The 144179-nt window shown below is 36.6% G+C and overlaps 2 protein-coding genes, 1 long non-coding RNA gene and 1 other non-coding gene across 5 annotated transcripts in view; 2 read left to right on the top strand and 2 right to left on the bottom strand.

Annotated features, from left to right (window-relative positions):
• Positions 1–11679, top strand: part of LOC115837357 — an 18259-nt gene extending 6580 nt beyond the window's left edge. The window contains exons 2-4 of the long non-coding RNA XR_004032409.1: positions 7887–7959; positions 8050–8076; positions 10363–11679. This is a non-coding gene — a long non-coding RNA (uncharacterized LOC115837357). The remainder of the gene's footprint in view (positions 1–7886; positions 7960–8049; positions 8077–10362) is intronic.
• Positions 11680–40341: 28662 nt separating this feature from the next.
• Positions 40342–108258, top strand: CCDC39 (coiled-coil domain containing 39). Its single transcript, XM_003256515.4, has 20 exons — positions 40342–40502; positions 55717–55836; positions 57715–57861; positions 59032–59190; positions 59991–60083; positions 60180–60308; positions 64826–65017; positions 67480–67583; positions 68231–68363; positions 71408–71602; positions 72520–72684; positions 75844–75981; positions 77894–78102; positions 90422–90545; positions 102009–102168; positions 102613–102719; positions 105322–105462; positions 105593–105772; positions 105927–106012; positions 107210–108258. The coding sequence occupies exons 1-20, from the start codon at positions 40413–40415 to the stop codon at positions 107364–107366; spliced, it is 2829 nt and encodes a 942-aa protein (XP_003256563.1). The 5' UTR covers positions 40342–40412; the 3' UTR covers positions 107367–108258.
• TTC14 (tetratricopeptide repeat domain 14) lies at positions 104687–120123 on the bottom strand. 2 transcript variants are annotated; one of them, XM_030822855.1, is made up of 13 exons: positions 119837–120123; positions 119253–119377; positions 118937–119136; positions 117950–118034; positions 117656–117785; positions 117251–117406; positions 116418–116489; positions 115868–115987; positions 115637–115759; positions 114463–114580; positions 113416–113525; positions 112217–112596; positions 104687–104907 (listed from the first exon to the last, which is right to left on the bottom strand). In XM_030822855.1, exons 1-13 carry the CDS (start codon positions 119995–119997, stop codon positions 104720–104722), a joined length of 1968 nt encoding a protein of 655 aa, XP_030678715.1. In that variant the 5' UTR covers positions 119998–120123; the 3' UTR covers positions 104687–104719. The 2 variants fall into 2 exon arrangements, with proteins under 2 accessions (XP_030678715.1, XP_003256564.1); XM_003256516.2 differs by lacking the exon at positions 104687–104907 and having other exon boundaries at positions 111249–112596.
• A 22310-nt stretch (positions 120124–142433) lies between these two features.
• Positions 142434–142540, bottom strand: LOC115837480. The gene has a single exon (XR_004032512.1). It is a non-coding gene; the product is annotated as a U6 spliceosomal RNA (small nuclear RNA).
• Positions 142541–144179: the final 1639 nt, after the last annotated feature.

Raw genomic sequence — 144179 nt, 5'->3', positions numbered from 1 at the left:
CTCATTTCCAGCACTCCTGTTATATCTGAACAGCCTCGAGCTTTAGCATTTAAAACTTATAAATTAAGATACATGTGGTACATCTTACAATTATCAGATCAAAACAACTTAACTTTTATTGGAGTATAGAATGGCAAATTTAACTTCCTGATAAAATAGAAAATGAATGTTGTCTGCATGAAAGAGTTAATTGGATTTCAAAGGGTGTTTTCTAGCTGATGGTGAGGAGAGTCTTTATTGGTCAATAAATACTTGATCTCTTGGTTTAAGGACAGGTGAAAAGTTTTTATTTCCAGAGGGTTTTGGAAATCACTTAAGATTCTCAATTAAGTGGAATTCCCAATCACTTAAAATTAATCCCTGTTAATTATTTCACTTTGTTCAACTATGATCAAAAGTTTCTTAGGATGTATCAGGTGACTGTGTCTTCAAAGGCTGAATAAATATTATTGAGGAAGCTCTACACTTTCAGTGCCATGGTGTTAAAAAGGCTATCAAAATACTATGTTGAAAATAAATCCTAATTATAGTTCTGACTGAAAAAGATAAGGACAGCTTCCAAAGCATTTCATAACATTTCAGTATAAAGAGGACACTTTTTAAGACAATTGCATCCTGTACCAGGGAGGATACATACAGTACTCAAAGAGCATTTTAAACTAATTCCAAGAAATAAACTAAGCTTATTTTCTGTTAAGGTTCTTCTTCATAGTGTTCTGATATAAGCCTTGTCCATAACTAAATGGAGTTTTAAAAAGAGCATCTTGATAGTATAACTTATTGATATGAATAAAATTACAAATGAGTATTTGTGGTGTATGTGTGGGGTAAGAGTGGACGGGTCTTGGGAAAGCATAGTGGGATGGGGAAGGGAGATACATACCTCTTTTTCTCATCTCTGCTCTGAATCCAAACTAGCAATTTCCCTTCATTTTTGGGGAGAAAGCTTTCAAACAAAGGTAACAAATGTGCTTACAGTGTTTTAAAACTGACACTCAAAAATAATATCAAGCAAATAAAACCTAGCAACACAACTCAAAACGCATATAAATGATTCTGAAAATGATGCTTGTATAAGATAGAGTAAAATATCATTTTCAGATCTATCCATAGCAATTTTCAAATAGTGTCATCTCTCCTGGTAAAGTTTAATGACAAAATGTTTATTCCTTAACAACACCGAATGAAAAAATACTATTTATGTGTCCAGCATTATAAATTCTAAAATTTTCAGCGTGTAATTATATAGTCTTAGGATGCTTTTAAGTCTCTTCTGAAATTTGCAAGTTGAAATTCACCAGCAATTGAGCTTTGTCAAATGTCCCCAAAAGACAGACTACAGAGTTTGAGATCAGTCAGCTGTTTGGACCATGATATGTTAATCCTCTGTTTATAAGATACTTAACTAACTGAAACTTCCTAGATGCCTTGTTTTGACCTTGGCAATGGTGATTTGGGCCATTAAGAAATCCCATAGAAGACAAATAATCGAAGTGTCATTATTCCCCAGAAGTCTGCATGTAGTCTAGTTCTTGCATGAAGAGTGAGACATCCATTCCTTGAGATAATTTAAGGTATCAGTGTGATTGACATTGTGTAGTCACAACTTCCTAAAAGTTCTAAGGGTTCTGGAATAGGAAGAAATAAATCTAAACTAAAACTAGAAAATAAATCAAATTATCAGGATACTTCAGACAAAATAAAGTTTTGCAAATAAATTAATCACATGCTACTCCTCAAAAACTTTAGTTTGATTTTTTTTTTCCAGATGGTTTACTTTTTTTTTTTTTTTTTTAATATATATACAGAGTCTCGCTCTGTCGCTCAGGCTGGAGTGCAATGGCGCGATCTCGGCTCACTGCAACCTCTGCCTCCCGGGTTCAAGCCATTCTCCTGCCTTAGCCTCCCGAGTAGCTGGGACTATAGGCACCCGCCACCACACCCGGCTAATTTTTTGTGTTTTTAGTAGAGACGGGGTTTCACCATATTAGTTAGAATGGTCTCAATCTCCTGACCTCGTGATCCGCCCGCCTCAGCCTCCCGAAGTTCTGGGATTACAGGCGTGAGCCACTGCTTCTGGCCTCAGACAGTTTACTTTTAATTCATTCCTCGTTTAATTGATCAGTTGTGTCTTTGTGAATTGCCTCAGAGGCAGCATGCATAAGTTGTAAAAAGTTATAAACTCTTGAATCTAACAGACCTAGATTTGAAATTTGGCAATGGCATTACCTAGCTACTCTATGTTGGCTAGATATGTAACTTCACTTGAGCATCAATTTATTCATTTAGAAAGATGAGATGACAATACTCATAGTTTGTTGGGAAGATTGAGTAAAACATGTATAAAAATAATTGACTTATTAATATATAGGTACTCAATAAACATTAGGTGCACTTAATCAACTGAAGGTACGTAAGACTACTTTTTTGTGTGTGCTTCAGATCTTACGTATTTTTTGTAAAATTATTGCTATGATTTCCACATGTAATTGTTTAGTCAACTAGAGGTATGTAAAACCATTTTTTGTTGTTGTACTTTAGATCTTATGTGTTTTTTAGTATATTGGTGTGATCTCCATACATAATTCTTCAATATGTACATCCATGAGTAACGTAGAGACGGCCTTGTTTCTCAAAAGAGAACTAGGACTTTGAACATATGACACATTTTAATACCTTCTAAACAAAAAAAATTCTTGATATTTTCATTGTAGAATATTTAAGAAATATAGAACAATATATATTAAAAATTTTAAATTTTTCTTTTCATATTTCAAAGGCATTTAAATGTGCTGTTTTCTCAGCTTTTTTTTCTACTCAGATATTCAAAGTTGATGACATATTGTATTTTCTAAGATTTGATATATATTTCACTATAATAGTGCTTTACCATGACTTAACTATTTTTAAATACTATTTATATTTTGTTGTATTTAAATTATTATACTGCTATTTTATATAATATTTTTATTATTGAAGCATAATTTTTTTTTTTTTTTTTTTTTTTTTTGAGACGAGGTCTCGCTCTTTCGCCCAGCCCGGAGTGCAGTGGCGCAATCTCGGCTCACTGCAAGCTCTGCCTCCCGGGTTCACGCCATTCTCCTGCCTCAGCCCCCCGAGTAGCTGGGACTACAGGCGCCCGCCACTGCGCCCGGCTAATTTTTTGTATTCTTAGTAGAGACGGGGTTTCACCGTGTTAACCAGGATGGTCTCGATCTCCTGACCTCGTGATCCACCCGCCTCGGCCTCCCAAAGTGCTGGGATTACAGGCGTGAGCCACCGCGCCCGACCTGAAGCATAATTTTTAATGGCTGCAAAATAGCCAATTGAGTGACTTTACAGTAATTTATCAAACCATTTACTATTTTTAGATGCTTAGGTTGTTTTTAATTTAAGGCTACTATATAGATTAATTAATGAAAGTTTTTATCTGTATTTCTTGTTATCTTCTTAGATTAGATAGTGGTCAACAAATACAAACTTTTTAAAGGTATTTATGATTCAATGACAAACTCTAGAAGAGTTGTAGCACTGTATACCCTCACAAGCAAACTGTGAGAATATTCTTCTCAAATCCTTCTTTTGTAAATTGATCACATTATTTCTCAAAACTTTTGTAAATTTAATAATTGAACATTTTAATTTCTACCAAAAGTGTATGAGTACCAGTTTCATGTAAGCCTCATTAGCACTGAACATTATAAATGAAACAAGCTATTTCATTTGTTTTGACTAAATTTGTTTAAAAAATGAAAGATATATTTGTTTTTACTAGGACTTTTTTTATTGCTAGTGAGTTTGAACTTTTTTCTTCTACATTTATTGGAATTAAAATGTCTTTTTTGGTAAATCATCTTATCCTTTTTTCCTTTATTGGTGTGTTTATCTTTTTGTTATTGGTTTATGAGGACTATTTACACATTAAAATACAACCCCTTTATTATTTTACACTTATTGTTGGCCTTTTGATATTATGATGTTTTAAATTTTGGTGTTTTTATCTTTTTATTTCATTTATTTTTTAATGAATGAAGTTTTATTGGAACAAAGTCATACTTGCTTATTTACTTATTATCTATGGTTGCTTTTAAATAACAAGGGCAGAGCTGAATAGTCACAACAGAGAGTATATGGCCTGCAAAGCCTAAAATATTTATTATGTGGTCCTTTATAGAAAAGTTTGCCCACTTTGGACTATGCCATTGCTCAACAATGATGGTGTGATTGGCCTGACTTCTGTCCTCCTCCATCAGCACACACCCACTCAGAAAATTTTTATGTTTTTATAGTGAAAACAAGTCCTTTTTTATTTTTAATATTATAAATTGTAGCACTTTTATGTCACCTACAAATATTTCACTCCCAGAGAGCAGAAAAGTATTGCTTAAAATTAATTCTGACCGGGTGCGGTGGCTCACGCCTGTAATCCCAGCACTTTGGGAGGCTGAGGTGGGTGGATCATGAGGTCTAGAGATCAAGACCATCCTGACCAACATGGTGAAGCCCCATCTCTACTAAAAATACAAAAAATTAGCTGGGCATGGTAGCGTGTGCCTGTAGTCCCAGCTACTTGGGAGGCTGAGGCAGGGGAATCGCTTGAACCCAGGAGGCAGAGATTGCAGTGAGCCAAGAGCTGAGATCGTGCCACTGCACTCCAGCCTGGCGACAGAGCGAGACTCTGTCAAAAAAAAAAATTAATTCTAAATTTTATAGTTTCAGTGTTTACATTTACACAAATGTTCTGAAATTTATTTTTGAATTTAGGAAGAGGTAGGCTGTTAGTTTTATTTTTACATGTACATAGTTGGGGACTTTTTCCAGCCCCTTGTATTAGATGTCTCATCGATTTATGATGCTTTCCGACTTAGATTTTGACAAGTTTGATTTATTTATCTGTAGGTATTATCCCTCTAATATTGTGCTCTTTTATATAATACAAATCTCAGTTATTTTCTTAGTATTTTGGTAATAATAATAGTGAATAATAAACATGATGATGACAAGTATTTCATTCAAGTCAATGACTCATTTGCTAGGTTATCTTAGGTAAGTTACTCAGTTTGGGGTAAGTAAAATGGAAAGAATCTGTGAGATGGGGATAATATTATCTAGTGAATATTATCATTGAATTCTCAATAGTGGTTCCACCTTAACTCTTTAGTGGCAGATTATGATAGTTTTATCACACTTAACAGAAGTTGGTTTAGATAAGGTCCTGTCTAAACCAATTTGGGCCAATAAAACTTGAGAAGAGTCTTGCTTAGGCCCCCTGGGAAAGAAGCTTCCTGTGTCTAATAAGGTTGGCAGGAGTAGTCTTTCTCTGTCTTTCTCTCTCTCTGACACACACATGCACACACACACACACACACACACACACACACTGTCCTCAAACATGGACAAGGAATCCTGTTGCCCTGGCTACTGTTGGCAACCATCTTGAGATAATGAGGCAAGTCAGCCCGGGGACCAAAGACCAAAGCTGACTCAAAGAGTAGAGAGAAGCTAAGAAAATAACATGAAGTGGCGCCTAGTACTCTGACATCCCTTTGTCTGAAGCCCAAATTACCTCTGGCTGATTACTGTTACTTGCAATTGAAAACATCGTGACTGGTACATATTAAGTCTTCCAAGTCTAGTGTGGTAAACAAAAGCATGATTCTAGAATGCTATAGACCGTCGCCAGGAACATGGCAATTGTTATCAGTAAGATTTCTTTAGGTAAAAAAATGTCGCTGCCATTATGCATGAGTTAGTTGATCTCACATCTCAGTTAGTCAAAAGTGTTTGAGCATGCAGCTTCAATACATTTATTTATTAGAAGCATTACTCTACAAATATAATATATACATATTAAATAGAGTATATAATATATGTAATGTACATTATGTATGTTATAAAATTCACAAAATTACAAAGGAAATAAGGGATAAAAATGAAGTGATTATTTAAAAAATAATTTTGTTTGGTTTATTTACTTGTTACAGAAAACTCCCTTCCCCCCACTAACATCATCATTATCATCATTAAATTTATTTATTTTATAAAAATGTCTGCTGGGTAATACCCAATGCCAAATATTTATCATCTCAGTAAAAGTCAGCAAATTTAGAAAAGTTGTTTTAAAAAAAGCCACAACTCATCTTTAAGCTCAAATCCTCTTCTAAGTACTTTTTGGAGAGACTACTAGCAAGCATCTGTAATATACTAGGAATTTTTTTTTTTTTTTTGAGATGGAGTCTTGCTCTGTTGCCCAGGCTGGAGTGCAATGGCGCAATCTTGGCTCACTGCAACCTCCGCCTCCCAATATACCAGGATTTCTGTAGTCACTTCCAATCTAACTCTAGATATTGTAAAGATTCTGTTCTTCAAAGTGATATCTGTATGTACATTTATCCACAGACATACACTGCAATAGACCACAATATGCTAAAAGCTTGTATATAAATTAGAGCTTTCCTGTCAACCCTCTGCCTTGCTAAAATCATACACATCCTTCAGGCAAACTGATAAACATTTTATGAAAGGCTGAAACAATTTTGGTTGCCAATGTCAACTATTTATTAAATATTAATATAATTTATTTTATTTCTAAGACAAAAATAAAAATAAATTAATAATTTCTTCTCACCTGTCAATGAATTGTCTTATGCCCTCTTGGCTTGTGAGTACCCACATTGGAATCCATTAATTAGATATAAATTGGGAATTGCCACAAAAAATTAACAAAGCCTATATACAAATCTATTTTTTAATTTTTTTTGCCATCATGAGATAATATGTCAAAACAATTGAAAAACAAATTCTAAGCAATAAACTATTCCAGTTGATAAACTGTTATGAATGCAGTGGGTCTCGTTATCTCAGCCACAGTATTGATTACAAACCTTGCAATAATAATCACAAGCATGAAACAAGAGTAGTCAGTGCTAGCATGGAAATTGAGGAAAAGCAATGTTAAACCAATGATCACTTCTGCTAGTTAGGAGACAGAACTAGAAATTTATCATGGTGTAACAAAACCACATACAGTATTATCTTAAATATTTTCCACATCAGCAGAGAGCCAATATTTATTTGTAGAGTTCAGCTGATTTGAAAATTAAGGTAAAAATACCATTATATCTGGGTACTTTGAATTCTTGACAAGTGAGCTATATTTTTAAAGGTAAACTTTTGCTTCCTAAGGACTAAGCTCTTGACAACCCTTTAATATGTATTTCAATAATTCTCATTGAAAAATTTTCCAGTATGAGTGTCAATCTTTTGTTTACTAACAATGCAGACATTTTCAAGAGTCTTCAGCAGGTAATTATAAAGAGCTCCTCTGAGGTATATAAGACGATTTACCATATCCTTAAATGCCTCTACATACCTGCCTTTTTTGAGTTCTTGCTTTATTTTTTGTGGTATTTCTCCGTTTTCTTTTTCTTCTATATTGTCATTTCTTATTAAGATACCAAAGTCTGTTTGTAGGAAATACCCTTCTACAACCCTTGTCTCCTTTCCTAATCTGCTGCTTCTAATTGTTTTTGACCTTGGAACAAATTAGAAATGTCCATTAGGAAGTAGATGGGTTTTGATTACTGATATAAAGTCTCTCCTAGGAGAAAAGTGTGTAGATTTTACTGTCTGGGTATTATAATATACATTTCAACTACTTAACTTTTCTTTTTGGCTTTGAGATTGGTGAGGAGGCTAGAGACCCAAGCTTCAGAATGGGCAAACTGTTATTCAGGCATGCAGTGCTTCCAGCTCTTGCTTTTGACTTCTTGTCAGTGGATCCCTTCAAACCTGTCATGTGCCTATGTTGATTGTGAAGTCTTAACTCATGCAGGATAATTATAACACATTTCCTGTCTTCCCAGTTTCTCAATTTTTTTTCTTAGAATATGGGATCTTGAAAAACACGAAAACATCCTAAGAAATACCAGGAAGCAGTCCCACAGTGAAACACCAATGGTACGTTATCAAATTTTTATAATTCTTTCAGTCTAAAACCAAATTTACAGAATACTGATTGACTAAGAATTGTTTCTGTTTTACTTCTAGAAACTCAAGGTGACTGCCTAAAATAAAGTAAGAGGTAAATGAATGAAATAGTAAACAAATAAAATCAAATGTATTTATTGTTTGTCCCAAAGTAACTTTCAAATTACTTGAATATTTGCTAAAATTAGAGTTGACAGTGTTCACTTGATATTTAAAGCATCTTTTAGAATAGATTTCTTTTCTTTTTTGCAATTTAGAAATTACTAAGACTTTTTCTTTGGGTAGTTACAGGAATGTATTGATCTTACAGAATGAAGTCCAATACCACTACTACTTTTTGTCTGCTTAGTATTTCAGAATTTCCAGAGCATTTTCTCCATAACTTATTTAATTCTCAGAACAATGCCAAGAGGCAAATGGGGAAGTTATAACTATTTTACAGGTAAGAAAACTGAGCCACCTTAAGACTGGTTAAGAGACTGACCAGGTCACATAGATGGCTTATGATTGGCAGGACTGGGTGGGAATGCTAAATCTAGCCCAGGGCTTTTTGCCCTTCAGCATGCTGCCTTGGGATACAGTTCATAGAACTCCTGATATGAAAATGAATGCTTCATAAAAAAACTATTGATTGCTTGACTGACTGATAAAGGAGCAAATCTTCATGTATTAAGAAGAGATTGCAAAGGGTCTCACAAGAGGCCTTGGGAGGACCTGGCTTGCACCTGTGTATTTTCATCCTCAGCCACTCTTAGGTCCCGTTTCTACTGTCCATGAAATGGGCCCAGGAATGCTCCTTTCTGGCAGTGGCAGTAGCAGTCACAGCTGTGTGTAAACAAACTCTTCATTTAACTAAGATTGAGGAGGGACTATAAAAAAAGTGGTAAACGGAATCATCTTCCTACTGAATAAGCTGAAAAAATGTTCAAGATTCAGGGCAGGCCTTTGGCTCCCTATCCATGTGGAAAAAGAACACTGGAATAGACAAGGAATTCTACCTTGCCACTTTGGATTTTGGGAGATGCCATTACAATGATATATCACATATCAATACATATGACATTTAAAAATAACAAGTCCCTTGTCCCCAGAAGTGAATCCCCTTTTTTATTTAGCATGGAACATATTCTTGAAACTTAGTAAAGGGCATGCTACAATGTTAAGAACTCTATAATTAATGTTGGCCAGGATTTGAATATAAATCCTTTACTTTTCAGGGTCTAATTAAAGTCAGACTTTATTGTGAGTGGAATAAGACATTTTCCTCACCAACCACATATTAATGGTTTCATGTGTAAGGGTTTTATGGTAAAAGTTTAAAATATATTTGAAATAATGTGTTTCCCTTTGAAGTCAGGAAGAGTGAAAAGTTATCTTGTCTTAACATAAAAGGAAATCACGTTTGATAAAAATGGTCTTATTAGGGCAAATATTATTTTATTGCTTCACAATTCTGAGTAGCTCTAAAATACACTGCAAGATTGTAAATATAATTATAGACACTATGTAAAGATAACTGCTATAGTCTAAATTATTAATTCACTTAGATCACAGTTTTAGCTGTTAAATAGAATGCTTTGGGGAATGATGTTAATATCTGCAGATAGCTTAACAGCAAAACTGTTGATGTGAGATAATTGTGTACTCGAGTACTTAATTTCAGGTTTTACTTGAACTGTGAAAGGTAGTTTAATATATATCATAGAAAATAAGCTATAATAAAATTAGCTGTTGATGTTTACTATGTACTCTAGAAAGAAAATACTGTTCATTTTCAGTCAATTATTTCTTCCAGAATTATAAATTATATGTGTTAATAGAATTAATACTTTAAATGCCTATAACATCCTTCACCCTAATAATTGAAGTGCTTTTACATCTAATACTTCATTGTCTCTTAACATCACTATATGTGCTTCATCAATGCTGTATGTAGAAACTTGAAAAAAAATTTGAAAAGAATAAAAGTGTATGTGCTCCATTATATTTCAAACCTACAAATAAATGCTCATTGAAAATGGCATTATAAAGCTGAACTGAAAAGAAAAATGCATGTCTGAAATCTATAAACTGCAAAAATTTTAAAAAAGCAAAACTCCAAAACTACTGTTTCATAAAAGAATAATCTTCAAATTTCATGAAGAGGAAAACATTAGTTAGATTATTTAAAATCCAACTAGTATTGAATAAAATCATCAGGCATAAATAAAACAGCCAAAAATCTCTTAAAATGAGCTTTCAATTTTTGTGTAAAATAAAAGTGTGTTTTCATGCTCATACAAGCTTATAATCTTCTTCTGCCCCACTTCTTTCCTGATCTTAGGAAGAAAGGATCAAATTCTTTTGCTTTTTTTCTCTGTTTTGTCCAAATAGAAATCATAGATCTTAGGAGAAAGGGGGCAAGGAAGTAAATCAAAGGGCAAAGCTGAAGACCAAGTGGACTGAAAAGAAGATGGAATACATTTTCCCAAACACTGGTGTTCTCTGGAGTTGGCTTATCAACATCTTGTGTAATAGTCATATAATTGTCCCTCATTTCTATCTCCTCCTAAAACTGGAGAAATGGCCTATTAATTTTAGAAGGTGTATAATTACCACAAAGCCCTCAGATTAAGGTCCAGGACACAGAATGGAATATATGAGCATGCAGAAATGTATATCTTTAGATTGAACTTCGATGATTTACCTTTTGACTGTCACCACCAGCAAATCCTGAAATTGAATCCCTTGAAACTTATGGTTTTCTTTCAGCAGCATAGGAGTTAAGTTTTCTTCTAACTTGCCCTAGGTTCTCTCAGGAACTGGGAAAGCAGTTCTCCCAAATCCCAAGTAAGTTATTCAAGACAATATAAGGCAGAGCTAAATTCTTCTGTTGAAGAATTTAACATGACTCAAACCATAAGGAAATCTAAAGAAGGCTGCCAAACTATTTCGCTGCTGCCCTCCCCCACTAAAAAAGAGAGATAAAAATGTTAGATTTACAAAGCAAACTACAGTGTATGGAATATATCTATCTATATATATATAGATATATATACACACACACAATTTTTTTAACCTACCACTTTGCCTTATTTGCATGAGCACAAATTGCTTTCAACTTAATGCCAGAGAAAAAGGCAACATTCCCCGTGATGACTTGCTGAAAAGCTCACTGTATTTGTTTGATAATGGATTTTAGTTCATTGTCATGTACTTCACTCTTCATCAGCAGGAGCACTTCAGGGTAAAGAAACAGGCTTTTACCACACTGGAACAAAAGCTATATAAGGAAAAAAAATCCTGAGCAGATGGAATATTATTTGCATTTGCACAAATAGTGCTTTTTAGCACAATTCATATTACTCCATTGTGAGCTAAAGTAAGCCAGATGTGTCTACAGCATGCTGCAGACGCAGAATCGGCTTTTTGTTTGTCAGACTCAGAGGTCCCAACCTTATGATATCTTTGTACTTGTATATCCATTAGTTTTATTTCAGTTACTTATCAGAAGGGAAAAGAAAAAAATGGCACTATGCAGTTAAGAGGACCATTGCATGGAGGGCTAAATTAACTATTTTTTATTTTCATGAATGAGGATCAAATAGGTTTCAGATGTCTCAACATCTATCTGGAGATCTAGATGATGATATAAAATTAAAATGCAGAATGTAAGTGTAATAAAATTTGTTTCTCCATGATTACATTAAATAATCTTTGACATATATATTTTTCTTAAGTATCTCTCATGCAGAGTAGATCAACATACGATTTGACACAGAATAGAATTTTAGGTCTAAAGAAACTTTAACATTAGTTTAACTTTCTCATTCTAGAAATCAGGAAACTGAGGCTCAGGAACTAATGTGACTTGTGGAGGATGGTGTAGTCAAGAGTGGAGCCTGGTCTCCTGACCTTGAATCCAATCCTGTACCCATATATCAGTATTTTCTGTGATATTTTACTTGGGCTTCAATATCAAACAGGTTTGATAATTCAGGCTTCAAAAAAATTTAACAAATTTTTCTCAGCCAGGAAATAATAAGCCACAAAATCCAAATTTACTTTGCCTATACCTCCTTTTTCCACAATACATAAAAAAGGCCATTTGTTTTGTAGAATGTCCTTTCGAGGATAGCAGTGAATTACTATGCCTCCAACAATGAAAAGACAATGAACAAAAATTAAGGAAATCAAAGGAAAAAAGAAAACATGGATGACTTCAAATTCTGGTATAGATAAAATAAGGGCACTCAGTTGAATTTAAAACAATGTGTGGTATTTTTAAAGATTGTTAGAAACTATTTTATTAACTAATGTTTATTTATTTCATTTCATTTCTTTTCTTTTTTTTGAGATGGAGTTTTGTTCTTGTTACCCAGGCTGTAATGCAATGGCACGATCTTGGCTCACCGCAACCTCTGCCTCCCGGGTTCAAGTGATTCTCCTGCCTCAGCCTCCTAAGTAGCTGGGTTTACAGGCATGCACCACCACGCCTGGCTAATTTTGTATTTTCAGTAGAGATGGGGTTTCTCCATGTTGGTCAGGCTGGTCTCAAACTCCTGACCTCAGGTGATCCAGCTTCCTCGGCCTCTCAAAGTGCTGGGATTACAAGCGTGAGCCACTGTGCCCGGCCTTTTTTATTTCATTTCTTAAATAAGCCTCTGATTTACAGGTTATATAGTATGGTTTGTATAAACCAGTGTGCTTATCCTCCATATTGATAGTGAAATAGGGGCTGTGTCTCTGTGCTAATGGTGGAACAGTGGCTGTTCTCTACTTGTGCTAACCCAGGGACTAGTCATTTGTATTTGTATTTGAGATGCCTCTTTCATTTGTCCATGCAATCATTCCATGATATGATAAAGCCTCTACTAGAAATCAGGCAGTGCATTGGGCATTGAGAGACAACAAACAAACAAACAAACAAATAAAATGTAAACAAATAACAAACATATCAAGAAAAAAATAGTTATGATAAAATGCTATTACCATATATTCCACATCGTATATTATCACAGCATACTTTACAATATCATAATATGCATGAGTGCCTATAATAAGATGCTGTGGGAGCAGGAAGTATTACACAGACTAGGCAGTCAAGGAAAAGTTCCGGGAGAAAAATATATCCACACTAAGGCCCGTAGGACAACCAGATGTCAGCTGTTGTTAGGCACAGAGGTAAGGGGAGAAAGAAAAAGCACTGTAGATGCATTGTAGACATAGAAACTCAGCAAGAGGTGAGGGAGGACCTGGCATATTCTAGGGGTTCTGGTGCAAGAGAATCCACGTGTGAAAAGGAAGTAGAAGATATAAGGCTGAAGAAGTAAGCGGACCCCAGAAGGTGAGGCACTCATGAACCATGTTAAAGAGTTAACCACTAAACAGTGGAACGGGAAACCTGTGAAGGTTTTGCTTTGTGAGATTTACACTTCAGGATGATAACCCTGCTTCCTACGTGAACCAAAGGGGCAGTGGCTAGGAAGGCTGCAAGCATGCAGACAAGTCCAGGAAAAAGGTGGTGGTGAACTGAGCTAGCATGGCAGTGGTGGCAATGAAAAGAAGCAGACAGATTCAAAGATTTTCAAGAAGGGAACATGGACAGTTCTTAGAGTTGGATGACTTGTGTGGCCCAAGAAAAGAGAAGACTCTAAATGATACATGTGGTTGGGTCATTGTAGGTTACTTAACTACTTAGTTATCTTTTGTTCATGTTTTTCTCTAATCACTCGACAGCAAAGAACGAAAAGTACCTTTTAATTTAGCAGTGCATTTAGTGTATTTTAATTTAGCAAATGCACATAATTTGCAAAAATAGAAGAAAATAAAAGTAATCTCCTATTCCTGCATTCAGAGACAGGTACTTTTTAACTCTTTTAATATACAGGTATTTCTAACTGTCCAAATTCTTATGATCTGAATTCGGAAACTGATATGAGTTTGGATAGCATGAAATATTTGTATTTCCTTCCAATCTTTTAATGTAGACATTTCACGAAATTGGCTACAAGTCAAATGTGTGATTGTGCTCTGATTTTCTATTTAACATTATATTTATACATTTCCCTATGTCATAATATAATCTTTAAAAACATGATTGTAGTGACTGGATAATCATCCCCTCTACTATAATTTGTAAACCATTTCCCGATTGAAGAACATTTAGGTTTCTTTTTTTTTTGCTATAATAAATACTGTAGCAATGAACATGTTTTTATGCAGTATTAGCCTTTGTTTCCTTAGAATAAATTCCTATAAGAGGAATTGCTAAATCAAATTGTTCACATCTGTAAGTCTCTTAATAGAGAATGCCAAATTGACCTGATGTTTTATATGAATATTTCAAGTGTTCCCTGTGTTCCCAGAAAACTATGAGTGTTCCCAGAAAACAGAAGCATTTCAAAAATGCCCTTAAATCAGGGATACATACCAGTTATTGAAAAAAGAGAAAATGTGACCATTTGTTTAGTGAGTCATTTCAAATAGAGCAGTAGGTGTACCTGTCATAATAAACAATTGCCTAATGTCTCTTCACACCAACTGAACATACAGCACCTATCACAGCCCAGTAGAGTGGGGATGGTGAAAGAGACCTAGTGAGGAGCTCATCAATTTGTGACACAGTCAGTGGAGAACAAATAAGACAATACATAATCAGGCATTCTGACTTCATATCTACTCAGGTATTAATTCAGCACACATTTCCTGAGTGACTGTCAGGTGCCAGATACTTTGTTAGAGAACAGAGATATAAAAATGAATGGCACAGAACCTGCATTCAAGAAGTCTGGTAGGTAGAAACAGACTCATAAACCAGTAATATCTACCATTACTCTGGTGTTTTCTATGTGCTACTCACTATATTAGTAAAAGATTCACAATTACCTTCTTTATTTTCAAAACCATCTTGTGAAGGAGGTATTTTTCTCAACCTCACTTTCCCCAAGCAGAACCCCACATCCTTGCCTTTTTTTCTTTTCTTTTCTTTTTTTTTTTTTACATAGGAGAAAACCATGACTTGGGTAATTTGCCCAAGGCCACATGACCAGTGAATTGTGGAGTGGACATCCAACTCAGATATGTATAAAATCTGATGTCTGTTTTCTTGTCCCAGTGCTATAGAATAAGAATATTACAAGAAGTATAAAAAGAATATTATTGTACAAAGCCCCAGGGGCATGGGATGAAGGTTCAAATTCTACTAGATGATGAAAAACAGAAGATCCAACAAAACCTCATGGAGATTTTATGATTGTGGGGTATCATCTCAGATTAATATACATTGCCAAGACCAGCCCAGTTGTGGAGACCCTAGGCCAGCGGCGCTAGAGGAATTAAAGACACCCACACAGAAATATAGGGTGTGGAGTTGGAAATCAGGGGTCTCACAGCCTTCAGAGCTGAGAGCCTCGAACAGAGATTTACCCACATATTTATTGACAGCAAGCCAGTGATAAGCATTGTTTCTATAGATTATAGATTAAAAGTATTCCTTACAAGAAACATAGGGATGGGCTCCGGCTAATTATCTGCGGCAGGAACATGTCCTTAAGGCACAGATCGCTCATGCTATTATTTGTGGTTCAGGATTGCCTTTAAGCAGTTTTCCGTCCTGGGTGGGCCAGGTGTTCCTTGCTGTCATTCCAGTAAACCCACAACCTTCAGTGTGGGCATCATGGGCATCACGAACATATCACAGTGCTAAAGAGATTTTGTTTATGGCCAGTTTTGGGGCCAGTTTATGGCCAGATTTGGGGGCCTATCCCCAGCAATACATTCATAAGATAGACGAAGGAAAAAGACCACTCCAGGTTGAGGGATTATCATGAACAAAGGCCTACTCTTTAAATGCTGATGTTTTAGACTACAGAGAGTCCATTTTCCACCATCTTTTACTTCTCACTCTATGGGCTGTCTGTGAACAATCTCATCCACTGTGGAGGCTGTAAACACTGGTATAGATATATTACTTTCAAGCCTATATATTTATTGTGACCCTCCTACAGATCAGCAGAACTGTATTTTTTTTTTTGTTTTTTAATTTTTATTTTTTTAATCCCCCAGAGCATCCCTGCAAAATGAACTGTGTTCTTAACAACCCACTTCTCAGGTGTGTTGGCTCATTTCTGTAATCCCAGCTCTTTGGGATACTGAACAGGGAGAATCACTTGAGGCCAGGAGTTTGAGACCAGCCTGGGCAACACAGTGAGACCCCATCTGTGCAAAGAAAACCCCCCAAGAATTAGCCAGGCATGATGCTGTGTGCCTGTAATCCCAGCTACTTGGTGGGCTGAGACAGGAGTATCACTTAAGCCCCCAAATTTGAGGCTGCTGTGAGCTATGATCGAGCCACTGCACTCCTGTCTGGGTGACAGAATGAGACCCTTTCTCTAAAAAAACAAACAAACAAAAAACCCCAACTGGATGGCTCCACTTGGATATTCAAAAAGCACTTCAAATGAAACATGATTTGTCCCTTCCAGCCATGTTTTCTTCCTATACTTACTTAAGTTAACCTGATTTCAGAATTTTCTTAGATTTCTAACTGTTCCTGAACATTTAAAATTCATTGATAAAATCAACAGGAATCTAGAATCACTAGATTTTCTTTCTTAAATATCTCTTGATTTTGTCTTTTCTTCTTGTCCTCACTGCCATGCCTTAGTTCAGGCTTTTATTATTTCTCACCTGGAATATTGATTTCTAATGATACTGAAGCAATGTAGCATAGAGACAGTAAAGTGGAAAGAGCATAAACTTTGGAGTTGAACAGAACTTTAGAATGTCATTTCCAACTTTTAACAACTAACTAAATTTAGGGGAGTTACTTATTTGACTCATAGATTTTCCCTCTGTAAAATGGAAAATCATAATATCTACATTTCAAGGTTATTATAAAGATTTAGTATGATAATGGGCATAAAGTACCCAACACCATGCCTTGTATACAATAAGTGTTCAATAAATGGCAAGTGCCTTTTCTTTTAAGTCAGGACTCTTTTTAGTCACTGAATGAAAGAGATGCAGTTCGAATGAGCTTGAACAAAAGGAGGATAATATTGACACATGTAATTGAGAATTTCAAGACACTTTCAATCCAGGGCTGAAGCAATGTCAATAGAGTTCTGCCTCTTTTCTTCCTTTCACCTCGATTTTTCTCATGTGTTGGTTTCAATGTAATGGCAAGATGGCTGCTGGAAACTTAGTCTACATTCTTGGAGAATGCTGTCTGAAAGGATTCAGGTATTAAACCTTAGAAGGGACACAGATTGGTCCTGCTTGAGTTATGTGCTTACCCATGAACTAACCTCTGTGTCCCAGAACATACAGCACAACATTGGCCCTGCCTTGTGGTTATGTGGGACTCTGTGACAAAGCAGAGGAGAAGTTCTTCCCAGGAAATTAACACTTTCAGACAAAAAACAAACAAAACAAAACAAAACAAATCCATGCCTGACATACCTTTCCTACTCAACTCCTGACCTTCAGCATTTCTGTCCAGTATATACTCCACAAGATAATCAGTTACCTTTATAAAATAGAAAGTATATTGTGTGACTCTCAAAACATTAAAAACCTATACATTGCTCAGAGAACATGTGGCCAATTTCTTTATAGAGCTCAAATATGCACATCTATCTGACCCCACCCAACCCTCCATCCTTTCCTGCTGTATTTAACCAATACCATCCATTCCTTTAATACACACTTTTTCCCTCTTCTTGTTTACTCAGACTCTCGTCCCTACTTAGAGTGGCCTTTTTCTCTATGTCAGCTTAACAGTGGCCAGTCTGTTTTCTAGGCTGCAATGGAATTCATTCCTTTTGTTTATCCAGAATCCCTCTTCTCTTAAGAACCTGTTTTATTCTCACTGCAAAAATGTGTTTTTGGAAGGCTTGTCATCACAGCAGGGACTCAATTCTGGTGACATGACCCACACCAGGCAAGTCATCAGTTTTGCAGCCACAATGATTGGTCCAAGGATAAGTAAGTAACCAAATGTGCCAAGTGGAGTCCTTCCTAGATTGAAGTTAGGCGAGAGTTACTCTTTCCTTCTGAGTCATTAATTTGGAATTATGTTAGCCCAAAGCTGCCAGCAAACATGTTCTGCCAGCAACACAGGGAGAAAGCTCACATGTAGTAGGAGAAAATGAGGCCAACATGCTTCGTGACTAAGGAGAATCAGAGAGATAGGCTAAGGAGTCAAAGAGACTAAGACAGTCTGGGTGTTCCAGGCCATGTTCCAACAGTGCCAACCCATAATCTCTGTTTTGTATTTCTCTTAAACTACTTTGAATTGAGCCTCTGTCACTTGAAAGAAATTGTCTTCCAGGTCCTGCTTAAATATTTCTTTCACTAGGATGCCTTTCTGGACTGTGTCTTTATAGACTTCTTTTATTATACTGTTTACTGTCTGCTTTTTAGAAGGTATACATAAGTATTTAATCATTCTACTAGGTTCATTCATTCAGTAATGCTGGCCAAATGTTATTGTATTTCCGACTGTGCTAGGCTGAAAGCTTGACTCCTACCCTACTTAGCAAAAAGCCTGGTAAAGAGTCGAATTTTGAAAAATGTTTATTGAATTGAATTGTGAAAGGTCATTGAAAGACCTTTGTGTTTTCACATTGTGCCCAATGACATATATTTCTCTTTCCATTCTAAACTCTGCACTGATAACAGAATCACAAATGATTAAAATATTTCACTGAAAATGTAAATTTTGCAAAAAACTACGTGAACTGGAAAACATGAGCTACATTCAAAGTGGAAAAAGGTTAGGTTTTCAAATAATAAACTCAAGCCATTTCTGTGTCTTACCTCTAAATAGCAGGTACAAATTGGTTTATTTGCATTTTCTTGGTTAATTACACATTTTGGAATGATCTTTCCATGTGGAAGTCATTGATAACAGGATCTAATTCCACAGACCAAAGTGCCATTAGTTTCATTGAATTGAAGCATTTTCAGAGGTTGGAGTCAAAGCCTGGGAATTAGAAATCATGGGTCTTAATTACATCTTGGTCACAGATTGGTTGTTTTCTTGGAAGCACACAATCTCAAAAAATTCAAGTGCCTGTAAAATGAAGATGAGAATCTGTGCCGCCTTCAACTTCAGACCTTTATAGAGTTGAATAAAATATTACCTATAAACACCTTTGAAATCCTAGGATGGTGTGCATTAATTACTTTCCTGAGCCTTTAAATCCAGGGGCTATTTCAGCATTTTGAACCAATAAGTAAATTGGACTGTGCTCTTATAGACCTTTTTTTATTATGCTGATTGCTGTCTGCTCTGATTAAGATCTCTTGATACAGTGATACACAATCCAGTTGTTTGCAGAGAAGTCAAAGGAATAGGGAAGAGAAGGAAGCTGACCTGAATTGGGTACCTACGTTACACTGGTTGGGTGTTGGGCTAGGCTCTTTACCTACCTTTAATCCTTAGCAAATTTTTATGAGATAGAGATAACATTTTACCCATAATGAAACTAAACCTTAGCAACCTCAAGTAATTGTCTTTAGGATCATGCAAGGAATAACTGGATGATGGTCTGTGTGCTGGTCTTTTGTAGAATTAATTATTATGTAAAAAGGGCTATGCTTTTGGTTCTGGCAGACTCAGCTGTTTACTTACCACGTTTAATAATAACTAGGTGCCCATTGTGTGTGTCTTATCAAAAGCAGTGCTATATATTTTATTGTTAATTATTGCCAACTATAAAAGGAACTTTAGGCTTTAAGGGTGTTTTTGTTTTATCAGAGTGGCTCATAAACTTAGAAAGTTAGTCCTTGTGTTTGTCTTTAGTTGGGACTAGGAATTCTATGGGCAGTCATTCTCAAGCTACAGATTTGGCATCATATTCACTTTGGAATCTTGTTGAAAAACCCAACCCTAAATCCATTTCATGTAGACTCTGAAGAGTGTGTGTGTGTGTGTGTGTGTGTGTGTGTGTGTGTGTGTGTGTCTACAACCTCCTCTCTCAGATAAGAAATTATAACCCAAAATGATATATTTCTCTGGGAAAAGACTAAAGCCAGTTCTGTGGAGGCAGATAAGTGTAAGAAACCCAAGTTCTCTTTAATGTAACCTGGTTCCCTAAACTCACTTTACAGTGGCAGATGTTTCTAAATCAGCATCAGAATTGACCTGTGATTCATAAAACCCGTTTGGCAGAGTCCTCACCTGGACCCAACATGTCCTCATTTCTCATTCTGGAGCAAGTCAGAGCCAAAATAGTTAACAGAGGTGAAGAGGCAGGACTCTGGGTGAATATGTGAAGCAGCTAAAGTGAGAATCCTCTGGCAACAAGCCAAAAACCTTACCATGAAGGAGGCTGCACCCCGTTCAACCAGCAGATAAGACAGGATAATACCTTCATGTTTCACTTGGCCAGTTCATAATGTACCAGTCGAAAGGGAGCAAGTCTGTCAAGCTTGTGACTGCATTATCTGGTTTCCTTCACACTGCTCCTGCCATGCCTCCATTGTGTGGGAAGTGCATTACTTGTTGGAGCAGTGAGGCTCAACCAACATGGAGAGCAGGCCTGGGAGGATTATGGTGAAGGGCAGTGAGGCTCAGCTAATGTGGAGCATGGGGAGAGGTAGAGAGATGTCTGACAACACAAGCCGTGCTTCGCCTCACACAACCAGACCCAGTTGAAAAGCCGGTTCAGATTTTGGTGGACAACTCTATTGGCAAACGACAGCTAGAGTTTTTCCAAAGCTGTTTCTTTTGAGCTCAGAGGAAACAGTGTTAGGAGGTGAATACCACCCTCTTAATTTCATTTATTGAAAAATAAGGTGTGTGTGTGTGCATTCATCATTCCTTATGTTGGCATATAAACATAGAAGTCTTTTTTGGAAATAGCCATAGAGTGCTATGGGATAAAGGTATTTCACTGATATTCTTCTTGCGCATAAGACACATAATTTAACCTGATAATCCTTTCCCATGGAAACTGGCAGGCATCAAAAAATATAGCATTAGTTTCTGATGATAATTAGGGTGTGTGAGGGTCCACATCTTGATTTGAGAGTTTATCTACATGTAAAAGCAAATAGTCTATAGCATAGTTAAAACAATCAGTATATATTGACTATGAATTTGAAATAGTTTCATAAAAATCATTATTTTTTTAAATTGAAATAGATATGCTAATCACATTGATCATGAAAACTGGCCTTAGAAAACCACAGGGATCATTTAAAACATGCAGTTTAACAAATTTAAATAGATCCACTCATAGATGATAGCCTGTTTTTCCTCGTCTCTCTGCCAAAGAAAAATTTAAATTCTTCAGTTGAGAATACCACATAAAAAGTGCATAGTAGCTTTTACTAGAGAATCTCACATGCACAATTTTTTTAAGAGGCAAGGTCTCTCTCTGGAGTGCAATGGCACAATCATATTTCACTGCGGCCTCAAACTCCTGGACTCAAGGGATCCTCCCACCTCAGCCTCCCAAGAAGCTGGAACTACAGTTGTGTGCCACTATGAGAAGCTCAATTTCTTATTTTTATTATTTTTTTTTGTAGAGACAGGGTCTAGCCATGTTGCTCAGGCTGGTCTTGAACTCCTGGACTCAACTATCCTCCCACCTCGGCCTCCCAAAGTGCTGGGATTACAGATGTGAGCTACTATGCTTCACATGCACCTTTAAAAATGAACATTGAACAATAACAGGCTATTAATAAAAATAGCTACCATCTACTGAGTAACTACTATGTGCCCTACATAGTAGTGTTTTACATATGTTATTTCAGTTAATTATCTCAAAACCCCTATATACTGATGAGGAAAATAAAGTCTATAGACTTCAAGGTCATATGGCTAAATTAAGTGGTGGATTTAGGAATGGAACCAAAGAGAACTGATGCCTGGAACTTGGCACTTAACCATTACTCGATCTTAAAGTCACTAACACCGTCAACAGAAGGCAGAGATGTAGCAAAAGGAGTTAAATGGCTTGTCATATTGATAGATCTGGGGCAAGAGTTTCCAAATTCTCATTAGGAGTTACTCAGATTACATAAAATCGGCATTAAAACAAGCCAGATAATCCTTCTTGTTTGCCAGCATGATATCAACAAAGGATTTCCAGTTAAAGTTAAAGCATGGCTGTTGAAATAAATATACAATGTAAGCACCACCCCACTGTCTAAAAGACCCCCGACATACTCCATTACAACCTCCTTAGATTACTTTTAAATTAAGATTTGCTATTTAGAAATATACTTTCATTATTTGAAAAAGAAAAAAATATATTCAATAAAAAAACCACCTATCACCTCATCACCCAAAGACTGCTGTTTACTTTTTGTTGTTGTTCTAGTTTGTTTGTATATTCTTCTAGTTTATTTCTGTGCCTATATATGCCTACTTTTAAAATAAAAAGTAGATATGTCATAATATTATTTCATTTCCTGTCTTTTGTTATCAATATATCATATGTGTGATGTTATTAATATAGTACTTGCTTCCTCTACAACAAAGTATTTATTTGTTACAGAGTGCCATATGAATTTACAACCATTTCTTTCCACATTTTTATTATAGGAACAGAGCTATAATGATAATGTCTTGTGTATATATATAATTACTTCTCAAGACTTGATTTCTAAAATTAAAACTACTGGATAGTGCAGTGATTAAGGACACTTAGATTCTGTAGCTACAACTCAGCTTCACACCTTAAGAATTGTGAGATTTTGGGAAAATCACTTAGCTTCTAATTGCCTCAGTTTGGTTTTCTACAAAATGAAGATATTAGTGCCTTCCTCATTGTGTGGTCATTATTTTGTTTCTTAATATATGAAAAACACTTAGAGCAGTGACTGGCACACTGCAAATACAACATAGATATTTGTAAAATAAAAAAAAGTACTGGAGCAAAGGATGTGCATCTTTTAAAAGACTTTGATAACATGTTACCAAATTACCTTCCAGAAAGATTCTACCAATCTTTATTCCTTACAGCAGCATGTAAGTGGAGTACTCATTTTCCTGCCCCTATGGAATAGTGGTTAAGAGTATGAGAGATCAGATCACCTTATCTCAAAGTCTGGCTCAACCACCCAGTATCTGTGTTATCTTGGGAAAGCTACTTGACCATGCTAAGCTTCAGTTTTCTTTTTCTGTAAAATGGTGATGACAATAAATATCTACCTCTTAGAATTATTGTGATGCCAAAATGAGACAATATAAAGTGCTTTAAACAGTGCCTAATGTAGGCCAGGCTAGGTGGCTCACGCCTGTAATCCCAGCACTTTGGGAGGCCAAGGCAGGTGGATCACCTGAGGTCAAGAGTTCGAGACCAGCCTGGCCAACATGGCGAAACCCCGTCTCTACTAAAAGTACAAAAATTAGCCGGGTGTGGTGGTGGGTGCCTGTAATCCCAGCTACTTGGGAGGCTGAGGCAGGACACTCTCTTGAACCTGGGGGACGGAGGTTGCAGTGAGCAGAGATTACACCACTGCACTCCAGCCTGGGCGAAAGAGTGAAACTCCATCTAAAAAAAAAAAGTGCCTAGTATTAAGGGATCAATACATGCTGATAGTCTATGTTTTTAAAAATGCTTAGTATAGAGTAAGGGATCAATAAATGCTGTCAGTCTATGTTTGCTGTCTCTTCATTTCAAAGATGAGGAAAATTAGGACCAGAAAATATAGCATCTATGGCTGAAGCACTAAGGTAATAGGTCAAAATGACGCAAGAAATCAAGTGAGAAAAAAGAAATATTTGGTTCTGGATGATAAATATTTTCTGCTTGGCCGGCCAATACGGATATCTTTTTAAAAATGTCAGGATGCCTTCCTGTGCCTAGTGCTCAGCATATATTAATCAGAGACATGTACAGGGGAACCGAAAGGATGGTTACTAAACTTGTCACTGTGACTTCAGAAAGGAGTGAGTTTCACTTGAAAGAAAGAATCAAGAAAATATGATTTTACAAGGAAAAAGAATAGTCTATGTATCAGAGTCCTTTGAATAAAATCAGCTTTCCAAGTACCAGATGTGGAACGAGTGATTGTGCTCAAACCAGTCAGCAAAAGTTGTATTAGCCATACTGTGCAAAACAACAACTAAAACCATCTGACAATGAACATAATTCCTCAGATAAAATTTACCAATGATACTTGAGTAGACAGACTGAAACTAGATGGTGTTCTGTTCTTTTTGGGTGCCACTGGCCAGCTTTCTATGAAAGTTAAGAGGCAGGACTGGATTCCCTAATTAGAGATGGTCTTGCAGAGTATAAGACTCATCAGAGGAGACCTACAATACCAATGGTTTCAAAGATAAAAGGTCTAGCATTATTCACTTTGAGGAGTTTAAGACAGATAATTTTGTTATTTTTCTCAAGTTTGGCCAAGATTCTTAGAAAGGAAAGTGTACAATGGTTTATTTCTACTGAGAATGGAACTGTAGGAAGCAAATTTCAAGCTGCAGCATGAAAGATTTAAGTTAGAATGATTGAAAAAATTTTCTTTGCAATATGCCCTGAAAAACACTGCAAATGATTAACAAAGAAAGCTATGCAAGATATTCAGAAGCATATAAAATAGGACTGTTTTTGTGTTGGTTTCACATTATTTTTGTGGGTCTTAACTAAAGGCAAAAGAATAGGCTAGGTAGATGCCCAAGGTTCCTTTCTATGATTTGACGATAAAAAAACTTGATCCTATAAAGATTGCTCTGGTTTCTTTTCTATTGCAGCTACCCAAGGAATAGCTGTTGCCTTGACAACAAGAGACATTCTTAGGTTCCTCATATGCTAATAGGAAAATGGCCAATTTTCTTGTTCATAAAAGAAAACTGTTGGTTAATGTGTGCATCTCTCTCTCTTTTTCTTTCTCTTCCTCTTTCTCTGTCTCTCCCCTACCATTACTAGCTACCCTTCAATGAACCTTAGTAAGAGGCAGGGTTAAAAGAAAATAAGAAAGGGTAGAATAGTTTGTATCTTCAGAAATCCTCATTGAAACTTAAGAAACTCACTCATAAAGGAGTTTGGAGTAAGATAATGATATGGGAATAATAAGAAATTGGCATTGAGTGTGGAGAGAAGAAAAAAATTTGATAGCATAAAATTCTCAGCTTATGATAGGACATGGGCAGACACACTGACCGGATTCCAGGATGAAGGAGTCAATGTAACTTCACAGATGTGTCAACACGGGATGGCATTTGTAAGACGGTTTTTCAAATAACTGCTTCCAACTATCTAGGTACATGAATACAGGCAGTTCATCCGCTTTTGAATATACTGACTAGATTGTACTGAGATTGAGCTTTACATAGGATTTATATGAATAAAACCACAGAATATAGCAGAAGAACAGCAATTACTTCCACATACAATTCACTAAAGTAACAAGCAACAATTAATTCCCCCAGGGCAAGAGCCATGGACTAATCCCTGCTTTCTCCTTTGCTACCTGAAATGTAGCCAAATGCAAGCTAAGAAACAGATTGACAGCTGATAAAAAGTGCTTTGAGTAAACTTACCCATATATTATGTGCAGAGCTAAAGCTCATAGAATAAAAGCAAGCCACCTCTCTGCAGTGTCTCTTAAATTAAAGCCTTAGCTATAAGATAGCCAAGTGTCTTAGCCCAGTGGAGGGGTGCTTTTTCCGTATAGCAGCATGGAAATTCAAGCTGAAGCCTCATACCAGCTTTGTTTTTGTGCTGTGCTCACACGGATGGTGTGTACAGTATCATGACAGACACACATTTCCTTGTATCTTTACCCCGCATTTTTCTATACAGTGGTTACATGGTGGGTATGTTTTTTGTTTGCTGTTTTCACTACTCCTTGTTACTCCAAGGATCTTTTTTTGGCGTATCATTGTTGTTAGGAAGTATTTTTCTTTTAATTATAAGAGTAGTTCATGCTCATTGTAAAGAACATGAAAAAAGTTCAAGAAAGAGCAAGGAAGGAAATGAAAGATAGTGTAATTTTGAAGGCAACACTGAAAGCAAAGAAAACCATTGCCAATATTTCTTTTACTAACAGCTAGTGCAGCAGAAGACACGGGGCATAGAATTCCTGCCCCTTTTTCTTTATTTCCTGTGCTGAGGCCTGGTCTTCCCGTGGATCCCAGATAATTAGCTGATGTTTACAAACATACAGGTACTCGTAGGTCTTAATATATACTCTGATGCCTTAAAGAGTGTGGTTGTTAGGAACGTCGGAGAATATATACGCATTTGAAAAGTTAGACAAAAACATATTTACACTTCATAAGGTGATCTTAAAGAGGTTTTGAAAACTTTGCTACTTGTGGCACAATATTGCTGGCAGATTTGGGGGGTTTTTCACCCCAAATCCCCTGGTCGCTGATAGTTCTCACACAATGAGAAGAGCATCCTCTTGGTTGGCCCCACTTTAAAATAGTCACAAAGTCTTACCTTCTGCCTCTTTTCTCTTCCCCTATTTCATATTCTCCTTTCCTGTCATCTTTCCCATTTAAAATTATTCAATTTATGCTTATTGTCCACAAGAAAATATTTTTGTGATCTGGTATCTTTCATCTCATCCTGCCTTATGTCATGTCATTCTCCCAGGCAAATGTTACTCCACAAAAGTCACCCTGTGACCAGCAGTGTTAAACTATTTGTATTTCTCCACTAATTACAAGTAGTTCCTTGTACTCCCCCAGCCAAACTCAGGAGTTTCTACATTATTGTCTTTTTATTGTTATTCCCACCACCTGGAATGCACTTTCACCCAACTTTTTATGGGAACCTTTGTATCCCTATCTTAAAAGCTTCAGGTAAGAGTCTTTTCTTCCTGGGTGGCTCCTCTGCCCCTGCTGTCCTCCCACCTGGAGACATAGAAATGCTTGCCTTGATGAGTCCTGACAGCCTTACTGTACTGTGTGCACTTGGTTTTCTCTTGTCAATTTAACAAAAGTTCTGGAAGGCAACATTCTAGTCTTCTTTGTTCACAGATACACGTCCCCATCACTCTCGACTGACAGCATGTCACATATTAGGTGCTCAATGACTCTTAATACAATGAACGCATGAATGTCTACTGTGTACCTAGAGCTAGGGAGCCAGTGCTAAATAAGGTAGATGCTCTCTGACTTCTGTTGCTTTTAGAGTAATAGAAGACCAGGAGAAATAAAAAGTATAACAAACTCAAGGAGGCAGGACTGTGCCATGATAGCAAAAGTATGGTGTTGGGGGCACATATAGGTTAGAGAAGGTTGGGATTAGCTGGGCAAATGTGAAAAGAGTACCCAGGCAGAGGGAACAGATGTGTGAAAGACCGAAGTGAGAGAGAACTTGAGGGAAAAAAAAATTTAGTTGGGCGAGAAAGTGTAGTGTTAAGGTGAAGGTGAGTGAAAGGTAAGGCTGGGGAAGAAGTAGGGGCCAGTTCAGGAAGGCCTATTTGCCATGTTAGGGGGGTCATGGAGAGCCATGGAGGAGTTTTCATGGGGAAGGGGTGATGTACTCAGATTTGAGTTATGGGAAAATCATTTCGGCAGAGGTATGGAGATGATATTAGAGAGCTCAATTATGGAGGTCGGGAGTCCAGATACAAGGCAGCTTCTGTGGTCAGTTCTCCACTTGATGGTAAACTCAAGGAAAGGATAATCATTTTTTTCAGTGTTGTAACTTAAGGGCTTAGATCCTGTCTGAACGAATGCGATGTTTCTTTTATAAATGAAGAACTTTACTTATGACAATTATCATATCTCAAAAAAGTAAGAATTTAAAAGCTACTTCCCTTAGGAAGTTCTATCTCTTTACGGCTCATCTAGTCATTGGGTCAATGTTACCACCTCTAGTTAGGCTAGATATACAAAGGAGGTGTTAGCAGCACCCTACTCTGACCTCATCTCCCAAGAGATATTTAAGTTGATTTATATTATCCACCTTGCCTATATTATAATTGATCATTTTAATTATATATATTTTTGGTCTTTTTCATTAAGTTGTCATTCTCTCAATGAAGATCATGTGCTTTTCTATTTTGTGTAACGTACCTAGGAGTAACCGATTCTATCCTGTTTCCTTGAGTTTGTTCAAAGATAGGCAAAAGAGTTAATGGAGATATGAATGAAGGAAAGCATAAATGATAAGTCGTCTGAAAGGTTACTTCTGATTTTCCTATATTTGTATTAGAATTTAACCCTTAAAGGGGTATAGTTCATCAACTAAAGCCATTTTTTAAGCCTTGTGTCAGCAGATTATGAATACCTGTGTTATCTATAGCACTGATTAGTGACCATAGCTCTCATTTTTCTTTTGAGTCAATAAAAAGAGTACAATAATTTTCAAAAAATTTGAAAGAATTTCATGAAATTGCATCATAATGAACTAAATTAAAACTTAATATGGTAAACTAATACAGCAATGAAAATATTCTAATTTTTATTTTAATAGTTGATGTCTCCCTTGTCCTTGATTTACAATGTAATGATACTTTCAAAGCTTTTTTTTTTTTTTTTTTTTTTTTTTTTTGAGACGGAGTCTCGCTCTGTCACCCAGGCTGGAGTGCGGTGGCGCGATCTCGGCTCACTGCAAGCTCCGCCTCCCAGGTTCACGCCGTTCTCTTGCCTCAGCCTGTCCGAGTAGCTGGGACTACAGGCGCCTGCCACCACGTCCGGCTAATTTTTTTTGTATTTTTAGTAGAGACGGGGTTTCACCGTGTTAGCCGAGATGGTCTCGATCTCCTGACCTCGTGATCCGCCCACCTCGGCCCCCAAAGTGCTGGGATTACAAGCGTGAGCCACCGCGCCCGGCCTTCAAAGCATTTTGAATATGTGGGATAACATATTATAAATTTGCAAACTCAAAAGAGGCAAAAAATCGATAACTTCTGATTCAGATTATATGTCAAGTTTAGTTGTTTTTAGAGTAAATAAGAAACATACATTAATTTTTTGTAGGTTGCAGGGTGATATGAATTATTTGTACTGACACTTAAATATCATCCCTGCTTTTCTAAAGCTTTCTGTTTTTTATGATCCATAAAGAAACATTATGTGACTAGATTAATCACTGATTCAACAAAAACTTCATGTTTATAAATTTTTATATATCTAAGTTTATAACTTGAGTAACAAGCTGATTTATCCATTATGATCCTGAATTTAAATTTTTATTGTTAATTATTATCATTATTATGATTGCTTTAAAACAATAGCAACTAGCAGTGTTTAGAAGAATAACAGGGACTATGATTTTGCATCTAGATGTTTTTCATGGATTGACAGAGAGTTCTGTGTGGAGTCAAAGATTTGTCATTTTAAAGTAAAAACGAACTGAGGGGAAAAATGTTAATAAATTGTTAGGTTGGTATCTGGTCCAAAATTATTTCTAGGGGCTTTTCTTCTTAAGTACATCTTTAAAGCTGCACCCAAATATTTGGCTCAGATGTCAGGAATAATGATCTTCATTATAATAGTAGACCTTGTTGAGAGTTCTGGCTCAAAAGAAAAAAGAAAAAAAGAAAGAAAGGAAAAAAAGAGAAAAAAAAGGCACTGTGGTACTTTACATATACAGACATGTAGCACCATCTACTGGATCAGAGTAAATGAATAAGATCAGTAAAGTGTGTTTTTTTCACTAGTAAAAGTGTGGACCTCTGAATATCAAAGCTTCTTAAAGTATTGGTTTAGCAATTTCCTTGGATTTTTAGGACTATTTTTCTTATATGTGAGAATACTTTAATATAAAGAGTCTTCTTTTCTTCTTTGTCTTGGGTCGTAGGAAATAGTCACAGAAAATTGTTAGCTTTTGTTTCAAGTCACTTGTCTACAGAAATTAATTACACACACACACACACACACATGAACACACACCCCTGTACCCAGGTTAATTATATAATAATATACATACATATCCTTAAAAATATTAAGTAAATTACATAATTTTTTTTACAAGGCAGTGGTTATCATGGGCAAAAACAAATTGTGAATGTGTATTTCCCAGAAAAGGATATTGAAAATCTGTAATTAGAGAGGTCTTTACTGTACCTCTGCATTAGAAAATGTTTTTTTAATGTAGTTATGTCTCTATGTTATTAGGAGAAATAAATCCATAAGAATGATCCATTCATTAATTCATTAATTCAGTGAGTATTAATCAAGAGATTACTATGTGCCAGGAACAATGATGAAAACACTGAAAAAAGTAACAATGATTTCAGAAATATTGGATAATATTTGGCTGTGAGGTTAATGTCCCTTTATAAAGACTTACATCTATCTCCTTAATTAACAGTGCTCAACAGAACAGCCAAAAATCTGATACAGCCTTGTGAATTGTACACATTTAAAAATTTTTATACATACTGATCAAGATAATCATCACTAAAAAAGCATTTTGTGTAGATAAGGAAATTATGAAATAGGACAATTACATAACCCCTCTGACATTTTCCCTGTATGACTTATTTCATTATCCAAGTCATTATCTATTTCATTATCTGTTGTGATAAAATGCATTTCCTCAGGAGGTAGTGAGTACCTAATCAGTGGAAGTGTAAAAGCACTGCATGTTGCTGATGTACATTTTGTAGTCGGGGAAATCTTGGAGGTTTCTTCTAATTCTGGGGTTATAGAAATGCTCTGAATCTGGTCATGTGCAAGTATATTAAGAATTAATTACATAAAAGAAGATCTGAACAAATGGAGACGTTTACATATTTCTGGGTAGGAAGACAATATAAAAATTTCAGTTCTTAAATTATTCTGTATATGCAAGAAAATTTCAGTGAAAATGCATAGGGCTCTTTAAAAAAAAACTTGACAACTCAATTCCAAAGTTCATTTGGAGGTGAAAGTGTGTGATACTAGAGAGAATAGTCGTGATGGTGGTGGTAGTATATTTTGCCCTACCATACTAAAAAGCTATGCTACTAAAAACAGTGCGGCACTTTTGTAAAGATAAATAAATCAACGAAACACCAGACATCCAGAAGCATATCTTTCCATGTGTGAGAATTTAATATAAAAAGGATGCATTTCAAATCAAAGGAGGGAAACTATTTAATGAATGGTCTATTGCTATTTGTTTTGAAAAAAGAGTTATGAATCTGCTTCCTCTCACACACGAACATACATTTCATGTGCATTACAAATTTTGCTGTAGAATATGTAATTATATAAGTATAAGAAGAAATTATTGGAGACTTTTAAAATAATCTGGGAAAGGCGTTCCTCTGTGTAGCACAAAACATAAAAATCACCAGAGAAACGATTGACAGATATAACGACATACAAATCTAAAACTCTTGTCATTCTCTTGTCATATCTATTCTTTCTATGGATTTTTATTGAGCACTATTATGTTCCAGGCATTACTCTAGATTCTGAATATAGGGTGAACAAAATGCATATGCTTCTTGCCACTAAGCTTAAGCAAAATTTTTTTTAAATGCATATGGTTCCTGTTGTCATGCATCTTGTAGTCTAGTTGAAAAGATAGAAAATAAGCAAATAGAAACATAATTACTAATTATGGTAAGTTATTTGAAGGTAATTACTAAATGTGAAAAGGTTGCCATGAGAGAAAATAACTAGGAAAAACTGTATTGAATTAAATGGGCAAGGAAGCGTCTCTAAATTTATATATAAACTGAAGAATATGGGGCCCTGGAGAATAATAAGTAACTAGCCATTAGGGAAGGAAAATGTTCTGGGAAGAGAGACCAGCATATCTGAAGACACTCCTTTTTTTGTTTGTTTGTTTTGAGACAGGGTCTCATTCTGTTGCCTAGGCTGGAGTGCAGTGGTGTGATCTCGGCTTACTGCCATCTCTGCCTCCCGGGCTCAAGCAGTCCTCCCACTTCAACTTCCTGAGTAGCTGGAACTACAGGCACATGCCACCACGCCTGGCTAATTGTTTCATTTTTAGTAGAGACAGGGTTTGCCATTTTGCCCAGGGTGGTCTTGAACTTTTGGCTTCAAGTGATCTGCCCACCCCGGCCTTCCAAAGTGTTGGGATTACAGGCATGAATCACCATGCCCAGTCAGTTTTTTGAGGCTCTGGAGAAACGATTTTGGAAAGTCAGTGTGGCTGAAACGTAGTTAGTGAAGGAAAAGTTGGCAAGAGATGGGATGAGAAAAATAGGCAGAGGTCAGATCACATAGGACTCTGTAGACCAGTTAAGGAGTTTGGATTTAATTCTAACTAAACTAGGAGTCCACTGAAGAGTTTTAACCTGGGAAAAATTTGATTTAACAAAAGAAACCCTTAAAACGGCACAATTACTTTGGAAAAAGGTCTGGTGTGTTTTTATAAAACTAATCATGCATCTATCTTTTTTAGAACAATTTTATTTAAGAAACAGGGTCCTGATATGTTTCCCAGCTGGTCTCGAACTCCTGAGCTGAAGCAATCCTCCTGCATTAGCCTCCCGAGTAGCTAGGATTCTAGGTGTGTGCCACCATGCTGGCCAAAAACCTATCTTATGGTCAGCAATCACACTTCTTGGAATTTATTCAAGAGAAATAAAAACATATGTCCATGAAAACACTTGTACTGGAAGTACAGGTTAACAATTCTGAAAGTACTTTAAATGTATACTGGGGCTGAAAAAATAAGTAAATCAATAATGGATGGTAGGAGCAAGATTTCTCATGACCAGCAGGAAAGTTATAAATAGGTAAAAAGGGAAGGCTAGTAGAAGCTTTATGGTACTGGGTGAGAGTTAGAGATAGCAATATGTGCTAGTGTTTAGCTTATGCATACAGAAGCAAAAACAATGATAGATATGTATGAATTCATGGGTTAATAATGTACATATGTATATTATTTAGCTCTGACTCTGAGAGGCCCTGAAAGCAATGACACCACCACAAAAACAAACATACCCAGACCCCAGATCTTGGTTTCTAAACACCATTCTCCCATAAAAGGAACCAGGGCTCCTTGGAGAAATGGTTGATTCTCAATCTGGGTTAGGAAAAATGAACCTGAAAGTCATGCGGTACCAGAAAGTAAGGAGGTGCTTAAAAACAAACCAAATGAAACGAAAACAAAAGGATGAAGGCATGTCGAAGACACACAGGGGCCAATGGCTAAGGATGGAACAAATTGAGCCACAAAATGAATAACATTGTTTGGATTATAACCCCAAATATAAAATATACATTTGTCCGTAATGACATAAAAAGATTGAGCAAATAAAGAAGAAATAGTGTTATTTATAAAAAATTTTAAGTAATGTATGTAGATATTATTCTTTTAGGCGATAGAGCTTAATCTCCCTCCTTTGAGACCAGGCTGAACTTAGTGAATTGCTTTCAAAGAATTCAGTATGGATGGGAAAAAATAGTAACTTTACAGTGAAGAAACCTGGCAAACATTACCTTAACAGAATGACTGAAGGTAAAATCACAAGTGATGTCATGGAGACATAATATACCTCCGATATTATGTGATGAGAAGGACACTTCACCTCTGTGGTTTTCTTTCCAAAAACCCCTAACTCCAGCCTAAGCCTGTGACAACCATCAGACAAAATCAAACTCAGGGATATTTTACACAATATTAGATGAGTCAGTGCTCCTGAATACTGTCAAGGTTATGAAAAACAAGAAAAAAATTGAGAACTTATCACAGACACAAGGGAGACTAATGAGATATAACAATAAAATGCAATGTGATATGCTGGATTGGATTCTGGAACAGAAAATGAACATTAATGGAAGAACTAGAAAGTCTGGGTCGGGCGTGGTGGCTCACGCCTGTAATTCCAGTACTTTGGGAAGCCGAGGCGGGCAGATCACGAGGTCAGGAGTTTGAGACCAGCCTGACCAACATGGTGAAACCCCATCTCTACTAAAAATACAAAAATTAGCCAGGTGTGGTGGCGGGCGCCTGTAATCCCAGCTACTCTGGAAGCTGAGGCAGAAGAATCGCTTGAACCTGGGAAGCGGAGATTGCAGTGAGCCGAGATCGTGCCATTTCACTCCAGCCTAGGCGACAGAGTGAGACTCCATCTAAAACAAAACAAAACAAAAAAATCGAATGTAGTGTATAGTAATGTAGCACAGTTGGCTTCTTTATTTTGACGAATGTACCATGATAATGTGAAATAATAACACTGGGGAAACTAAAACTTGGTGAGGGGTATCTGGAAACTCTCTTTACTATCTTTGTAAATTTTATGTAAATCCAAAACTATTCTAAAATAAAAAGTGCGTTAAAAAGACTGGTACAAGGAGGTTTATAATAGCTTTATTCATAGTTATCCAAACCTGGAAACAACACAGCAATAAAAAGAAACAAACTATTACTATGTACCACAATTATGGATACATATCAAAAACATTATGCAGAGTGAAAAAAAGCATGGTATTTCAAAAAGTACAAACTGTCCTTGTATGAATCTGGGTCCAGTGAGGAGAAAGAAACCAACTTAATAGAGAAAGTTTAATATAAAAATTGTTCATTATAACAGAGGATAAGAGTCACAGTGGTCGACTGTTAAGACGTAAAGAACTCTAAGGAATATAAAAATAGCAGCTATAAGGAGCAGCCAGTATCCCTAAAGCTGAAATACAGTACCCAAGGAAGAGACTCCTCCACCCCCACCGCAGGGTTCAGTGAATGGCAGAGTTGTTTTGGTGCAGTGGAACTGGCTGAAAATCTATTTTTTATGATGCCAGGGAAATCTATTAATTGGGAGATGTCTCACCAGAGGCACTCTGCTACAGAACTGCCCAAGTGAAGAGTTCAGAGTGGGGTGGGGTGCTAAGGAAAGCTTCTGGATGCTGCTGCCTGCTGCGCACTGCAGGAGCTGGGAACTGGAGAAGTCACAAGCACTGCAGGAGCCTAATGCTGGAGAAAATGCCTGTGATGCAGGGGCTGGACGCTGGAGAAGCTGTGTGCAACACAGGAGCCAGGGGCTGGAGAAGCTGTGTGTGCTACAGGAGCCTGCCAGGTGAGCTCATGGAAACCAGAAAGAAAAACAAAACAAAGCAAAAAAAAAAAAATCTATTTTCCTTCTGCAATGTCTCTCCTATGCCCTCTGTTGATAAAGCCTAATTTTATGCCAGTAGCCAAAAGAGAACTCTTTAAAGAGCCCATACTGTTTTAACAGAACAGGCAAAATGGGTGAATTTTGCAAATTGGAAATTTTGCAAATTTTCCCCAGCAAAATGGGGAGCTGAGAGGCAATAAATTATTAACTGGTACAATATGGTAGTTTTCTGTTTATTTGGAACTTTAAAAGAAAGAAAACTTACAATAGAAAAGAAAACCTGGAAAAATAGTTGTCTCTGGAGATTTGGGGAGGTGAGAGGAGGGACTGACTGGAAAGAGGCATGAGGGAATGTTTTGTGGTACTGGTAATATTCTATATCTTGAGAGTAGTTTAGGTTAACCAAGTCATGCACTTGTCAAAATGCAAGATTTGTGTATTTCTTTGTATGTAAATTTCACTGTAGAGGAAAAACGTAAACAAAAGTAAACATATGCATGGTAAAGTATTTAAGAAGGAAGTGTATGGATTCTTAGAATTTATTTTGAAATACATGAAGAAATAATATGGATTGATGGATGAATAGAGAGATAAACGTATGATAACACAAGAAGAGGCAAATATTAATGGCAGGATCTAGGTACCAACTAGATGTAGAGGACTAAAATTATTTCAGCCTTTTTTATGTTGGAAACATTTTGGAATTTGATGTCAGAAAGAAAAGATTACCTTAATTGCTGAGGGGAGGGTGGATTTTTAGGAGAACAAGAGCAGAGGTGGGCAGATTGATGGGGAGACAATTTTGGTAACGTAGTGACAAGTGATGAAAGCCTAAATTAGAGTAGTGGCAGTGGAGATGGAGAGCAGTAGGATCAGTACAGCTTTGGGGGCTGAAAGTGAGATGTAATAGTGATGTATTGAAGATGGGAGGTGAGGAAAAGGAAGGAATCAGTAATCACAGTCAGGATTTGATTTTATACTGTTCAGTAGATGGCGGTGTGTTGGCTATGAAGAAAAGACAGAGAAACAGCTTTGAAATACGTGCAGTTGAAGTCAAGAATTCTTAGACCTGTGAATCGGGTTTAAGATATCGATGAGACATCTTGACAGAATTGTCTAGTAAGCAGCTGGATGTATGTTTGGAGAACAGAAGAGAGATCTGGGCTAGAGAAATGTTAAGAATAAAATTAAGAAAATATCAGCTGTTTTGGACTGAGTTGGGCCCCTCCCCTGCCCAAATTCATATGTTGAAGCCACTCCCAATTTGACTGTATTTGGAAACAGGGTCTTTACCAAGGGAACTAAGGTTAAACGAGGTCACAAGTGCGGAACCCTAATCCAACAGGACTGGTGGTATCCTTATAAGAAGAGAAAGAGACACCAGCAATGCATGTGCACAGAGAAAAGACCATGTGAAGACATGGTGAGAAGGCAGCCATCTTGCAAGCCAAGGAGGGAGGCCTCACCAGAAACCATCCCTTGCTCTTGAATTGCTAGCCCCCAGAACTGTGAGAAAATAAATTTCTGTTAAGCCACCTAGTGTATGATATTATGTTATGGCAGTCCTAGCAAACTGATACACCTACCATGGCATTTAAAGACATGAAAATGGATATCATCACCTAGGAAGCAATTGTAAGAAGAGAAGTGGAGAGGGATCAGCTTTGGGTCTTGAGGAATACCATTGTTGAGTGGCCAAACGGGCCAAGATAAAGCAGCAAAGAAGATTAATAAAGTTAATGGGAAACTGACAGGAAAGAAAAAGTCATCAAAGCCAAGAGAGGAAAATGTTTTAATAAAGAAGGAACAGGTGAGTTTAATGCTGCTGCTAGATTGGATAAGTTGATGATGAAAGAGTCCACTGAGTAGGAAGCATGCTGATGGCAACAAGGGTAGTTTCTGAGGTGTGTATGGCAAAATACACTAAAAACAAAGTTAAACAGGAAGCCTCCAAAAACAGACTGGGAGAAAAATATTTACACATACACACACACACACACACACACACACAGAGAGAGAGAGAGAGAGAGAATACTATCCATAACACAGAAAGCACGGCTATAATTCAATAAGATCACTGAGTAGGGAAAAACTGGGCAAAGAATATGATAAAGAAATTCTTAGAAGAAATGCGATGCTCAGTCTCACTTATTATGGAAATGTCCATTAACTATGAGATACTGTATGTTGTTCTCTATATTGTAAAATATTTAATATTTCATAATATCCAGGTATGCAAAGATATTCTCATATTTTTGGAGAATATGTAAAGACTTTTTGAAGAATAATTTAGTGTTACCTATCAAAATAAAATTGCTTATATCTGTTTTCCATTAATTTTACTTCTAAGAATTTTTCCTGCAGAGATATTTACATAGGTATGCAAGATTATATCTTATTTCACCAAATCTAACTTCATTGATTAAAAGATGCATCTCAATTTCAGAGATACAAAAATGTGAAAATAAGTATAACCAGAATTGATGAAATGCAGTATTATCAAGATGTGCATTGCAGCATTGTTTAAAAAGTTATAATTGATAATACTGAATTTTCAGCTTCTATAAAAAGACTAAGGTAGATCTAAATGTACTGACATGGAAACATGGCCACTATTGTTAAGTGAAAAGAATGGATTTGCAGAAGAATGTTTACTATATGATTATATTTATGTAGGACAAAACTGACATATGTAAATATTTATAGCTTCATTTAAAAATGCTGGTTAGGTAAACACTAAACAGTGGTACTCTTTTACAAGTAGGATTGGCATGGAGGTGAAATACACCTTTTTCTTTTACTTCATACATAGAAGTATTTTTTCTACATTATTTTTGCAGAACAAATAAACTTTATGTTTTAGCCTGCGTAACTTGATTTGGTGAATTTAAGGGAATAAGATAGTGAAAGGGTAACATCTTCTTTAGCATGTTGGAATTAAATCGAGCATTTCAACAACGAGGCTTATAAAACTATGGGTTTTGTTTCCAAAGCGAGATCTGGATGAATGCAAATAGAGTTATCATCTAGAACTTGTAGAATTCGAGTGAGAACTAGGTGATATGAGATGCTGTGATGGGATACCATTTTAAGGCAGAATTGTAGAATTTGTAGAAAGCATGGGCATTTCATCTAGAAGTAAATATCATATAATTGTTATCCTCAAATTCAGGAAAAGGAATCTTTCAGAAATGAGACATGGGACTCTCAGAGCTTCAGTTGCTAGACTTCTTATGCCCATGTGGTATAAGGGCATGGAACTTACCTATGCAACTGTTTCTGTAGGACATATTCCTAGAAGTAAAATTAATGGAAAGATGAAAAAGACTCCACAGTCATGCATTTGGCAGCTACAGCTGACACTGAGAGGGGTGCTTCAACTCATTGGCACAGGTCAAGGCAGCTCAGTATTCATACTAAAAACTGGGATGGTAAATTAGGTAATTTTAAGATACATGGGTGATAATAATACCAATTATTTTATTTTTATTTTTTGCTGTATTAAAATGTAAGTAAATGTGACTGGTTTCCTTAGCTCTTGTGAAGGTATTTTCATAGGTGAATAGTTGTTCAAATTGATGTTTCTGTGAGGGCTGATTGCTGGAAGTCTTGTTCTGCCATTTTCCTCCCCACCTTTGATCTAACACCAATAATTTTAGAAAGCAGCATTGCTGCAACATATCCCAAGTATAAATAACTATGTACCATCTTAACATAAGCAGAATACTAACATTTTCATTAGTTGGAATGACTAAACTATTATAAAATAAGTAATGATCATTTATAAAGGATTACATGTCATTATATCTAAAATTCCACTATTACATACAGGTCAAATTTCTTCTACAAGTTGAGCCTTTCTCTCCAGCCTTTAATCATTGTAGAAAGGGGGAATAAAATGCTTTGCTAATTCTAGCCTTTAAAGGCACTAAGTCCACAAGATTAAGTTTATGGAAAACGATGTAGGCACAAAGAGACAAAGCTCCTACAGGAGGATTTCAGAACTATAGTAACAAACAAATCGACTGTAAAAAGACATTTTTAGGACAGTCGAAATATGAATCTGAAATGGTTATTAGATGATATCAAAGAATCGTTGATTTTTTTAGGTGTGATAATGATATTGTGCTTATGTTAGATAACATTAACCACTCTTCTACCAATACATGCTCATGTATTTAGGGATGTAATGTCATGATGTCTATGATTATCTTTTACTTGAGCAAAAGATACAGATGATGCTAATATGGCAAAATATGAATGCTAAATCAAGATGATGCGTATATAGCAGTTATTTATACTTTCTATTCCCATATACATTTAAAATATTTATAATAAAAGTTTAACAATGTCTCGGTAAAATAAAATTCGAAAGAGCAAAAAAAGATTACAGATGATTATTGGATACGTAAAATTAATTCATGCACAGCATCCCTTCTTTAATCACTTTGCCTCAAGGAGCCTCGGTTTAACTTACTGAGAAAATGAAATGATTAAATTAGTTTATTGTTTTGTCCTTTCCAGTTCTGAGATACTATACAAGAGAGACTATAACTCAAATGCCTACCCGTGCCAAGCAAGTAATTCAAATTAGTGAATTGGTACAGTGCTTTGTTGGTCTAAAGGGGGCGCCTCTCCAGCAGAACATTGCCTTTTGATAATGGGGATTGCGTCACCTACCCTTTTTCAGGCGGAGGAAATACAGAAGTTTATGCGAAATTCCACACTTTAAATGTTAGCAAACGAAACTGCAAAGAAAAATGCAAGTATGGGAGTGGTGTCGGAGGGGCCACCACACCGCGCCACAAGTGTGCGGCCTCCGCGCAGTCCGCGTCTGTGATCGACTGGGACATCTGCGATGGGGCGGGTGAGTGCGGTGAGGAAGGCTGGCCGACTGAAACAGGCGACGGTCAGAACATCCCAGTGATGCCAGAGAGAGAGTTCTGTTTCCAAACACCAGTTCACCTCGGTCTACTTTCACCTACTGTAGTAGCTGAAATCTACACAACACAGCAAACACACCTTGAAAAAAAACTTAGTTTATTATCTCTGTTGGCTCCCGTCTTCCCCCAGGCAATCGGAGGATCTTGTGGTTTACTTCCAGCCAGCTGCCCCGTGGTCCTCCAGCCAGCTCCGGGGGCCACAGGTTTCACACGCTCCAGGAGCGATCCGAGAGCCGCCTTTTCGTGGAAAGTTACGCTGCCGCCTGGCAACCCCCGGGAACCTCGGGAGGGGCAAGTTGCTGCTCAACCCTCAGCGCTCAAGGTAAAAAAAAGATTCTTCGGCCTGCCGGCAGGGAGTTCTAAACCGGAAGTTTCGCCTTCGGGCTGGAGCGTTTCCTGTTTGGTAACTAAGGCCGCGGGAAGGTTGCTAGGGCTCCCGCGGCAACTGCCGCGGCTCTGTGCAGGTGCCTGGGCTTGACGCGGGTGCTGCTCATCCGCTGTACAAGAAGGCAGATCTTTGCTCTGTATCTTCTCTATCCGTTTGCAGTCATGAGTAGCGAATTCCTGGCTGAGGTGCACTGGGAGGATGGGTTCGCCATCCCGGTGGCGAACGAGGAGAACAAGATACTGGAAGATCAGGTGAGATCAATTGAAGCAGGCGGAGGAAGCAGAGAGAACCTGTTTGGGGGCGTTTTCTGTTTGGCAGTACTACCCCAGCCCTTTTATTTCTCTCCTTTCCTAATCCTGTGCTTCCTCTAACACTCCCCCGCACCATCGCCCTCCTTCCTTACCCTCTCTGCCTAATTGACATTTAGGGTTATAAAGCTCGAATTATTACTCCCTTCCTCATGCCTACTCCTCTTACTTATTTCATTCCTCCTGGCGTGAGAGGAAAGGCTGGTTCCGGCGCCCGCTTTTTCCTTGCTCAAAAATTAAAGAGCTACTTGGAAAAGAACTTCTGAGGTTTGCATAGCAACGGTTATTTGCTCACGTTTATAAATTAAACTCCAGAAGGTTCATATTTCTTTGTGAGTTTTTGTCTATAATGTTTAAAGCTGAAAGTGACTTGAGATGTTTTCAAGATTAACAGCCCAGTAAGGATGAAATGTACAGTTTATAGTTTTTCAAAGAGAAGATTGAGTTGTCACAGACTGACATAAGAAATTTTACGTTGTTAGGACGAACTTATACTAATTACAATTCATAGCAGTTGTTAAAAAAAAAAAAATTGCAGGCCAGGCGCAGTGGCTCACGTCTGTAATCCCAGCACTTTGGGAGGCTGAGGCGGAGGATCCCTAAAAGCCAGGAGTAAACCAGCTTGAACAACAAAGCGAGACCCTCCACAAACCCCTCCCCCCGCGTCTCTACGAAAAAATAAAAATAAAAAAATAAAAAATTGCAGCCGGGTCAGCAAATTTTGAAAAACTTTGGTGGTGATGTGTTGTGTAGAAGAAGGTCCAAGAATAAGAGATGATGCTTACACAACTTTATAAAACGGAACAGAAAGTTTTCTCAGCTCTAAAAAACGAAAATGAAAATCCCGCGACTACCTTTTGAAAAAAATGGAGATGCTATTTAACACGTTCTGACCTATTTACTCATGTGTAATTTAGAAGACTGCAATTTTTCCCCAAAGGAGGGCAATATTAGGAAATATAAGGGATCTAGCACTGAGTACTGAGGAATTAATACTAAGTATGTAGCCCTGGGTTCAGATCCTACTTACCAACCCTAATCCTGCTTCTTTTTCTGTAAAGTGGAGATGGAGATAAAAAAACTAATTACTTCGCGGACTCTGGGGACATAATATGGGTTAAAGTTCCATCCAAATTTTAGGTTTTACTATTATTGCCATAATATGTGTCTCACAGGATTTTTATGTGCATATTACCTATATTCGCTATTTTAAAAAATTACAGAGCCGTATAAAGAAGAAAATGAGGACCACAATTGCCTCATATAAATAAACTCTGACATTTAAAAAGCACCTCCTGTAAATTTAAGATATTCAAACAGAATAGAAGGGTATGAGATAAAAACATAAGGTATTCCCTCCCCAAAGTGTCCACTGTACGGTAGAAATGACTACCATGGCATTAAACACACATTTCAGACATCCTGGTATACAGATATACAGAAAGAAGAGAAAAATGAATATTATAATGGAATTGTATTATATATATGCTGTTTTTAACACAAAATATTAATTTTAGTATTTGAGAGAAGAAAAAGCAGTTGTTGAATTTCAGGTAAATATTACTTGATCACAAGAGGTGCTAATTGCTAAAAAAATTCCTCTAAGTTAAGAAAAAATTAAATGGTTAATGTTTTTAAGAACTCTGTATTTCAAATATAGATTACTGAATGTCTCTGATTTTAAAGAATAAGTTAGCACTCTTACACATTTTCCCACCTCCTCTTCCCCTATTAAAAATAATGGTTTTATCATTTTTAATATTATCAAGTTTTATTTGCATTTGATTCAATGTCCTTAATTTATCACAAGTGTTTAGTGTTAGTTTTATACTTGATTTGCTTTAATGGTCCTTACTGCAGTCACTTTTATTCAGTTTATCTTTCTTGAACTTTTCATTTTGGTTTGTCTTTTGGCTGGCTGGATTTTATCCTCAAATGATTGTTGCAAGAAGGGCCCATAGTACTGTGATTATATATATATATATATATATATATATATATATATTTTTTTTATTATACTTTAAGTTTTAGGGTACATGTGCACAACGTGCAGGTTTGTTACATATGTATACATGTGCCATGTTGGTGTGCTGCACCCATTAACTCGTCATTTACATTAGGTATATCTCCTAATGCTATCCCTCCCCGCTCCCCACACCCCACAACAGGCCCCAGTATGTGATGTTCCCCTTCCTGTGTCCACGTGTTCTCATTGTTCAATTCCCACCTATAAGTGAGAACATGCGGTGTTTGGTTTTTGTCCTTGTGATAGTTTGCTGAGAATGATGGTTTCCAGCTCCATCCATGTCCCTGCAAAGGACATGAACTCATCATTTTTTATGGCTGCATAGTATTCCATGGTGTATATGTGCCACATTTTCTTAATCCAGTTTATCGTTGTTGGACATTTGGGTTGGTTCCAAGTCTTTGCTATTGTGAATAGTGCTGCAATAAACATATGTGTGCATGTGTCTTTATAGTAGCATGATTTATATTCCTTTGGGTATATACCCAGTAATGGGATGGCTGGGTCAAATGGTATTTCTAGTTCTAGATCCTTAAGGAATCGCCACACTGTCTTCCATAATGGTTGAACTAGTTTACAGTCCCACCAACAGTGTAAAAGTGTTCCTATTTCTCCACATCCTCTCCAGCACCTGTTGTTTCCTGACTTTCTAATGATCACCATTTAACTGGTGATGATATCTCACTGTGGTTTTGATTTGCATTTCTCTAGTGGCCAGTGATGATGAGCATTTTTTCATGTGTCTTTTGGCTACATAAATGTCTTCTTTTGAGAAGTGTCTGTTCAAATCCTTCGCCCACTTTTTGATGGGGTTGTTTGATTTTTTCTTGTAAATTTGTTTGAGTTCTTTGTAGATTCTGGATATTAGCCCTTTGTCAGATGAGTAGACTGGAAAAATTTCCTCCCATTCTGTAGGTTGCCTGTTCACTCTGATGGTAGTTTCTTTTGCTGTGCAGAAGCTCTTTAGTTTAATTAGATCCCATTTGTCAATTTTGGCTTTTGTTGCCATTGCTTTTGGTGTTTTAGACATGAAGTCCTTGCCCATGCCTATGTCCTGAATGTTATTGCCTAGGTTTTCTTCTAGGGTTTTTATGGTTTTAGGTCTAACATTTAAGTCTTTAATCTGTCTTGAATTCATTTTTGTATAATGTGTAAGAAAGGGATCCAGTTTCAGCTTTCTATGTACGGCTAGCCAGTTTTCCCAGCACCATTTATTAAATAGGGAATCCTTTCCTCATTTCTTGTTTTTGTCAGGTTTGTCAAAGATCAGATAGTTGTAGATGTGTGGTATTATTTCTGAGGGCTCTATTCTGTTCCATTGGTCTATATCTCTGTTTTGGTACCAGTACCATGCTGTTTTGGTTACTGTAGCCTTGTAGTATAGTTTGAAGTCAGGTAGCGTGATGCCTCCAGCTTTGTTCTTTTGGCTTCAACGAGAACAAGGACGCAACATACCAGAATCTCTGGGACACATTTAAAGCAGTGTGTAGAGGGAAATTTATAGCACTAAATGCCCACAAGAGAAAGCGGGAAAGATCTAAAATTGACACCCTAACATCACAACTAAAAGAACTAGAGAAGCAAGAGCAAACACATTTAAAAGCTAGCAGAAGGCAAGAAACAATTAAGATCAGAGCAGAAGAGAAGGAGATAGAGGCACAAAAAACCCTTCAAAAAATCAATGAATCCAGGAGCTGGTTTTCTGAAAAGATCAACAAAATCGATAGACCGCTAGCAAGACTAATAAAGAAGAAAAGAGAAAAGAATCAAATAGATGCAATAAAAAATGATAACGGGGATATCACCACCAATCCCACAGAAATACAAACTACCATCAGAGAATACCATAAACACCTCTACGCAAATAAACTAGAAAATCTAGAAGAAATGGGTAAATTCCTGGACACATACACCCTCCCAAGACTAAACCAGGAAGAAGTTGAATCTCTTAATAGCCCAATAACAGGCTCTGAAATTGAGGCAATATTTAATAGCTTACCAATCAAAAAAAGTCCAGGACGAGATGTATTCACAGCTGAATTCTACCAGAGGTACAAGGAGGAGCTGGTACCATTCCTTCTGAACCTATTCCAATCAATAGAAAAAGAGGGAATCCTCCCTAACTCATTTTATGAGGCCAACATCATCCTGTTACAAAAGTCTGGCCGAGATACAACAAAAAAAGAGAATTTGTAGACCAATATCCCTGATGAACATCGATGCAAAAATCCTCCATAAAATGCTGGCAAACCAAATCCAGCAGCACATCAAAAAGCTTATCCACCACGATCAAGTGGGCTTCATTCCTGGGATGCAAGGCTGGTTCAACATATGCAAATCAATAAACGTAATCCAGCATAAAACAGAACCAAAGACAAAAACCACATGATTATCTCGATAGATGCAGAAAAGGCCTTCGACAAAATTCAACAGCCCTTCATGCTAAAAATTGTCAGTAAATTAGGTATTGATGGGACGTATCTCAAAATAATAAGAGCTATTTATGACAAACCCACAGCCAATATCATACTGAATGGGCAAAAACTGGAAGCATTGCCTTTGAAAACTGGCACAAGACAGGGATGCCCTCTCTCACCACTCCTATTCAACATAGTGCTGGAAGTTCTGGCCAGGGCAATCAGGCAGGAGAAAGAAATAAAGGGCATTCAATTAGGAAAAGAGGAAGTCAAAGTGTCCCTGTTTGCAGATAACATGATTGTATATCTAGAAAACCCCATCGTCTCAGCTCAAAATCTCCTTAAGCTGATAAGCAACTTCACAAAGTCTCAGGATACAAAATCAATGTACAAAAATCACAGGCATTCTTATACACCAATAACAGACAAACAGCCAAATCATGAGTGAACTCCCATTCACAATTGCTTCAAAGAGAATAAAATGTCTGGGAATCCAGCTTACAAGGGATGTGAAGGACCCCTTCAAGGAGAACTGCAAACCACTGCTCAACAAAAGAGGACACAAACAAATGGAAGAACATTCCATGCTCATGGATAGGAAGAGTCAATATCGTGAAAATGGCCATACTGCCCAAGGTAATTTACAGATTCAATGCCATCCCCATCAAGCTACCAATGAGTTTCTTCACAGAATTGGAAAAAACTACTTTAAAGTTCATGTGGAACCAAAAAAGAGCCTGCATTGCCAAGTACTGTCATTTTGATTTCTTGCATCCTAGATTGCCAGTCTACTTCCTTGCATTGCCTGCTTTAAGTTTATACATCTTAAAGTATCACATCTTCAAGGTACTCTTCTATTCCTTCTGCCCTCTACTTCCCACCCACTTCCTTCTGGAGTACTGTATTTTCCAATATGTACAGATTTCCCCACAGGCCTCTTTTACAACTGTTACCTTGGAAATTCTCTTTCTTCCTCTGCTGAGTTGAGGCTGTATTTCCTAGATCACATACCTTCGTTTTTCTTGTGTAGGCATACCTTCCAGATATTGTGAGTTCAGTTCCAGACCACTGCAACAAAGTGAACGTTGCAATAAAGCAAGTCACACACTGCATGTAAAAGTTATGTTTACTTTTACTTCAGTCTATTAGGTGTTCAATAAAAAAATTAAAAACGTGTGCATACCTTAATTAAAAATACTTTATTGTTAAAAAAAATACTAACAAGTATCTGAGCCTTCAGTGAGTTGTAGCCATTTGGCTGGTGGAGAGTCTTGTTTTGATGTTGATGTTTGCTGACTGATCAAGGTGGTGGTTGAAGGTTTAAGTGGCTGTGCCAATGTTTTAAAATAAGAGAACAATGAACTTTGCTGCATCAACGGAGTCTCCCTTTCATGAGAGATTTTTCTGTAGCATGCAATAATGTTTGATAACATTGTATGCACAGTAGAACTTTCAAAGGTGGAGTCAATTCTCCAATACCCTGCTGCTGCTTTATCAAATATACTTATGTAATATTCTAAATCCCTTGTAATTTCAACAATGTTCACAGCATCTTCACTAGGAGTAGATTCTATCTCAAGGAACCACTTTCTTTGCTCATTCGTAAGAAACAACTCCTCATCTGTTCAAGTTTGTTAATAAGATTGCAGCAATTCAGTCACATCTTCAGGCTCCCCTTTTGATTCTAGTTCTCTAGCTATTTCTATCTTATCTGCAGTTACTTCCTCCGTTGAAGTCTTGAACGTTTTAAAGTCATCCGTGAGGGCTAGAATATTCTTCTTCTAAACTCCTATTAATACCGATATTTTGGTCTTCTCTTATGAATCATGAATGTTCTTAATGGCATCTAGAATGATAAATCCTTTCCAGAAGGTTTTCAATTTACCTTGCTCAGATCCATCATAGGAATCACTATCTATGGCAGATAATAGCCTAACAAAATGTATTTCTGAAGTAAGTCTTGAAAGTCAAAATTTCTTCTTGATCCATGGGCTGCAGAATGGATGTTGTGTTAACAGGCATGAAAACATTAATCTCTTTGTACGTCTCCATCACAGCTCTTGGGTTACTGGGTGCATTGTCAATTAGCATTAATTTTTTGTTTGTTTGTTTGAGATGGAGCCTTACTCTGTCATCATCCAGGATGAGGTACAGTGGTGTGATCTCGGCTCACTGCAACCTCTACCTCCTGGGTTCAAGCAATTCTCCTTCCTCAGCCTTCTTGGTAGCTGGAATTACAGGCACGCGCCACCATGACTGGTTAAGTTTTGTATTTTTAGTAGAGATGGAGTTTCACCATGTTGGCCAGGCTGCTTTTGAACTCCTGACCTCAAGTGATCCACCTGCCTTGGCCTCCCAAAGTGCTGGGATTACAGGTGTGAGCCACCACACCTGGCCAATGAGCAGTAATATTTTGAGAGGAATTACTTTTTTTCTGAGCACCTGGAATCAAGAGTGGGCTTAAAATGTTCAGTAAACCACGTTGTAAACAGACGTGTCATCCAGGCTTTTTTGTTCTATTTATAGAGCACTTGCAGACTAGATTTAGCATAATTCTGAAGGGCCTCAGGATTTTCAGAATAGTAAATGAGTGTTGGCTTCAACTTAAAGTCACCGGCTGCATTAGCCCCTAATAGTCAACCTGTCCTTTGAAGCTATGAACCCAGGCATTGACTTCTCCTATTGAGCTATGAAAGTCATAGATGGCATCTTCTTTTAATATATGGCTTTTTCATCTATGTTGAAAATCTGTTGTTTGGTATAGCCACCTTTATCAATGATCTTAGTTAGATCTTCTAGATAACTTGCTGCAGCCTCTACATCAGAACTTGCTGTCTCACTTTGTACTTTTGTGTTGTGGAGATGGTTTCGTTCCTTAAACATCAGAACCCAGCTCTGCTAGTTTTAAACTTTTCTTCTGCAGCTTCCTCACCCTTCTCAGCCTTCATAGAATTGAAGAAAGTTAAGGGCCTTGCTCTGGATTAGGCTTTGGCTTACAGGAATGGTGGTGCATGCCTGTAATCCCAGCTACTCAGGAGGCTGAGGAAGGACAATCGCTTGAACCCAGGAGATGGAGGTTGCAGTGAGTCGAGATCACACCACTGCACCTGTAAGCTGATTGTGGCTTATTTAATCTTCTATGTGGACCACTAAATCTTTTGATGCAGGGAAGGCAAACTCCAGAATTGGGGCTTAGCCCTGGAGGGTTCTTGGCTCCACACAGGAAAGAATTCAAGGGTGAGCCAGTGGTGTTAGACAGTAACTTTTACTGAAGTGGCAGTATGCAGCAGCAGAGGTACTGCTCCTTGTGGAGCAGGGATACTTGAAAACAGGTGCCCAGAGTAGCAGCTCAGAGACAGTTCTGGAGTCATATTTATACCCACTTTTAATTGTACATATACTTAGGGTCAGATTATACAGCAATTTCTAAAACAAGGGTAGTAACTTCCAGGTCATTGGGTTGTTGCTATGGAAAGGAGTGATAACTTTTTTTTTTTTTTGACACAGAGTCTTGCTCTGTCACCCAGGCTGGAGTGCAGTGACACCAACTTGGCTCACTGCAACCTCCGCCTCCCAGGCTCAAGCATTCTTCTGCCTCAGCCCTGCAAGTAGCTGGGATTACAGGTGCATGCCACCACACCTAGCTAGTTTTTGTATTTTTAGTAGACATAGGGTTTTGCCATGTGGGACAGGCTGGTCTTCAACTCCTGGCCTCAAGTGATCCGCCAGCCTTGGCCTCCCAATGTGTTGGGATTATAGGTGTGAGCCACCACGTCCAGCCCAAAGGGGTGACCACTTCTGGGTGTTGCCATGACAATGGTAAACTGACATGGGACACTGGCAAGCATGTGTTATGGAAAGCTGCTTCCCCTTCATCCCTGCTTTAGCTAGTTCTCAATTTGGTCTGGTGTTGAAGCCCTGCCTTTTAGTCTAGACCCACCTCGTATCTCACTTTCTCCATATCAGCAATAAGGCTATTTTGCTTTCTTATCATTTGTATGTTCAAGGGAGTAGCACTTTTGATTTATTTCAAGAAATTAAGGAGAAAAAAGTAAAGAAAGCAAAAAAAAAAGAGAGAGAAAAAAGGCACTGTGGTACTTTACATATGCAGACATGAAGCACCATCTATGGAATCAGAGTAAATGAATAAAATCAGTAAAGTGTGTTTTTCCACTAGTAAAAGTGTGGACCTCTGAATATCAAAGCTTCTTAAAGTATTGGTTTAACCAATTCTTTTGATTTTTAGGACCATTTTACTTATAGGTGAGAATACTTTGATATAAAGACCTTTCTTTTCTTCTTTGCCTTGGGTTCTAGGAAATAGTCATAGAAAATTGTTAACTTTTGTTTAATGTCACTCATCTTCAGGTATTAATTAGACACACACACACACCCCTTCCATACACACCACTGTACCCAACTTAATTACATGATAATACTTGTAAACATCCTTAAAAATATTAAGTAAATTACATAAATTTTTTACAAGGCAGTGGTTGTCATGGGCAAAAACAAATTGTGAATGTGTATTTCCCAGCAAAGGATATTGAAAGTCTGTAATTAGAGAGGTCTTTACTGTTCCTCTGCATTAGAACATGTTTTTAATGTAGTTATGTCCCCCTGTTATGAGAACTAAATCCATAAGAACAATCCATTCATTAATTCACTGAGTATTAATCAAGAGATTACTATGTGCCAGGAACAATGATGAAAACACTGAAAAAAAGTAACAATGATTTCAGAAATATTGTGTAATATTTGGCTGTGAAGTCAGTGCCCCTTTGTAAAGACTTTACATCCATCTCTTTCATTAACAGTGCTCAACAGAACAGTCAACAATCTGATACAGCCTTGTGACGTGTACACGTTTAAAAATTTTTATAGATACTGGTCAAGATAATCATCACTAAAAAAGCATTTTGTGTAGATAAGGAAATTGTGAAACAGGACAATTAGAGGACCCCTGACATTTTCCTTGTGAGACTTATTTCATTATCCAAGTCATTATCTATTTCATTATCTATTGTGGTAAAATGCATTTCCTCAGGAGGTAGTGAGTACCTAATCAGTGGAAGTGTAAAAGCACTGCATGTTGCTGATGTACATTTTGTGGTCAGGGCAATCTTGGAGGTTTCTTCTAATTCTGGGGTTACAGAAATGCTCTGAATCTGGTCATGTGCAAGTATATTAAGAATTAATTACATGAAAGAAGATCTGAACAAACGGAGACATTTACATATTTCTGGGTAGGAAGACAATATGATGAAAGTTTCAGTTATTAAATTATTCTGTATATTCAATAAAATTTCAATGAAAATGCCTAGGGCCCTTTTAAAAAAAAACTTGACAAGTCAATTCCAAAGTTCATTTGGAAGTGAAAGTGTTTGATACTAGACAAAATAGTTGTGATGGTGGTGATAGTGTGTTTTGCCCTACCATACTAAAAAGCTATGCTACTCAAAACAGTGTGGCACTTTTGCAAAGATAAATAAATCAACGAAACACCAGACATCCAGAAGCATATCTTTGCATGTATGAGAATTTAATATAAAAAAGATGCATTTCCAACCAAAGGAGAGGGATATACTACTTAATAAATGGTCTATTGCTATTTTGTTTTGAAAAAAGAGTTATGAATCTGCTTCCTCTAACACATGAACATACACATTTCATGTGTGTTACAAATTTTGCTGTACAGTATGTATAAAAGTACTACATGAATTTATTGGAGACTTTTAAAATAATCTTCTGGGAAAGGCCTTCCTCAGTGTAACACAAAACATAAAAATCACCAAAGAAAAGACTGGCAGATATAACTCCATACAAATCTAAAACTCTTGTAATTCCTATATCTGTTCTCTCTGTGGATTTTTATTGAGTGCTATTATATTTTAGGCATTACTCTAGATTCTGAATATAGGGTGAACAAAATGCATATGCTTCTTGCCATTAAGCTTAAGCAAAAAATTTTTAAGAATGCATATGGTTCCTGTTGTCATTCATCTTATAATCTAGTGGCAAAGATAGAAAATAAATAAACAAGCAAATAGAAACATAGTTACTAATTGTGGTAAGTTGTTTGAAGGTAATTACTAAATGTGAAAAGGTTGCCATGAGAGAAAATAACTGGGAAAAACTGTATTGAATTAAATGGGCAGGGACGGCCTCTCTAATTATATATACAAACTGAAGAATATGAGGCCCTGAATAATAATATAAAACTAGCCATTAGGGAAGGAAAATGTTCTGGGAAGAGAGACCAGCATATCTGAAGACCCCAAGTCTGGAAGACTCCTGGGTTTTTTCATTTCTCAAAAAAACAAAGTTTTTTTGAGACAGGGTCTCATTTTGTTGCGCAGGCTAGAGTGCAGTGGCGTGATCTCAGCTCACTGCAACCTCTGTCTCCCAGGCTTAAGTGATCCCCCTACTTTAGCTTCCCAAGTAGCTGGGACTACCATTGTGGGCCACCATGCCCAGCTAATTTTTTTTTATTTTTAGTAGAGATGGGTTTTGCCATGTTGGCAAGACTGGTCTTGAACTCCTGGTCTCAAGTGATCTGTCCGCCTTGGCCTCCCAACATGTTGGGATTACAGGCATGAGCCATTGTGCCTGGTTCAAAGGGGGTAGTAACTGCTGGGTGTTGCCATGGCAAAGGTGAACTGACATGGCACACTGGTGAGCATGTCTTATAGAAACCTGCCTCCGCCCGAACCTGTTTTAGCTAGTCCTCAATTTGGTCTGATGTCTGAGTTCTGCCTCTGGAGTCTAGACCCACCTCCTACCTCACTTTCTCCATATCAGCAATAAGGCTATTTTGCTTTCTTATCATTTGTGTGCTCAAGGGAGTAGCACTTCTAATTTCCCTCAAGAACATTTCCTTTGTATTCACAACTTTTGGTTAATTGTTTGGTGCAAGAGGCTGAGTTTTTGGCCTATGTCAACTTTGGGCCTTCATCATTTCTAGCTTTTGATTTTTATACATAGAGGCTATCGTAAGGTTATTAATTGGCCTAATTTCAATATTGTGTTTCCAGTAATAGGCCCCAAAAGAGGGAGAGCGATGAGGGAGGCCTGGTCAGTGGTGCAGTCAGAACACATACAACATTTTTTGATTAAGTTCATTGTCTTATAGAGGCACGGTTTGTGGCACCCCAAAACAATTACAATAGTAACATCGAAGATCACTTATCACTGATAACCGTAACAGATAGAATAATAATGAAAAAGTTTTAAATATTGCAAGAAGTACCAGAATGTGACATAGAGACACAAAATAAGCACGTGCTATTGGAAAAATGATGCTGACAGACTTGCTAGATACAGGGTTGCCACAAAACTTCACTTCGTTAAAAATGGGCTATTGGAGAAGTACAATAAATTAAAGCGCAACAAAATGAAGTATGTCTGTATTATTCCCTTATTTTGATAAAATAGTTTCTTGTGTCTCCATAAGAAGGCTGTATGAGATGTAAACACTCTGAATCTTTGAATCTCTGAAAATATCTTTACTTACAATCACATTCTATGGTAGTTTGGCTGGGTAGAAGACTCTAAGTTGAAAATAATTTTACTTCAGAATTTGGAATGTATCAATTATCTTCCCGATGTGTTTCAGTTAGTAATCTGATATTAGTCTGATTTCTGTTTCTTTGTAGTTTACCTTTTTTTAAAAAAAAAAACTCTGAAAGTATTTAGGGTTTTATCTTTCCATTGCATGTTTTATTTGGGCGACTATATTGATGAACTATATTTTCAAGTTCTTTGTTGCTTTTTTGTAGCACCATGGTCTTGTTTTATGGGTAAAATATCTTCTCTAATCTGATTGTGTGTGTGTGTGTGTGTATAATGTGTATGTGTTTAGTTCTTGTCTTTTTTGTCCTGAATTATCTTTCTTCTGGAATCTTGTTTGTTTATTTTGGCATCCTGCACATGATGTAAATTTTCAATAAATATCTGGTGATTGTTACATGTCCGTTTATATTTAAGAAAGAAGCTATAAAATGTTGTTTGGAAACTCTTTGGGGAAGGGCTTTTCAACTTGTGGAGAGTTAATTATGCTTTCATTTAAAAGTCAGAAGTTTGCTCTGGGGACATTATGCAATTATAAATGGCATAATTGATGAAGCAAATAAAAGTCATAAAGCTGTATATACAAAACACAATAGCTAATTACATAAAAGCAAGACCTATTATAAATGCAAGTAGACTTTGACAAAAGTACAGTTACAGTGAGCTATTTCATTAATGAGCACCTCAGAATTAGACAACTCTACTAGACAAAAATAAGGATATAAGGGATATAATACAATAAAAATAAAAACATAGAGACACCTATCTCTTGAATAAAGAATATACACCTTAAAACATACCCATAAAACATTTACAAGAGTGGATCATGTACTATACCAAAACAAAATCTTAATGCATTAAAAGTCAGTGATGAAACTTGAAAGCATTATGCTAAGTGAATAACCCAGAAACAAAAAGCCAAATATTGCATGATTGCATTTATATGAGGACCTAGAGTAGTCACATTCATGGAGATGGAAAGTGGAATGGTGGTTGCCAGGGGCTGAGAGGAGCGGGGAATGGGGAGTCAGTGTTTATCTGTATAGAGGTTCAGGGAAGATGAAAAAGATCTGTAGATGGATTGGTGGTAATGGTTGTATAACAGTGTGAATGTACTTAATGCCACTGTACTGTACACATAGCAATGGTTAAAATGGAAAATTTTATGCTGTATATTTTGCCAAAATTAAAAAATTATAATCCCTAAAATGCTATACAAACATTCTGTAGGTCACATTATTTGATAATAAGCCAATAGAATTTGTAATAGATTATTTTAAAATTATTTTTTAAAATTATTTATTAAATAATTAAAAATGATCCTCCATATTAAATACTTAGGCATGTTTCTGAGAAATATTCTTGGGTGGCCCTTATATGAAAAAGAAATTGAAAAGGAAAAATCAACTTTCAGAAAACAGTAAAAAGAGACTACTTCATGCCCAGATCCATGGGAAACAGCAAAAATTTTATTTAAAGAAAACATATAGCCTTAAATGCCTTTTTAATTCAATCATTAAGACAAAAAGTAAAGAAACTAAGAACTCATTTTAATAACTTTTTAAAAAAAGAACAGGAAACGAGAGGGAATTAAAATTTAATGACACAAAAAGCAAAAAAAAGTATTTAATATTAGTATACGACATACAAATGAGTAAATTAGTATTTTTTTCTTAAATCGAAATTCTAATATTTCCTTTCACACTTCAGTGGATTCTGTTGTGTACCCTCAGGAGATATCCCTGACTTTGGGGACTGTAGCTCCAGACCTCAAGAAAGCATATTTTTATTTCGTTGCCCTTATATGCTGCTTTGAGGGATAGTATATTCTAATAATCCTGAGAATCTGTCTTATAATTTCCCAAGGATTTATTTTGTTTAACATTTACACAGTTTTGTTTCCAGCAAAATACATTAAGAAACAGTTTCTAGGTACATAAAAGTCAGTTGTTCTGTTCTCTTAAACTTAGTCCAGTTCAATGGGGTTTGAAAAGGAGTTCTTGGAGAAGAAATCATGCTTGATGCCTAGCGACTATTCAAATTTACGGTTCCTGCTCTGTTTTTGTTACATCTTGTTAGTATGCTCTTGTTCGCTTAAGATATCTTGTGGTTTAGGCCGGGCATGGTGACTCATGCCTGTAATCCCAGCACATTGGGAGGCTGAGGTGGGCAGATCACCTAAGATCAGAAGTTTGAGACCAGCCTGGCCAACATGGTGAAACCCCTTCTCTACTAAAAATACAAAAAAAAAAAAAAAAAAAAAATTAGCCAGGTGTAGTGGTGGGCACCTGTAATCCCAGCTACTCAGGAGGCTGAGACAGCAGAATCTCGTTGAACCCGGGAGGCAGAGGTTGCAGTGAGCCGAGATCACGCCACTGCACTCCAGCCTGGGTGACAAGAGCAAGACTCCATCTCAAAAAAAAAAAAAAAAAAGATATGTTATGGTTTAATAATGGAATAGAATCTCATTTTTGCCCTATAAAAATATAGTATTGCTGTATGAAAAATGCATTTTTGAGTAGATCTGCTACTGCTGCAAATCTAAAAGAGATTTCTTTTCCGTGTAATATGGTGCTAATTTTCCCACAGTAATCTCCAAATCACAACACTATTTTATAATATTTAAAGAATTAGTAGATTTTAGAAGTTCATGTGGACATTTAAAGAAACAAAATGCTATGTTTTTAATGTTTGTGTCCTCCCAAAATTCATATGGTGGTCTCAATCCTCAATGTGATGATATTTCGAGATGAAGCCTTTGAGAAGTAAACAGGTCATAGAGATAGAGCCCTCATGAATGGTGTTGGTGCCCTTTTAAGAAAAGACAAGAGGGAGATGATCTCTTTCTCTGTCATGTGAAGATACAGCAAGAAGGCATCTGTTTGCAAATCAGAAAGGGGGCCCTCACCAGGAACCACATTAGTTGGCACCTTAATCTTGGACTTCCTAGCCTTCAGAACTGTGAGGAATTTCTCATGAATCAAATTAAATTTTGTTTAAGCTACCTAGTCTATGATATTTTTGTTATAGCAGTCCAAATTGACTAAGACAATGTAAATGAAAATTTAATTTTCTTTGATTTTAGGTCCTTCATATGGTAAAACTTAACAGGACTTTGGTTAATCATGGTATTTATTATTTACAGTTGTCAAAGCTGAAGGATGAAAGAGCAAGCTTGCAAGATGAGTTACGTGAGTCTGAAGAGCGAATTAATTCTATGGCTTCTCACTTCAAAAATGTTAAGCAAGAGCTCTCAATTACACAGGTACAGTAACTGAAATTTATGTTGATTATATCGTGTAGTCATGGAACATCTCATAGTGTATTTACATCTGTGATTTTTACAGCTATAATAGGAAACCTTAGCATAATTAAACTATTGTGAACATAACCTTGAACATGAAAGTAGATAGAAAAAGGCTTAGAGGAACTAACTACTGGTCCAATTTTTTTTTTTTTTTTTTTTTTTTTTTTGAGATGAAATCTCGCTCTCTTTCTTAGGCTGGAGTACAGTGGCGTGATCTCAGCTCATTGCAACCTCTGCCTCCTGGGTTCAAAAGATTCTCATGCCTCAGCCTCCCAAGTAGCTGGAATTATAGGCACCCACCACACCCAGCTAATTTTTGTATTTTTGGTAGAGACAGGATATCACCATGTTGGTCAGGCTGGTCTCGAACTCCTGACCTCAGGTGATACTCCTGCCTCAGCCTCCCAAAGTGCTGCGACTGCTCCAATTTTAAACAAAAAATTAATCCATATGAAAGGAGAAATCATTATTCAAACAATCTGTATTAGACAGCAGGTTATTTGAGAAAGGTACAATGATGGTGGTGAGAAATGATGGCCATAAGCAGAAACAGAGCTAATATAATACATAGTAAAATTTCTGTCTCCTTTTTTATTTTTCAGCACAACTCACTGGGGCCATTTTGAGTGGAGGCCAGTAGTCTACACATAGGGCATCTTAGCATTGTTCAAGAATTGAAATTCATAATAATAATCCTGAGATTAAAAAGTTAAATTACACTTAAGAGACTTTATTTAAGATGACTGGGGAAGACATTAGGCGTCTTAGAAATGTTAACATAAATATAATAAAAATTAAAACTTGTGGTGATTAAGTAAGCTTCATAATTGGTTCAAGTATAGAAACTCACTCCCTAATGATGCCCAGCAAACCAGGCAGCTCAGCAAACAGCATTGGAAAGTTTTCTAACTTCTATCTCAAACTAGTTTTTTTTAAAAGTGCATCTACTGTCTGAGAAATAGTATGCAGTTTCAAAAAAATGAACAGTGCCATATTTTAAAAAGCAATTTATAATCAGTATAGATAAGTAAGTATTTCATGGCTTATGAGTCTTATTAGAAAGTTACAAATTTAATAAACTTAAAAACAATCTCAGAATTCTGGAATCTCAATGTGATTGAGTAATTGATAAACTATTTGGAACAACACTTTTCCTTAAGTTATTAAACTACTGAGCTGGGGATTGGAGAGGCAGAGACTCTGTAGTTGTATCTTATTATCATCAAACCTCAAATGAATAGAGTAATAGAGACAAAAGAGTAATAAACCTCCAACAATGGTAGCTTTAGTACTGTAAAATTAATACTAAGTGATAACTTTGAAGCACTGTAAAATTAGTTAACACATACTCTTTTATTACATAAAACAACATAAAGGTGCGATTATATGCTAATATATTCCAGAGAATATTTACAACCATTGGTGTTTAATTATTTAAAAATAATGTCTGTTAATTAGAATATGTGATCAATTCATATAAAACATCTCATTTCTCAATTGTTTTTTAATGGATATTTCTTATTTGTAGATAATAAGTTTTAAGTCTAACTGAAACTTTGGTTTTCTTTAGTTTTCCTAGATCAGCGTAGTATCTGAAAACTATTGACAGTATTTTCTCCTAGCACAATTCATTGACTTTCTTACAACTAGTGAGCAACACCAACTATATTGTAATCACAGTCTAATGTAATGTAGATTTTAGAGTAGTGGAATTAATAGTACGTCATGTAAGCAATTTATGGGAACTTTGTTTTAATCTAATGGATTATTATAAATATTTTTATTCAAAATTTCTAAAATTTTAAAAGCCTTTTTATCTTATGTGTTATTCTGTAGTCTCTTTGCAAAGCAAGGGAGTGTGAGACTGAAAGTGAAGAACATTTTAAGGCCATTGCTCACAGAGAATTGGGACGAGTGAAAGATGAAATTCAACGGCTGGAAAATGAGATGGCTTCAATACTGGAAAAGAAAAGTGATAAAGAAGTATATGTTGAAATATTACTTAAAATTCTGTGCTACTGTTCATTCTTCCATCACCAAATGAGCATTGACTTTTTTTTTTCCTGTATGGGAAAGGCATACATTAGTTTCCTAGTGTTTACTTACATATTTTTTGGACAGCGAAAGGCACATGGAGCTGTGATTTGAATGAAACAATAATAGAATATTACATTTTCCCATTATTCATTCACCAGCTACTTACTGAGACTTGCTATATGCAAAGTACCATACTTGCTGCCTGTTATAAAATACCAGGCATGGTTTATATGTAAGTGTTAGATTTTTAACAGCCACATTTTAAAAAATCACTTTTAATTTTGAATTTTATTTAAAATGTTGACCTTTCATATGATTTATCAGTTTTGTGACTCTAACATTAAACTACTTTAACCTATTTCTGTCTTTTCTTTAGTTTATAGTTACTTGATTTGCGAGCTCTTTCCAAATTCTGATTCTTCTCTTTACGTGTGCATATACATATGGAAATACACTTACATATTTTATAATGTAATCTTTGTATATAATTACATACTTTGTATATCTATACTTTGTATATAATTACATACAAATTACAAATTTGTATTTGTATGTAATTCAAATATGTCTTCTCTGTTTTTTTATGAGTCTAGATTTGTTAAGTAACTAAATGTACATAAATGTTTTTATCTCTTTTACTATATTTACTTCAGTTAGAAATGTTTCCAAAATTTCTCTATAAGAGACTTCTTAGGGGCAAATATGATTGGAAATGGGGCTGAAGGATACTTGTCTTGGATTTGAGTTAGCATACCAAACATATTATTTTAACTATGATTGCATGTATATTTGGAGTGGCTTTGGTGGAATGATTGATGCAGTTGCTGTGAGGGAGCTACCTTAAAGCCTAAAGCCTTTTAAAGCAAGCTTTGGCTCAACTGCTGTTCTTGACTTTGTATAGTCATCTCTCCTCTATTTCACAATGAAATAATTAAGATACAAGCTATATAATTATAGTTTATATAATTAAAATATGGCATAAACATCTGGAAGGCAGGGACTGGATTTCTTCATTTTTAATTTTGCTGCATAGTATATAAAGGTATGTTTTATTTTAGTCTGTATAGTAAATAATGTCTTGTAATCTCCCCCTTTCTCTCTCTCTTTGGAAATTAGAATGGCATATTTAAAGCCACTCAAAAATTGGATGGTTTGAAATGTCAAATGAACTGGGACCAGCAAGCATTGGAGGCCTGGTTAGAAGAATCCGCTCATAAAGATAGTGATGCTCTCACTCTTCAGAAGTATGCACAACAAGATGATAATAAAATCAGGGTGAGAAATTACAAATTGTAACTGTTAGGTTTTCTCTAAATCTGTAGTATGTCAACCTATTTACCTAAAGTTATACTTAACGATTTTTAAGGCAGCAATTCTTCAACTTCTGAGTCAGAGGCTTCTTGGAGAAGCTAATAAAGCCAAATGTCTTCTCTGTAGAAAAAATAACTATATTCAAATACCCATAAAATATTGCTGACTGTTTCATAGATTCTCTGATTCCCTTTGATTATTTGAGGATCCGTGGACCGCAGGTTAAGAATATCCTGATTTATAAGGATGCTCAAAAACATTTCAGAAGAGAAAGTTTTCTACTAGAACTATTTTAAAGTATTTTAGCTATTTTGCCTAAAATGTAGTTTGAATATTACATGTAGTTTTTGCTGATTTGATACTGTAGTGCTATTGATTATGTGATAAAAATCACTTAAAATCTACTTATATCGGGTGATACTAATAAAGCTAGTATTATAAAACATGCTATTTTCTAGTAGATTTAATACCAAATGCATTATTTTAAAACTTTCAAATAGCAAATTATAACTTAATCTTTTTTCTAATTTACTTTAAAAATATTAAGTCATTTTAGAAACAATTGAGTTTTTATGCAGCTATATGCAAACACATTAGATTAGCTTTTTGGGGTTAAAAGATAAGAAAGAGTTATTATTTCACAGTTGTTTTAGATATAAAATAAATGTATATGTATAGTGTAATACTATTTAATGTTAGATACACTGACATTTAAATTAATAGAATGAGAATTATAAGTATCTTTGTATTTAATTACATCATAGGCACTGACTCTGCAATTAGAAAGACTAACTTTGGAATGTAATCAGAAAAGAAAGATACTTGACAACGAACTTACAGAGACTATAAGTGCACAGGTTAGTTTAAGGAAGATTTTTATTTCTTAATTTTCAAGGTGATGTTTGCGAAACCATTTAAATTCACAGAAATGTTGTTTGCTCTCTATTTGACAGTTAGAATTGGATAAAGCAGCACAAGATTTTCGTAAGATTCATAATGAAAGACAAGAACTCATTAAACAGTGGGAGAATACAATAGAACAGATGCAGAAGAGGGATGGAGACATAGATAACTGTGCTTTGGTAAAGTAGTTGTTTGGTCCTTGTAATGTTCAGCTGTATTTGTCTCTTTTGTATTTAACTCATTATTCCAAATGTAAATCACATTGTTATTTGAAAGTCACTTTTGTAGCAATATTCAGTAGTTTTGGTAAATATTTTTGAAAGCTGACTCTATATCCATTTGGAAATGCGATGAAGATTATTTGTGTGTAGTATTATAACTCCAAACACTGGATCCTGTCATCTCAGAACTGCGGAACAAGAGAGAGTCAGTAGATACTGTTCTTGCAATAAAACCAATGCCCTGACTTACACATGGCTGTCCAGGGTCCCTTGGATTTAATGTGTATGCTATTTGGCACTAAGTTACCGTAGGGAAATGAACCTCCATGAATAGCCAAAGGACAAGGAGAGAGAGTCAGAAAAGAAACCTAGACTGCAATAAAGTTTCACTTTTGAAGCTGAGACACCAATAATGACATAGAGGCTTGGAAACAGGGAATACTGCACTGATAACACAGACCAAGTGTTATCTCTTGTTATTTTCAGAGGTAATTTAGGAGAATGTTTTTGGAAAATCATTAAGGAATGAAATAATGGGGAATAAAAGTGGGAAGATTTGAGAAAGAGAAGGAATTTGGAGTCAGGTGAGAAGATGGGTTAAATTCCATCTACTCCATGGAAAGGCATTTGGCAAGCAGCTCGGGCTACCGGGAGTTTAAATTCTGGTACCTGGGTGTGGTTTACTTTTGGTCGTTGTATTTTCAATTTCTGTAAGTAACCAACATTTTATCAACAAAATTGGTTATACCTCCGTAAGAGGAACAAAGGAGAACCAATCTTAACTATGAGGTTCTCTTAATTCTTTTTTTTTTTTTTTTGAGACGGAGTCTTGCTGTGTCACCAAGGCTGGGGTGCAGTGGCCTGATCTCTGCTCACTGCAAGCTCCGCCTCCCGGGTTCACGCCATTCTCCTGCCTCAGCCTCCCGAGTAGCTGGCACTACAGGTGCCCACCACCATGCCTGGCTAATTTTTTTATATTTTTAGTAGAGACAGGGTTTCACCGTGTGTTAGCCAGGATGGTCTCGATCTCCTGACCTCGTGATCCGCCTGCCTCAGCCTCCCAAAGTGCTGGGATTACAGACATGAGCCAGCGCGCCTGGCCGAGGTTCTCTTCTTTTTTTTTTTTTTTTTTTTAAGGAGGTTTTTCTTAATTAATGCTGATACTACCTTTTTTTTTTTTTTTTTTTTTTTTTTTTTTTGTGACTGAGTTTCACTCTTGTCGCCCAGGCTGGAGTGCAATGCCGTGATCTCAGCTCACTGCAATCTCTGCCTCCCAGATTCAAGCAATTCTCCTGCCTCATCCTCCCAAGTAGCTGGGATTATAGGCTCCCACCACCAAGCCCAGCTAATTTTTGTATTTTTTTTTTAGTAGAGACAGGGTTTCATCATGTTGGCCAGGCTGGTCTCGAACTCCTGACCTCAGGCAATCCACCCGCCTCCCAAAGTGCTGGGATTACAGGCGTGAGCCACCGCACCTGGCCTGCTGTTAATATTTCTTAACTTTTCGTTGCTTTCAAACATTAAGCTGTCGACTTACAAGGAAGAAGCTGAAGCAAAATTAATGGAAGCAGAGTTTCTTTTGGCCAAGCTTGAGGATTGCAACCTGGGAGTATAGATTCAAGTTGCCCTGAATATACACTCCAATTAGCAGCAGTTACAAGTAGATTTTTAAAGGCAGAAAAAAAGAGGGAGTTCCTGAGTTGTTTATCAAGAATTTACATTGAAATAACATCAGCTATTGATTGGCTATACATTGTTAAGCTGCAGGGTGTGGGTTATAGTATCTGCTGAGGCATTATTAGGTTAATTTATAGCTGCTTGTGGCAATAGCAAACCGTATCAAGACATGAGTACATAGCTCATGAAAGGGGTGGAGTGGGATGTTATTTCTGTCTGATTTTAATGCCTTTCTGGGCTTGATAATATAAAATTCTCAGATAAAAATTCTTTTCTCAAGTCATGACTGTTTCCTCTCTGTAAGTCATGTGCGAGATCCAGGATTACGGATCCACAATCAGTTTTCACATACAACCCCATGGCTAATGTAATTCGGTCAGCTGATTTGGCAGAATACACAACTAATAGCTCCCTGGTCACATTCACAGTGGTTCCTTACTTACATGTTGACATCTCCTGACCGTGCTGTCAGAGACTAAGGAGGCTGCTAAGAGGTGGTTCCATTAGGCAGTGGGATGCTTCTAAGTGTTTGACAACTGCTCTCTGAGAATAAAACAAAACAGAACACATTTTTAAGAAACCCCTGATATATAGGATTTCTGATTTCTATGGTTTTATTTTCATACTGTTACCAGAAAGGGGTCCTGATCCAGACCCTGAAAGAGTGTTCTTGGATCTCATGCAAGAAAGAATTTGAGGCAAATCCGCAGAGTAAAAGTGAAAGCAGCTTTTTAAGAAAGCAAAGGAATAAAGGAATGGCTATTCCATAGGCAAAGCAGCCCTGAGGGCTGGTGGTTTCCCATTTTTATGGTTATTTCTTGATTATGTGCTAAACAAGAGGTAGATTATTCATGCCTCCCTCTTTTAGACCATATAGGGTAACTCCCCGACATTGCTAGGGCATTTGGAAACTGCCGTGGTGCTGGTGGGAGTGTCTTTTAGCAGACTAATGCATCATAATTAGCATATAATAAGCAGTGAAGATGACCAGAGGTCACTCTCTTTGCCATCTTGGTCAGATGGGGTTTTAGCTGGTTTCTTTACTGCAACCTTTTAAATCAGCAAGTTCTTTATGACCTGTATGTTGAGCCAACCTCCTATCTCATCCTGTGACTTAGATTGCCTGTCTGGGAATGCAGCCCCGTAGGTCGCAGCCTTATTTTACGCTACTCCTCTTTAAGATGGAGTTTCTCTGGTTCAAACGCCTCTGACAGTAGCATATTTGAGGATGGCATATTTTATCTCCTAACTGATATTATACTCTTTTGTTCCTCTTCCTGCAAAACAATTCATTCCTGCCTTCTCAGTGTTTTCTTGTCAGGGGTCTGGTCATAAAATCCTGAAATTGTATTCTTAAAAGAAACAATGTGTAGGAGTGGAAAAATATTTTTCTACTATGCTGTTATTACGGTGTAGAAGTTTTAAAATATTACCTAGTATTACCTATATGAAAACTTTATGATGAATAGTACTATTAAGTATGATGTTAAAGTAGAATTAAAGCATCTGATTAAGTGGTAGAAAAAATCATAAGGCAAGAAACTCTGGATTCATATTCTGAAATATTGAAACTTAGGAAGTTTTGACGTGTCTTTTGAGTGAATGAACACAGTAAATATTTAGAACAACTTAAAAATTGGATTAAACAACTTGAAAATTAAACAACTTTAAAATTTCCTTTTTAAAATATGTTATATCTCAGATGTGTAGCCATTTAATATGCTAATATGTATACATGCAGCATTTCTAAAACCTGTTGATTTCAGAACACATACCTCCTCCCCCAATCTCCTGTGATTAGTTGTTTGGAAGGACCTCATTTTGGAATACATGCAAGTAATACATATTAGGGTAATTTTTTTTCTAATTCATCCAACTTATTGCCGTCAGCATCACTTGTAAAAACAACATCTAATCTTTTTATTTCCCAGGTTTGACATCTTTTTGTTTTACATTGCTTAAAAGTTGATCTTTAACATGACATTTGAATTTTTTCACAATTTGGCCCTAAACCCTACCTTTCCAGCTTTATCCCTTTCATCTGGACCCCAACCCTTCTTAATATATTCTTTTGCACCCCTGCCTTCCCACCCTACAATTTAACTACATTAGAGTATTTATGCAACCCCATTCATGTTTGTAAGCCTGACTCAAATGATGCCTCTTGGGCACGTCTTTTTCTTCTTCTACTTCTTCTTTTTCTTTTTTTTTCTTCCCTATCCTGGAAAGCCAGGAAAGTATAATGTCGACTAATGACTCCTCTTGGAAAGAATTCATCATCTCTTTGTTCCCATGGTACTTTGTCCACATTTCAGTTACAGTGTTTTGTGTATTCTATTTATTATTGTCTCTACGACCAGTGAAAGGCCTGAGTGAAGACATTCCTATTGAAACCAATAACAAAAATGCTATTTTCAAAATATGAAAAAAAAACAGGTCTGTAAAATATTTGGAAAACTTCATTGAAATCCTGCTTTCCATGTGAAAAATATTCAACACTGTTACATTTGTAGGTTTTACCTTTCATATATAAAAGCATAACCGTTTTTCTCATCTCTTTAGCAAAATTCCAGATATATGAAACAAAACAGAGACATTTAACAACATGAATTTATAGACATTAATATGTAGCATACTAATATTTTGTTTTTATTAATATGAAAGTATTTTAAAATGTCTTCTAAGAAATTTTGGTAAAATAAGTACTAAATGTAATAATAGAAAAATAGAAACCAAATTCCTTTTAGTTTTGTCAGTTTAAACATATATTTAAGTAAACATATTTGTTTTAATCCTAGGAATTAGCAAGGATAAAGCAGGAAACAAGAGAAAAAGAAAATCTGGTTAAAGAAAAGATCAAGTTTTTGGAAAGTGAGATTGGGAATAACACAGAGTATGAGAAAAGAATTTCTGTGGCTGATCGTAAACTTTTAAAATGTAGAACGGCATATCAGGACCATGAAACTAGTAGAATTCAGCTGAAGGGTGAGGTATGTCAATTAAAAAAGATTTGCTTGTATGTTCATGACAAATCACTATAAAATATAAAATAAGCATAAAGCTTTTCCTGTGATGAAGAAACTGCTTCTAGTTTTTTTGTTTTTTTTTAACGTCTCTTTGTTTGTGGAACTTTTGCGATACTCTGATTAAATCTCTGATTAAGCACCACGGGGTGCCATTCACATCACAGGTAAATGGTTTGCAAATATTTTCTTCCGTTCTGTACGTTACCTTTTCATTTTGTTGGTGGTTCCTTTCCCTTAAAGAAACTTTTTAGTTTGATGTAGTGCTGCTTGTTTATTTTTGCTTTTGTTGCCTGTAATTTTGGTGTCAAATTCAAAAAATCATTACAGATACCAGTGTCAAGGAGCTTTTCTCCTATGTTTCTTTGAGAAGTTTTACAGTGTCAGGTCTTACATTTAAGTCTTTAATTCATTTTGAATTAATTTTTGTATATGGTACCAGAGAAAAGCCCAATTTCTTTCTTTTTTTTTTTTTTTTTGCCTATAGTTATCCAGTTTTCTTAACATCATTGATTGAAGAGACTATCCTTTCCCCATTGTGTATTCTTGACACATTTGCTGAAAATTAGTCGATCATATATGCATGGGTTTATTTCCGGATTCTCTATTCTGTTCCATTTTTCTGTGTGTCTGGTTTTTTTTGCCAGTACAGTCAGCCTTCCTTATCCGTGGATTCTGCATGTGCAGATTCAACCAACAATTGATAAAAAATATTCAGAAAAGAAACCCAGTAAAAATAATAATATAACAACAAAAAAGGATACAAATTTTAAAAATATGAAAATTATTTACATAGCATTTACATTGTATTAGGTGTTAAAAATAATCATGAGATTATTTAAAGTGTACAGGAGGCTGTACATAGGTTATATGCAAATACATATCATTTTATATAAGGGACCTACACATCTGTAGATTTTGGTATCTGTGAGGGATCCTGGAACCAATCCCCTGTGGATGCCAATGGATGACTGCACCATTTTGTTTTGATTAGTTTAGCTTTGTAATACAATTTTAAATAATGAAGTATGTTGCCTCCAGGTTTGTTCTTTCTGCTTAAGATTACTTGAGCTATTTGGGATCTTTTATAGTTCCATATGAATTTTAGAATTGTTTTTCCATTTCGGTGAAGAATGACATTGGAATTTTGATATTGTATTGAATCTGTCAACCTAAATAACAGAGAGAGGCCCTCTAAAAATATTGAGCTTAATTAGGAATGAGCAGGGAATTTGAAAATCCAGTATATACAGGCTATGACAGATTATAGGCATATCTAGGATATAAAGGAAGGCAAAAGTTTTTAAAGGTAAAATGAGTAAGTTTACCTAAGTTGTTTTAAAATAATAATCCTTGGCTATAGGAATCAATCAGGGTAGTGTCAGTCCAAGGTTGATCAGTCAGTTGCTGGGCAGATGTCTTTGTAGAAGAGTTTTTGTGCAAGGTTGCAGTGGTCTTTATGCAAGGCTGTGGTTCTGGCAGAGTCTCCTGGGGTAGTTCTTGTTATTGGGCAAATATGTATGAGAGCTCTCTCTTCATGGCCTTCCCCAGCTCAATTTTCTCAGGGTTTGACACAAGTGACTCCATTTTGATTTTGACAACTTTCACAAATCTGTAGATCGCTTTGAACAGTATGAACATTTTAACAGTATTAATTCTTCCAGTCCATGAACACAGGATATCTTTATGTCCTCTACAATTTCTTTCATCAATGTTTTGTAGTTTTTAGTGTACAGATCTTTTTCTTCCCTGCTTAAATTTATTCCTAAGAATTTTATTCTTTTTGATGTCATTGTAAATGGGATTGTTTTCTTGATTTCTTTTTTGGATTGCTTGTTGTAAGTGTATAGAATGTAACTGGTTTTGTATATTGATCTTGCATCCAGAAACCTTACTGAATTTGTCTGTTCTGAGAGTATTTGGTGGAGAGTTCAGGGTTTTTGCAAAGGTCCTTAATAAAAAAGAAAATTTGATTCTTGGATTTTCTGTTTTAATAATTTTGATTAATAGTAAAATGTAGTTTACTATTAACAGTAAAATTTAGTTATTAGGAGTCTGATGTATTAGAATCTTTTGAGATTTTTCAAATCCAATTAAACTTATGATTCTTATGAGCATATATATATTAGCTCATCTTGACTTTGGGGATGTGCTCTTTCTGAGCAGTTCTAGTGATATTAGACATTTCTGTATTTACTTTCAACACATATGTGTTCTCTATAATTTGCTAGGATTATACAACAAAGCCAATTAAAATTTGATATCAGATCAATATGGAAATCTGTTTATATATTAAATACAAGAAAATGGCTACTATTTTTGTGGTGTGTTGTAGGTTAGAACTTAAAGTGGGCAGAATAAAACTCAGAAATGAAATGTTATAAGATACAGAGTAAATATATAGTTTCTGTCTGTTAACTAATAAATAGCTGGATTCTTTAAAAGCCACTGTGAATAGAACTTCCAGTGATTTAGAAGCTCTGAGGAAAAATATTTCCAAGATGAAGAAGGACATTCATGAAGAAACAGCAAGGTAAGAAAAAAGCTATTTAAATATGTTTATGATTATTTTTACTATATCTAGAAAATTATTAAATACTTAAGACTATTTGTTGGTTAAATAACTGCAAGATTTTAGCTACTACTTTTTTTTTTTTTTTTTTTTTTTTTTTTTTTGAGACGGAGTCTTGCTCTGTTGCCCAGGCTGGAGTGCAGTGGCGTGATCCCAGCTCACTGCAAGTTCCGCCTCCTGGGTTCATGCCATTCTCCTGCCTCAGCCTCCTGAGTAGCTGGGACTACAGGCGCCCGCCACCAGGCCCAGATAATTTTTTGTATTTTTAGTAGAGATGGGGTTTCCCCATGTTAGCCAGGATGGTCTCCATCTCCTGACCTTGTGATCTGCCCGCCTTGGCCTCCCAAAGTGGGGGGATTACAGGCGTGAGCCACCACGCCTGGCCAGCTACTACATTATTAAACTAAAAAAATTTTACTCATATTTTCCATCACAAAGACTCAGAAGCCGTATTTTTATGGTCTATTAAATATGTAGTGGTAATAAAAAGGTTTACAGCAAAAAGCCCCTTCAAGTTATACAAATAAATATTAGGATAAACTATTATTTGTTTGTATGAAATGCTTTTTAGGCATGTTTTCTATCTTTTTATGATAAACCCTCTTCAGGTTACAAAAAACTAAAAATCATAATGAGATAATACAAACAAAATTAAAGGAGATAACTGAGAAAACCATGTCTGTAGAAGAGAAAGCTACTAATTTGGAAGATATAGTGAAAGAGGAGGAAAAAGATGTGAAGGTAAAGTTTAGTTTTAATTTTTCCCTAAATCACAGAAAATTTAGCAACAGTGAATTAATTAGACTCTTAGGATCAGAGGACAAGGAGGTCTTGTAAGAAGCTCTGCTTTTTGGTATGATCACATTTATAATCTGGTTTGGGACCTCTTTTCAAATATTGCTTCTGAAGTTATTCTCAGTCTCAGTCTCCTCTTTTTTTTTTTTTTTTTTTTTTTTTTTTTGCGATGAAGTCTGGCTCTTGTTGCCCAGGCTAAAGTGCAATGGCGAGATTTCGGCTCACTGCAACCTCCGCCTCCCAAGTTCAAGCGATTCTCCTGCCTCAGCCTCCCGAGTAGTTGGGATTACAGGTGCCTGCAACCACGCCTGGCTAATTTTTGTATTTTTAGTAGAGATGGGGTTTCACCATGTTGTCTAGGCTGGGCTCGATCTGCTTGCCTCGGCCTCCCAAAGTGCTGGGATTACAGGCGTGAGCCACTGCACCGGCCAGCCTCCTCTCTTTTTAAGCTACTAATCTTGATGTTTTTGTATTTATTTTTTGTTTTATTTTATTATTTTTTTTGAGACTGAGTCTCGCTCTGTGCCCCAGGCTGGAGTGCAGTGACATGATCTCAGCTCACTACAACCTCCGCCTCACAGGTTCAAGCGATTCTCCTGCCTCAGCCTTCTGAGTAGCTGGGATTACAGGCGCATGCCACCACATCTGGCTAATTTTTTTATTTTTAGTAGAGATGGGGTTTCACCATGTTGGCCAGGCTGGCCTCAAACTCCTGACCTCAAGTGATCTACCCTCCTCCACCTCCCAAAGTGTTGGGATTACAGGTGTGAGCCACCATGCCTGGCTTGATGTCTTTTTAAAAAAGTAGCTCCCCCACTGTGCCCTGGATTCCATTCCTTCCCAAAGCCTACTGTACCTATGTCCCTGCCATCATCCATGTATCTATTCATATATTGCATATAAATAGTTTGCAAAGTGGCTTTGTTTTACAACTGATTTCTACATGATTATCACTGTTTTTTTGTAATCAAATTCCCATCATCATCTACATTCCTGATTTGTACTTCCTCATCATCTACTATCTCTTTAAACCCTTATTATCTGGCAAAATGTTTTGGTAAATGGGCTTTGAAATGCTGTAACTTTGCTAATTCTACTGGCACCTTCTTCTACCTCAGTCTTTTTGGCATGTTGATGGCATTAAAGCCAATTTTCGAGGAACTGGAAAAGGCCGGTGCACCATTTCCTCTTTGAAAACTTCAAAGTGAACTATAAATGTGAACTATAAGTGCGACCTGACACTACTTCTTGCTTTTACTCATTTGGAGGGGTTGAAAAAGGGGTAGTTGAAAATGGTGGCAAAATCTTCCAATATAAGGCTTATATGTCATCTGGCTCTATTTATATTTCGATGGAATCCGACTTGCTCAGTGTGCTGTAAAATTTCTAAGTAATAAAATCATGCTGCAATCTTGACATGAATGATATTCAAATTACACATTATTTTTTAAAAGTTTTGGTGTTTTTTTCCTAAGAGCATGATTCCCTGTAACAGATGATATTAGTACTTATCAGAAACCTGTAAACACTGTGAAATTTGTATGAAATAGACCTTTTCATCACAGAGAATTAAAAACTTCAGACATTTGTGAAGAACTAGCTAAATTAGAAAAATTAATAATATTAGCAGCAGGGTGTACTGATTGTTTTTTAGCAGGGCTGTGTTCATAGTCTTGGGGTTTTTTTCATTGCTGTTGGTTTTTGTTTGTTTGAAAAAATCCCAACCCTATCTTTTTTGGACATATACTGTGTTATTCACCACTAAGCATTGACTTTAAAACTCTGCCAGGCAATCTTTGAGAAGATCTTAAGCCCACTGAAAATTGTTTATGTAAAATAATGCACTGAATATCAGATTATATTTCTTGTTTATGCAAGGATTTCAATGTGCCAGTCACAGACTTGTTTTGTGTCATATTCAGGTTTGTTGGTTGCTAAAGGAAAATATGCTTATTTGTGTATAAGATCACATAGGCAACTTATTTCAGCATTTAAAAATGATAATTTTCAATTGATCATGGCATGGTAGATCAATTTAAAGCCTAGATACATTGGTTGTGAGGCTTCCAGGTCAAGACAGGTTTGCTTCCTGAGAGAGGAGCAGTGGGAATGGGAGACTCATTTCTATTTCCTAGAGCTGCACGTGTAGAGGCCAACTGGAGGCAAAGAGTGAGTGACAGGTAGTTCCTGTAGTGTGCTGGGGCCAGTTCCTACCAGCTTACAAGAGCCAATAGTTAAATTTTTAGAAACTTTCCTAAATACAGCTATGATTAAAAATGAAATTATACAAACTCATAGTTAAATAAATAGCATTTACAAAAAAAGTAATACATACTCAGCACTCATTACTTCCAAATATTTTATTATTCTGGACTCTTAAGTTTACTTATGTCTGTTTTATCTGTATGTTGGAAATACCACAAAATGGTCTGTTTCTGTGAATTTCTTCCCAACTCTGCCTTTAGTGGAATCATGTTAATAGCATGAAATTGGCCATAGTGGGAGTATTTATACCATGGAAATCATATTCTCCCCCTAGCCTCTCATCTTCTGGAGAGATGATGGTTAAACATTTACCTGCTCACCACTGGATAGTGCTTGAAAGGTGGGAGATTGGGTGATGTGATTTCTTCCCCATAGCACCCTCAAGACTTTAGTAAACTCTGTGAATGTACAGGCTGTATGTTTCCAGTGGACTTTATTTTTTGAGGAAATCGGTGGAATGGCCAACTGCTAGGCTAGGGTAGCATGGGATGAAATTACAGGTCAAGGGGTATGACACAGGAATAAAAACTACCCTAGTCTACTAGAATAGAGTAGACCATAAGAAATGTTGGGGACTTGTTAAAATTGTGAGAAGAGCTTTATCTTCTAAAGGGCTAAAATGGTGGAGGGTTCAAATTTATTTGAGTTTCTAAATTATTATGTTCATATAAATATAAGATTTCAATATATTTAATTTCATTAATCACTATAATTCTTATTATCAGGAAGTAGATGTTCAACTGAACCTCATAAAAGGTGTGCTGTTTAAGAAAGCTCAGGAGTTACAGACTGAGACAATGAAAGAAAAAGCGGTTTTATCAGAAGTTGAAGGAACTCGTTCCTCTCTGAAACATCTCAACCATCAGTTACAAAAACTGGATTTTGAAACCTTGAAGCAACAAGGAATTATGTACAGTCAGGTAGATGTTACTTTTATGAATATCTTCCATATTGATTTATTACAGTTGTGATGGTCAAGATACGCCATGTTCTAAGAAAACAAAGACTTATAAGCACTCTTGTGGAAGACAGACAGATGCTGAAGGTGAGACATCATGTTAGATCAGTAGTAGGGTGAGGGAGCCTTAAAAGCTATTTTTCCACTCAATCTGAAATAAACAGGCAAGAGGAGAGAGAACTCTAGTGAGGGAGAACCGTGTTTTAAAGGAACCTGAGACATTTGCATCCAGAGTAAAACTAAAGAAGGCATGAGATATCTGAAACCGAGAAAAACTGTATGTTGATTCTTAGTTATGCACCACCACCCTCACTCCCATGCTAATAAAGGTATTTTTTTTTTCAGTTTTTCCTTATTTTGTTCTATTTATATATTTCTGTTAATTTCTTAATATTCTCCATCTCTACATCTTAATTTTCTCATCTAATGTATATTCTTAGTTCTTAAAAATTACAGATGTTAAAGCATAATATTAAGAATAATTAATTAGATGTTCATATTTGAACTTTTCATGGCTAACAATTAGTGACTACCTGTTTTGTATCCCTTAGATAATGTGCCCTCAGAAATCCAAATTCATGTAAATCCAGTGAATTCACTGAGATTCCATTGTGGTAGTATGATAAACATCCCCCAACTTTGTCATATTTTCAGAAGATTATTTCTGTGTCTATCATGTACCTTGATTGTTGAGATATAGTTTATTTTTGTTCCTCTTAGAGTGAAAAGGATTTTATCCTGAATTACTGAAAGACTAAAGTGACTTTATTACATGATAACGCCTAGTCCAAACTCATAAGAAAGTATTCACTTTGTTTTTACACTTATAAAAATGCTTTTTTTTCTTTGTAATAACTTTTTTTTTTTTAACTGTAACAGGATTTTCACATTCAACAAGTGGAACGGAGAATGTCACGGTTAAAGGGAGAAATTAATTCAGAAGAAAAACAAGCCCTTGAAGCAAAAATTATTGAACTTAAGAAGTCTTTGGAAGAGAAACAATCTACATATGGCCTTTTGGAAACACAGATCAAGAAGCTTCATGTAACTTAGCCAAAATACATTTTGTGTTTCAAATATCCTAGTCATTCTGTTTTTTTTTTTTTTTGAGACGGAGTCTCGCTCTGTCGCCCAGGCTGGAGTGCAGTGGCGCAATCTCGGCTCACTGCAAGCTCCGCCTCCCGGGTTCACGCCATTCTCCCGCCTCAGCCTCCCGAGTAGCTGGGACTACAGCCGCCCGCCACCACGCCCGGCTGATTTTTGGTATTTTTTTTAGTAGAGACGGGGTTTCACCGTTTTAGCCAGGATGGTCTCGATCTCCTGACCTCGTGATCTGCCCGCCTCGGCCTCCCAAAGTGCTGGGATTACAGGCGTGAGCCACCGCGCCCGGCCCTCATTCTGTTTTAAGACAACATGTTCCTAAGACTACTTTGGATAGGGTGATTGCCAGTCTACACACATATATAACAAACGTATGAACATTGTTCTTATTTTTGTACTATTAGTGTGAAATGTTACCATTGATGATGCATTTAGTATATGCTAAATATTGTATGACATGCCTCTAGTATTTTATTTCATATAATCCTTACAAATGTCTTGTGAGGAAGATACTATTATCTGTTTTATAGAGTAAGTAACTTGTCCAGGTTATACAGCTAGTACACAGAGAGCTAGGATTTGACCCCTCCTGCATTTGACTTCTAAATACTGTTCAAGAGTATACTGTTTAGAACATTGATAACTTCTAGTTTTCTATTTTATAACTGCCATAGCAAATAACTTGATTGCCCTTTGTCTTTAAAACACTGTCTAAAAAGAAACTGCTCTTTTATGAGTCAGCAGTTGTTATTCAAATCTTTACTTAGTTATAATATTTGAAATGATTGGATTCTGTTAATAAGGTAAGAACGTCTTCATCTTTAGGAATTTTATTATGTTACTTGTAATATAAAACCTATGTTAAAGTTTGACTAGAGAGTAAAAGTGAGAGAGTGAGCATGGACGTGAATGGGGTGAGAACTTAGCAGGGTCTAATTGTTATTTACCACTGACAAGACTATTGATGTGTCCTCTGGTGGTTATAAAAATAATTGCCCTAAATTCATTGAGGGCTGCAAAAGGTGGAGAGCTATTACTTTTTTTTTTCTCTCTTCTTATTTTAAGAAGACAAAATTTTGGTTTGGAGTCGTTTGTAGTCTGATGAAATGTTTTAAAATGGTTATCTTTGTTTAGTGGAAAAAAAACACTTGTTTTTGGTCAGATAGAACTAGTTTTAAATTTCAAGGCTATACCACTACTGCTGTTTTTAACTTTTCTGAGCTCTAGTTTACTCGTCTATTAAATGGGAAAAAAGTTAATATTATTTTAGGACATTTGGGAGAACTAGAAGCAATTTATATCTTAGCACAATACTTTAGTAGGTACTCAATATGTGGTGTTGTTTTGATTATTTAGAATATGAGAATGGTATAAAATGTTAGAGGTATGACTTTGTTTCTTGCCCCTGGCCTGGATTGTGTCTGTTTTGCTGTGTGGGGATGGTTATAGTTCTTCCCCCTTTGAACTACTCTGACTGCTCCCTCCATCATACCATTGTCAAGTGCTTATGCCTATTCCAACTCTGGTTTTAACAGAGAGATACATAAATTAATAGAAATGTAAGTGAATTAACAAATTATATTAAAGCTAGTTAACCTTTGGTCATTATGAAGAGCTGCTCTTTTCAATAGTGGCAACAGATTGTTGCAGTAGTAACAGAGGGCATCCTGTATGCCCTCTCACATGCCACTCCGTCTCATTTTACATATAGAAACTAGTTTCTTCAGGTTGAAAATCACATTGTTTTAGCTCTTTTTATCAAATTTAATTTTATAAAATCACATTTTTATGCAAAAAATTCCTCTTCTTACTATCTTGCTGAACTCTTAGGTCCCAATACTTCAGAGAAATGCAGGCAATTAGAAAGACAGGAGAGGAGGAAGGATAGAGGGAGGAAGAGAAGGAAAGAGATCTTGGAACTGGAAAGTTTAGATTTAGGAAACAAGAAGGGAATAAGAGCACAAACCTTATTCTGGGTTCTGGGTGGAAAGAGGGATATAAACAGGTATAAAACTGGAAAACTGGTATCTGCATATGTATGATCTATTTATGCATATGATGGAATTAGATCTAATCAAACATTTTTCCCTTTAGCAATATGCGATTATGTATGTAATTAATAACAGCTGACATTTACATGGCACTTCTATGTGTCAAGCACTGTTATACACATGCTTTGACAATAATATCTTTAATCTTCACAATAACCCAGGAAGGTAGAAACTGTCCTCATCTCTATTTTAGAGATGAGGAAACTGAGGAAGAGTCCATCATACTAGGGTCAGATGGTTAGTACATAATTAAGGCCATCTGATTCTAAGAGCTTGTACTCTTAACCAGCACCCTATGCTTTCTCAGACTGTTGATGTCCTTACTATCTGGGACTTGCATAGAATCAAACAATGAACTCCAGTATGGGAGTGGTGAACCATGTGATGAACCAGTGTATGCTCCCATCTCCTCATAAATGGCAGTCTCCTAACACAGTCAGCCCTCTGTATCCACAAGCTCCGCATCTGCGGATTCATCCAACTGTGGATTGAAAATACGCAAAAAAATGGATGACTGCATCTGTACTGAAAATGTACAGACTTTTTTCTTGTCATTATTCCATAAATGATATAGTATAATAACTATTTACATAACATTTACATTTTATTACATATTATAAGTAATGTAAAGATAATTTAAAGTATACAGGAAGATGTGTGTAGATTATATGCAAATACCATGACATTTTATATAAGGGACTTGGACATCCATACTTTTTGGTGGTGGTAGTGCAGTTGTCCTGCAACCAGTCTCCAGAGAATACTGAGGGATGACTGTGATTCATTAGGTTGAACTGGAAGTATGTATTTCCTAGAATTACTGAACTCATACTAAATCCAGAACATCAATTGATGATAAAAATGAAAATATTCCTATGTGACTATCCATGTTTATTATATTAGAGACATAGCAGGAAGAGAGATAATAAAATATAGGATTACTTTAAATATCTGAGTATATAATTTAATGTAAGATATATATAATACAGCATGTATTTAATATTTTTAATATTTAAAGCATACATTTATATACCTTTTTCCTTTTTTGCAGAATGATCTTTATTTTATCAAGAAGACACATAGTAAAAACAGTGATGAAAAACAGTCCCTTATGACTAAAATAAATGAACTAAACCTTTTCATCGACGGATCAGAGAAAGAACTTAATAAAGCCAAAGCTTTTAAGCAGGTGCAGTAAAATTGTATGCATATGTAGTATTGAAAACCATGTTTCCATGTTAATTGTAGACAAATGAAAAAATATAGCAAATTATGAAAAAGAAAATGTCACTATAATCACTATACCCAATATAAACAGTGTTAAAGTCTATTATTTCCCTCCAGTCTTTTAAAGAAATTTGGCTTTTTATGTTGTATTAAAAAAATTTCTGTATATCATTTGCTTCCTAAAACATTAACTATTCTTTCAAGAACATTTTTGAAGGCTTTCTGTAAGTCCATTGCATGAAGTTACCATAATTTATTTAACCATCCGCTATTTTTTAGATTTTTGTTTCTTTCCAATGCTTGGCTATTGTAAATAGTACTACATGTACAGTGCAGTTTTTCAATTAGTTGTTCATTGTGTAGTTATTCCATTAGTTCCTTTGGATAAATTCCTAGCTATATAATTACAGTTCAGAAAGAAATGAATATTTTTAGTGTCTTGAAACTATTTTTAAGCCCATTTCTCTTCTAGAGGGCACCATTAATACCCTATCAGTAGTGTGTAAGCATTCTATTTTATTCACTACCACTGAGGCTGGATATCCTAATTTAAAAAATTGTTGCCAATTTGATAAACATGGCATCTCATTGTTTCAGTCTGCATTTTTAAAATTGGTGGTTTAAAAATATTTTGTTTGATAAATTTTCAAACATTTATGTTTAAATAAAAATGTTTAAAACACTTTTCTCTGTTATGTCATGTTCCGTATTTGTTTTCTTTGGAGCTCTAGTTTGTATTCTTGGCCCATTTTTTTTCCGCTGGGAAGTTTACATATATAAATTATAAAAGATTTTCATATGTAAAAATATTCTCTCTGTCGGCCTGGCGCGGTGGCTCACGCCTGTAATCCCAGCATTTTGGGAGGCCGAGGCGGGTGGATCATGAGGTCAGGAGATCGAGACCATCCTGGCTAACATGGTGAAACCCTGTCTCTACTAAAAATACAAAAAATTAGCCGGGCGTGGTGGCGGGAGCCTGTAGTCCCAGCTACTTGGGAGGCTGAGGCAGGAGAATGGCGTGAACCCGGGAGGCAGAGCTTGCAGTAAACGGAGATCGCACCACTGCACTCCAGCCTGAGCGACAGAGTAAGACTTCATCTCAAAAAAAAAAAAAATTATCTCTGTCATAAATATTGTAAATATTTTCCCCATTTACCTTTACATTTTTATTCAGTGTTTGTGACACAAAACTTTTTTTAAACATCAAATCTTTTAGTTTTTCTTTTGAATTTTTTTGCTTAGAAACTTCTTAGTTACACTAAAAATCAGACAAATGTTTACTACTTCTAGTAGCTACGTTGATTTCATCTCTTAAGATTTTTCATTCATCTAGAATATATTTTTGGTGCACGTGAGATGTGAGTATCTAACCTCTCCAAATGAAAAGCTATGTTAATGAAACAATAAAATCTTATATCCTGGAGTGTTTTTTTCTGGGGTTTCTATTCTGAAAATTGATAGATATGTGTACTCTTATATCAGTACTCTATTCATGACTGAATTGTTTTAAAATAAAAATATATTTCCACATTATTTTGTAAGATTCAGAGTATAAAAATGGCCATTCATAGGGCTTATGTTTTTTGGATAGTGTAAGTTTAATTTCAGGAATAACTTTTTCCCTTTGTTTTTTATAATAGCAAAGCTTGACTTTAAAATTGAATTATAAAAAAGATTTGGAATAACTATAAACCCTTTTCTTAAAAGAGAAAAAAACTATGACTCTGATCAATTTTAGGCCTAGTTAATATCTTAGTCAATGGTTAAATTAGAAAAAGGTATATTTTCAAGTTTTACTTATATAGCAATAAAAAATATTTTGTTTTTGCAATTAAAAATAATTTCAATATTTGACCATTTTGTTACGTTGATAGGATTTGATGATAGAGGACAATCTTTTAAAACTTGAAGTTAAGCGTACTCGAGAAATGCTTCACAGTAAGGCAGAAGAAGTTCTTTCCCTAGAAAAAAGAAAACAGCAATTATACACAGCAATGGAAGAGCGAACTGAAGAAATCAAGGTTCATAAAACAATGCTTGCATCACAAATAAGATATGTTGATCAAGAACGGGAAAACATAAGGTAATTTTTCATTTTAAACTGCTGAGGAATAAAAAAAAAAAGTGAGGATGATGTCAGGAGAACTGGCTGCCCCCTCTAACATCCTGGATGTGCATCTTTTTCTTATTCATTTGAAATGGCTTTTTATATAAGAAAGACATAGGGCATGTTATAGCCGTAAATCTAGGCTCTTCTTTTGGTTAATTCTTCATTCTTTAGATTGTCCCTTTTACATTAAGATCACTAATCTACTTGGAATTGCTTTTTATGTATGGTTTGTGGTAAAGTCAAATAACATGTCTTTTTAAAAATAGATATTCAATAGCTGCATCTATTGAAGTGATTTTCCACATCTTTTATAAGATTATTTCTGGCTACATGTTTTTTCTTTAACGTTACTGTCAATTTCATTTTTGGTTTGCTGCTGGTATGTAGAAATGCAGTTAATTTCTGTATATTAAGTATTCAGCAACCTTGCTTAACAATCTTGTTCTAACAATCAGTAGATTCTAATTTTCTATATACTGTATTTCATTTATATTATTTTCAAATAATAACAGTTTTATTTATTGCTTTCCAATCTTTATAACGTTTCTTCTTTCCCCAGTTCAATACTGAAGAGCAGTGTTTTTTACAGGTATCCTTGTCTTATTACCTGATCTCAAAGGGAAAGCTTTCATTGTTTTTGCATTAAGTATAAGGTTTACTGTAGTTTATTTCTATTTTTTAGACACCTTTTACCATATTAAGTGAGCTCCTATTTTTATCCTTTACTAAGAAGTTATTTTGTTTAATCAAGAATGGATGTTGACTTTTATTACATGCTTTCTCAGCACTTATTGACAAGATGTAGCTTCTTTAATCTGTTAATGTGTTTAATCATATTGATCAATTTTTCAAAGTCAAACCAACCTTACATTCTAGAATAAACCCAACTTGTCTGTTACATATTATCTTTTGCATACATCTAGATTTTGTTAGGGAATATTATAATACAATTTTTGCTTCTATATTCATGTGTACAAATGACCCATAATTCTCCTTGCTCTACTGTCCTTGTCAGGTTATCAGGCTATTAAGGTTATGTCTGACTTCATAAAATGACTTGTATGTATTTCTTATTTTTCTATACATTGACTATGTTTCTAAAAGAGTGGAATTATATCTTTTTTGTTTTTCAAAGACCTCAGTGGAAAAAAAAGCCATTGGGAGCCTGAAGTTTTCTATGGGGGAACATTTTCAACTAATGGTTTATATACTGGTTATAGGACAATGCAGATTTTGTATTTATTATTGATTCTGTTTTGGTAAATTATATTTTTCTCTAGGAAAAATTTTCTATATTTATCCAAATTTCAAATTTATTGCCATACAGTTGTTTATAATTTTATTATTTAATAGTTGTAGTATTTTTAGAGATGACTCCTTTTATATTCCTGACATTGGTTATTTGTGCATTCTTTTGGGGTAGGATAATTCTCACCACAAGTTAATCAGTTTTAACATTATTTGGAAAGGATCTGCTCTTATTGATATCTTCTATTGTCCATTCATTATTTCATTAGTTTCTGATCTTGCCTTTAGTATTTTTTCCTTCTTTTATATGGGGTTTTTAAATGTTCTTTTCCTAAATTCTTCAGATGCTTAGCTTATTAATTTTCAGTTTTGAAGTCTAAAAAAAACTCTTTAAGTATTATATTAGCTGCACCCCACAAAAAATATTGCCATTTTTTCTTTTTTGCCTTTCCTGTCTTTCAGTTGTGATAGACTTTACTTTTTAAACTTTATTGAGGTATATTTGAGATACATAAGTTGCACATATTTAAAGTGTACATTTGATAGGTTTTGACATATGTAATATACCGGAGAAACCATCACCACCATCAAGATAATGTATCCATCACCCCCACAAGTTTCCTTGTACCCCATTGTAATTCCTCCCTTCAGTCCTTCCCCAGTGTTTCTCTCTCCGGACAACTGATCTGCTTTTCATCCATATAGTTCGGATTGCATTTTCAAGAGTTTAATGTAAATGGGATCCAATAGTAAGTCTGCCTTTTGTCTGGCTTTTTTCATTCAGCATAATTATTTTGAAATTCATCCATGTTGTGTCTATCAATATACATTCCTTTTTATCAGGTGTTGACATACTTTTTCTCTAAGAGGAGATAACTAACTTACAGTTCCTTGCAGGCCATATTGTCTTTGTTTTATTTTTAAATTTTTTTCTAAAATTTTATTTCAATAATTTTTGAGGAACAGGTGGTTTTTAGCTACACAGATAAGTTCTTTAGCAGTAATTTCTGAGATTTTGGTGTATCTGAACCCAAGCAGTGTACACTGTACCCAAAGTGTAGTCCTTTATCCCTCAGGTCCCTCTCACACTCCATCCCCCACAAGTCCCCAAAGTCCATTATATCATTTTTGTTCTCTTCCGTCCTCATAGGTTAACTCCCGCTTATAAGCGAGAACATAACAATATTTGGTTTTCCATTCCTGAGGTACTTCACTTAGAATAATGGTCTCCAACTCCATCCAAGTTGCTGCAAATGCCGATTTTGTTCCTTTTGGGGCTGAGTAGTATTCCATGGTGTATATATACCACATTTTCTTTATCCACTTGTTGGTTGATTGGCATTTAGGCTGCTTCCAGTCATTGTTTTAATAACTCAACTAACTCAAATCTGTCATTGTAGACTGAAAGCAGCCACAGACACTGTCAAAAAATGAGCATGGCTATTTTCCAATAAAACTTCATGAATATTGAAATTTTAAATTTTCATGAAATATAATTCTTTTATTTTTCTAATCACTTAAAAATTTAAAAGTCATTCTTAGCTTGTGGGCTATCTAAAAACAGGTGGCAGGCAGGATGGTTTGCTGACTCTGGCTTTCTCTTGTTAAATAGCAGTATTCCATTGCATGTGTTTACTCCAGTTTATTCATACATTTACCGGCTGATGGACATTTGAGTTGTTTCCAGTTCTTAGCTATTATAAACAAAGGTGCTATGAACATACGTGTTCTTGGTATGGGCATATGCTTTCTTTTCTCTTGGATAAATACTTAGGAGTAAAATTGCTGGATCATGTAGTAGGTATATATTTAACTTTTCAGGAAACATTAAGAAATTGCCATATATTCATTATTTCTGTCTTTCCTGCTTTTCATTGTTTTTACTGAATTTTGTTTAGCCTTTTCTTTATTTGGGAGGTATACATTCTAATTTTAATTATTTTGTTGGTTATTCTTAGATTTAAAAGAAACTTTAATCATTTCTCTATGAATATTGAAAATTAGTTTCTATTATTTTCCCCTTCCTAAAAAATAAGACTTTTAGCATCTTTTACCTCTTCTTTTCCTTTTCCCATCTTTCACATATTGTTGAAATACTGATTATAGTCTCTTGCTATTGTTTTTAATATTATGTCTTTACTTTTTTAAAAACTTCTTAATGTGCATTAAGCTATAGATCCAAATGTCAGCAATAATTTAAAATTACCTATGTGTTTTGTTTCTTGACTTAATGGTTTTTTCATGTATCCCTTGTCATCATTCTATTTTCTTGGATTTCATTTCATTTTTTGGAGTATGATTTCAAATTTGTTTTTTCGAACTGATGTTTTCTGAAACTTTGCAGTCCTTGCATGTTTAATATATATTTATTCTCCCTTAAACTTGAATGACAGAATATTGTAAAACATTGTTTCATATTCTTTTAGATTACAGTGTTGTTTATGAGAAGTCTGATTACAGATTAATGAAATTTATTTTGTAGGGAAACTGGGTTTTGTTTGTTTTCTTTCTGGAAGCTTTGGGATACTCTCTTGATCCTTGGTGTTTTATAATTTTCTTGTATGTGTCTGGGCGTTTTGTCATTTTAAAGTTTCTCTTGCTTGACCCTTCCTGGGTAAACTCAGTGATTTTTAAAAAATTTTTATCTTTGGTTCAGGGGTACATGTGTAGGTTTGTTACACAGGTAAACTTGTGTCATGGCGGTTTGTTATACAGATTATTTCATTACCCAGGTACTAATCCTAGTACCCAATAGTTATTTTTTTCTGTTTCTATCCCTCTTTTCACCCTCCACCCACCAATAGGTCCCAATGTCCATTGTTCTCCTCTTTTTGCTGATGAGATATCATTTAGCTCCCACTTATAAGTGAGAACATGCAGTGTTTTGTTTTCTTTTCCTGCATTAGTTTGCTAAGGATAATGGCTTCCAGCTCCATCCACATTCCCGTGAAACACACGATCTTATTCTTTTTTATGGCTGCATCATATTCCATGGTGTATATATGCCACATTTTAAAAATCTAATCTGTCATTGATGGGTATTTAGTTTGACTCCATGTCTTTGCTACTGTGAATAGTGCTACGATGAACATTTGTGCATATGTGTCTTTATGGTAGAATGACCTATATTCCTTTAGGTATATACCCAGTAATGGGATTCCTGGGTTGAATGATACTTCTGTTTTTACTTTTTTGAGGAATCACCACATAGCTTTCCACAATGGCTGAGCTAATTTACATTCCCATCAATATTGTATAGGCATTCCTTTTTCTCTGCAACCTCACCAGCATCTGTTATTATTATTTTTTACTTTTTAATGGTAGCCATTCTGACTGATGTGAGATGGTATCTCATTGTGGTTTTGATTTGCATTTTTATAAAGATCTATTGAGCTTTTTTTCATATGCTTTTTGGCACATGCATGTCTCCTTTTGAAGTGTCTATTCATGTCCTTTGCTCACTTTTTAATACGGTTGTATTTTTTCTTATAAATTTGTTTAAGTTCCTTATGGATGTTGGAAATTAGACCTTTATCAGATGCAGACTTTGCAAAAATCTTCTCCCATTTTGTAGGTTGTTTTCACTGTTGATAGTTTATTTTGCTGTGCAGAAGCTCTTCAGTTTTAATTAGATCCGATTTGTCACTTTTTGTTTTTGTTGTGATTGCTTTTGGCATCTTCATCATGAAATCTTTGCCCTTTCCTCTGTCCAGAATAATACTGCCTAGGTTGTCTTCCAGGGTTTTTATAGTTTTGGGTATTACATTTAAATATCTAATCCATCTTGAGTTGATTTTTGTATGTGGTGTAAGAAAGGGGTCTAGTTTCAATCTTCTGCATATGGCTAGCCAGTTATCCCAGCACCATGTATTGAATAGTGAGTCCATTCCCCATTGATAGTTTTTCTCAGTTTTGTTGAAGATGAGATGGTGGTAGGGATGCAGCCTTGTATCTTGGCTCTCCTGTTGCATTGGTCTGTATGTCTGTTTTTGTACCAGTACCATGTTGTTTTGGTTACTGTAGCCCTGTAGTGTACTTTGAAGTTGGGTAACGTGATGCCTCAAGCTTTGTTATTTTTGTTTAGGACTGCCTTGGCTACTCAGACTCTTTTTTGGTTCCATATGAATTTTAAAAATAGTTTTTTTCTAGTTCTATAAAAATGTCATTGGTAGTTTGACAGAAATAGCATTGAACCTGTAAATTGCTTTGGGCAGTATGGCCATTTTAACATTGATTCTTCCTATCCATGAGAAATCAGTTTTCTGCTGATTTCCTTGAGCAGTGTTTTGTAATTCTCATTGTAGAGATCTTTCACCTCCCTGGTTAGCTGTATTCCTAGGTATTTTATTCTTTTTGTGTTAATTGTGTAACGGGATTGCGTTCCTGATTTGGCTATTGGCTTGGCTGCTGTTGGTATATAGGAATGCTAGTAATTTTTGTACGTTGATTTTGTATCCTGAAACTGTGCTGAAGTTGTCTCTCAGCTGAAGCAGCTTTTGGGCTGAGACTATGGGGTTTTCTAGATATAGAATCATATCATCTGCAAACAAGGATAGTTTGACTTCCTCTTTGCCTATTTAGATGCTCTTTATTTCATTCTCTTGCCTACTGCTCTGTCCAGGACTTCCAATACTATGTTGACTAAGAGTGATGAGAGAGGGCATCCTTGTCTTACGCTGGCTTTCAAGAGGAATGCTTCCAGCTTTTCCTCATTTACTATCATATTGGCTGTGGGTTTGTCATAGATGGCTCTTATTATTTTGAGGTATGTTCCTTCAATACCTAATTTATTGAGAATTTTTAACATGAAGAGGTGTTGACTTGTATCAAAAGGCTTTTATATATCTATTAAGATAATCATGTCATTTTTGTCTTTAGTTCTGTTTATGCGATGAATCAAATTTATTGATTCGTGTATGTTGAACCAATGACAGCTTGCGCCATGCACCTTGAGAAGCTGCAAGGTACGCAATATCAGCCTGTGAAGGCAGCCACAGGGGCTGTACCCTAAAAAGCCAAAGGGGCAGAGCTACCCAAGGCCTTGGGAGCCCACCCCATGTATCAGTTTGCCCTGGATGTGAGACATGGAGTCAAAGGAGATTATTCTGGAGCTTTAAGGAGTGCCCTGCCAGGTTTTGGACTTGCATGGGGCCTGTGGCCCCTCTGTTTTGGCCAACTCTCCAATTTGGAACAGGAACATTTACCCAATGCGTGTACCCCCATTGTATCTTGGAAGCAACTCGTTTTTTATTTTACAGGCTCATAGGTGGAACGGACTTGCTTTGTCTCAGATGAGACTTTGGACTTGGACTTTTGAGTTAATGCTGGAGTGAGCTAAGACTTTGGGGGATTGTTGGGAAAGTATGATTGGTTTTGAAATGTGAGGACATGAGATTTGGGAGGCACTAGGGGCAGAATATGGTTTGGCTCTGTGTCCCCACCCAAGTCTCATCTACAATTGTAATCCCATGTTGAGGGAGGGACCTGGTGGGAAGTAATTGGATATTGGTGGTGGTTTCCCCATTGCTGTTCTTGTGAGTGAGTGAGTTCTCATGAGATCTGATGGTTTAAAAATGTTTGGAAGTTTCCCTCTCTTGCTTTCTCCTGCTGCCTTGTAAAGAATATGCTGCTTCCCCCTTGCCTTCCATCATGATTCATGATTATGTGTTTCCTGAGGCTTCCCCGGACATGTGGAACTGTGAGTCAATTAAATCTCTTTTGTTGTAAATTATCCAGTCTCAGGTAGTATCTTTATAGCAGTTTGAAAATGGACTAATACAATGGTTATTCCTTTAACTGTGGTGTAGACTGAGTACAGTCAACAGATTTCTTTTCTGGATGTTTTCACAGGGCCAAGGCTTTGTGTGGGGTGTTTATTTGTAGCTGACTTATCTTTGGTTGCACAGGGGGATATGTTAGGAAGTTATTTTTGGTGTTGAAGCTTTGGGGTGTGATCCAGTAGGTGGTGCTTAGGTGTAGTGGTCAGTAGGTAGGCTCTTGCTTGGCTGTGTGGCTCCTCTATATTTCCTCACAGTCATGCTCTTTCTCAATGCTCTGTAAGTGTGGGCTCCTCTCTCACCTGAGTGCCGGCTGTAGATCATGACTTGGTGCTAGTGGGTTGCCCATCACAGCTCTGGGGTGATCTCAGGGTTTATGTTTCTTTCCCAACTTGGAGGCAGCAGAATAAGGTACCTTAGTAGTGGTTGTGGCTGAGGGTCTTTTGTCTCCTGACGGCTTCATCCCAGAGAGGTGCAGGTCAGCAATCACTGAGTGGAATAAACCCAGGATGAGGAAGTCTGTGCTACGGGCCCAAGCTGGGGACACCCTGCCTGGTGATGAGCAGTAGGGGTTTATGTGATCCATGGGAGATGGACTGGCTTCCTCTCCTTGGGTGGATTGCAGCTTGTTGCAAATACGGATGAGGCACTTAGGGTCTCTGCTCCTTAGTTAATCTGAGGATAGCTGGGGTAGGACCACTGCAGAGCCAGTAGCAGAAGCTTTTGGTTGCCCCTGGTGGCTCTACCTCTGAGAAACATTTAGCTGCTGTTACCAGTAGTGTTCAGCTGGTGGGGTGGGGTGGGGTGGGGTGGCGTACTGCTGGTGTGAGCTTGTGGCTTGCTGGGGAGCAAGGAGTTAAGGGAGTCAGGAGAAGAGAGTGGTGTCTTCTCTGCATGGTGACTGTAGTGTGCTGTAAGCTCAGGCATAGTCCTCAGGTTGTTTTTTCCCCAAATCAAGGGCAGCAGGGATAAAAGTGCTGCTGTGGTCATGGTGGAGGGGCTATCCTGTGCCTCTGGGAGCCTCTTCAGGAAACTTCAGGCCACTACCGGTGGGTATGCTCAGCCATGGGTGGAGCAACTGTTCTGTGGTCACGGGCTGGGGCCCCTGCCTGGTGAAGAGTCAGGGGATAGGGGTTCCCAGGGAAGAGGGGCTGAATTCCTTTCTGTGTGGTCTCTTTTAGTTATTTCATTCAAGTCTTTCTTCAGGTCAAGATAATATTTTTCTATTTAATTTTTTTCTTACCATCATACTCTCCTCTATTTTCTCCATTTGTTGCTCATTTTTACTAGATGTTGGTTGGCCCTTTTAGGTCTGTCCTCCAGGTTTCTTTTTTCTACTTGTATTTTGCTTTCTCAGATATTCTTTCTCTCTCCCTATTCTCCTCTCCTCTGCCTAATCTCCCCCCTTGTCTCTCTCTCCAGATTACTCATTAAATCTTTATTCTTCACTGCTCTTACATTGAAGAAAACTTATTTGCAAGCACTGTTATTCTTTCATTTGTCCTTTATTTTCATAGCAGCCCATCTTGTTTTATGGGTGTTTCTGGAATCAATATCCTCTTCTTTCAGAGGGTACTAATTAGAAGACTGAACATCGTCTTCTATGCATTATGTGTCAGGTCTGTTCTTTGTTCACTTTTGCCATTTGCTTTCCATAAATGTTTAATGGTCCTTTGTTTTCTGTTAATATTTATTAATAAATGCTTATTAATCGGTGGATATTGGTAGCTAACTGGTAAGGGTTTCCTCTGCAATTAAGTGGATCTCTGGTTTTCTCCAACAGATCGCTCCTCTAAATGGGAGGGCTGATTGTAGGCTCTGAGCTAGTTTGTCCCGTAAAGAGTGTAATAGCTATTAAACAGGGTTAGGATTTCATGGTTACAAAAAGTTAGGAGGTGTTTATTTTGAGTGATGAAGACTTTATCTCATTCCTAAGTAGAACTGCCTTTCTTTTTCATTTACTTCCACTGTTGGGGGAAGCCTAGAATTACTTCATGTTTTTACCTTTCTCTAGCTTCAACATACATGCTAGGAACTGTGGTAACTTTTTGGTTATCACTGGAGTAGAAAGTATTCCTGACATTTCTGTATGTTTTGAGGGGTTGAGGGGAATGGCCCAGAGGTGTTTATTATAGCCTCACAGATCACTCTTGTTCTTTTTCTTATTTCTGAGTTTGGATTTTTTTCAGACTTCTTTGGTGGAAAATGGCTCCTGCTTCTGCAGTGGTCTTCCATGTGTGTATCTATTTTTTTTCCATTAATCTTACCCCATCTGTTTTCCATGAATTCATGAAAAATTATTGTACCTTTCTGGTTCTCAAAAACTGCTATGTTGCTGTTTTTTTTTTTAAATCTTTTTTTATTTGAGAAAGGAAGAGTAATATACCATGCTTGGTCCACAATCTTGAAGTCCAGCAAGTTTTTATGATCACATAAAGGATGAGTAAATATTTTCTGAGGAAATGAGTGATAATTAAAGAAAAACTGTAACTTAATGCACTAGATATATTTTACCATAAGTTTTCTCTAGCAGTAGAAAAACTGGTAGGTTGAGGATTTCTTTTTCACCATGGTTAGATAGCTTGCTTTCATGAGTTTGTAGCAGGCAGTTGAGTCACTCTCCATATTGCCATGCATATATTAGGATTACTAGTATTAAGTTCTAAAAAATAGCTCATAAAATATAAATTTACTGAAATAAAAGGAGAGAGTAACAGATTTAAGAATCTGAATTCTGGAAGACAATTCTCTCTCTTTTTTTTTTTTTAATTATACTTTAGGTTTTAGGGTACATGTGCACAATGTGCAGGTTTGTTACATATGTATCCATGTGCCATGTTGATTTCCTGCACCCATTAACTCATCATTTAGCATTAGGTATATCTCCTAATGCTGTCCCTCCCCCCTCCCCCAACCCCACAACAGTCCCCGGAGTGTGATGTTCCCCTTCCTGTGTCCATGAGTTCTCTTTGTTCAATTCCCACCTATGAGTGAGAACATGTGGTGTTTGGTTTTTTGTCCTTGCGATAGTTTACTGAGAATGATGTTTTCCAGTTTCATCCATGTCCCTACAAAGGACATGAACTCATCATTTTTTATGGCTGCATAGTATTCCATGGTGTATATGTGCCACATTTTCTTAATCCAGTCTATCGTTGTTGGACATTTGGGTTGGTTCCAACTCTTTGCTATTGTGAATAGTGCCACAATAAACATATGTGTGCATGTGTCTGTATAGCAGCATGATTTATAGTCCTTTGGGTATATACCCAGTAATGGGATGGCTGGGTCAAATGGTATTTCTAGTTCTAGATCCCTGAGGAATTGCCACACTGACTTCCACAATGGTTGAACTAGTTTACAGTCCCACCAACAGTGTAAAAGTGTTCCTATTTCTCCACATCCTCTCCAACACCTGTTGTTTCCTGATTTTTTAATGATGGCCATTCTAACTGGTGTGAGATGGTATCTCACTGTGGTTTTGATTTGCATTTCTCTGATGGCCAGTGATGATGAGCATTTCTTCATGTGTTTTTTGGCTGCATAAATGTCTTCTTTTGAGAAGTGTCTGTTCATGTCCTTTGCCCACTTTTTGATGGGGTTGTTTGTTTTTTTCTTGTAAATTTGTTTGAGTTCACTGTAGATTCTGGATATGAGCCCTTTGTCAGATGAGTAGGTTGCAAAAATTTTCTCCCATTCTGTAGGTTGCCTGTTCACTCTGATGGTAGTTTCTTTTGCTGTGCAGAAGCTCTTTAGTTTAATTAGATCCCATTTGTCAATTTTGGCTTTTGTTGCCATTGCTTTTGGTGTTTTAGACATGAAGTCCTTGCCCACACCTATGTCCTGAATGGTATTGCCTAGGTTTTCTTGTAGGATTTTAATGGTTTTAGGTCTAACATTTAAGTCTTTAATCCATCTTGAATTAATTTTTGTATAAGGTGTAAGGAAGGGATCCAGTTTCAGCTTTCTACATATGGCTAGCCAGTTTTCCCAGCACCATTTATTAAATAGGGAATCCTTTCCCCATTTCTTGTTTTTGTCAGGTTTGTCAAAGATCAGATAGTTGTAGATATGCAGCTTCATTTCTGAGGGCTGTGTTCTGTTCCATTGATCTATGTCTCTGTTGTGGTACCAGTACCATGCTGTTTTGGTTACTGTAGCCTTGTAGTATAGTTTGAAGTCAGGTAGCGTGATGCCTCCAGCTTTGTTCTTTTGGCTTAGGATTGACTTGGCGATGCAGGCTCTTTTTTGGTTCCATATGAACTTTAAAGTAGTTTTTTCCAATTCTGTGAATAAAGTCATTGGTAGCTTGATGGGGATGGCATTGAATGTATAAATTACCTTGGGCAGTATGGCCATTTTCACGATATTGATTCTTCCAACCCATGTTCTTCCATTTGTTTGTATCCTCTTTTATTTCATTGAGCAGTGGTTTGTAGTTCTCCTTGAAGAGGTCCTTCACATCCTTGTAAGTTGGATTCCTAGGTATTTTATTCTCTTTGAAGCAATTGTGAATGGGAGTTCACTCATGATTTGGCTCTCTGTCTGTTATTGGTGTACAAGAATGCTTGTGATTTTTGTACATTGACTTTGTATCCTGAGACTTTGCTGAAGTTGCTAATCAGCTTAAGGAGACAATTCTCAACGGTCCTGTTTGGACTATCTTTTTAAAGACGTCTGAATAGCAAGCAGCCTCAGAAACTAGAGGTAGTATCTCCTGTGGAGCAAAAGTTAGGCATGTTTGCTTATTTCCCACTATAAAATATTTGGGTTACCTAGGCTTGAGATTCCTCAGCTGTGATGAAAATCTACTGTGTGCAGCATCCACTTGAGCCCCTTCTTGCTCCCATGGGACGTAGGGAGCAAGGGGAACCAATCAAACAGGAATCTTATGCTACTTGCTGTGTCATGAGAAATAAAGTCCGTTGTCTCTGAAACAGGAATTGTGTCTTCTGCCAGCAAAAGACACAATGAAACTGTGGCAGGCTAACTTGTCAGCTTTCAAGCAGGGTAAATATCAGATCCTTCACACTGAATTATTAAATTAAAACGTGAGAACAAATTTAACCTGTTTGAGTTTAGTAGTAACACACATCCAAATGTCTTCAATAAGAACACCTGATAGTCCTTTTATTAAATTAAAACGTGAGAACAAATTTAACCTGTTTTAGTAGTAACACAAATCCAAATGTCTTCAATAAGAACACTTGATAGTCCTTTGAAAATTCTAAAGTATGTTATTCATTTCTGTTTCTTTTTCTTATTAGCACTGAGTTTCACGAGCGGCTAAGTAAAATTGAGAAGCTGAAGAATAGATATGAAATTCTGACTGTTGTTATGCTGCCTCCTGAAGGAGAAGAGGAGAAAACACAGGCCTATTATGTAATAAAGGTAACTTTAATTGATTCACAGTTGTGATGGTATGAAGTTTTCTTTGTTAACTCATTTATCGTAATCCGCTGAATTAAAAAAAAAAGACAACAATATTGCAACTTTCCCTCCATGAAATCTAGCAACTATTTCACTTAATTAGGGCCACTATTACACTTAACAAAGGCCAAAACATTCATTCCTAAATGGAGATACTGAGAGCACCATTCATTCTATATACCTCTACTCCGTGAGGTCAAGCACTGCCCTCTGATTCCCAAAACTTACTGTGAACTTGCTCCAGAAGTCTTCCTCTTTTGAGTTCAGGTCATTCTACTTGACCATTCTTTGACACTTTTTTCTTTTTGCTATTATTTGCAGCATGTCATTTCCCCTAGTCAAGATTCATAATCTTTTTCTTTAAGACCTATTATCACTCTAAGTGTCTTTGGAATGCATGTGACAACCTGTTCAACACTTGAGGCTTAAAGCTTTCCTTTACTTCACTATAGCCACCCACTCTTATGCCACACCCTGGCTGGACCTTAGCATTTCTTGGAGCTACACCACCTCTGAATTTTAAACTCCAGTTTACCATTATAGTCCTGGTATGGCAGCTGTTCAGAGAGGAAGAGGGCTGCTTCCCTGCCCATATATCCCTATAATATATTATAGGGAGATAGACCAGGTGAATCTGTTTTTTTCTGATGTTTGACAGTTGTCTGTCATCCCATGGTTATCTTTAACCCATAAGAGGAAATTCATTAAGTGATGTGGAATTGAATGCTATTCTCTTTCTAAGCACTGCCATATTCATCTTTCCTATGTAGAAAATACCCTGAACAGGAGTAATTTCCTTTACAGAAAGGTCTAGGAAATTACTCAAAATACTACAAACAAGGGATGGAACTTGGAACTTTGACTAATTTCCCTGTACCGTACATAAATAGGGGTGAGATGATCTTGCAGTTCACACCTTCAGAGAATGGCTCTTGTGGATGCTCTCTCCCTTTGACTTCTACCAACTTAATTGGCCAAATTTTCTCCTGTAGCTCTTCTTCAAATCTGCCCCTAACAAATGCAGCAAGTATGGTATGCCTGTCACTTTGCTTGAAATTCTGCCTTCCCTATGAGAAATCAGTCCCAGCTCTCAAAACTTTCTTATAACTTGTCAGTCTGTAATACCTCAGGCTTCTGCCCAAACAGGACTTTTCTCCTCTCAGGTTTTAAAAGTTCCCGAAGGATAAAGGGTAGGCTCTAATTTTTTAGGTGTTGGGAAGTAGGGAGATGTTGCAATTCCAATTAAGTTTCTCTAACAAGTGGTGTGATGGGTTACCTAAAAGTACTGGTGTTAAGTGTGCCTTCGTCCATATCCTACCACTGCTTAGGTAGGTGACCAGGAATAAGTTACTTAACCATGTGAGGCCTAAGTTTCCTCATTTGGAAAATGAAGAGGGTAATATTGTTACTTTTGTTGGGAGAAAAGGGAAAATACATGTAAAGCCCTTGGGATGGTGTCTGGCACAAAATGAGTCCTCAATAATGTTAGTTATTATTATTACTGTGATGATGCTGATTAACCTAACTCATAGGAACACAAGCAAGTTTTATATGAATAAAGAATATTCCTTCTGTTTACAGTGAAAGTGCTGGATAAATATCAGAATAATGATGTTAAATGAATTGAGGCTATCAGTTACTTTCTCAATGTCCTGATGCCATATTTCTTATCTTCCATCTTCTCTGGGATCCACAGCTTGCCACACAGTTATTCCAATTTTTTTTTGTTGTTGTTGTACAGCATGTTTACACTTTTTACTGATAACACTTCACAAGTCTCAGATGTGTAAAAATGAAACTTAAATAATAACTAAACCCAGTCTAGCTTATATCAGGAAAAATTATGGCCTGAAAAATAGAGAAAAACAAACCATGGTGCAATGCCAGTGCATGGTGATACCAAAGTGTTGGCATTTTCTAGTGGGCCCTCCAGGTATTATCTGATTCTATAGGAGTGCACACCTTCGACCCTTTAGTGACTAACTTACTTTACAACTCTGTAGGTATAGATGATAACCTGCAGACAACTGATAGTAACACAAGTGATTCTTGCTAACAATGTAAATGAATTTTGACCAGTAGAAATACAACCCCTCTCTGTAGAAAAGATAACCCAAGCATTGAAGTTTATTACACTAAAATATATTAATATGTTTTGCATCTACCAGCAAATTCATTTCAGCATTTCTGATTCGACATGTCTATAATATAAAATCTGTTTCCATATTCTTCTTTGAAATAGTCTAAATATCTTATTGGCTCTTCATTAACAAGTTGAATAAAACCTTTAATAAATGTTCATTTCATATTTGTATAAGAATTTTTAACTATTTGAAAATAGTACCTTGGCATTTTCACTGCTGGGAAAACCTTGCCAATCTGAAGTTAACTTTTATTTTTTCAATGTAAGTCTGTTTTTCAATGTAAGTCTGTTTTTCAATGTAGTGGATTCTGTTTGTTGATGTAGTAGATTTAGGATTTAAATTTAGTCAATTCAAAATTTTCTCCCTTCCCTTATTCTTCTTATGTTATCTACAAAGGGATCTCTCCTGATGGATACATATATTATGTTTATGGCTGTGGGTAATAGGAATTTGATTGCAATGCTAACCACTGTTGTGTTTTCTGAATGTTGTGGATGAGGCCTCAGCAAACTATGCACTCCAGCCAAATGCTGCCCACCACTTGTTTTGTAAATAAGTACTGAGACAAAATACATATACTTATTCATTTATATATTGTTTATGGCTGCTTACATGCTACAATGACAGAATGAAGTAGTTTTGACAGACTGAATGGCCCATAAAGTCTAATTACTATTTGGCCCTTTACAGACAAAGCTTGTTGACCCTTTTTATTAGTTTCTTAGGGCTGCTGTAACAAAATACAATAAACTAGATGGTTTAAACAACAGAAATGTATGTCTCAGGCCGGGCGCAGTAGCTCACGCCTGTAATCCCAGAACTTTGGGAGGCTGAGGCGGGCAGATCACGAGGTCAGGAGATCGAGACCATCCTGGCTAACACGGTGAAATCTCCATCTCTACTAAAAATACAAAAAATTAGCCAGGCGTGGTGGTGGGCGCCTGTAGTCCCAGCTACTCGGGAGGCTGAGGCAGGAGAATGGCATGAACCCGGGAGGCGGAGCTTGCAGTGAGCCGAGATCGCACCGCTGCACTCTAGCCTGGACGACAGAGTGAGACTCTGTCTCAAAAAAAAAAAAAAAAAAAAAAAAAAGGAAATATATATCTCATACATCTGGAGTCTAGAAGTCCAAGATGAAGGTGTTGACAGGGTTGGTTTCTCCCGAAGGCTATGAAGAATAACCTGTTCTATGCCTCTCTCCTAGCTTCTGGTGGTCTGCTGACAATCTTTTTTGTAAATGCATCACCCTGAAATCTGCCTTCATCTTTACATGGTGTTCCTTCCTGTGTCTCTTCCCACAGTTTTCTCTCTGTCCAAATTTCCCATTTTAATAAGGACACCAGTTATATCAGATTAGGACCAACCTAATGACCTCAATTTAACTTGACTATATCTGCAAAGACCCTATTTCCAAATAAGGTCCCTTCTGGGGTACCACAGGTTGGAACATCAACATATCTTCTTATAAGGGACACAGCTCAACCCATGGCTCCCGTCTTTGGTCTTGTAGTAAGCTCCTGTCTTTGGTCTTTGTTCTATGGGGGCATACATGGCTTTTTCATCAACTCTAGTATCTTATAATATCTAACCCTTAAAGGCCAAACTGAAAAATATAATTAGTAACTAATGAAGGACTAGTATTTTTCAAATCTCATTTCCAAGTTCCTCTTAGTCTTTATAAGGAAACAGCCTAGTTCTGACTGTAATTTAATGACACTGTCCAATTAAGTTACTTGAAAATGTTGGACGGACTTTTGAGAGATATATCATCTCTGATTTAGAAGTGAATGGAATCAGAATTTTAGAACTTCAAGCTATACATAGAATTATATCAGGAATTTGCATAAAATGAACAAATTCAACTCCTTCATTTGAAAAATGAAGAAACTGACCCAGTAGTCCACAACTAAAATCTGTTTGGCTCATTCCAGCTCGTTCTCCCACTATACTATTATGTTTCAAATGAAATGGGGTTACCAATTTGAGGCTCAAAGGAATTAGATACAATTTCTACAATTTTTTTTTGCTAAACTTTTTAAAATTTTGTAATACTTATCACAAAACATGTGTAACTAATGTTCTGAAGCACAATAAAACAAATGCCAGTGAAAATGTTAAGAATGGAAATATTACTAATAAAACTTATCTTTACAATTCCCCCTGCCCTGCTGCAGGCTGCTGTGAAACTGACACATAAGCAGACTGCACTCCCCACAGCTTCCTACCCATGTAAATCACCTGAGAGGAACCACAACCTCTCTGGCCATGGGCCCATAGCATTTTCACTGCTGGGAGAAACCTTGTCAATTAGAAGTTAATTTTTGTTTTTTCAATGTAAGTCTGTTTTTCAATGTAGTGGATTCTGTTTCTTGATATAGTAGATTTAGGATTTTGCCATTTTGAGAATTTAATGCTGGGCTGTGCCTTGAAACACTACTGCAGCTACCACCTGTCCAAGGTGGGAGAGGGGTGACCAAGCACTCCAGTGCACCCCTAAGACAATTCCCATGACCTTGCTACTGGCTGTTGTGAGACGGAGGTGTGAGAAGACTGCACTCCTCACAACTTCTTACCCACCTGAGCACCTCACCTGAGAGGAACCCTGCACTCTTTAGTTGCAAGGCCACAGCCAGCACCATTTGGAGAGTTTAATGCTACACCGTGCCCCACATTTGGGCCAAGTGCAGGCTGACATTGCTGCAGCTGTCTCCAATCCAAGGAGGGAAAAAAGAGACCAGGCACTCCCATGTACTCTGGTGACGATTCCTGCTGTCCCACTATAGCTGCTGTGGGACTTCCTACAGCTTCTTACCCATGCTGTTCCACCTGAGAAAGGTTGCACCCTCCCTGGTGGCAGGCCTACAGCACAGCCACCACAGCCCATACCTGAGTATTCTGCCAGTGTCCTGGGAACCACCCGACCTTTGACTCTCACAGCCAGAACCTAAAGGTACTACCAAGGGTCCTGAGGACTACTAGTCTGCTGGCCCAAACCCAAACCCCAAGTACTCAACTATGCCATCCAGGGGCCCAGATATTTACCAACCCAGTGCATCACTGTTGGCACATGATCAGTCCTGCTAGAGTCGGAAGTTGGGGCAACTCAATCTACCAATACCACCACAGCTGACACCCACTCACATGCACTACCAACAGGCCAGAGGACCAGCATGTCCAACCCATTGCAGCTACCAGCAACACGAGTATGGACCTTTTGGGTTCCAGTGAGTTGCTTTACCACCACTACTGCCATTACCTGCATCACAGCAGCTGCCCAGGGGCCTGAAAACCCACCTACATGTCGGGCCCACCATTCCCACTACCAACATCTGAGCAAGCTACCCAGAGGCCCAAGAACCAGCCTTCCAGGACCCACTAACACCAGTGACAGTATAAGCTACTCTCTGGCCTAAGAATAGATACACTCAGCCCACCACTGCCACCAATGGGGCCCAAAGACAGGCTTACTGGGCATCCTAGACCCCAGCAAAACTTCACCAAAGCTCAATTAATAACCATACCTTAAGTCACTGAGGAAATCACAGATACCACTGACCCTATGTACTGCCTAAGAAATCATACAAAGACCACATTACCACAGGCACCCCACATCAAAGCACCAACTACATACGTACTTCTTCAGGAGAAAATCTTCCCCTAGGAAAGCAATTTCAAAAAATTAGCAGAAGCAACTGTTACATAAGATATGCATCTATCAATGGAAGGACACAGGAACCATGAAAAAGCAAGGAAATGTGACCCATTGTATGACAACTGTTCAGCAATAGATCCCACTCAAAAAGAAATCCTTGAAATGCCAGATGAAAAATTCAAAATATTGATAGAAGCTCAATTAGATGCAAGAGAAATCTGAAAACCAATACAAAGAAATCAGAAATCAATTCAGGGTATGAGCAAAAAATTCACCAAGGAGATATCTAAAAAGAACTCAAAAATAGACTACACAAGCAAAAGAAAGAGTCAATAATAGACTAGACAAGCAACAGAGAGAATCTCAGACCTTGAAGACAGGTCTTTTAAAATAATCCAGTCAGACAAATTAAAAAAAAAAAAAAGAATAAAAAAGAATGAACAAGGCCTTCAAGATGTTTGGAACTAGTAAAGTGACTGAACTTACAAATTATCAGTTATGCCTGACGGGTAAGAGAGAGAAATAAGTTTAGAAAGCCCATTTAAGGAAATAATTGATGAAAACATCTCAAGTCTAGTAAGAGAGTTAGACATCCAGACACAAGAGGCCCAGCAATCCCCAGGAAAATACATTTCAAAACAATACCTCATCATGGTGTATTGTAATCAGAATGTCTAAAGTCCAAGTGAAACTGCAAAAGTTAAAATCAGCAAGAGAAAAGCATCTAGTCACCTATAAAGGAAACCCCATCAGAATAACAGCAGACTTCTCAGCATAAATCTTACAGGACAGAAAAGAATGGGACAGAATTTTCAAAGCACTAAAAGGAAAACAAAACAAAAACAGAACAAAATAAAACAAAAAAATACCTGTCAGCCCCCAATTTTATATCCAGCAAGAATAAGCTTCATAAAGGAAGAAGAAATACCCAGCAAAGCAAACACTAAGGGAATTCTTCACCACTAGACTGGTCCTCTAAGAAATGCTCAAAGGAGTTTTAAAATGGAAACAAAATGTCAGTATTCACCATCATGAAAACACACAAAAGTATGGACTCAAAGGTCTTATAAAACAAACACACAAAAGAGGAAGAGAAAGGAATCACTGGCAACATAACAGAATTCTACCAAAACACAGACGACCACACAGAGAAAAAAAAAACAAATAATTTCTAAACCAACTAGATAAAAATTGAAAATATGACAGGAACAAAATCATACATATCAATATTAAGTTTGAATGTAAATGGATCAAATGACCCAATTAAAACATATAGATGGTGGAATGGATAAAAAATGTGATCCAACAATATGCTGCTTTTATGAAACTCACCTTATTATATACTGAAAGTAAAGGGGTGGAAAAAGACATTCCATGGAAATCAAAAGCAGGTAGGAGTAGCTTTACTTATATTAGATAAAAGAGATATTAAATCAAAACAATAAAAGAAGACAACGAAGGTTATTATATAATGATAAAGGGATTACTTCTGCAAGAGGATATAACAATCCTAAATATATATGCACAACACTGCAGCACCTAGATTCATAAAACAAGCATTACCAGACTGAAATAAAGAAACAGACAGCAAGACAATAATGGTGGGTCAACACCCCACTGACAGCACGAGGCAGATTATCAAGACAGAAAATCAACAAAGAAACATTGGACTTAAATCGGGCTTTAGACCAAATGGATGTTAGCAGACATCTACAGAACATTCTACCCAACGACTGCATATTATACCTTCTTTTCATAAGCACATGGAACATCTCCAAGACAAACCATGTATTAGGCCAGAAAACAAGTCTAAAAAAATTAAAAAAAAAAATCTCAGACCACAGTGGAGTGAAAAACCGGGAATCAATGCTCAGAAAACTTTGGACACTTTACAGATATATGGAAATTAAACAATATGCTACTAAATGATCACTGAGTTAACAAAGAAATCAGGATGGAAATTAAAAAAAAATTTTGAAATGAATGAAAATGGATACACAACATACCAAAACCTGTGGGATGGAGCAAAAGGAATGCTAAGGGGGGTGTTTATAGCATTAAATGCCTATATCAAAAATGTAGAAAGATCATCAATTAACAACCTAACACTGCACCTCAAGGAATTAGCAAAACAAGGGAAAAAAAAAAAAAAACAAAGTTAGCAGAACAAAAGCAGTAACAGATCAGAGCAAAACTAAATTTTTTTACAAATGATCAAGGAAATTAAAAGTTTGTTCTCAAATGAGAAACAAAATTGATAAAATGCTAGCTAATCAAGAACAGAGATCCAAGCAAACAAAATCAGAAAACAAAAAGGAGACATTACAACTGAACTACAGAAATGTGAAAGATCATCAGGGACTATACTAACTTATAAATTAGAAAACCTAGAGGAAATGGATTCCTGGAAACAGATAAGTTTCTGGAAACATATAATACAACCTCCGCTGAACCAGGAAGAAACAAAAGTCCTGAATAAACCAATAACATAAATAGCAAGAATGAATCCGTAATAATAATAATAATAATAATAAAAAATCTCCAAACAACAACAAAAAAGCCCAGGATAAGATGTAGTAACAGCTAAATTCTACCAAGCGCACAAAGAAGAACTAATACAAATCCTCCTGAAACTGTTCCAAAATATTGAGGGGGAGGGAATTCTCCCTAACTTATTCTATAAGGCCAGTATCACACTGATACCAAAACCAGACAAGGACACAACACAAAAAAGAAAACGATAGATCAATATTCCTGATGAACACAGACCACAGACACAAAAATCTCCGGCAAAATACTAGCAAATTGAATCCAACAGCACATCAGAAAGATAATACACCATGATGAAGGGGGTTTTATGCCAGCGATGAAAGAATGGTTTAGTATATGCAACTTAATAAATATGATATATCACATAAACAGAATTAAAGACAAAAATCATATAATCATCTCAATAGACGCAGATAAAGCAATGTGATAAAATTCAGCATTCCTTCATGACAAAACCCTCCATAAGCCAGGCACAGAAGGAACATATCTCAAAATAATAAATGCCATCTATGACAAACCCACAGCCAACATCATATCGAATGGGGGAAGAGCTGAAGGCATTTCCCCTAAGAATTAGAACAAGACAAGGATGCCCACTTTCACCACTCCTATTCAACATAGTACTGAAAGTCCTAACCACAACAATCAGGCAAGAGAAATAAAAGTCTTTCAAATAGGAAAAGAGGAAGTTAAATTATCTGTGTTCACATGGTATGATCTTACATCTAGAAAGCCCTAAGAACTCCACCAAAAAAAATCTTAGATTGGATAAATGAATTCAGCAGTTTCAGGATACAAAATCAAGGTACAAAAATCAGTAGCATTTCTATACACTAATAATGATATAGCTGAGAACCAAATGAAGAAGGCAATTCCATTTATAATAGATACAAAAACAGTACCTAGAAATGTATTTAACCAAGGAGGTAAAAGATCTCTATAAGGAAAACACTGATGAAAGAAATTATAGATGACACAAAGGTAAAAACATTACATGCTCATGGATTGGAAGAATTAATATTGGTAAAATGACCATGGTGCCCAAAGGAATCTACAGATTCAATGCAACCCCTATCAAAATACCAATTTCATTTTTCACAGAATTAGAACAATCCTAAAATTCACATGCAACACAAAAACCCAAATAACCAAAGTAATCCTAAGCAAAAAGAACAAAGCTGGAGGGATTACATCATCTGACTTCAAATTATACCACAAGGCTATAGTAACCGAAACGTCAATGGTACTGGTATAAAATGAGACACAAAGATCAATGGAACAGAAAAGAGAACCCAGAAATAGACCCACATACAGCTAACTGATCTTGGACAAAACTGAAAAGAACATACACTGGGGAAAGTATGCTTATTACCTGTGTGACAAAAACATCTGTACACCAAACCTCCATGACACACAATTTACCCATGTAACAATCCTGTACATGTAGCCCTTCAACATAAAAGTTGGAAGAAAAAAAAGTGGGCTAAGGACATGAATAGACATTTTTCAAAAGAAGACAAACAAATGGCCAACAAGCATATGAAAAAATGCTCATCATCACTAATCATTAGAGAAATGTAAATTAAAGCCAACAATCAGAATGGCCATTAGAAAGACAGAAAACAAGAGATGTTGGTGTGGATATGGAGAAAAATGAATGGTTATACACTGTTGGTGGGAATGTAAATTAACACAACCTCTATGGAAAACAGAATGAAGATTTCTCAGGTAACTAAAAATAGAACTACCTTTTGATCCAGCAGTCCTACTACCTGGTATCTACACAAAAGAACAGAAATCATTAAATCAAAAAGATACCTCTGCTCCTATGTTTATTGCAGCACTATTAAGAGCAAAGATGTGGATTCGACCGAAGTGTCCATCGATGGATGACTGGATCAAGAAAATGTGGTATATATGCACAATGAAATACTATCCAGACAGAAAAAAGAATGAAATCCTGTTTTTTACAGCAACGCGATGTAACTGGAGGCCATTATCTTAAGAGAAACAACTCAGGCACAGAAAAACAAATACCATATGTTCTCACTTATATGTGGGAGCTAAATAATGCGTACACATGGAGGTAGACTGTGGAGTGATAGACACAGAAGACTCAGAAGCATGGTGGAGGTATCAGAGGGACATGGATAATGAGAAATTACTTAATGGGTACAATGTACAGTATTCCAACGATGGGTAGTACACTAGTCACCACTACACAATATACCCATGTAACAAAATATACTTGTAACTCCATAAATTTTTACAAATAAATATAATCGGAAAAAACTTTGTATTTCTAATTGACTACATTCAGGTTTAAATACATACATCTAAGAACTGAATAAATTAAAATGAAATTATTAGTGATTTTGACTAAAAATTTTCTTGCATATATACATACATATATGTATCTATATGCATACTATCTATGTCAGCCTTTAGGACGTTCTTTGGAATTGTTTAGGTACAGCTCTAGAAAACCTAGCCCAGTAACAGCATTACCCTGGTAGAAAGTCACTGAGTATGTCCACTCTTAGAGGAAATAATTTTGGTCTTTAGCAATTCACAGACTTCATCTTTTTCAGCCACATTTATTACAATGATCTTTTTTTTAAAAAAATTATTTTTAAAATTGTGGCAAAATACATGCCATTTTACCTCTTTTACTCCTCAATTTTGAAATAAAGTGTTCCTGAACATCTTTCAGGCCAGAAACATTCTTCTGATTTAATATCTAGTATCAAACCTCCCTCCCTTTCTTCCCAGTAATATTTATACTTGATTAACTCTTCGGCAATTTTTGCTGGACATTTTTATATAAGCTTTGGTTAGTTACTACATTTCCATCACGGTTTTGAATTCTGTATCGTATGTGCCATATTTTGAAGGCCTGATAATTTGGGCTTTCACTGTAAATCAAGTGCAAGAAATAAATGCTTGGTGCTGTATGTAGGCCACGAGATAAACTGTTATTGTCACAAGTCAACTATTTTCTGCCCCAAAGACAGCCATTAGGCATTTCTTCCCATAGTAAATGCTTTTATTCAACCAGTTCTATTCTGTACTTCATAGGCTGCTCAAGAAAAAGAAGAACTTCAAAGGGAAGGTGACTGTTTGGATGCCAAGATCAACAAAGCTGAAAAAGAAATCTACGCTCTAGAAAATACCCTTCAAGTGCTGAACAGCTGTAACAACAATTATAAGCAATCTTTTAAAAAAGTGACTCCATCTAGTATGTAGGAGTTAAACTTTTTTTATACATATATACAGTGACGAGTGTATAGTTAAAAGGAACACTGTGAGACAGGAGGAAGAACAAAAGTATACTATGTTAGACTGGGTCAGAAAAACTAATCCCTTTTCTTTCCTCCCCCCAGGCCATTTTTTTGCTAAGTGGTTTTCTAGGGTGTTACTTCCATTATTAGTTCAGGATCTGTATGGCATATCACTTCTCTAGGGTAATTAATTCAAAAACTGAAAAAAAATGGCAGCATATTGCTGCTCTATGTTGACAAAACAAGAAATGGCTACTACATACCCATAGTGTTTTTCTACAAGTGGATATAAAAAATTTAACCTTTCATAACAAAAATATTGGTGCAATTTACATAATACTTTAAAATAGATTTCTACATAGTATGTTGAAATTTTAAACTAAAAATGTTCTACATTTCAGGTGATGAGTATGAGCTAAAAATTCAACTAGAAGAACAAAAAAGAGCTGTTGATGAAAAATACAGATACAAACAAAGACATATCAGAGAACTTCAAGAAGACATCCAGGTAAATTCTACAGGCATTTTAGTAATCTGCCTTCAATAAAACTCAACTATCATTACTGCTACTTCTATTCTCTTGCTCTTCCACCAAGAAGACAGTTATTTAGAATCTCTTTTAGGGAAGCAGATAGTAAGAGATAACAGTCTCATTTAAAGGAGACAAAAACAAGTGCTCAGAGTGTTAGGTAAATTAGTTAAAATCCCAGTGGTAAGCCCTGATGATTACTTGTTATTAGTTGGTAGATCATGGTTATTATGATCTACCCATTAACCCTTTAATGAACTTTAATTTCTTAAAGATCACATTAAGACTGCTCCTTAAAACAAAAAAGTTTGAAAGAAAAAATAATAATCTAGTAGAAAGTAGTTACTAAGGCAAATCACTGAAAGATAAAAGAATGTGCCTTGTCTATTCACAATAGCAAAGACTTGGAACCAACCCAAATGTCCAACAATGATAGACTGGATTAAGAAAATGTGGCACATATACACCATGGAATACCATGCAGCCATAAAAAAGGATGAGTTCATGTCCTTTGTAGGGACATGGATGAAGCTGGAAACCATCATTCTCAGCAAACTATCGCAAGGACAAAAACCAAACACCGCATGTTCTCACTCACAGGTGGGAATTGAACAGTGAGAACACATGGACCCAGGAAGGGGATCATCACACATTGAGGCCTGTTGTGGGGTGGGGGGAGTGGGAAGGGATAGCATTAGGAGACATATCTAATGTTAAACGACGAGTTAATGGGTGCAGCACACCAACATGGCACATGTATACATATGTAACAAACCCGCACGTTGTGCACATGTACCCTAAAACTTAAAGTATAATTTAAAAAAAAAAAAAGTGCCTTGTAAGCAGGTGCTAAACATTGATTTTACTAATAAAGCAGAAGAGATACTGTGAATCTTTGCAGATTCCATGATTTCAATTGTCATTGTTTTATTTTTTCCAAAATACCATAAAAATACTTTCCAGTTGAATTACATACAAAATTTAATCCATAAAACCATTATACAGTCATGCATTGCATAACAATGGGAATGTGTTCTGACGAATGCATCCTTGGGCAATTTTGTCACTGTGTGAACATCGTAAGAGTGTACTTACACAAACCTAGATGGTATAGCCTATTGTTCCTAGGCTATAAGCTTGTAAAGTGTGTTACTGTACTGAGTACTATAGGCAACTGTAACACAATGGTACTTGTGTATCCAAACAAATCTAAACATAGAAAAGGTACAATAAAAATATGGTATAATGGATTAAAAAAATGGTACACCTGTACAGGGCACTTACCATAAATGGAGCCTGCAGGACTGGAAGCTGCTCTGGGTGAGTCAGTGAGTGGTGAGAGAATGTGAAGGCCTAATTGCTGTACACTACTGTAGACATGATAAACAATGTACACTTAGGCTACAGTAAATTCATAAAAATAACTTTATTTCTCCAATAATAAATTGACCTTAGCTTACTAGAGCTTTTTAACTGTATTTTTTTAATTTTTTTTTTTTTTTTTTTGAGACGGAGTCTCGCTCTGTCTCCCAGGCTGGAATGCAGTGGCGCAATCTCGCCTCACTGCAAGCTCCGCCTCCTGGGTTCACACCATTCTCCTGCCTCAGCCTCTCCGAGTAGCTGGGACTACAGGCACCCGCCACCACGCCCGGCTAATTTTTTTGTATTTTTAGTAGAGACAGGGTTTCACCGTGGTCTCGATCTCCTGACCTCGTGATCCGCCCGCCTCGGCCTCCCAAAGTGCTGGGATTACAAGCATGAGCCACTGCGCCCGGCCGAGCTTTTTAACTTTAAACATTTTTAATTTTGTAAAATTTTTTTACTCTTTTGTGATGACACTTAGCTTAAGCACTCATTGTTCAACTGCACAAAAATATTCTTTATATCCTTATTCTCTAAGCGTTTTTCTATTTTTAATTTTTTTACTTTTTAACTTTTTTGTTAAAAACTAAGACACATACACACACACAAACCTAATCCTACCCGTGGTCAGGATCATCAATACCACTGTCTTCCACCTCCGTATCTTGTCCCACTTGAAGGTCTTCAGGGTCAGTAACATGAATGGAGCTGTCATCTATGATAACAATGCCCTCTTCTGGAATATCTCCTGAAGGACCTGCCTGAGGCTGTTTTATAGTTAACTTTTTAAATAAATAGGAGTACACTGTAAAATAATAAAAGTATGTTGTATAGTAAATACATAAGTCAGTAATATCTTTTATTATCACTATTAAGTATTATGCACTGTACATAATTGTATGTGCTAGACTTTTATATGACTGGCAATGCAGGTTTGTTTACACCAGGCATCACCACAAACTCATGAGTAATGTATTGTGCCACAACATTACAATGTCGCTAGGTTAACAGGAATTTTTCAGCTCCATTATAATCTTATGGGACCATCATATATGCAGTCCATCATTGACCGGGACGTCATTAAGAGATACATCAACAGAAATAATGTATATTATGTACAAAAATAAATGAATTAAAATTAAATGAATACTTGATAAATGACAAGCTATAAAAGTCAATTTCTGATTCTAAAAAATACATGTTAATATTTTTTCTACAGAGCATGGAAAATACATTAGATGTTATAGAACATTTAGCAAATAATGTCAAAGAAAAGTTATCAGAGAAGCAGGCTTATTCATTTCAACTAAGTAAAGAAACGGAGGAGCAGAAGCCAAAATTAGAAAGAGTGACCAAACAGGTATTGATATCTTTTAAAAACTGACCTGTCATATTTACATTTTTGAAGTCCCAAATCCTCCTTCATCTATTAAAAATATTAAATTCTGGTAAACAGGTTTATAGAACAATTGACTATTATTTACCAACAGTGTACAAAACTCACAAAGGAAATCCGTCTTTTGAAAGACACAAAAGATGAAACACTGGAAGAACAAGACATCAAACTTCGTGAAATGAAACAGTTTCACAAGGTTATTGACGAAATGTTAGTTGGTATCATAGAAGAAAATACTGAGATCCATATTATTCTTCAAACATACTTTCAACAGGTAATACAGCACCTTCTATTAAATATATTTCTTAAAAACTTCATGAAAATAAAAACTTTCATGACATTCATCATGAAGTGAAAGCTAATTGAAAATATTTCTCTTCTAAAAAACAGTAAGTAGTACTAATGATTGCTATTGAATATTCCTCCAGAGTGGGTTAGAACTACCTACCGCTAGCACTAAAGGCAGTCGTCAGAGTTCTAGATCTCCTTCACATACTTCACTACTATCAGCAAGGTAAGTGGAGGGTTAAAAAAAAAATCTGCTTAATTTTCACAGCTGTACACTAAGTGATTCCAGCCACTTCTACATCACCGCAGCTGTTAGGCCCATGCTCTCACTGCCAGTATTCTTTTCACTCTCAGACATCTCACTAGTCAGCATCGTATAGATTAGATGCAGAAACAGCCAGCAGAACAAGAATTTCCTTCTGACTTCTGCTGGTGTCACTATTTCTAGTATAGCCCAAGTGCTCTGTGACTATGAGCTATTTCAGTAGGATAAAACAGAAATAAATTTGGGGGCTACATCTAGCCTTTGGGGGTGAACCCCCATGTTGGGGGAATTTTTAAAAAAACATATAAGGGCAGCTTAGATGTACAGACATATAGAATATGATTTTTGTGATTCAAACCACACAGGTATTTTACATAATCAGGATTTGACTTTATGAAGCTTTATTTTGCTCAAAAGGAAACCCCTTTTTTTCTTCTGCAGTTATCATCCAGAATTCTATCACCAGATGCTTAAGCCAACATTCTTGTGCTTTGCTGACAAAAATTTATTAATAATGATCCTGATTTTAGAATTCACAATCTCCTGCATTCAGCAGCTTATTAAATTACTATTCCTTAGTCCAGGTAAAAATTTCATGAAGAGGCCCCTAAAAAACAGTTTTTCATTTAAGTATAAAAAACTGTTTCTATATAACTGAACATCCCTATACTTTCATAAAATATATATTTAAAACTTTTTTCAGAATTATATAGCTAGTTGTTTTTCAAATGACCCTACCACTTTATCCATCAATATGCTTCTCTCTTCTCTTCAGCTTAAATTACAAAAGGTATCATTTTAATTATTTTTGCCAGCACCAAATCCTCTTGGCCCTCTTTCCTCTGTCTTGGAAACTTTCAATGCTTAATGATTCCAACTCTAAAAAACTGATTACAGTTCAAAGCATTTTTACCATGTAGGAACATACTTATTAAACTACTTTTCTACTGGTTTGAAACTCATCTGTGTTCATCTTTCTCTTCCTGTTTAAATTTTTTGATATCTATTGATGGTCATTTAAAAACTTATTAACACTACTAATGTGTGCTTTTTTGATCTCTTTACTTACGGAATTATGGTACCTTTGGCCAATAATGAGAGGGTCGATACTAAAATATAAACTTTGCATTAAATTTATAATCCTGGTTTTTCTTCTAGGTCATCTAGGAGTACAAGTACATCTACTTCTCAGTCTTCAATTAAAGTATTGGAGCTTAAATTCCCGGCCTCCTCTTCACTAGTAGGCAGCCCTTCTAGGCCAACTAGTGCTAGTAGTAGCTCTAGTAATGGTAAGAGCAAAAAGAGCAGCAAATAAACATTTTAATCTCTTCTGAAAAAGTCGTAAACACAAAAACAAAAATATACTTTAAAATACAAAACGACCCAACACATTTTATCTAGTGGAAAGTGTAAAAACTTAGTGGTAAGTGTAAAAACTGATAGTTTAAAAAAAAAAGGAATGTTCTCATTTTCTCTACTGTTTTCTTCATACTGAAGAAAAACATTAATAGCAGATTCTTGACAAGGCTACATGTCATACAAGCATAGGAAAAATGCTGTATTTCACTGTAATTTTGATGTTCATAGTGTTAGAAAATAGTTTGCTTCATTATTTCACGAAACTACACTCACTTCTAATGTAACAATCTTTCAAGAAGAAATTTCTAAAGATTTTCTGTACTATTAATGAGCGTATTACAATGTGAAAATCTCATTTACCCTACAAGACACCAAAATTAGGTTTTCTTTATTCAAAGTAACTATTTCTCAGTCTTTTGGGGAGAAAAATTGTTAAAGGCAGTTTCTTCTTTTGCTATAATTTTTAACCAAAAAATAGCATCAACCCCTACCACCCCCAAAAAAAAATCAGTAAGAGAAACACTGTGTATCAATTTTAAAATGCAGCTTAAATTTATAAAAATCACTTCTGACCTTGAAATAAATCAAACACATTAAAGATTTGCTTTCAGATACAGCCAACCAAGTATAAAGAATTTTGAAATTTTCTTGATTTAATAAACGATTTAATGAAAGCTAGATATGACTTGATTTGCAATAGATATTTCATTTACAGTTGGAGGTAGACTGCCAAATGTAGTAGTTTTTCCAGTTAACACTTCATTATAACATGTGCCCAACACTTTGTACTCCTGGATAGAGTGTGGAATATTATAAAACTGGATTTTAAATAAATGTATTAGAATTCATGAATGTACATGTGTCTCCTTCAAACCTTGGGAAAAAATGCTCATTACAACTGTCATTATTTTAGAACTGTTGTATTTCTTTCTGAAAAGCAGTAGTGGTAGTGAATAGTTCTCCTGATTTTTTGTTTTGTTTTAGAAATAGGAAAAAGGCATAGCAAAGTCCAAAGAATAAGGTGGGCAAAAAAAAAAAGCTAGGTAATAAAATTTTTGGCTAAAGTACTGCTCTAATGCATGAGATTTGTAAGACCTAAAAACTAATTAAAGTCACTTTGCTCATCAAAGTTCTTATTCTCAGCCCTGTGCTAGTTTGGCAATTACTTAAAACTTGAAGTAATATTAAACACTGTTCTATGAAGGCAGAGGTTGTATCTTACTACCTCTGTAACCTTGGATAGTTACTTCCCTGTTTTCCTCATTTGTACTATAGACACAGAAAGTTACCTACAAGTTTATTGAATTTGATAATATAAAAAAGATGCACAGGGCTTGACACACAGAAATTGCACTATGTAACAACTTCTACTTACTGAGTTGCCACCTGGAGCTTAGCACAGTATTTGTGGAATGGTTTGGTTCTTAGGCCAGCATACAAATCTACATTTAATCCTTAAATAAAATAACAGTTCTAACTTCAGTGTAGTAATGATAAATGATGCAACAGGGGATCAACCTATCTCTAAATCTGGACACTTATCCTCATATCCAAAAGTTGTGCTTCATCTGCTTATGGAGACCAAGATATGGCAATATATGATCTTGAGAAAAATTACTGAAGATGTCGCTATTCTTGACAATATAAATCCCCAATAATTTTTGCTGTGACCAGCTTCCTTAGAAATTGGTTTGTATACTCTGCTTAATATGGCATAAACTGCAATTACTTTTGCGCCTACCTAATAAATTCAAGCAGCCTACAGGATAAGGTACTATTCTCTTACATTGAATGGTGTGTAATAGCCATTCTGACTGATGAGAGAGATCTCATTTGGTTTTAATTTGCATTTCTCTAATTAGTGATGTTGAGTATTATTATTTCATATGCTTCTTGGCCATTTTCATGTCTTCTTTTGAAAAATACCTATTCATGTTTTCTGCTCACTTTTGGATAGGGTGATTTGGTTTGTTGAATTCCTTGTAAATTCTGGATGAATCCTGTCTGATGCATAGTTTGCACATTTTGTCCCATTCTGCAGGTTGTCTGTTCACTGTGTAGCTTTGCAGCTTACTTAAGTCCCATTTTGTTTTTGTTGTGTTTAAGACACCAGTCTGGCTGTCACCCAAGTTGGAGTGCAGTGGCACAATCAGAGCTCACTGCAGCCTCAAACTCCTGGACTCAAGCGATCCTCCTGCATAGCTGGGACTATAGGCATGCACCACCACACTCAACTTATTTGGATGGAGTCATGCTGCGTTGCCCAAGCCAGTCTCAAACTTCTAGCCTCAAGCAATCCTCCTCCCTCAGCCTCAAGTGCTGGGATTACAGGCATGAGTGACTGTACTCAGCCCCTCTTGCTTGCACTTTTGAGGTCTGAATCATGAATGTGCCTACACCAATGTTGGTAGGTTGGCAGGGGGGTGAGGGATGAGAAATTATGAAATGGGTACAATGTACATCATTTGGGTGATGGTTACACTAGAAGCCCAGACTTCACCACTACATGATAGATCCATGTAACAAAAATGCATGTGTACCCCTTAAATTTATATGAATTAAGGAAAAAGATTTTTTTAAATGTTGTGTTTAAAATTTTAAGCTGAACTAGGGATTCCAAAAGGTCAAAGGCTATGCCAAGAGGTAGTTTTCACTCTTTATAAACACGACTATGTAGGAGACTATGTAAAGATGATACTGGAGCTATTAATACATAGAATTAAGAACTCTTTTTAAGATGAATTTCTTAAAGAAGCTTCTTCTTGGTGCAAAGACTAATGCTTTGAGTGACTAGCCGATTTCTACCACCATTATCTATTGCTCTTGACCAAGGTTTCTTTTCACTGTTCCATTTGCAAAAGAAATTTCAGATTTTTCACTAGGCTCTCATTACTGCAGTTTGATAGACACAAATAATACACACCCAGTACTTAAGGCCTGGACATTTTACTGTTGGCAAGAACTGCAAGACAGAACAAGGAGTAAGTCTCTTCTTCCTCTATTATTCTCCCTCACTTAGACCTCTGTAGATACCCAGCTACCCACCCACTTATCTAGTGTCATTGTGTGTGATAGTATCTAAAGCCTATTGTAATTTACAGCTTCGAGAATCTTAAACTGCAAACTCTAATGACATCATAAACCCAGTACCTATGACTCCTACCTCTATCTCCCAAAGAATATACCACACTATTTTCAGCAATTTGGGGAGGATCTTTATAATACAAGTCTCTTTGTTCTTCAGCTCTAGCTGCTGGAATTTATTGAGTAAAACCAGGCTCTAGTTGGTCTAGTTATTTATTCAGACTCTGAGAAAGGGGTCATCAGAGAAGCATCAAGGCACAGGAGGTGGTAAGAAGAAATGCAGGTCAGATTTAAAAACATGCCTAGTGCCTTCTGGACTGAACATCTGCAACACTAGGAGAGTTTCCCAATTTTCTTTCCCTAAAGAAAAGCCAGATTTACAATGTGCTTCTCTGCTACTGCTATGTTTTTGCTAAAAGGATTTTTTTCTTTTCTGATTTACCCTTGCCTGGAATACAGGCCCTAAGGGCCTTGCAAATATTTAAAGTTAAAAAGCTTTTTATGGCTATGCTAGCAATGAGGTAAAAAATAGTAACGGAGAAATAAGCAAAATGGGCTCCTACTCAACTTTTATGATCGTATTCCTAAGGCACTTATGCTGGGTGGAAGCCAATGACTGTTCACAAACCACTTTTAATCAAATTGGGCTTTAGAGGAAAATTAAGACATATAATCTACCATTTAAAAATTAAAAAAAAAAATTGGGCAAAAAATGTAATATTTAAACTGATAGTGTTCAAGAAACATTCGAACATATAATCTTTCAAAAGCTGACGATTTTTAATTTAACAGAAAAGAAAATGAAATCAATTTTTATAAAAATGATCCAAGTGTTCAATGCACAAATTTTTCTCTCAAACAGCAGAATAAGATGCACCCAGGAATTCTCATATACCGCAATAGAATGAAGAAACAGTACTTTCAGAGAATTATCTTTAGGTGAAGAAATTCAAACTGTCAAGAGTAATATACTGTACATAAACATATAAAGTCTAAAAACCAAGCTGTGACAAGGGACCTACAACTGAAACAAAATTTGAGAAAAGCTTAAAAGCATTTGTTTCCTGTAAACTCTACAAATAACTTTAGGAGCAGAGATTTCTGCACTGAACTGTTATGACTAATACAACCAAAAACTTCACTTAATGGCATTTTGTGTAATGGTGCCAATATCCTTGGTGTATTAAGTTTTTGACTTATTTCCTTTTTCTTTTTCAAATTCAGCTATCTGATTAAATATATTCAGTAAATTCTGAGGTAAATTTTTTTTAACACTGCTTTCTGAGTGTTCTTTGCTACTTAGTGCATCTTCTTCTGGAACCTCTGTTTTGATATCCTCCCCATAATTGTCCTCTCTTTCATATTCTCCTTGATTTGTATTTAAACGGTATCTTTGCTCATGTCTACTGAAATCACGTGATCCAGAGTGAGCATATTTTTTGTATTTCTCAACTGACTTCCAAGAGTAGTCTGAGCTTGCTGGTGAGGTAGAATGCCTCACAGAACCTGGTTCCCACCTTCTATAGTACTCTTTTCTTCCCTCTATATCCTTTTCAAATCTCCTATAACCATAAATCTTGTCCTCTGAATTCCTACAGAAGGAATCTGAGGAATTTCTTCTACTGGAAAAATGTCTTTCTGATTTATATGGCTTTTCTGTTTTGCTACTACCTGCTTGGGTTTTATAGCTATTATAAAAATCTCTTGGATCTTCAGACCTACCTCCAAAATCATCCGGTATTTCAAGTGAAGATGAAGAGAGAGGGCATCTATCTTTCTCTTTTATCTGTGTCTTTTCATACTGTAACCTATCCTGCTTCCCCAGTAGTTTCTCCACTTCTTGTTTATGGTTAAGAAAAGATGCTGAAGTATTAGCTGGAACTGGGTAGCACTCATCTTTCCTATTCTCATCTATCTGATTTGAGGATGCCCTAGATGAATGCCTTCTGGAACTGCGAGAAGACTCTGAACGGTTCCTCTTATGTTTCTTATGCCTTTTGTGACCAGAAGAGGAAGAGGATGATGATGAAGACACTGATTCATCAGCAGAAGAAACACTTGAAGAAGAAGAAGAAGTTGATTTTCTTCTTTTCTTCTTTAGCCTAAAAAAAACAGGTCATTTGTCATATATGTACAAAAATGTTTCTAAATTATTCATAAAGATGTGGGCCCTATTTGTTTCCTTTAAAGATTTTATAAAAGCTGTGGTTCAGATAAATGATACAATAATCTCGGCTACTACAAGATCTAATTTTACTATTAAGCACGTTTGGGGGAAAAAATGCTTGTAGACAGGTATCACTGTAAGCAAATCCATCATTTCTGAAAGACAGACTTTTTTCAACACTGCCTTAAAAACTTCAGACTACTGAACACATAAAGGAGAACTCAACTTTTTTATTTGGCTACCTCTAGTTCATGGTTTCTTCACCTGATTACTGGTATTTTCAGCCAAATAATTCTTTGTTGGGGGTGGGGGTGGGGATGGGAGCCGACCTGTGCGTTACAGAATGTTTAAGAGCATCCCTGACCATTATACACTAGATGCAGTAGCACCCTATCAGTTATGGCAATCAAAAATGTCTCCAGAACTTGTCAAATGTCCCCGGGTGAATAAATCCACCCCTAGTTGAGAACCACCGCTCTAGTTCTAAAACATTTCTTCCTAAAATATAATTAAAGTAACTTATTCTATATTTTAATTCTAAGATACTTTTTTTTTGTAGAATTCTAGCCTTAAATTCCACTTCATCTCTTTAATAAGAAAATACATGGAACACATATTTGCTAAAGATTCTTAACAGTCATTGATTACCACTTGAAATACTTTCATATTTTTATTTACTTTACCTTCAGTATGGCACTTTGGGTTCAATTCAGTAGTTGCCTTAAGTTTAAAAATACTGAATATTATAGTTTACCTCTTCTCTTCTTTTAAGAGCTTACGCAACTTTTCTGCACTTGTTTCTATTTTCTTTGTTTTCTGCTTTTCTTCCTTTTCAGCTTGTTTTTCTCTTAATTCCAAAGATTTCTTTTAGAACCCAGATATCGAAAAAAACCACACGTTAAAAATAGCAGAATATATAAAACGCAGTATTCAAAAGACCACCCCCAATGAGAAACCCAATTTAGTAAAACCAAATCACCATAAAGCCAGCATTAAACAGCATTTTTTTAACATAAAAAAATTAGTCATACAGATGTTTGGCGTTAGTCATTGAAATGGCCAGAACAGCATTGAGGACCATATTGCAGTTGGTATCCCATAAAAAAAGGGGAAGCCATTGCAGTGGTACCCATGACCCAGAGTGCAAGAAAGGTTAAAAAAAAAAAAAAAAGTACATAAAAATTATTTTTAAAGATTGAAAAATTTACACAGGACACATTTTACAAATAAAATTCAAATAAAGACATTTCATTAAGGTGAAGTGAAGGAGGAATCACCATGTTCAAATACAAACCATTTAAAAAAATAGCACAGCCCAGTTGGATGCATGATTACATAGGAAATCATTTTCCAGTTTGTGGATGGGGATGAGCAGCACCAGATGTCACAGACACAGCAGCAATGGTCCAATTCAGAAGAAAATGCATGAGAAAACATCATCATCAGTATTACAGGAAAAGACAATTTAAAATATGTCTCAAAAAGGTTTTTATAATTAGCTCAATTATAGTAGCAACAATAATTTAAAAACCATCAGATTAAGTTCCCTACAAGGACATTTCTCAAAACAACATACCAACTTTAGGTAATAGTTTTCTCATAGCTATTTTTACTTTCGATTATGGACAAAAACAGAGGCACTATGAAGCAATGTCAAACCCAAGTAGGAAAAAGTATACCTAAAAAGAAACTTTTCATAATGCCTTACTTAAGTAATCTAGAATAGTTTTCCTTAGGAGAAAATTAAGTTTGAGCATTATTTCAAATATCACTAAATTTCTAAGAGGAAATAAGGAATCACCTGCATATATTTATGAAGTTTCTGCAAAGCATCCTCTGCATCTTTAAAAGTCTCATCCAAAGCCAAAGCTTTCTTATAGTAACTTTCAGCATTTAAAAACTTTTCTTCTTCTTCTAACCTAAATTTGAAAGAAAGATTTAGCTTTTTTGTAAAAACAACAAAACTATCCAAATATGCATACAGGTCAAAGGCTTATATGAGAGAGCTTATTAGGGAAAAGCCACATTTAGTAAATTATTTTCCAAGATAAAATACCAAAATAATATGCTTTTTACTGTAATTTATTTCATAGACCACATAAACAGAAATCCATTACTAGTAACTAAAGGTGTATGTCCAATATTGGCACATTTTTGCAGTAATACACGAAAACCCATGATAAACAGGTGTCTACAAATTTAGTATGATCTTGAACTTTAGCACAGAATTATACCAGCAGGTTTTTTTCCCTAGTAGTTTATGAAAAATTATCTACAGAAAATTTTGGAAATCTTTGGAAATACCAACATACACATATATCACAATGAGCCTGTAAATAGCATAATCATTAGATGAAGCTCACAAGTCTGGGTTGTGAAACACCAGAATGAGAAAGTTTGGACATAGAGCAGTCAAAAGACATTGCAAAGTGCTTTGGGTTCTTAGAAGGAAAAAGAAATTACTATAAAACAAATACAATGAGATCACTTTTGTGTCAGTAGACCGGATATGGGAAACAAAGGACAAGTCAAAGATGAGCGGTATCTCTGGCTTACGTAACTACAGGGTATTGCTATTCACTCAGCTTAAAGACATCAATACAAGGCTATAAGACAACCACATATAAGTAGGTACTAGTTATCCACCTAGTAAGAATGTAAAAAGCTGCTCCAATCATTAAATAGAAGTTCCTATGAATTATAAACAAATATTGCAAAATTTAATTAACTTGGAATTTGTGATCACAAACAGGAATGACTATACAAATAATATAGTCATTAAACCAAAAACTTTTGAGTATATTATCCAGGAAATGAGTATTTGCCTAATCTCTTGTACTTTTCCATTTATTTATTGAAACCAAGAGTGTTCTAAATTAAGTGCTTAAGAAACTATTTCCTTATGTTAAGTTCAAAATTTTTTAGTGGTTGGTTGAACATTAGACCTCCACTATTAAACAAAATCCGATACTTACTGTCCTCCTCTCTCTACAAGTGTCTGGCAGAGGTATTTTCTTGCATTTCTGTGAGTTGGACAGTTTTCTAACGCAAGCTCAAAATCTTCTATTGCTTTGTTCAAACTTCCTTTTGTCGCGTATCTAGAGACATGAAACAAAGTTAGAGGGCTGTATCTCACAAGCTCTTCATAAATCTTGTTCGCATTTACCTGGTAAACATTCCTTAAAATCCATGTATGATTCACTTACAATGCTCCACGAGCTACCAAAGCTTCCACGTTTTGTTTGTCTATTTCCAAAGCTTTATTGTATTCATTCATAGCATCCACATGGCGTCCAACTTTAAAATAGTCAACTCCGATCTTCACACTAAAAAAGACATTTGTAAAACATCACAAACACTTCAAGCAATATCTAAATAAAATGTTAGTGTGAATAAGTTTTAAAAGCAAATGTCATCAAACTTGGCAAATAATTAGTTTTCAGAATACTCACAATATACCTAAGGAACATTCTTCTGCCTTTGGACATTTTCACAACAAATATTGGTGAAACCCTGATATCAATATACTAATTCCTTTTGAGAAAAGTGAAATGCTGAATAAAACTTATCTGTTAAGTGTAAAATCTGTTAAGTGTAAAATGTAAGACTACTTACATCTGTAAAAGAAAAGCTCATGTCAAAAAGGCATCACTTTAATGCATCTCACATTTGTCTTACTGATGATATAAGCATGCTTGCCTTGCCCTAAGCTTTTAGACTAGATATAATGCAATTGTTGAAAGACAGTCTTCATACCATTTTAAAGCCCAAGACGCAGATTGTTTTTTTCTCAATGCAGAAGCAAAATCATCTTCAGAGAAATTTTTGCTATTAAAGAAAATAAAAATTAAAAAGTTAAACCACAAATATTTTTTAAGTAACTATACTTAATTCTACTTGACAGGCATTTGACAGTGAAAGTATGAATCTCAAGCAAGAAATCTGCATTCTATTTATATACCAAAATCTTTGAACTTTCGAAATGATTATTATTGTTAAACAGTATTTTTCTTGGCCAGGGGCAGTGGCTCATGCCTGTAATCCCAGCACTTTGGGAGGCCGAGGCGGGCGGATCACGAGGTCAGGAGATTGAGACCATCCTGGCTAACACAGTGAAACCCCGTCTCTACTAAAAATCAAAAAAAAAAAAAAAATTAGCCGGGCATGGTGGCGGGCACCTGTAGTCCCAGCTACTTGGGAGGCTGAGGCAGGAGAATGGCATGAACCCAGGAGGCGGAACTTGCAGTGAGCTGGGATCACGCCACTGCACTCCAACCTGGGTGACAGAGTGAGACTCCGTCTCAGAAAACAAAAACAAAAACAAAAAAACCCAGTAGTTTTCTTTAGCATACACACAAAATTCTTATAAAAAGTTTCTGCATCCTTCTCTACTTGGTTACATGGTACACATCTTAATCACTGATAAGACAGTCCAGTCCAGATGATGGGATCATGTGGTTCATTCAACCTTTGGCATATGCCTGCTACTAGGTGGCTTAGGATGGTCCAATACGTCCTTCAGCTAAAAGCAGCTTCTGAGCTTACCACCACTCCCCTCACCACCTAAGAGTAATACTGATGTACTATACCTTTGTAGGCCTCTCATTAAAGATGGCGGATTAGATTCATCTATTCCTAGTTTTTCTAGAAGGAATTCAACTACTCCTGGATTAACAAATCCCAAGGAACTCTGCATGATATTTTCATAGGACTCCAAAGAATTACTAGTTAGTTCAACACTTCTCCTTAAAAAAAGAAAATACAAACACAAAAATTGTAAAATGACTAATTTGACATTCCATTTCTAGTAAAGAAATAATATCATTTGAGGTTTAAATACTAATTCTATTTTTTGCATAAGATGGTGTGGCAATATTATGATATGGTTTCCTTTTACCAAGTCTGAAGTAATTTAACTGTTATAAAAATGTGGTATTCCTCAATCCAAGAGACTTTTATAATGAACTGTTGTTGAAATAATATGGATAAATTACCTGTAGTATAAAGGAAGCTCTTCAGAGCTAATTACACCTAATTTAATACCAGATAGGTGTGGTGGAAGAGAAGAGCTATACAGAGATACCGCTAGCTTTTCATGGTATCTGTCAATATCCTTGATTCCAGCTTAAGGAAAAAAAAAAAGAGAACTAAGCTGATTAGTAAGAAAACGTACACTAACATAAAAAATATAAACTTTCCCAAACACTATCCTCTTAGACTGTATTTTTTTAATAAAAACAAAAATTCAACAATCATTACTTTTTTATTAGTATGATGAAACTAATCACCTCGAATGATGTCACCAGTTTGGTAATATGATAAAGGATCCCCATGGTTACTGTGAGAAGGCACATCTCTTAAGGGACAAAGAGCCTGTAATGAGAATTATTTTAAAACATCATACATTTCAAGCTTTGATAAGAACAGTGTCTTCTTTTATCTTAGTTGTTCGGTATGAAACAGCTAGTAGTTGAACAATCTAAAGTAAAAATTTAAATAGGGATTTAGTTAAAAGTAATTTCCGTGTCCAAACAGTAAAATATGTTTGCTGGTTCAGTTAAAAAACTAAAATCTCATGAAACTTTCCTTTAGTTTAGGAACCAAATATGATGGCTTATGACAGCATACAACATGCATCAAAAACAAACTAAAATTTGCCTAAAAGGTATCAAGGATTCCAGTGAAAATGAAATGAGAATTCTCCAAAGTTTTTGTTTGTTATCCAATCTGTAATACCTTCTGCTTTTCTTCCTTTTTATCTGCCTGGATAGATGGCAAATATCCAATCTTTTATCTTGACACATTAGTTTAAATTCAGGACTATCCATCTTGGGCAAAGTATCTTAATATAATGTACAAACCACTTACATTTAATTATTGTAAATGTATAAATGAAACTTCTCTCCAAATTATCCACATGAAAATATACAATGCCGAATATTAACTAATTAAGAATACATATTTCAACTACAAGAAATAAGTCTGAATATCAATCACCCTCACCACGTCCACTGATACCTCTTTGAGCATTTAAAAAAAGACAGTGCCTGCCAACCACAGTTTAAATTTAAAAAATCCCAAAAACCAGAAATGGAGGGAGAAACTGCGTAAGTAACTTTCACTGATTTTTTTAAACTATTTTTCTCCAATTAACATTTAATTTCCAAAAGTATCTTGGCAGGTATACTTGAACACAACTGCATGCAAACATATAATTCTTGCATTGAGATGAGTTAACAAAAACAGAAGCAATCCAAGTAACAAAAATAACTTACTGTGATTTCTAAGTGGGTTATATCTCTCATGATACCACTTCCTAAACAGATCAACACCATGAAAAAACCAAATTCCCGAATAGAACTAATTCTTCCAATCACTATATCACCACGCTCAATATCTCGGAAAAACAGCTCTCTCCGATCCACACTAGGTATCTCCATGAATTGCTCTAAAGGTGGCATGACTGCATAATGATCTAAAAAAAAAAAAAAAAAAAAATTAACAAAATCACTAACGATAGTTTTGAGTTCCGTTTCACCTAAGTACTGTTAAACCGAACCGCAATCTTAAAGGTTTTAAGGCCAAACTCACCTTCACTGTCTTCATTAATTTCAGAAGTTGCAGGTGCATCTGATTTCCAGGAAAGTGCAAAAAGCAGATCCGCTTTTTTGGAGATGAATTTCTGTATCTCGATGTTGTCAACTCTCTTCTCTTTTCTTAAAAAGAAAAACATATATATGAAAATTGGGTTATCTGCAAAGCCTCTTTACTTCTAACCTTCTGCTTATGGCTTTCATCGCCCATTCCGCTCCATCCTAAGCTCCAGACCATACAACCTCAGAAAAAGTTTTAACTAGGCATTCCCTCATTAACCAACCTGGAGGTGGAGAGCGGGGAAACTTAAAAAGCGACGCCTCCAACTCAGATAGGAAAGCTCAAGGGATTTTAGCTAAGGAATCTGCGCCTCTACCAAGCAGCGCCAGACAAAAAGTTCAGCCCGCATCCCGCACTGCACACCCCAGGAGCGCCCCCCGTCCACCCAGCCCAAGACACCAGCGCGCGATCCTCCTGTGCTCACGGCTCCACTTCCTCTAGACGCAAACCCGGGGCTGCGGTAGTGGCTGCCAGAGCTGCGTCCCCTCTCCCGTGGCGCAGTGGCACCAACGTCTCATTACCTGCCCTGCAACGGCTGCTGGGGCGGCGGGCCCCGGGCTGGCTCGGCGGCCGACCCCAGGAGGCTCCGGAAGTGTGGATTGTCCTGCTGTTCGCTCCGAAGCAGAGAGAGCAAAGACGACCCGTGGCAATTTAGCGACTGCCGCAGAAGGTCCCGGTCCATGGCTAGAGACTGCAGGGCCCGGAGGCCGATGGGCTGATAGTCCCCGGTTCCGTATCCGCTATTTGAACCGGGTGGTACGGGAAGCAGAAGAAATCTTCTGGAGGCTGCCGGAAGTACACAGACAGCACAACCAGTTACACCCGGAAGTGTTCTGGGGCCGCCCCCACGGCGGCGCGGCGGCGCGGCGGAGCTCAGCCTCGGTCTCGCGAAACCAAGCGAGACTACGGAAGGCCGAAGGATTGGGCTCAGCATTGCTTGGGCTAAAAGCTGACTAGGGCTTCCAGGAAGTGATGTATGTGAGAAGTTTGCTTTTTAAAATGTACGTGGGATCGTTATTACGTCGAAATAGCTCGAGCTGTAATCTAGGGTAAATAATAATTCCTTTTCGTATTCATCAAGGTGTTTCTAAGTGCCAGTGCCAGGGTAAGAACCCTATACGAGTCTCCAAGCTTCTTCCCTCGAAGTACTCTCTGCATAAATCAATACCTATGTCTCTGGCGTAACCCCATTCAACCGGCTGCCCCGGGAAGGTTTCCAGGTGGTTTAAAGGGCAGAAGAAAGGAAGGACACGGATATTTGTTAAGCACCTGTAGTGGTGTGCTCCATCCATACCCCATTTACTGTTAGTGATTGTGAATTCTAAAACCAGGATGGCTTTAATGTCTCCACATGTGCATATGCCATTCAAGTTTTACAATAACTAATGAACACATGCATTTCTTATTTAGTTTATCTCAATGGTTGCTCAAAATTTAGTGTCTGTGAGACTTACTGTATGGTGATGTGTACGCAAAAGTCAATATACTGTTCTTATGGACAATTCAAGTGATTTTCAAAGGGAATTTCAACTTAGGTCCCCCATCCCCTTACTTATTGACTTGAGAACCTAACCACTACGGTAGCTATTGTACTTTTTCATTTTAGAAAACGAGGAAACATGCTCAGAGAGTCTCAGTAAATTGCTCAATGTCACACAGCTAGTAAGAGGCTAGAGTTAGGATTCCAAACGAAGTATTAATTGATCTTCCCAGGCAGAGTTGCTGGATTGAGTATTTTATCATATAGAAGGTCTAACTAACCCTAATTTTGAGATCATGTAGCTTCGTTTTATTTCAGTATAAAATTTATACCATTTAAATATGTTCAGTGTAAATAGTTCAGTATAGTCCTCTTGAACAGAAATAAACGGTGGCAGTTAGTCTCCCCACTTCCCACCATGTGTCTTTGAGGAAATCAACTTGCCCTTCACTGTGTTACCACTTTTGTATAGGAGATCTAGCCCAGAACATAATCGATATCGCCACACTGTTTTGTGGAAAACCCAGGCAAATAGGTAAACAGTTTATTAAGACTTGAGAAAATGCAACAAACAAGAATGCAACTGTAAAAGATAAATTTGGGCTTAGCGAGGTGGCCCACACCTGTAATCCCAGTACTTTGGGGGGCCGAGGGGGGATCACTTGAGGTCAGGAGTTCAGAGACCAGCCTGGCCACCATGGCCTAACCCCGTCTCTACTAAAAATATAAAAATTAGCCGAGCCTGGTGGCTCATGCCTGTAGTCCCAGCTACTCGGGAGGCTAAGGCACGAGAATCTCTTGAACTCTGGAGGCGGAGGTTGTAATGAACCGAGATCGCGCCACTGCACTCCAGCCTGGGTGCCGGCAGGAGACCCGTCTCAATAAATAAATAAATAAATTTTCAAGCTTCTATAGGCATATCCACTTTAATAAATGGTACAGACTGACTTGTTTTAAGCCATAACTGTAAAGAATGGTTGTTTTTAGGAAAGAGTGCTGTCACTGAAAAGGAAAGCTGACCACTAAAAATGATTATAGACATCTTGGTAAGTATGTGATTTGTGTTAGAGTCATTCTGTGATCAAGGAACTCATTTTTTGGAGGGACTAAGAAACCAGTGTTTGAGAACCAGATGCCAAACAATGTTACTTAGCCTGGGAATGTCACCTTCTGAGGCCATTCTTTAGTAGCACATGGTTTTATCACTGTGGTATCTGTCTATACTTCTTCCTAATTCCAATACTAGGATAACCCTCCCCCACCTCATATCTTGAACATCTAAAATGGCCATGAACATAGAAAGCAGCTCCTTTTAGGGGGTAAGCAGCATTTATCAAGAGTGATATTTTTTGTATAGTAGTGACAGAAGAAATGAACTTTAAGCAAATGTACTCAAAACTCAGGGTGGGATTTTCTGTCTTTGGTTAGTTCCTTATGTGGAAGTAGCCACATTAGTTGGGTGCCGAAGGCAGTCTTATTCTTTACTTCCGGAATACTACTCCCATTGCAGAGGATAAAGCCTTTTACAATTACAGGTGTATTTGAGTTCATTTTCTTTTGAGACAGACACCCCTTTGACTTTGAAGGGGACAGAGCACTGGATCTTTGACATGGGATTGGAGGGAGTGAGGAAAGGAAATGGGACTAGCTTTGCTTCTCATTTTAGAAAAACTAGTCCCACATGTGGGGCTTCTCAAGTGGGCGAGGAAGAAAATACTGTTTTTCTTTTTTACTTCTTGCCTTACCTTAAAAGATATCTTTTCCGAGAAACTTTCCAGATTAAGCAATATAAATAACTAAATGAATATGTTGAGGAGAGGGACGGGAAAGTGTAGGATGGGGTTGAGAGAAGAAGGTAGGACATCTAAAGCAGTCAGATCTTTGATGTCTGGTTCCTGTGCCTGTTTTTATTGTAAATGTTAAATTCAATTTCTAAATAAACACATATGTACATTATTTAATAAACACTCTAGAGCCTAGAGATATAAAGGTGAAGAAAACAACTCTGGTTCTTGAGTGGCTCACAGTCCAACACAGGATTAGACATAAGAAACAAATATGGTACAGTGGTAAGTGCTATTGTGGACACCTACTAGAGTGTCTGCATAGATCCCTCTTCTTTGTGAAGTGAGGTAGTGGGAGTTGCTGGGGGTAAAAGGAGAGAGGTGGAGGCACCTATGTGCAGTCCAGGCACAGAGGGCAATATAATTAAAGAAGTAGAGGTGTGAAAAAGCAAGATACATTCTGGAGACAGCAAGTGTGAAATGGAGGTAGGTAGGGATATTTTAATTATAGACATTTGGTTATGTAAGCGTGTCATTTCAGGTAGGCTATAGATTGGTGGGAAGAAACCCCTGGTGCCTCTCTGTGGGTACAACACACACACATACACCCACACACACAGAGTAAATTCCTGATTTCTTTAGCAAAGAACACAGAAACTTAGGTGAAGCAGGGTAGCCACATAAAGAAGTGGGAGAAGCAGCATATCTCATTGTAGCTTTTCTTGGATCTCCCAAGTTTCCACAAATAACTTGTGCAGCTAGTGACATAATCTGCAAAAGATAAAGTCTTTTTTTTTACATCTCGGAAACATTTATAACCAATTGTTAAGGATCTACAAATAATCCATGACTTTATGAGAAATATTTATAGATAGATTGTTTCTGGTTCTTGATCCTGATGCCAACAGTTTCAACAAGGCCTCACCTTAGGTGGGGGTTAGGGTTGGAGTGTGTGTGTCAGGGATGGTGGGTATCAAATAAGGTACTAGAAGTCTATTACGACACTTCTAACTTTAATTTTTCAGTATCTTTTAAAGGCTCTCTTCTTTTTAGAAAAAATGGACTTTATTTTTTAGAGCAATTTTGGGTTAAAAGCAAAAGTGAGGAGAAAGTAAAAAGTTTCCCATGTATCCCCTACCCACACACATGCATAGCTTCCCTCATTATCAATATCCCCCACCTGAGTGGTACATTTGTTAAATTGATGAACCTACATTGACACCTCTCTACCATCCAACGTCCATAGTTTGTCGTGGTTTCATTCTTGGTGTCATACATTCTGTGGGCTTGGACAAATGTGTAATGATGTATTCACCATTATAGTGTATTACAAAGTAGTTTCATTACCCTAAAAATCCTCTGTCCTCTGTCTATTTTTCTCCTTGGAACCCCTGACAACCACTGATTTTTTTACTGTGTCCATATTTTTGCCTTTTCCAGAATGTTATATATCTGAGATCATATAGAACATGGCATTTTCAGACTGGCTTGTTAGTAATATGCAGTTTAGTTTCCTCCATGTCTTTTCATGGCTTGATAGCTCATTTATCTTTAGTGCTGAATAGTATTCAATTTGCTGGATTTATAAAACAATTTATCCATTATCCTATTGAAGGATATACTGGTTTCTTCCAAGTTTTGGCAATTATGAACAAAGCTGCTATAAACATACATGTGCATATTGTTGGTGAACATAAGTTTTCAACTCTTTTGCATAGGAGTGCAAATTCTGGGTTGTGTGGTAAGAGTATGTTTAGTTTTGTGAAAAAGCACCAAACTGTCTTTCAGAGTGGCTGTACCATTTTACATTCCCATCAGCAATTAATGAGGGTTCCTGTTGCTCCACATCATCACTGGTGTTTGATGTCAGGGTGCTGAAATTTGGCCATTCTAATAGATGTGTAGTGGTATCTCATTGTTAGTTCCATTTGCATTCGCTTGATGATATATGATGTGGAGCATCTTTTTATATGCTTATTTGCCATCTATATATCTTCTTTGATGTGGTGTCTGTTAAGGTCTTTGGCCCGTTTTTTAATTGGGTTGTATGTTTTCTTATTGTTGAGTTTTAAGAATTTTTTTTTTTAATGTGTGTGTATACGTCTATTTGCAAATATTTTCTCTTGGCCTGTGGATTATCTTTATGTTCTCCCAGTGGTATCTTTTGCAGAGTAGAAATTTTTAATTTTAATGAAATCCAGCTTATCAGTTTTTTTTTCTTTTATGGATCATGACTTTGGTATTGTATCTAAAAAGTCATCACCAAACCCAAAGTCATCTAGATTTTCTTCCATGTTATCTTCTAAGAGTTTTATAGTTTTGCATTTTACATTTAGATCTATAATCCATTTTGAGTTAATTTTGTGAATGATGTAAGACCTGTGTATAGATTCATTTTTTTGCATATGGATGTCCAGTTGTTCCAGCACTATTGGCTGAAAAGAATATCTCTTTTCTCTGTTGTAGTGCCTTTTTACTTTTGTTAAAGATCAGTTGACGGTACTTATGTATTATGTTGGTCTATTTCTGGGCTCTTTATTCTGTTCCATTGACCTATCTATCTATTCTTTTGCCAATACCACACTGTCTTAATTACTATAGCTTTATAGTAAGTCTTGAAGTCAGGTAGTGCCAGTTCTCCAACTTTGTTATTCTCCAATTACTCTCTTTATTTTCCTGAAAATAGTCCCTTTTTGTTGCTTAAGCCAGATGGAGGAAATCTGTAGTTTGGAACCAAGGGTGTTGACTAATACACTAAGAAGCCACCAACTAGTAGCCTCTGCTTTTTCTACTCTGCCATTTTAAAAACGAAGAAACAAATATGGAGAGGTTAATACATGCTTTTGTTTTTCAAAAACTAACTTTAGAATACATGTTGTCTAGCTGTGTATCTAGTACTCTTTCTACCATACCATGCCATTTAGAGGGTCAGTGAAACCATGCTCTTTAAGGATGTAGCTTTAAAATATATGTATGGAATTTATTTTATTTTAAAAAATTATGACATAGGTCAGGTATCCCTTATCTGAACTGGTTGGGACCAGAGTGTTTTGAATTTGAGATTTTAGAATAATTGCATATATATAATGAGATACGTTGGGGACTCAAGTCTAAACAAAAAATTCATTTATGTTTTATATGCACCTTATACCCACAACTTGAAGGTAATTTTATTTTCTCCTTGGGACGCTGAGTAAACATGGTGTCATGTTCCTACATTTTGACTGGAATCTACCACATGAGGTCAGGTGTGGAATTTTCCACTTATGGCATCATGTGAGTGCTCAAAAAGTTTCCAACTTTGGAGCATTTTGGATTTTGGATTTTTGGAGTAGGGATGCTCAACCTGTAGTTAATTTTATGTGTCATCTTCACTGGATCAGGGGATGTCCAGATAGTTGGTTAAAGACTATTTTTGGCTGTGTCTGTGAGAGTGTTTCCAGATGACATTGGCATTTGAATTGGTGGGCTCAGTAAAGTAGATTGCCATCCACAATGTAGTTGGTCATCATCAAATCCACTGAGGGGCCAGGATCAGTGGCTCATGCCTGTAGTCCTAGCAGTTCGGGAGGGCCAGGAGAGCGGATTGCTTGAGCCCAGGAGTTTGAGACCAGCCTTGGCAACATGGCAAAACCCTGTCTCCACCAAAAATACAAAAGTTAGCCAGGCGTGGTGTCACATGCCTGTAGTTCCAGCTACCCAGGAGGCTGAGGTGGGAGGATCATCTGAGCCTGGGAGGTTGAGGCTGCAGTGAGCCTTTCCCAGCCTGGGCGACAGAGTGAGACCCTGTCTCAAAAAAAAAAAAAAAATCAATTCAGGGCCTGAATAGAATAAAAGGCAAAAGTAGGGAAAATGTGCCCCTTTTTGGCCCCACTGTTTGAGCTGGGACATCTCATTTCATCTTCTTTTGCCCTCAAAGTAGGATTTATATCATTGGCTCTCCTTGGCCTTTGGACTCAGACTACATTATGCCAGGAGCCTTCCTGGGTCTCCAGCTTGCAGATGGCTGATCCCAAGACTTCTCAGCCTCCATATTCCTGTATAATTGTATGAGCTAAGTCTTCATAGTGTGTGTGTGTGTGTGTGTGTGTGTGTGTGTGTGTGTATGTGTATCTCCTGTTGTCGGTTTCTCTGGTGAACTCTGACTAATACAAATATCCGTTATTATGTTATTATCTAAAGATCACCTTGAACTCCTTTTTTTTCCCGTAATGGGGCCACTTGATTTCATTCCTAAGCACATGGTGTAAAAGGTTTAGATTACAAATTTGCTACCACATAAGGTAGCTATCTATGTTTAACACTCTATTCAAAGCTGTCCTGAAGTGACTCAAGAAAGAGTGAGGAATACTAAATGGAAAATATGGCTAACTCAGCCAAATATCCATCCCCATTGTTAGAGGAATAATTCGAACTGCAAGCCCTTCTGATAAGAGTTGGCTCATCTTCATTCATTCCAATAGTTTTTGTTTGAAAAGATTCTCCCAGCTTCTATTTCTTTTTCATATCACAGACCAACACCTTTCCTTAAGAAAAAAAAAAAAAAAACATTGTCAGCCTAATCCACTTGAGGGTGCTGTAAGATCATCATGGTATCCAGTTTTATGTCCTTCACCAGAAAACCTGCTAACTAAACAAGGATTTAGGGATGGGGAACTGTGACCCTATTATATACAGTCATTTTGGGATAATTTTATCTCTAACACTGTCTCCACGTTTTAGTGACTGATAAATGTTTTGAGGATATTATTTTAATTTAAATCAGTTCATATCTCATTAGAATTGATTAACTTAGTAATCTTGAGTTATTTTTTTCTAAGAAGAAAGATTACTGATTTCAGTTTCAATTCAACATGGTTCTAAACAGACCCAGAGGTGAATATTGCACAACTCCAGGACAAGGGGCCAGAGTAGTGATACACTGTAATCCATGTTCAATGTATGTGGCATTCCTGGAGATGTGCAACTTTTGACCAGTTGTAGTGACTATCTGCAGTGCTAGTCTCAGCTAGCATTTCTTTCATGTTTGTCTTTGTTTACAAAAAGGATGAGGAAATAGAATGAAGATATTTCAGATTAAATCTATCATGATTGTTAGAAAAAAAGTCGAAAGATGTATGTAATACTGATATGGAATAGGTTAAGGTGTTTATCATCAGGTTCTTGGTCATGACTGCTCATAAAGACACATACACACACACACACCTCTTAGATTCTTAGATTCTTGTTTTGTAGCAATTTCTCAGAATGCTATAACAGAACATGTCAGGATTATCATCAAAAGAATTGAAAGTTTAATGCTAAATAAGTAGTATTCTTTGTCAATACATTCTGGATTGCTTCAATTTTTTAAATGCAATTTAGACATTCCTTTAAAATGAAAGCAATTGGTCATCTTCTAATTTTTTTTTCTTTTTTTATTTTATTATTATTATACTTTAAGTTTTAGGGTACATGTGCACAATGTGCAGGTTTGTTACATATGTATACATGTGCCATATTAGTGTGCTGCACCCATTAACTCGTCATTTAGCATTAGGTATATCCCTAATGCTATCCCTCCCCCCTCCCCCCACCCCACAACAGTCCCTGGAGTGTGATGTTCCCCTTCCTGTGTCCATGAGTTCTCATTGTTCAATTCCCACCTATGAGTGAGAACATGGGGTGTTTGGTTTTTTGTTCTTGCGATAGTTTGCTGAGAATGATGATTTCCAGTTTCATCCATGTCCCTACAAAGGACATGAACTCATCATTTTTTTATGGCTGCATAGTATTCCATGGTGTATATGTGCCACATTTTCTTAATCCAGTCTATCGTTGTTGAAGATTTGGGTTGGTTCCAAGTCTTTGCTATTGTGAATAGTGCCACAATAAACATAGCATGCATGTGTCTTTATAGCAGCATGATTTATAGTCCTTTGGGTATATACCCAGTAATGAGATGGCTGGGTCAAATGGTATTTCTAGTTCTAGATCCCTGAGGAATCGCCATACTGACTTCCACAATGGTTGAACTAGTTTACAGTCCCACCAACAGTGTAAAAGTGTTCCTATTTCCCCACATCCTCTCCAGCACCTGTTGTTTCCTGACTTTTTAATGATCGCCATTCTAACAGGTGTGAGATGGTATCTCATTGTGGTTTTGATTTGCATTTCTCTGATGGCCAGTGATGATGAGCATTTTTGCACGTGTTTTTTGGCTGCATAAATGTCTTCTTTTGAGAAGTGTCTGTTTATGTCCTTCACCCACTTTTTGGGTCATCTTCTAATTTTTAAACACATTCTTTTTTGTTTTATTGACGGCAGCACTAAAGGAGAATTTCGGGGAGTAGAAATATATTAGTGGCTTAGTATATTGCCCTTCTTAATGGAATTCATTGGAAGATCCAGTATATCAGGGAAATGATTTAACCTTGATCTGGGCCACATTAGACATAGCGTTTGATTATCTGTAGACATAATGGTCAAATTGCCGAATGCATTAATTTATTCATTTAATAAATATTTGAGGCTTAGGCTGTATTTTAGATGTTAGGAATATAATAGTGAAAAAAATACACCAACCTCCCTGCCTCTATGGCGTTTATATTCTGGAGGGAGACATATGATGAGTAACAAATATAATAAATAAGTAAATGATATAGTGCATGTATTAGAAGGTGATAGATCCTATAAAGAAAGAAGTAAGTCAGGGTAAGGGGCATTGGAAGTACAGGGAGATGGGTGTGGTAGTTTTTTTTTTATTATGTATTTATTTATTTAATATTTTTTTGTTTTGAGACAGAGTCTTGCTCCAGGTCGCAGTGCAGTGGGTCAATCTCGGCTCACTGCAAGCTCTGCCTCCTGGGTTCACGCCATTCTCCTGCCTCAGCCTCCCGAGTAGCTGGGACTACAGGCGCCCCACCACCATGCCCAGCTAATTTTTTGTATTTTTAGTAGAGATGGGGTTTCACCGTGTTAGCCAGGATGGTCTCGATCTCCTGACCTCGTGATCCGCCCTCCTCGGCCTCCCAAAGTGCTGGCATTACAGGCATGAGCTGCCGTGCCTGGCCTGGGTGTGGTAGTTTTAAATAGTTAATACAGCAGATCTCATTAAGAAGGTGACATATGAGCAAAGATTTGAAGTAGATGAGGTGTTAGTCATTCAACCTGTTGGAGGGAAAAGAGTTCCAGGCAGAGGGAACAACCAATGCAAGAGTTCTGAGACAGGAAGGTATTTGATGTATTTGAGAAATAGCGAGGAAGACGGTGTGGCAGGAACAGAGTGAGCATGGAGGATGGAGGTATGGGGCTTTGTAGGCCATTGCAAGAACTTGGCTTTTACTGTTAGTGGTTGGGAGTAGCTTCAGGGTTTTAAGGAGGAGGGCACATTATGACTTTCATTATAAAAGTATCACTTTGGCTGTTATCTAGGTAGGAATTGATTAAATACCTATTGCTCATAATAAAAGGGAGAAAGTATTATAGGATGTCTTCTTATTTCTTAGCAAACATAATTTCATTTTAAAATTTACCTATCATTGCATAGAATAAGAATATGAAGTTTCAACAGCTGCAAGAAAATTAAGAGTGTAGGTCCGGGCACTGTGGCTCACACCTGTAATCCCAGCACTTTGGGAGGCCGAAGCAGGCGGATCACCTGAGGTCAGGAGTTTGAGACCAGGCTGACCAACATGAAGAAACCTCATCTCTACTAAAAATATAAAATTAGCCGGGTGTGGTGGCACATGCCTGTAATCCCAGCCACTCGGGAGGCTGAGGCAGGAGAATCGCTTGAACCCAGGAGGCAGAGGTTGCAATGAGTTGAGATCGCGCCATTGCACTCCAGCCTGGGCAACCAGAGCAAGACTCTGTCTCAAAAAAAAAAAAAGTGAGCAATTATGAAATAGGGAGTTATCATAGTGGACAGAGCTTAGCCCAGAAGTCCCAGCTGTATTTTGAGTAAATAATCTAATCTTCCATGCCTCTCTTGCCACCTTTAAAACTAAGGGATTGGATGAGATGAACTTTGAGATCTAACCCTTAACATTCATTGTTCTATGATGAAAACAGTTCAGGTGCTAAAACTGCATGTCTCTCTTTAAGTCAGTGTGCTTCTTTTTCTATGAAATCAGTATGAAGTTATTTTCCTACTGTATTGCAGTACTGGTAAGTGTGGCTTCCTACTGTGGCTGATCTCTTTAAATGAATGAGATTCTTTATAGTTCCTTTAGTTGTAGTTAGAAAAGGGACCAGCCACAGAAGTCACAGGGAGAGATTGGCTGATCACTGTTTGGAAGTCTTAGTGTGGCAGTTCCATGAGGTAGATTGAGTTCTGGACACTGATCCTTAGTTTTTCAAGTGCAGAAATTCAAGTAAGGCTCGACATACTGATACACACTAACCAAATTAAACACTGATTTAGAAATCACCTTGACAATGTATTAAGGGTGAACTATAAATGTTATGTGAATCAGAAACTCATATTAAGTATCAATATATTCTCCTGTGGAAAGCCAGCTTCAGTCAGAAGCTTGTTTGTGAGCCCAAAATAAGAACAAAAGCAGCCTGTTGGGTATTTTTAATGAATAATTTCATCAAACTATGTAATCTTATGCATTCATTTCCTCTGCATGTGTATTTCTTCTAAGACAATAAAAAACTCTGCTTACCTGTCATCCTTTTCTTTCTCTCTTTAATCTCTCTTTCTTTATACACAAACACACACACACACACACTTATATAATATATAAAATACACATGTATGCATATGTAAATATGTAACTGATTAATAGCAAATATATTGAGAATATGACTGCTGCTATGTGTGTGTATATTTGAAAACTGCTTTCAATTTTGTTTTAACTTTCTTAAAGTGGAAGCCCAATATATAAAATAGACAGGAAGATACTGAGAACTCAACCAAGTAATATATTTTCCTTTTTGTCTCCAGCCCCCTCTCCCTCACACAGCAAATGATGGCTGGAGAGGTTACCTTTAAGTCAGCAATCCCCAACATTTTTGGCACCAGGGACCGATTTCATGGAAGACAATTTTTCCATGGACTGGGGCAGTGGGGATGGTTTTGTAATTCAAGTGCATTACATTTATTGTGCTCTTTTTTCTATTACTATTACATTGTAATATACAATGAAATAATTATACAACTCACCATAATGTGGAATCAGCAGGAGCCCTGAGCTTATTTTCCTGCAGCTAGATGGTCCCCTTTGGGGATGATGGGAGACAGTGACAGATTATCAGGCATTAGATTCTCATAAGGAGCATGCAACCTAGATCCCTTGCATGTGCAGTTCACAGTAGGGTATTCGCTCCTATAAGAATCTAATGCCGGCCAGCTTGGTAAGCGGGGGTATTCGCGGTCCTCCCCAGGCAACTGCGTCCTCCGTAGCCTGGCCGGCCTCGGCACCACTTGTTGTGGGGGTCCTAGGCCCTCTGCTGCAGGGCTGGGGCGGCGGCGAGGCCGAGGGGCAGGAAGTCACTGCCCGGCCTGGCAGTGTGAACGTGCAAGTCTATCCCCTAACCCAGAAAGCCCCAGGTGCAGTCTATATGGGCAGCCCTGCTCCTGTTTTATTTTTTAGGGACAGGGTCTCGCTCTGCCGCCCGGGCTGGAGTGCAGTGGTGTGATCACGGCTCACTGCAGCCTTGACCTGCCATACTGAAGCGATCCTCCCGCCTCAGCCTCCTGAGTAACTGGGACCACAGGCGCACCTGGCTGATTTTTAATTTTTTTTGTATTTTTTTTTGTAGAGATCCGGGTAGGGGGTCTTGCTGTGTTGGCCAGGCTGGTCTTGAACTCCTGGCCTTGAGCGATTGTCCTGTATCAGCCTCCCGAAGTGCTGGGATGACAGGCATGAGCCACTGCGCCTGGCCTCTTTTGAATGCGCCTCCTTGCGTTTCTGTTTCAATGCCTGTTGCTACTTTTTTGGGAGTCCCAAGGCTGTACTGTTTGACTCCTTTTTTTCCCCTTTCTTTTTAACCTAAATTAAAGCTGCCGCTGAAGAGCCCCGCCATGGAAGACACGCCATTGGTGATATCAAAACAGAAGACAGAGGTGGTGTGCGGGGTCCCCACCCAGGTGGTGTGCACGGCCTTCAGCAGTCACATCCTGGTGGTGGTGACCCAGTGGGGAAAATGGGTATCTGTAACTAGGGATAGTCTCTCTGTGGTAGTCCATGCTTATGGGACAAATATCTGCATATTTCTTGTATTATGGTTCTTCAGGGGAACAGAACCAATAAGATGGGTATATGTATATTTAGAAGGAAATTTATTTTAAGGAATTGGCTCATGTGATTTAGGAGGCTGACAAATCAAAACATACAGGGTAGGTTGGCAAGCTGGAGACCAAGGAAAAGCTAATGCTGCAGTTTAAGTCTGAAGGCTATCTGCTGGTAGATGGCCCTCTTTCTTGGTGGAGGTCAATCTTTTGTTCTATTCAGGTCTTCAGCTAGCTGGATGAGGCCTTACCCAGATGATAGAGGGCAATGTGCTTTACTCAAAGTTTATCAATTTAAATGTTATCTCACCCCCCAAAACACCCTCACAGAAACATTTAGAATAATGTGTGACTACATATCTGGGCACCGTGGCCCAGCCAAGTTGACATATAATTAACCATTGCAATTATGTCCTACTTCAATGCCATATTTTAAGACAATGAAGCCTATTTAAAGCATTACAACCCCATGATGGTGAAGCAGCTGGAAATCACATGATTTGAGGAACAGCTGAAGTAACTAGGAATGTATAGAAATTCTGCCTCGTTTAATCTACTGGGTTTCACACTTATACACAGCCAATATCTGAGTTGCATCATCATTTCTTACTTATATCAGAGTTATAATATGAATGGTAGAGATTTCATAGTCTTTTGGTCTCAAATTGCTGTAAGTTCATTTAAAGGCCTTTATCAACAAAATTTCTAAGCTTATAATGCTTTTTTATTTTGCCACTTTCAAGTTATAGAACTTAAAGATATTCCTTATCATCCATGGTGGTTTCTGAAAAATAATTTATGTGTTGAGCACTGAGTAAAAAATTTGGGGTCATGCTATGACTAATTTTGCATGGGTCATTGACTCCAGGTGACTTCCTTTTCTGAGCTATCGAAGATCATTCCTAATTGTGGCAGCCTAGATTTTTGCTGTTACCCATTTCCTGTCTATTTCTGTGGCCACATTTCACCTCTAACAAACAAAAGAAACACCATTATGTTAGGAAAGTTGTTTGGCTATGTTTTTATTATTTTTTTCTGAGACTTTTTATTAGCCAATAATCCAGAATTTATTGTATCCATTTTCATTGGCATCATAGTGACTAGCATCAATATGAGAATTGTAACTCAGAAATTCACCTAACGTTTATTTGACTATCTCCTTGTTCCAAATAGCTGTAGGTGCTGGGAATTCAGTAATGAACAAATCATAGAAAAATCCCAGTTGAAAAAAGATAGTGTGAGTGGTTATTGCTGATGTTTTGCTTTCATCCTGAGGAATGTTCCTTAATTCTAAACCTATGGACTTGGATATGAAAGGAAAAGTATACTGTTTTTTATAGCTTCCATCGGCTCCACAGAATAAAATAACTAGTACCCTTTTATAATTTAAAGATTTGGGGAAGAAAAAAATTCACAATAAAATAGTATAATTTCACAATAATAAATATCACCTTGACTATATCTGTATAATTAAAATATTCCTAAGCCATTGCCATTGCCTTTTATTTCAGGCTGAATTAAAGATAACTCATTTTCTAAATTGCATAACAAAATAGTCTCTGTAGGACCCTTGGAGCTAGTGTTGTGCAAACTATATCAGTGAAATTTCTGTAGCATTTAGTAGGATATTTGTTTTACGGAATAGTCTTGGTTTACATACACTCTTTTCCCAGCGTTCATGGAAACAAGGGAGTTGAACTGGGAGACAGATTTTCTTATGATTCTATTAAAAATGATTAAACAAAAATATGTTTTATATAGATAATACTAAGTGGGTTGACAGCATATTGCTGCTAAGATTTTTCTGGGAAGTCTGTCTTTTACAAAACTGTTTGTCTTTTTCAAACGTTGATGACTTATCTGTTCTGAGAACTCATATGTGATATTTTTGGCATACTTGTCCATTTAGGTTGTATGCAACTTTCAGTTTTCCTAAAACTCTATCATAGGTGTTCGTTTCAGTTTCTCTAAGATCCATGCAAGACCCATGTTCACTTGGGGCATATGACACACTTCCTCTCTAAGGCTAGCCCTACCATGTCACATCTTAGGTCTTGGAGGGAGGGATGAAAATTCTTTTAGATCTTCCTCACTTTAGCATCCATTTACTCTTTTCCACACACTATGTTTTGTTTTCCCAAAGACCATGAAGTGATCAAATACCAGCTCTTTAAGGAACTCTTTTCAGTTTAATTAGAAAAGAACAGTATTTAATTCCTTTTTTTTTTCTTCTGGAAGTCATTTCTAGCTCCTGTACCCATCTTCTTCCTCTGTTCCAGTAAGTTATCTTTTGTCCTGTATTGTCAATCGGTCTTCCAGCCCTATCTTACCATGTCACATACCTGGATTAAAGTCATTGCAGTAGTAATAAAATTTGACAAATCTGGCTTGCAGACCCATGGCAACTGGGGATAAGGTATGGCGGCATGACTTAGGAATTATTGATTTTTTTTCCTGGTCTGCATGATTAAATGGTGATCTTTTTCTCAGTTGGGCACTTACCATAGAAGGGTAACTATTGTTTTAGGGACTGTAAATAATAGTATACATGAAGAAAATCAAAAGCCTTGACTCTTGATTGCAACTATGACTGAGTAACTGGTACAAGACTAACGCTTCTGCCATCAACAAATCTCCTGCCACAGAAAGGAAACAAAATTATATGAAACAACTGCTTTCAGATATCGGACAACAGGTCATGAAGTGTTTCACCATCTGAGAGAAAAAAATAAACTAGATAACTGTTATTATTGTGGAGTTTTCTGGTTAGAGGCACTTATTGGGCAAAGGTGCAGAGAGGTGAAACCCAGACAGAGCATGGCAGCCTTGCTGAGATGATGAGACAGATATTAGAGTTTGGAGAGGCACAAACAGCTGAAATTTATGGGTAGAAGACCAAAGAGGAGAGAGCTAAGCAGGGAAAGAACTCCAGAAATCTGCATAGGTTCCTTTTGAGTATTTGCTTACTAATCTGCACAAATATAGGGTGAGACTCCACAAGACCAAAGAACAATGACCAGGGAAAGAGCAACTACTGGGAAGCTATAAGCTGAACAAGTATCAGAATTTCACATGGCTGAACAACTAGGGTGGAAAGACCCTGTGGAACACTCAGGCAATTCATTAGAGATCCCCAAAAGGCCATACCCGTTTTTGGTTTTAGCCCTAAGAAGAAGGGCTAAAACTAGCCTTACAGTAAAATCTCTTCTAGACCCTTCTTAACAAAGTTGCAAAGGAAGTTTCAAAATAGACAATGCAATTCAACATATCCAATATATATATAGATATCAAAAGTTACTAGACATGCAAAAAAAAAAAACCATGAAAATGTGATCCATAACCAGGTTTAAAAAATCCATTAATAGAAACAGTTTTAGAAACAGGCAAAATTAATGGACTTGGACTTTTAAAGAGCTATTATAATATGTATAAAAATTGAGGCCAGGTGCGGTGGCTCATGCTTGTAATTCCAGCACTTTGGGAGGCCGAGGTTGGCGGATCTTGAAGTCAAGAGATTGAGACCATCCTGGCCAACATGGTGAAACCCCATCTGTACTAAAAATACATAAATTTAGCTGGGTGTGGTGGTGCGCACCTGTAGTCCCAGCTACTCAGGAGGCTGAGGCAGGAGAATCGCTTGAACCTGGGAGGAGGAGGGTGCAGTAAGCTGAGATGACGCCACTGCACTCCAGCCTGGCAACAGAGCAAGAATCCATCTTAAAAAAAAAATGTAGGAATGGAGATGGAAGAAAGGAAAAATAACTTAGGCATTGTTTTTTTCTCTTGGTTTCTGCCTTGGAATAAATTCTGGTGCAAGTACAAGGAAGGAAGACAGTAGAGGTAAATTTCTTCTCCCCGTCTTTCTCTGATGGGTCTAGTCTCTGTGTCTTACACTTTCTCTCTGGAGCTCTAGTAGGCTTGTGGAGGTTTACCATGCTGTGGCAACTTGAAAGAAATGAATCAGAAAATGCATAAGGGATGCTTTAGAACAATGAATACCTGCTGACAACCCTGGGACACTGTGGAGTCCAAGAGGTATGGAAAAAAGCAGTGAATGTTTCTCTGTGTCCACAATAAAGAAAGGGCACAGAATATAGGTGAGAAAGGGGAACTGAACAGACTTGGAGGAGACCTATTTATTTCCTCAGCCAGGATGAGGAAAACCTTCGGGAAGACGTGGGAAAATCAGAAGAAAATGCTGCCACATCTCAGTAGATTATCAACACAGTGGGGAGACATGATCTCCAAAGATACCAGCTCCTAAGAATAAGGAGTTAAAATTCAAAGTACACAACCTCTATCAGGATGGCATGGTGGCATTTAGTTAAGACTCCCAGCTCAGCAACAACTAGGGAAGAGGAAGAGGGCAAAAAGAAGGCAATCTTAAATAGTGCTAAGTGCACTATTTATTTTGGTACATCTCAGTTTGTTTCATCAAACAGGCTAAAATAAAATGATATCCTGCTCCCCAATTGCTTTTCTAAACATGTAGCTTTAGATTCATTACTGAATAAGTTTAGAAATGTACTTATTTCTGTAGAGAAATATGAAACCAGCCAACAAATTCATGTGAAGCTAATGCACTTTGCGTAGGTAAGCAATTTACAAGGTAATATGTAGGTATCTTATTGAAAGGAAAGGTAAAAAAAAAAGCATCATAGACAGCTAAAAAGAAATGATCTTCTCTATCATTTTAAAGATGTGATGATTAAATACTTGCATACTTCACTTTGTGTTATCTGCACATACACAACTGCAATAAAAATCTCCATCTACCCTATCAGTGTGATCTGAGAGAACGGAATACTATGTCTACTTGGTTAAAGCTTTTCTTCGCTAAACATCAGGACAATTTAAGGAAAATACGCATCTAAGCTCAGTTCTAATAGTTCCTTGCCACTCACTTGGAAAAATTCACTGTGGGTTGCAAGTTCATGTAGTAGTGTACCTGGTTAAAATACAGCAGCTCTGCCATTGTTACCTCATCATACTATAATGTTTTTGGGACATGAATTTACATTTATACAAGATTTTATTATAAAATGCTATCTAATTTAGGGACACTTAAATTTTGTTGGTTTTTTTTTTTTTTTTGACAGAGTCTCGCTCTGTTGCCCAGGCTTGAGTGCAGTGGCACGATCTTGGCTCAATGCAACCTCTACCTCCCGAGTTCAAGTGATTCTCCTGCCTCACCCTCCTGAGTAGCTGGGACTACAGGCCTGCACCACCACACCTGGCTAACTTTTAATATTTTTAGTAGAGATGGGGTTTCACCATACAGTCCAGGCTGGTCTCGAACTCCTGACCTCGTGATCACCCACCTTTGCCTCCCAAAGTATTGGGATTACAGGTGTGAGCCACAGTGCTCGGCCATGGATTTCATTGGTTCTTAATACCTAAAATAACTTGTACATTTCCAGCTTTAAATTTCTGTGACTATGTGATCTTTAGTTTTCATAACCTTTTGTCTTGGGAAAGAAAGAACACTTCCTTTTCAGAGTAATATAGCCCAAAGTGTCATTTCATAAAGAACATCAAATTGACTCATTAATTCATCCTCCTATGCCAATAGAAGGAGTTTGGGAAGAAAATATGACTAACAACAAAAATAGAAATGGCTTTCTTTTTTCAGGGATTAGCAGCCTAAACAGAATGCTTATGTTGTGGAAAGTACTTATAAAATCAAGAAAGGCAATATAAATATTTAATAACATCAAATTATTGCATATAGCAAGTTTTATATACATATATCTATATATAAATGTATAGGTATAAATATTTGTTTCATGTCTTTATTGGCATAAAATGTGGAAATTAGAAGGTAGAAGTTGTCACCATATTTTTAAATGCTACTTAGCCTAAACTGGTAGGTTCATATATTCCTGAACATCATGATACTTGAGAGCTAAGAAGAGAATCAGATTCCAAATACAGTACTGTAGGCTTTAGTGGTTATTTGTTGTTTTTTGGTTGCCTAGCATCTATTTTTCCTAGTTTTGGTAACAGTACCCAAGGGCTCACCCTTCCTCCACTCTCTGTCATTGGGCTGTGGTTGGCCTGTAATATTGAGTCTAAAGATAGGCATGTGACTCAGGACAGGCCAATCATCTTGCTTAATAGTTAATGATTAAATCGATTGGCTTAGGAATGGGCAGGTGACTTGATTTAGGACAACAGTAGTCAAGCCCAGGAACTCTCATTAAAGTGTTGAAAGCACCTTTTTAAATTTTATTAGTTTAATTAAATTAAATTATTATTATTATTATTTTTTTGGAATATCAAGCTGAAATTACCATCAGATATTTTGCCACCACATGGAGGCTTTGAATGAAGTCTGCGTGGAGGAGAACAGAGCTGAGAGATGGAAAGATACTGAATCCCAGTGACATCCTTTGAGATGTTGGATCAAGCTGAGCTGGGCGTGAAGATAGAGCTACTCCTATACTTTTAAGATACGTAAGTTAATGAATTCCCTTGTTTGCTTTGATTAGCTTGATTATATTTTCTGTTACCTGCAGCAAGAGTACTACTACCTTGAGTATTTCCCACTTGCTCTCCAGATTCACTCTCTATTTTTTTTTTTCCAACCTTCTCTGTGCCTGGGGACTTACCTATAAGGATTGTATCAAACAACACATTTGCCCTTTGGCTTCTGATTGTGTTCAGCCAGTGGGAATCTCCCTAGAGAGGGACGTCAGAAAATATATACTCTAGGGGCTCTCCCTGCTAGATCACAATAGGTTGAATGGTTCCTCTTTTAAAGGCTATTGATCTTGTCAAGTTCCCTTTCCTCTCCAGGTTTGAGTAGCCATCTTCTCCCTGTACACGTCAGATCCAGGAGAGTTATGCCTTCTCACAATTGCAAGCTCTGGAATAAAACATTATCCCTAACTGGTTTCCCTTAGCCCTTCCCATATTTCTGTAAATAGCGCCTCTATTAAATTCTTCTCAATTACACAGTTCGAGTGAGCCGTCTCTTTCTGCCAGGAGCCAGAGTGATACATACTCCTTTCATTTTGGTATTCAAAATAAGTCAAAAATGCAGTAATTTTAAAAGACAAAATCAAATTGGCCATTTGAACAAATTGTTGCTTGATAGTGAATGCCCAACTTAGTATCATGATAAGATTTTAGAATTTTTGCAATACATGGAATTTTAGGAAGTCTGTAGTGAAGGGAACTGAAGGCTGTTGGCATCTACATGAGTGGGGACTTACTGTAAGATTTTGGATTATTTTCTAGTCTACCACTCACAGAAACTACCTTTTAGTGCAACCACAGTGGAACCCTGCCATAGTATCTCTAGGTAAGCATCACTATGCTCTTATAAATTTATATTTTCACTTCTCCAGGTCTTAAAAAGAGGACTGCTTGAATTTTTTGTGAATAAATGAATAAAGGAAAGAATTCTAAGATGAACACTGAAATCTACGCTCAGTGAATTTACATCTCATGATTTACAAGAACAAACTTTCCATAGGTCTTTATATAGTTCAGAAGGACACAGCAACAAGTATGCTAATTTCAAATTTATTCACTGAAGCAAGTTCTGAAGAAGTCAACTAGGTATCATGTAATTACTCTGTATATTTTAGGTATTAAGATTAATTTAAGATGATTTATCACTCTAACTTTTTACCATGTTAGGCTTTTCTTCAATTAGTCTGAATTCATGAGCCCTGATGAGCTTTTTTAGTGATATAATATTTAAAAGATTAACTACATTGAACATATGTAATGGATTAACAGCAGTGTCTATTCAATATTAGCTTGAGGCTATGGAGTATATTCAATTGTCAATATGAAGCAAAATGTTATTTATGCTTTGAATGGAGAACACTAAATCAGTCAAGACACTTTCTCATCTCATCTGCCTTTCCCTGGCTCTTCACTTATAGTAGCACTATTTTATATTGGACAACAGTTCAAACTAGTAATAAATATATGACTGCCATATTCTTCTGAACCACAATATCTACTAATGTTGCTAATCAAACAAAATATTTGGATTGCCCCAACCTAAGAAAAAAAATTTAAGCCATAAAGTTGCTAGGTGTATCCTGTCATATGTGTAGCATACTTCCTTTCAATCCATTTCAACAGCAAGCTTAAAAAATATGTGCCAGTCTTCAGAGAAATATAATAGATAAAATAGCTAAGAATATAAATGTTATAATTAACATTACATAAGAGTTCTGTAATAGGAACTAGGGATTCAGTTTATGAAAGTCAAAAGGTGGTGATAAGTAGCATATTTTCACCTTCCAAATAAAGGAAAAGCTCAAACTTGACAAACATGGTAGGGTTTTTTTTTCTTCTCAGTCATAAGTCAGTGAATAGACAGTTAGATAATTCCTATAATGTAGAATTCTGCCAGGCACCTTTGTTGATTCAAAAGTACAAAGAAATATGATTCCTGCTCTTAAGGACAGTGTAATCTAATCTAAGAGAAATGAACTATTAACACAAACCCTCTAGTAATCCAGCCTTCTGAAATGTTATGGCTTCTTATACTGCCTTGTGTTAATAGTTCACTTCTCTTAAATTATATTACACTTGATGAACCAATATTGACACATTATTATTAGCAAAAGTCTGTGGTTTGCATTAGGATTCACTTTTACAAAGTCCTGAATTTTGAGAAATGTGTAATATCATGTGTTTACCATTACAGTATCATACAAAATAGTTTCATCACCCCCCAAATCTCCTATGTTCCACCATCCCTCCATTCCTCCTCTAAGCCTGGAAACCACTAATCTTTTTCGTGTCCTCATAGTTTTACCTTTTCCAGGATGTCATATAGTTGGAATCAAATAGTATGTAGCTTTTTTAGACTGCCTTCTTTCACTTAGCAATATACAGTTAAGTTTCCCCCATGTCTTTTGTGGCTTGACAGCTCATTTATCTTTTTAAAAATCACTGAATAATAGTATATTGTATGATGTACCACAGTATGTTTATCCATTCACTTATTGAAGGATATCTTGGTTGCTTCCAGAAACCACAGTGCTGAGTGATGAGTGCTGTAAGAAAGATATGCAGGGTGTTAAAATGAAGAATGAGTTTGGCATTTAGAGGAGGCTTCACGGAGGAGGTGACACAAGCTGAGTCTTGAGGGATTAGTAGGAATAGAAAGGTATACTGGGGCAGGGTTCAGGGGAACAGGGAACTACAGGTAGAGGAGAAAGAATACAGAGATGTGAGACAGCATGGCACATATAAGGCACTGCAGAAACCCAATATGGCTGTTTCATCATGCAGGCTGGGGCTGGGCTAGAGGAAGCATAAGAGACTATCCTAGAAGGAATTTGTATGCTAAAGAGCTTAGATTTATTCTGGATAAATGGAGAGCTGTGGAAGGATTTTAAAGGGAAGAATGATTAAAAAATAATAATGTGGCTAATAGAAAATGTTAAATTACATATGTGTTCACATTATATTTCTATTGGCCAGTTTCTATTTGGATATCCTGTCTTCAGTTTGAAAATTCCATGTCTAAAATGAAATGTATCATTTTGCTCTCAAAACCAATTCTTCTCTTTTCTATTTCTGCTGGTAGTGTCATAACCCATCTTCCCATTCCCTCATTACCCTAAAATCTGGCTCTACTAAAACATACCAATAGCCTCCTAATAAATATGGAACACTTCATGAATTTGCATGTCCTCCTTGCACAGAGACCATGCTAATCTCCTCTCTATCATTCCAATTTTAGTATATGTGCTGATGAAGCAAGCACCTAATGTTTTTGTGATCCTCATTTTCATTGGTCTTTTTTTCCTACTGCTTCACGCAACTGAATCTCTACTTTCTTGATTATCTTCCTCCTTTGACTTCTGTAACTCTGAGCTACTACAGTTCCTGTCCAATTTCTCTGATTACCTTATATCTCCCTCTTTCTTTCACTGGCATCTCTTCTTCTTCATACCTTAAAGATCTAGCCGCATTCTCTGCTTTGTCTCCCTTCCCTCCTTTTCAGATATCTCGTCTATTATAATGACATAACCATTGCATAAATGAAAATGATCACATTACCATCTCCAGCCTCAACCCTTCTTTTTAGCTGCAGTATTGCATCTGCAGTTTTCTGCCAGATGTTTCTATTTGGATATCCTGTCATCAGTTTGAAAATTCTATATCTAAAATGAAATGCATCATCTTGCTCTCAAAACCAGTTTTTTTCTTTTCTGTCTCTGCTGGTGGTATCATGATTCTCTTTATCACCCAGCTTGAAATCTCTGATTTAAGTTGAACTCTTTCCTTTCTCCCTAGCCTCTCCCATTCCTCCAGTCATGAAAACCTGAAGACTCTTCCCTCCTAATGTCCCTTGTATCCATTCCCTTTCTCTGGTCCCATGCATAGGTGTCCTTACATGCTACACAGTCAGCTGCTGCTTTTTGAACCCAGAGTATCTGGGAGTATGACATGGATATGAAACACCAAGGGATGGTGTGGGGAGAGTATGGCAGTTCCTTAGATAAATGCTCCAAAGTGATTTATTCACAGTACATTTTGAAGTTGCTGACAGAACGTGAATGAAACTAGTGATTAAAAAAAGAGTTGTTCTTATATAGTCATGGTCAGAGATGACATTCTTTATTTGGAGGCAAAGAGTTAAATGTAGACATACAGGCAGAAAAAAAAACCAGCATGAAAGCACAGTATGTACATTAGAAGAGTTGAAGAGAAATGAGCCTTATCATGCAAACCACATTGACTTTGAAACATATTGCAGTCATAATGTTCTGAAATTCTTATTGTAGGATACATATAGAGATTGTCAGAAGGCTATGTGAACACTGGGGCTTTTGCAGCACTTATAATATTTTTACCTATTTTGTTGCTTTGGCTTTTGAGCTCTCTTCCCTCCTTTCTTTCTTTCTTTCTTTTTTTTTTAATGGAAAAGTAGTTCCTGAAGAGACAAAAACCACTCCATGCATTCTTTAATTGTTTGACACCTTTCATATGATATGGCCACAAGACACTCTATAATTCTCAAAGATATGAGACAGAAAACTGCAAAGAAGCAAAGTGTAAGGGTCTTTGGGTAGCCCTAGATAGAAGTTACTTAGGCAATTCAAATGAAATAAAAACACTATATAATACAAAGTTCTATTTGATTTTGGGCAGGCTGGTCAGAGATGACAATGCGAAGAGACTGTGTGCCCTTTTTTTGTTCCTACCATGACACACTAGTGACACATGACACAGTATGCGGGTCCTTCAAGTTCTCCAAAAACACTTAAGACAGATTGTTACTTTTAGTGTATCTCCCAATAAAAACTTTTGCTTCTTTGTTGTGTAAGTCTGTGACATCATTCTGATGTTATTTACCTTAGTTAAAGAATCAGTGAGTACAAGGATGTGTTATTTTTATT

This window comes from Nomascus leucogenys, chromosome 11 (genome assembly GCF_006542625.1).
Source record: "Nomascus leucogenys isolate Asia chromosome 11, Asia_NLE_v1, whole genome shotgun sequence".
NCBI lineage: Eukaryota > Metazoa > Chordata > Mammalia > Primates > Hylobatidae > Nomascus > Nomascus leucogenys.
Note: the sequence above shows the minus strand (reverse complement) of the source record. Positions and strands in the feature narration are given on the sequence as shown.

What these genes read in the sequence shown, in the direction of transcription:
- TTC14 (XM_003256516.2), bottom strand. Translation starts at nt 119,997, where the DNA reads ATGGACCGGGACCTTCTGCGGCAGTCGCTAAATTGCCACGGGTCGTCT. An exon ending in CAGCAGCCGTTGCAGGGCAG is followed by an intron (nt 119,378 to 119,836) that starts GTAATGAGACGT and finishes TTTCTTTTTAAG; the next exon opens with AAAAGAGAAGAGAGTTGACA. An exon ending in AACTGGTGACATCATTCGAG is followed by an intron (nt 117,786 to 117,949) that starts GTGATTAGTTTC and finishes TTTTTCCTTAAG; the next exon opens with CTGGAATCAAGGATATTGAC.
- CCDC39 (XM_003256515.4), top strand. Translation starts at nt 40,413, where the DNA reads ATGAGTAGCGAATTCCTGGCTGAGGTGCACTGGGAGGATGGGTTCGCC. An exon ending in AAAAGAAAAGTGATAAAGAA is followed by an intron (nt 57,862 to 59,031) that starts GTATATGTTGAA and finishes TTTGGAAATTAG; the next exon opens with AATGGCATATTTAAAGCCAC. An exon ending in TAAAAAAGTGACTCCATCTA is followed by an intron (nt 102,169 to 102,612) that starts GTATGTAGGAGT and finishes TCTACATTTCAG; the next exon opens with GTGATGAGTATGAGCTAAAA.